Source organism: Asterias rubens, chromosome 1 (assembly GCF_902459465.1).
Source record: "Asterias rubens chromosome 1, eAstRub1.3, whole genome shotgun sequence".
NCBI classification, from domain to species: domain Eukaryota; kingdom Metazoa; phylum Echinodermata; class Asteroidea; order Forcipulatida; family Asteriidae; genus Asterias; species Asterias rubens.
Genome location: NC_047062.1, coordinates 8,395,100 through 8,499,342, shown reverse-complemented (window position 1 = coordinate 8,499,342; position 104,243 = coordinate 8,395,100). Strand labels below are relative to the sequence as shown.

Below are 104,243 nucleotides of genomic sequence, written 5' to 3'. Positions count from 1 at the left end.
GAACACATAGAATCTTACATTTTATTGAGATTGCGCTGTCTGATTGGTATCAACTTTTGATATGATGAAAGGACTATATATCTCAATGCTTGTTCTGCTGTTTGTTTTATAAATCTTGAATTTAAAGGAACACGTTGCCTTGGATCAGACGAGTTGGTCTATAAAAAGCGTTTGAAACCGTTTTTTATGAAATGCATATGGTTAGAAAGATGTTTTAAAAGTAGAATTTAATGATCCACACAAGTATCTCTCAAAATTGCACGGTTTTCTTTTTACGTCGCGAACTATCACAGTCGGCCATTTATGGGAGTCAAATTTTTGACTCCCATAAATTGCCGACCATGTTATTGGACGAGTTAAACAGAAAACCACGCAATTTCGAGGCATATTTGTGTAGATCATTGTATTCTACTTTTACATCATCTTTCTAACCATATGGATTTTATAACAAACTGTCACAAAACCCTTTTCAAAGACGAAACTCGACCGAACCAAGGCAACGTGTTCCTTTAAGTGGAAATTATGACACAAAGTGTAACATTTCCCACAAGATTTAGTGTAGTATCTTGCCTGCCAGATAGGCCAAGGAATGTACAAGGTCACGTTGTTAAAAATTTTATATAAACATAATGGTTTCAATGTCTATGCATCTCATGATGCTGGAGCAGAACACAAATAATTCCAGCTGTTCATTTCATCTTCTGGTTTCTTTGTTTACTGATTGCAATATTGTTTGCTGTAAGCAAAAAAACGTCATGCATATTGCATAAGTATTACTTTTTGAACAGAATTTCATATGCGCTTCCAAATATCAATATTGTACTTTTCCTGATAATTTCTTGGTTGTCTAAGTGACATTATTGTATTAGTTTAATCCTGCAATAAATATGCCTATTATATTTGTCAACCTCCTACAGATTGTTTTGCAGAGAGTCTCCTTATCACTGTTTGTAATCAGTGATAAATGTAACAGTTTGTCTTTAATAATGATTGGCTGGTGACTGTATTATTATTTTGTTGTGCAGCAGATGTATTTTATATTATTATCATTAACACAAATTATAATAAACAAGAAACGACAGAGAGTTGTAAATGTATTTGGATTGTATGTTTCTTTTTGTCTGAGTGTAACATACATTCCTATTACTAGTTAGTTCCTGTTACTAGTTAGTTCCTGTTACTAGTTAGTGAAGGTCTACATGAAGGTCTCTATTATTATTTTCATTTGTTTTAACAAAAACTTAAAAATAAACCCGCTTTTTTCAAAGTCAGCTTTGGTAATGTGGATGTGGTTGCCCCATGAGACACACTTTGTGACCGCCCCCAATGACTGCCACCCACCCCAATTAAAATATCTGGTGCATAAAGTTTTCTTTTACAAAAATACTTTAAAGACACATTCCCAACTATTACATTCCAAAATATTTGTGCTTAGGTGAAGTGCTTGGATCTAGCATTTAGACATAAGTAAAGGTGTACTAGGCCTTGCAACTGCATTGAGGAAGGAAAGTAAGAGTGCGGCCGCACGTTAAAGAAAAGGTCTCGGTCACAACCGGCCACCTTAATGTCTGGAACCTTTATGTCTGTGGTCTTTATGTTGTCTGTGGTCACAACCCAACCAGCAACACGGGCGCAATTTTATTGCTTGCTCTCATGACTCAATGGACCAATAATATAAGGACCATCGGAACAGTGGTACCGATCACATTTAAGACAAAGGGAAAGTTTATTGGTCAGTAAAAACTTTGGATCTCAAGCACGTGTTTTTTCTAGTTTGTATAAAGCCCACCCTCTTGTGGTGGTCTGTTGAACAACTAACGAAGTGAAACAAGTTGAATGTAAACAGAGTGCAGAAAGACGTGAGGCGGGTAATTTGTCTTCTTTTAAAAACCTTATCAAAGTATTTTTTATTTGTTTGAACTTGCATGATTTCTGTGGCGTCAGTGTTGAACAAAAGGTCTGTTACTTCTACGGTGTAAGTTTTTGTTGAGGAAATTCTGAGTTAATTTAGAAGCCAAAAGTTGTAACTTGGTATTTTGTGTACTGCTCTTGCAGACGTGTAGGTAGTGCAGTGGCGAGTCGGGTGTTTGCAGTGTGTGGCATGACGTGACCGTGGCATGTGATGGTTGTTGCATGTTGCAAGTTGATCACTGCTGATTGTAAAACAGAAGAGGGTATGGATCTTCAACTGGGGCTTAGTGTAGACCCAGTAACTGCGGCGCTGTACTCCTAACTATCCCATACCATTTGTCATTATCGGTCAGCTAGTATTAACTTCTTCCTCCATGCTGATGCTCATACAAAGTCACTGGGGTGCTGTAGGCTACTCCTTTTTTCGAAATTTCGAAAGAAAAGGAGTACAGCGCCCCAGTTTACCGGGTCTAGGCTTACAATTCTGACGAAGATGCAAATGTCAAATGTCAATTTATTTGTTAAATTACTACAGTACAGAGCCCCAGTTTCTGAGTCTAGATCTTCTTCATGATCATAGTCATAATATAGTAGAGTCCGCTATGCAAAACCATCTGTGACAAAAGTTAATATCTTAATTATAATAATTTATAAAAATAGTGGAAGTCCTTAGGTTTAGTTAGACCGAGGGACTTTAGGTAGGGTCAAAGATTTTTATTTTTTCAACAAATTGCTGATTTGAGTTCTAATTACTTCTATAAACTACTTTAAGCCTAAGGCCAGGGGAGCCTTTATTTTTCTTATATAAGCGTTCGATTAGCTTCCCTGTGTCGACCCCGCAATGCTCATTCGGGTGAGCCCCTGACAAGAGCTAAATCTAATGATCACCTGCCCTCTCATGGTAACGTCACGCACCTCGGGCCAGCCCAAAGTGACCCGTTCCACAAGCAGGGCACTTGGGGCTGACCCGGGTGAGCCCTTGGAATGATGTCAAAGCTATTCAAACGTACCGGGGGCAGATTGGGGTCGACCCAGAAAGCTAATCAAACGCAGCAATCGTTTCTAGAAGTAAGTACTAAACAGACATGAACTCTCACCCAGTTACTGCACATGAGCACGATAATAATAATTAGCCTAGGTTGGCACTGACGTCCTACCAGGGCTAGATTATAATGAGTAAACCCTTTCAAGATTTTATGTGTGACGCTGACTATGACGATAGTACGATCATGATGATACAACTCCTTTAATTATTTGTCTGTTATTCCATTTCAGAATGCGCATGATGACTTCTCTGATGAGTGTAGCCTTTGAGGAATCTAGGCTGTAGATTATGCAACAGAAATTTATGACGTACTCTATTAATACAAGGGAAACCCACCGAATTTTTAAAGCGTTGCAATGAAGGCAATAAAACTGTGCTACCAGTTGCATAGACACCATCTTCAGAGTATCAGTGAAGGATGTGGGTCCATTCACAGCATACTGAGATCACACTTACTGATGAACCAAAACTATGAACAACAGAGATGTTTTTGTAATGAGAGCCGTGTTGGATCCCAAAATGTTGGCTGGCCAACAGCAAGGAGGCGGGCAGCAGTGGCAGTTTATCATGGACATAGACTAGTGGATCACTACTCCTGGATGAAGGGAGTGGCCATCAAAAAGGTAAACATCACTGGGCAACATTACACTCGACCCACGGCCTGGCCTCTGTTTCCCTGAGTCTTGGCCTTGGAACTTGGAACCCACTCCAAAATTTCCTCATAGAAAATGGCCTTGCCCTCTCAAAGATGGAGATGTAGGCCTGATGTAACACACTTCAACGTGTAGAATTCAGATTTGTTTTTGAAAAATGGTGAAAGTTTAGGGCTGGAATTATACAGATGCCACAGCTGCAATATCCTCCGTCTTACCCTTTGTGCCCCTACAAAAGTTTCCCAAAGGCATGATGGCTTTACAAGTTTTGCAATGGAAACATGCCCTATGAAAATAAAAAATGATTTGAAAATCCAGGCCTGTAAGTTTAGTGGACATTTCTAATTTAGAATATGAAGGTAGATTTGAATCCCATTTAAGAATCCCTTTGGTTTAGCTACAGAGCAGCAATTTAGCGCAATCGAATGTACAGTTCATAAAATTTAAAAGTTTCGGTTTTTTATATTTTATTTGAAGGACCTGAGGAAATACATTCAACAAGAAAAAAAGTGAGTTTTACATTACATTGTTTTTATTATGAGTTGTTCTTTTGTATGACTGATGATTCACTGGGGTTAATGAAACATGGAAAATACTCTAATATTTCTGTATTTTTGTGTAGTTAACAAAGAAAAATTGATTAGAAGCCATTCATCCTGTAACTACTGTATGGCGTGGTCTGGCCCCCTTGAGCAAAGATATCGACAGCATGGTAGCTCCCAGCTCTCAGTTATTAGAGCTACAGTACATTAATCAGGAGACCCCAAGTTCAAGTCCTGCTCTAAAAAAAATTCTTTGTAAAAATCCAAAATGTATCATAGATTTTTCCAGTCAACTTCCCTTATGTTTTAGGTAATTTCTTGTGTAGTTTTCTTTACGGTTGTATCTTTTTTTCAGGCAGATGGAAAATATGCTTAAAGAAACCCAGCCCATTCGGGAGCGAGTTATGAGATGGTTAGAAAAGATAGATCTGGAAAATACAAGAACAGAGATGCCAACTGTAAGTGACTTTTATTTTGTCAACTTTGACTGGGAGGAGAGGTCACATTGTTTGGTTTCACTGTTAAAAAGGCAGCTGTATTCATTCATACCCAGAACAGTTATTCAAGACTGGAACACACTACAACAACAAACAACTCATTCAAAGCAACTTAAAACTACAGCACAACAAAAGTGTCAGAACGCCTATTAAAACTGTCCAACACGATTCGTGTATACCCTCGAAACTGATAAAAATACTATTGAGAGCACCCTCACGCGGTCAAAAATACGGCACTTTTAAAATGGATTATCGGATTTGTTTATGGGACGGTTGATACTCGTTTTACTCTGCTGCGGCCACTTCATCAGTATGGTTGAATAATGCAGTTTATTCCAGTGTACCGTGTATCTTATAACTCCTTTCAGGGATTTCTAGGAAATCCTTGGGAGTCCTTGTTATTATAAACAAGTGCTCCAACTTTTCTACGCTGCCACAGCATCTTGTAAACCATTACATGGTGCTTTGTAAAAGGACTCAGGAGTAACTCTCATAATTCAAACGTAGTCTCACATACCTTGCAGGAAAACACTGTATGTATTTAGTAATATTTACTATAGTAATATTGTTAATAATAATTTTTGTCTTATCATGTAAACTTGTACATATATTTTTGATGTAATTTTATTGTTAACCAAATGCCATTAGTCTATGACTTTTTATTTGGTCTTGTATTTTTATATGAAAATAAACCAATATTGAATTGAAATTGAATTGTATGTTAAAGGCGCCTTCAGCGTCACTGAGTGACAGATATGCCCGCCATATAAGAAGCCACTATTGTAACTAACCATTTAGAATGCTCCAGATGGCTCAGTAGGGCTTTAAAACAAGTTAAACACCAAGAAGAAAACATTTTTGAAGTCCTTGTTTCAATTCAATGTTTTTTTTTTAAATTGTCTTTGGTTTTATTCTCAATTCAATTCAATTCAATTCAATTGTTTATTGTCACACATATAAATACATATACAGTGAAATTCACTTCGGCTTGCGAGTCTAAAAATATTAACAATTACAAAAATTACAAAAAAAATACAGAAAACCCTAAAACCACATAGGCATACAATAACGAACAAATAAACAGTATGCGCACAATATGCAGAGAGACAATAACAGTAACAAAATTGCAAACCCCCAAAACAAATTAAAAAGAATTAATCATTAAGTAACCTTATTGCACTGGGATAAAAACTATTGCGAGTACGGTTGGAGTCAGCTCTGATCGCTCTATATCGCTTACCTGATCTCATTAATTCAAACAAACTATTCGCAGGGTGAAATTCATCTGAAATAATAGATCTAGATTTCTTCAGAACCCGTGCAGCATAAAGTTTATCCAAAGCAGGAAGCTCACGACCAATGATAAAGCTAGCAGTACCGACTACACGATTGAGGCGTTTTCGGTCATCTGCCGTGGTGTTGCCATACCAGACAGTGATCGAGAGTGTCAAAATACTCTCAACAACTGCCCGATAAAACTTTACCAGCAAATCTTGTCTGACACCAAAACTCCTCAATCTTCTAAGAAAGAACAACCGTTGCTGGGCCTTCCTAACAATGGAATCAACATGAGTCACCCACTTAAGATCGTTTGATATGTGCACTCCTAGAAATTTAAAAGAGTCGACAGTTTCCACTTCGGATCCATTAATATTTAGCGGCTCAACTTTGTCTGGATTTCTTCTGAAGTCTACAATAATTTCCTTAGTCTTATGAACATTTAATTCTAAGTTATTGTCGTGACACCATTGAACTAAATGATTAACTTCATCACGATACATGGAATCGTCCTTAAAAATAAGTCAACCTAATGTAGTGTCGTCAGCATATTTCACCATAAAATTATTAACAGAGTTTACTTCACAATCATGCGTAAACAATGAGTACAGCATTGGAGATAAAATACATCCTTGTGGCGCTCCTGTACTTAGGACAAGTGACTTAGAGAAACATTGACCAGTTCTAACCTTCTGTGAGCGATCCAATAAAAAATCTAAAATCCAACGACACAAAGAATGGTTAAAATTCAAAGTTATTAGTTTATCATACAATTTAAAAGGAGATATGGTGTTAAACGCCGAACTATAATCCACAAATAAAATCCTGCAATAGTTTGGGACGTTCTTATCGAGGAACTGAGATGCTCTGAATAAAGACCATGATACTGCATCGTCAACTGACCTGTTAGCCTTGTACGCAAACTGGAAAGGGTCTAATTTAGGCGGCAGCTGAGATTGGATGAAGTTGCTAATTAAAGTTTCAAGGCATTTCATAACAATTGAAGTTAGAGCTACAGGGCGGTAGTCATTAAGGCAAGTAACTGGTGAACGTTTTGGCACAGGAATGATGGTTGATTTTTAAAAAACATTTGGAACATGGCAAGTTTTCAAAGACCAATTGAATAATTTACACAAAATATTGCAGAAAAAGTCATTACGAGATCTGAGAAGTCGTGGGGTGATGCCGTCTGGTCCAGGTGCCTTGTTGAGTTTTAGCTGACGTAGGACACGACGAGTGTCTGTGAGTGTTATTTCAAATGGGGGAGGTAGCGTTTCACTCATATCCGGTAAACGATCTTTTGGACGCTCAAAGCGTGTAAAAAAGTCATTCAGTTGATCCGGAAGTGTTGTGTCGTCCTGGGGTGCTTGTTTTGGCTTTGGTTTGTAGCCTGTAATTTTATGGAAACCTTTCCACAGTTCCCTTGAATTAGTCGCAGAGTTTATTGCAAAACCTTAGTTTTGCATTCCGGATTGCCTTTTGAACGGCGTATTTTACTTTTTTGATGGCTGGAGCATCGCCGGATCTAAATGCTTGCTCCTTAGCAAGAAGTTCGGTACGAACGGACCGGTCAAACCAGGGTTTGTCATTAGGGAACCTCTTCATCGTTTTCTTGGGAATGCATAACTCTTCGCAAAATTTGATGTACTCCATCGTTACGTCAGTGCACTCATCAAGATCAGCTGAATATTCAATAAACATATCCCAGTCGGTGCATGCAAAACACCCTTGAAGTCGCTCTGTGGCCGCATCCGTCCATTGCGAGACAGTGTTTACTGTGGGCTTCTCGCGTTTCAGTTGCTGAGGGTATGTGGGAATTAAATGCACCATATTGTGATCAGAGTTGCCCAGTGGAGCACGCTTTAGAGATCGATAAGCACCCTTTATTGTAGTATAACAGTGGTCAATAGTATTGTCAAGGCGAGTGGCACAACTAACATGTTGGTAGAACTTGGGCAGGCCCTTCTTCAGATTGGTGTGGTTAAAGTCACCGAGGACAATGCTGATCGATCCAGGGTTCTTGTTTTCATGATGCGTAATAATACGAGAAAGTTGATCAATAGCGGATTTAGCATTAGCATCCGGAGGCACATATGTAGCACATACATGTAGAAGAATAGAACCAAATTCACGGGGAAAATAAAAAGGTCTGCATTTGATGAACAGTGTTTCAAGTTTCAATGTGTTCAAACCTTGTTTAAATTCAAGAATGACCACAATTTTTTCCACTTGGGAAGAACCCTGCGGGCATATACTGGTTTCCTTCAGTCGTAGAGCAAGGAAGGGTGCTCCAGTTTACCTTGATGCAAGAGATATTTTTTGTTTTGTATGTAGGTGATGGATGGGAGTATTTACTTCAGGGAATCACTTGATGAATCTTGGGGTTATTATAGAAACAGTCAACAAGATGAGAGTGAGTATTGTTCCTGCTTTTCACCTAAGTGGACCCTGGCTCAGCTAAGAAATTCGCTAAGCGGCATTATATATGCTATATGAACCTGTACAAAACTAATTCTCAAAATTTTGTTGACCAACTTCTTGCAGGAAAAACAGACAAAACCTCTGCAGAACTTTTACTAGACACAGCAATGTTCACAGAGTTATACGGTCACCCAGTGGTCATTACGTCAGTAAAGATTTCCTCTAATCAGCAGCATATGGCATTCATTGTAGAAACGTCATCCATGGATACGTATGATGCTCATATCCTTCAGATTGGGAAAGGTGCTTCAAAGTATATTGAGAGGATCCAGGACGTCTTTAGTATCGGTGAGAATCTAACAGATGTTTGATATGTAAAATATGGCAGTAGTAATCATCCTACCAATAGTGGACAGAGCTAAAAAGGTAGCTTGAATTGGAGCTTGTCACAGGTTTTTTGTCCTTCATCTTTTGAGCAAATTAATTTTTATAATTTTCAATAGGTTTATGAAGAGTCGATTGCAAGGAACAGGAATAGAGTTTGAGATTTGTGATGACAAGGTTTATCAGCTGTTGTGTTGTTAGGAAACCACCGTGGGCACTATGTGGATTGGGTGTTCAGTCCCTTCCTGACTGCGTGGGCTCTTTTCTGGAATAATTCACTGTGGTTTTCCTCCCGGATCTAAGACTGAAACTTCCTTAAATGTGTCTTCTCTCCCGTGGGTTCTTGGCTAGTACCTTGATTAAGTTCACTGCTCTGAGAGTCCTTGGCATCACAGCCAAAAAATTAATTAATAAGAAAATGAAAAGTCAAACATAAAAATGTAATCATGAACGTGCCATATTTAAAACAGAGTTTGCGCATGATGGGGTTCTTTACTACACTAAGATGAAATCTTTGAGAGCGGCTAGTGTATGGCGTCATCTCATCGGTCAAGACGTTTCAGATGATCAGCCTGTTCTTGAAGAACCTGATGACAAGTAAGCCGCAATCACTCAGGTATCCTCAATACTAAATTTAACATCCAAAGTTTGTACAGCAGACTTTATCATGCATCAATAATGCATCAACAAATGTGGCCATACATAACTGATGGGACACAGAAAGTACATCATTTTTTTTGACTGGTGGCACTGGGAGAGGTAGGGGTTGGGCCTCCTTTTTTATTGAAACTGAATTTTGGATAGATTGAATTTTGGGTTCTTTGCTATCATTTGGGCCATCAATAGTTTTACTATCTTCTTTTGTTTTATAGCAAATTTCCCTTGACAAACATTCAGCACATTGCCATTGTTTGTTTTACTAGAAGTCTGTGAAAAGATTTGAAAAGGGCACCAAGTCCATGACTATGGCAACAGGTACTCTGGTTTCTGTGTAATTCCAAACCTGTCTGAAGTGAACATATTTTTTAAAGATTCACGGTTTATTCTTATCTTTCAGGTTCTTCATAGACTTATCACACACCAAAGACAGATGTTACATTACCATCAACGTCAACTCATCTACCACATCTGAAGTATATTTAATTGACAGTCAAAACCAAGTTGGTGCTTCCCTTATGCCAGTATGCCAACGGCAGAGTGGGGTGCAGTATTTTGTGGAACATAGTCGTGGTACATTGTACATTTTGACTAATGCAAATAAAGATAAGGAGTACAGAGTAAGTTAACTTCACTATTTATTTTCTCTGTAAAGGGCCATACTCTTTTCAAAGTCATGGCTACGGCTCTGGCTCTGGCTCTGGCTCCCCTGTGTGTGCTTTTGGTACCAGCGATTGGAGCCAAAGCTGGAGACAAATCCTTGGTTTTCAAAAAGATCATTAGAGAGTAACAACTTTCCTCTCGCCAATACTTTTATCACTTCTTTCTTCATGAGCTGCTTGATGTTGTTTCCTCATCAGGGAGTTGAGAATAGGTTCCTGGAACTATTATTGTTATTATTATATGTAAAATCATAAATTACAGGCCTTATAATTATTATGTATTTCTGGTAATGAAACATGAATACAATTTTGTTCACTGTTCTCGACAAGTAGGCGCTGTCTGCAGCTGTAACTTTCACATACAATTTTTTAATATTATATCTTTCTTAATTTTGTCTATAAATCAATCTACTAGATGACCGCATTTTTATTAATGTCTGTCTGATTTGTTGTATGCTCTCATTCTGCCTCAGCTGATTACCTGCAAAATGCCAGTAAAAGGTTCAATCAGAAATGCCTTATGGTCTGACTGTGGCACTCTCTTCACACCAGAGGTAGGGTGTCGTATACTTGATATGGATGTATTCTCCAGTCACTGTGTGCTCTGTGTCATGGATGGCATCAGACCAAAAATGGTTGTAATACATCTAGACTCTCATGAACTGAGAAATATTGTTGAGGTATGTAAGTGATAATCTTGAAAATATATATGCTTATGTTCCTGTTCACTGTTCTAATAAAATAATTATTTTTAAAAACTATTTAATTTGGTACATCAAGTAAAATTTGTTGGTTTCTTACACATACTTGTCTATCAAGTAGTAGATCAAGTAGTAAACCTTGAAGGAAACAGACTGAATGAAGTTTGGGTGAAAAAAGGAAATACGACTAGGAGCAGGATTGAAGTGTAGCTCACTTGGTAGAGCCTGTCAATCCGGAGGTCACAGGTTTAAATCCAGTTCTAGTCAACTATCTTTTTTCACCCAAAATTGAATACTAGAGCAGGATTTGAAACGGCGACCTTTGGATTAACATGCCAGTGCATAGGTAGCTCACTTTGTAGAGAATGTCAATCGGGAGGTTGCAAGTAAGAATCCAGCTCAAGTAAACTTTTCTTTGTTCACCCAAAATTGAGTACTAATTTAATAATACTTTTAAAGTACCTGAGCAAGCAGAACAAATGAATACAAATTTGAAATTTGTAAACTTGGGTCGTTACCATTGCCAGGTGTAATATCTCACAAAGTTAAGGTACTAAACTTTCAAAGACACTAGACTGGTTTATCCTAGCTGATGAAAAAACTTTATGAATTGTCTTTGCTCACGTTAAACCCACAGGTCAATGAAAAGTTCTGTAAGATCATCCCAGGACCAAATGCAACTAGCAGTTCAACTGCCTTCCAGTTTTTCCTCACTTCCCCTGTGATTCCATCCAGAGACTTTCTTCTAGATGTTCATGATGGAAGCATCGCGGAGAAAAAAGATGCAAGAAGTCTTGAGAAGATAGAACACTTAGATGAGAAGTCTGCAATTAGCAAAGAATGCTTGTGTACAAGGCTAGAGGCAAAGAGCACGGTGAGTTTTGAAGGAATTTGTTTTCGACTTGAAAACCTTGCTCTAAATTAGGCTATAGACCATATTGAATATGACGTCACCGTTCAAATATTATTTGCCCTACAAGATGGCGAGCGTGTGTGTGTGTGTGTGCTTGCTTGTGCCGTAGAAGTCAAACCAGGAATGCTGCGTGTTTCTTTGATGTATGCGTTTAGACGCGCATACAGTGACCACCAAGATGGCGACTTTCATAGCAGCAAAGGGGTGTATTCAATACAGTCTGTTGTCTGAATTAAGAATGGTAGTTTTAAGGGGATAGGAAATTTTTATCATTCTAGGGTGTGTCTGTTTTCAACATTTTTCTAGACTTTCTGTCTGCAACATTTAAATGACTACTGTTGCTAAATTTAAGACTGTTTTGTTATTTTGTAAAGCGCCTTGCACATCTTTTAAAACAAAAATTGGTTTGCTATAGATTTGAATTATTATTATTAGAAGGACATTATTTGACTTAATTTGTGATGTGATTGACTCTACAGGATGGACCCTTGGTGCCAATCACAGTGTTCCACAGGGCGGATGTATCTCTACATGGTTCCAACCCAATGTTGATACACGGTTATGGTGCTTATGGTGAAGCGCTAGACATGAGTTATAGTTCTCATACAGCATTACTCATTGAGCTTGGCTGGGTAGTAGCCTACTGTCATGTGAGGTAAGAACACAATAGACATAAGTTACAATTAAATGTTTTGTAATAAGTTTATACATAAGTAGATCATCATGATTATGCATCAAACACAACTCTAATATAATGGCTATTAGCACCATTTTAAAGGCAGTGGACACTGTTGGTAATTACTCAAAATAGTTTTCAGCATAAAACCTTACTTGGTGACGAGTAATGGGGAGAGGTTGATGGTATAAAACATTGTGAGAAACGGCTCCCTCTGAAGTGACATAGTTTTCAAGAAAGAAGTAATTTTCCACGAATTTGATTTCGAGACCTCAGATTTAGAATTTGAGGTCTCAAAATCAACCATCTAAATGCACACAACTCTTGCTCTATGGTGTGACAAGGGTGTTTTTTTTTTCATTATTATCTCACAACTTTGACGACCAATTGAGCTCAAATTTTCATTGAAATTGACGTTTCCTTTGCTCTTTAAAACACATTCATAAATACCCCAGACAGTGTCTCTACTCCTATTGGTGGAGAGCGCCACGTGGGGGTGTTTAAACGGTTGATAATGACCAGTGTTTATAACTGGCTGGCTTCCGCGTGTCAGGCGCGCAAGATTATCACGCGGAACGCAATTCATAGCTATAAGTAACAGTGCGTAATCTACTTCTAAGCGTGGGCATAATCTATTTCTAAGTGCACACTCGTATACACAACCCACGCGCAACAGACTCTTCACAAAGTTTTTGAAAAAAATAGTTCAGACCTTGAATTTTCAACTGTCAAAGTGTATGTTATTGTATTTGTTAATGTTTTTTAACAAAAGGGCATTTATGAACTCGTTCTTAAAATAAAATGTCCTTTTAAACCTTGCAGGGTCGTTGCCGTGCGCGTAAGGCCCGAGCCTTCGGCTCGGACCTTTATCACATGGCAATTGACCCTGATGGCTTTAAACGACTGTGTTAGAACTCGTCGCTACCCTTTTATTCCCTTATTTATAAATTTCTTTCTGTGCGTCCCCAAGGGGTGGCTCAGACCTGGGATTACATTGGCACCGCATGGGAAGAGCACTTCATAAAGTCAACAGCTTGGAGGTAAAGATAAGGCTGCAATCTCAATACAACATTTTATTTATTTCCTTTCTTTTTTTTGTGTCAAAATTGTTCCCAAAGCTTGCTGTTACTCTTGTAAACTTGTGATAATGTGACAAAACAATGTATATTGATATGATGGTCTTCATCCATCAACCCATACTTTCACTTTTAGAGGCAAATAAAAAAGGTATGAATTCCAATGCGACTTACTTAGTGATTCTGAACCTCATTTCTTTGCTTGAAATGCTCATTGTCATCCACACTACAATTCAGCTAATCCCTCCCCCCCCCCCCCAAACAAAAATAACAAAATGACGAAGTGGTATTTAAGGCATTGGACACTTTTGTTAAACAGTATTGTCCAAGGCACACCCTTTGTGTATCACAACTTATATATAAAATAACAAAGCTGTGGTAATTTAGGCTCAATTGGTCATCGGAGTTGCGAGAAAATAACGGGAAAACCCACCCTTGTTTCCTCATGTTTCGCCGTGTCATGACATGTGTTTAAAATAAATCCGTAATTCTCGATATCGAGAATTGATATTGTTTTAATGTTTTCTTAAAAAGTAAAGCATTTAATGGAATAATATTTCAAGAGAAGTCTTTCACCATTACCTTCTGTAAACCCTGTAAGTTATTTGTAAATCTGTGACTTAAAAAAAAAAAAAAAATCCGAAAGTGTCCAATGGCTTTAAGTTTTCATATACAGGTCTATGAAGCAGATGTTCATACTTGTTGCTGCAAGCCCATTGCATATCCAGAAACCCCCAGTCTTACTTAGTTTTCTTTATTTCTGCTAGGACATGGAGGCCTGTGTTTCCCGCCTTCATGAGTTAGGTTATTCACAGCCCAGAATGACAGCGATTCATGGAATGAGTGCTGGTGGTCTGCTAGCAGCAGCGGTCTGCAACCGATCCCCGAATCTCTTCCAGGCAGCAATATTAGAGGTGGGTCAATTGAGTTTGAAACTTTGAACGGGACGGACTTCATGCAATTACATCAGTAACTCAGCAATCAAAACAAAAGTTTATCAACACTGCTTGACAATACAATTTATTCTCTTATGTGTTTCTTTAAATTATAAAAAAAACAGGTAAACTTTCAGTGTATTATGAGTTTGTAAGGAGAGCAAATAAAAACATCAAGCATTTACCCTCTATGCAAAACTTGTGTATTTCCCTGCACCAGGTTAAGGTACGTCAGGGCTAGGGGAAAAGCAGAAGAAAGGGATTTACCATCAGAGCAGGGCCCATTAGCATGAAATTTCTTCCTATGTTACAGGTATTCAGCTGTTGTTTGCTTATCCTGAAAATCACAAGGAAATTTGGTTGGTAATCCTGTTGTTATCAAAGCAAAAATGTCATGCTAAGCAAATCGTTGTGCTTAGCAGCTCTAGATGTGCGGCCCTGCCACACCCATTCCCCTCACTAGTGAGTGGTTACACCTAGTGAGTGGTTACACCACTGTGGTGTACCATAGTCTTGATGATTTTTATTCAAGGTAATTAAAACATTGTTTTCAAGCCCCTATTGCTGGTATTTCTATTTCTAGGTTCCCTATGTTGACGTTCTGTCCACCATGTTGGATCCCGATCTCCCTCTAACTCTACAAGAGACAGAGGAATGGGGTAACCCTCTCCATGATACTGAAGCATTCAACTACATCAGGTCTTACTGTTCTTACCACAATATCACCCAACAGGTAGTAATTTTTCGCTTTCCATTCACTCAGGTTTCGTTTAACATTCGCTTAAAGCCATTACCCAAATACAAATGCGAGTCTTGTCCAAAATTTGCATTTTTTTAAAAAACTCCTCTGGTTTCTTTGAGATTTTCACTTTTTAGCACCGAATGGTTGAAGGAAAATTCCTGGTGTGATTTACATGTAAATTAATAATAGTACTGAATGCACTCGAGTGGCTAAAATTTGTGGTGCACGCTTGTCTTCCAGTAGATTGAGTCCTCATTGAAGTGGGGAAAAAAAGTTACAAGTCTCTAACTTAAAATCGTGTAAAATGCCATTTTATTTGATAACCCTTCAAGTGTGAATTTTGTCAAAACAAAACATCCAATGATGCCACATTTCTAATATATGGGGGCTGTACATTTCTGTACAGGTTAGTTTAGCTTAAACCTGAATTGATATTCAATCAAGAAGGTATTGGATTTGACCTTTGGACTGATGCACACCTCTTCCTCTCTGTAATGCACAGACTCAAATTGTTGTTGATATCATTTTGCATTAGTAGAAAATGAAATATTTAACACCATTTCAACCCAAGGTTAGAGTTTTTTTTGTCACTTTCATTAGGCCTCTGTATCTACAATATGTATTGAAAAATGAGTGCATCACAAGCTGACTTTGACCTCTTTAAAGTTTGATCATACAATGTTTTTGACTTTCAGGAGTATCCGTCTATGCTGGTCATTGCATCCCTTGCCGACAGTAGGGTTCCCTTCTGGGTGCCATTGAAGTACACAGCCAAGCTGCGTCACATGATGAAGTCATCCAAACATTCCAATTATGCATTGTATTTATGGGTACAGGAAGAGGGCGGCCATTTTGGGCAAGGAGGCGAGACCAGTCTACATGAGCAAGTAAGTTACATGCTAGTCTAGCTTCTTTAAAGCCATTGGACTCTTTCAGAACAGAATTTTTTTTAAAGTTCACAGATTTACAAATAACTTACAGGGTTCACAGAAGGTAATGGTGAAAGACTTCTCTTGAAATAGTATTCCACGAAATGCTTTATTTTTTTGAGAAAACATTAAAACCATATCAACTCCGATGACTGATTGACCCTAAATTTGAACAGGTTTGTTAGTTGTGATACACAAAGTGTGGGCCTTGGACAATACTGTTTACCGAAAGTGTCCAATGGCTTTAAAGCATGGTTGGAAATATCAAATAATGTCATAGTAAAACTCAATATTCTGCACTGGTTTTATATGCCATGTTTTTCACAAGAAAAAAAAACAGTAATTATTGTCATTACATATTTCTAGTAATGAAACCAGGGATACCTCACAAGTTCAACTTGCAAGCCCGAGGAAAACTGTAAACAAGGGTGCTTGCTATGTGAACCAGAAACACAGGGGGTTACCCCTTACTCTTCACTTGTGAAGATTTTGGGACGAGCACAAGATCCATTTCAAATCCATTTATCAAAACATTTGGTCATTCTTCTTCCAGATGGCAGTGCAGACAGCATTTTTGTACAATGCTTTGGGCCTCAGTATGGACTCGCAGCATCACGTCCAGTCAGAATAACATATGAAGTGTCTCTAGCATAGCCTTGAAATCAAAAGCACCAGGTCAGAGACAGGAAGTCATGAAAAAAGGTTTCAAACGTATTTATTTATGCCGTTTCATTTTACATAATAAGGGTATGTGCATAATTCAAAGTAATGTTTTTATCATAAGTTTAGGTTATTTTTCATAAATTATTTTGAAAGTTGTCACTGAATAGTCAGGCATGAATCGTTTCTCAGATTTCTAAGGGATGGTGTTTGTTTCCAAATGCTGCATGCAGCCAGAGATGCAGTTGATACCTGCTGTCACCTCACTGAATGTAAATGGATTCCAAGTTCTTGTGAAAATGCCGCGTCAGGTTTTGGCTGTATTCTCAGCAAGTAAACACTGTTTTTTTTAATTACGGCTCAAACATTTTACCTATCACAAAATTTGTTACAAGATCAATATTATAATAAAATATCTACAGTTTCAAAATTGTGCTTGGTTGAACACAAGTAGAAGACTTATCTCATTTGACTTATGGGTAATACTTTCACACTCATCAGAATTAGAGTCCTAACTGAGGACCAGTCCAAGGAGATATTAAAAATTCAAGACTAGTTCCAAGTTAGGCTGAGAAACTTGTCCTAACTGGAGATAAGACTAGTCTCAACTCTTTGTAAAATCCACCCAAGGTGAGGTAATAATATTAAAAAAACACAAGACTGCTAGACTTGTCCAGTCATAAGATAACTGGCCCTGGTCTTGTGTAAAGCTTGAACCCTGAAAACTCAAACATCTGGACAATTTTGTCACAGGAATTACACCTTCATCATCTTGCAGTGTTAGTAAAAGAACTCTAAAACTACGACTGCTTAGCGAAGTTAAAACCTACACGTACCATTAACAAGGAATAGGTGTTGGTTGTTCTAGAAACTACACTCTTTCAAATCTCATGTTCAAGTTAGAGTTGAACTATCGACAATGTATCCTTTGATCTCCAAGGAAATGTTTTGAGCCCTCTCAATTGAGGAAATCCTGCACATTCCACGACGTGGCAGTTTAGCAATGGCACTGAACAGAACTTACATCAAATCCCTCAAAATCCTTATATTTCTTTTGCCCCCAAGGTTGAAGGAATCGTTACCAACCAGTTGAACCAAACACACCCTGCCTAGGGTAAATAGGGTAAATCCATCACACACAGAAGGTCCATTACATTCTCTGCTGAAGGATATGAGTTTTTAATGGTTCCCAACCAGAATATCCAGGGGATTAGGGTAAAGGATTATCCTCCGATGATAATCACCTGTCTCTTCAACCACACTGGTAAAGCTTTGATGTATGTACTCCTCTTTGTATGTACATGTAGAGATCTTACATCATCGCTGGTAGCCATCAGTAATTGTGTGAATCATACCATACACACCCACATACAAAATTGTCCATAACGAATTGATGGTGAGCTAGCTGACGAGACCTGCAAAAAAATAAAAATAAATAACCATCAATACTGTGGAATGCTTCCAGGGCTGTGGAAAGATCACTTGGAATCACAAGGTTGTGGTTCGAACCATACCAAGCTAAAAAAAATTCAGCATCATATCAAACAAAATTAGAGTTCTCCCAAAATTTACAAGTTTTACTTTGAGTGAAAACAAGTTTAATTCCTTCTGCTAAAGCTTATATTTGAAATAAAATACAAGTGCATTCAAAGTTCATATAAACTCACCTAGGTAGTCGTCCATCAGGGTGCCGATTGCAAACTGGAAAGAAAGGAACAAGTTATATTTTATTACATGGAATGCCTTTTGAAGTAAATGCATACCAAAGATAAATGTTGATTTAGTTTGGCCGTTTCATTTAGTGACCGTTTTTCTGTCTTCTTAAAATCCTGAAGATCTATATTATTTGGGTGAGACTTAATGATATAAGTCCCTTGGGTGTGTAATTTGCACATACAAAAATAGTTTCAATTGTTAAGCAAAGTGTGATGTCACAAAACGAATGGTTCTGACAAGTCATCTTCAGATTATTCTTAGTTTTTTTGGGGTGTGAAATCGACCCCTGGTGTCGATGGCTGCCTTGGATTGGTAGCAAACTGATCAGCAGTACTTTGAAAAGTGCTGTATAAAAACTGTTGCTAAAAACTTTAAAAACAAAAATTACTGGAGAATTTTAAATACACAAGCTCATTATTGAAGGTGTACTTACTATATCAGATGCATCTACCCTCGTTCCGACTATCTTGAGTCTGATTTCATCATCCTGCTGTATAACAACATCCTGAAGAGACAGATGAAGAGAAGAGGTTCAAACTGTGTCAGACATTTTTCAACTATTGAAAATGTGTATGTCTGCAACTACATCCCAAATCAATATGTTTTAGGCATCAGGACATAATGGCTGAACCATAAAGAAAGGGTTTGCCCTAGTGCGTCTTGCAGTGGCTGCCGAGTGCACTACAGCAAAACCCTTATAAGATGCTACATAAATGGGTCTCAAAATTTAAAAACCTGCATGGAAATAAACGTGTAAATAAGGAACTATATAAAAACTAGTTATTAATTTTTAGGAAAGCCCACAGGTTTGATGACTATTATGAAACTAGTGTTGAGTGGGATATTTGATAACTTATCCGATATAACCCCAGGTTAACTTTCTAAATTGACACATCTCAAACATGACTTACCTCATCTTTTGTCTTGTAACATGGTGGAATGGAATTGGGATCAAACTCCATGTCTGCTGGAATGGACTGTAGAACAGCAAAAACAGCACATGTTAAGGTTGTTAGTCAACCAACAACCAAAGCTTTTAATTTACACTGATTATATCCACTACGATGGTAAATATAACTCACGGCTAATTAAGCAGCTTTCAAGGAAGTTTAGAGTATAATCTCACTCATGCAACCCTCTTAATATTATGAGCCGAATCAGAAAAAAAGCGACTGCTGCTATGACAGATCTGCTAACATTTGCATCTTGCAATCAGGCAGATTCATTGTACAACAATCTGGGAGTCATTTTGAACTACATTCAACCTATTTGGGAAAAGGTGTCCATGGAAATTTTCAAATTTGTTCCTCAGAGCATGGAAAGATTGGTTTATTGTCGGGGAACTTTCTGCAGAATCAGAACCTCTAAATTAGAGACGGCCTTACACTAGTGGACACTATTGGTAATTACTCAAAATTATTATTAGCATAAAACTTTACTTGGTAATGAGTAATGTAGAGAGGTTGGTAGTATAAAACATTGTAAGAAACGGCTCCCTCGGAAGTGGAGTAGTTTTCGAGAAAGAAGTAATTTTCCACGAATTTCATTTCGAGACCTCAGATTTAGAAGTTTCTTGATTATTATCTCGCAACTTCGATGACATGAAAAAGCATCCTGATCTACACTTACATGTTTTGAGATGAAACATGATAGCGGCCCAATCTCAGTGAAAAGACCAACCTGGAAGCAAAACAAATAAATAACAAAATAAAAATAATGTCGTTATTTTTTCATTTAAGTTTTAAAAAATTGTTCATAAGTAGGTTTTAGCAATTAAGCTAATTTATTTAAACCACTCTAACACAAGTTGTGGGACTGGCCAAATTACCTCTTTAAAACAGCAATGTTGTTTAAAGTACAACAAAACAAAGAAACACAAAGAAGAAATGAGATTTGAGAACTTTAGAATGTACTTGTTTCATATACAGAACCTCTTAGTGACAGTACTCTTTATAACGAGGTTGACTGTAATTTATAAAATTTTACAGGAAAATTTAACCAGAAATTCATCAAAAGTTGGTCTCTCAACACCCAACTGTTTGGTCTTGGGATAAGATTGGTATGCCTGGCCCAGTGAGCGCAACTGTTATTTGGGCCTCTTCAATTCAATTCAAAAACTCCATATAAAAATATTAAAAGAATAATATACAATAGTTAAAAAATGTAAAGATTATTTGACAAATTGACAAAGCAGATATGTACAAATGGTTGAAACCACAGCAATTAGATACAAGTGAATAATACATATCAAAAACATTGGTTGAACATACAAAGTTAAGAACCACAAAACAAGTCCTCAATCCTCTGCAATCAGATAAATTTGGGAGGATTTTGGTTATTACCTTGTTGACTTGTGTGACGACTGCATCAACAACTTCCCCTTTGAAGGGTCTGAAGACAATGGCTTTGTACTTGATTGGATATCTGACAAACCCTCGACTGGGAAGTATTAACCCAGCCCCGATGTTATCGATTGTCGTCACGGCAATTACAAAGCCATACCTGGGGAAAAGGATCAAAGAACAGAAGGTTTAGATCTATGCCTGAAGGTAAGACCTAATGAACTGTATGAATAAAAAGAAAATTGGAACACAATTTATGGATGAGACCACGGAGGTGCTCCGGGCTTTATGATGGCGAAAGTGCAAATGACAGCTGGGCGCCAAGGCTATTTATCAGCAACCACTTCCATGTAACCCCAAACAACAAAATTCATTCACATTTCAGTTTCCAAATAATGTAATAGTTTTTCCTTGGGGATTGTAAGTAAGTTACAGCTAGAAGAATGTCTTTTAAGCTGCCTAAGTTTTCCTTTTTTTAAACACCATGGAGGAAGTCTAGTTCCTTCCTCCATGCATACACTGCAGTTGGTTGCCTGGATCGGTTGCCTCCAAGTTGCCTTAAAATTGCCCTGTTTGACAAGATGTTTGAGCTGAAATAGAATATGGTATGGATTTAGAGATTTGTGTCATAAGACTTGATGATAAACTTGCAATGGTTGTATATATATCTTGTGATTTTGAAATGACCGGCGGGTGGGTTCAACATTTTCAAACTCCTTTACGATATTGCTGTAGTAGTTCTCTCTTACTTTCCAGTACATGTTCCTTCAACCTCTGTGAACAGTTTCTTTTTGACAGTATTCAGCAAGTTGGGCCCAAAGTATTGGGGATGAAGAAGAATTTCATGCTCTAAGGATATCTGCATTGAAATATAAAAAACATAAAGCTGAGTTATAATATAAGACATTGTTCATTTAATAATAATAGGCTAATGCAATGTTTTATAAAAGAAAGTTTAAAGAAATTGAGATGCTGAATAGTGATAAATGCTGATTCTGACCAACACCCCCACACCCGACTCATCTGTCACTCAAATCAAAATATTTAAAAACAACAATAATTAAACAACAAAAAAGTGATAAATATGATAAATTATTGAAGAAACAAAAATGAAAATACAAACAAAAATAAGAATTTTAAGTAAGAGTGTTGTATTCGATTATCACTTTTAAAGACTTTTCAAGTCTGGCTGGGACGTCAAATGGTACGTGGAAAGGTGGCAGTCAGCTGGTCAGGTATATAATTTTTAATGGAAAGTAATAACATTACAAATACAACCATGACAACAAACCATGAATAATAACAATACATACAATAGGAAAAGTTTCCGTATAGCCACAACTTTTTCATTTGTGAAACCATGTTTTCTTTCTTCTAAAATAAAAGACTTACAAATAAAATTACATTCAACCACTATTATAAACAACAATAATATATTTGGATTGGATTTTTAAAAGGAAATGCAAATATCTATTCAAGTAAATCAAAGTACTCAGCAGAGAAAAAATTGCAGTCTAAAGAAAAGTGTTGAGCATACAATTTCGAGTGTCGGAAAAAGGCGACTTACACATTGGTTTGCTTATTATTTTTACAACTCATTGAAATCTTCTCTGGTTCATCGAATTTTCCCTGGTCTAACTGGAAACCGAATAACAAATTGATCATAATCAATCTTCCAAAGTATAATACTCACATGATAAAACATTTTGTTCCTGTGTGTGGGGTGAAACTTGAGAGAAAAACTTGGAACTAGCGCCACTGTACAGTTAACATGCGCGCATTCCAAGCAATTGTCTAAACGCATAGGCAGGTCACTCTACCTAGTAAATGGCATCTCTACGTTAACACACATTCAATTCAGACATAACGTCTGGGTGTAATGCGCATTGTTATTTGGTATGACTGATCACTAAAAATAAATAAAAATGGAAATGGCCTCGCAAGAAGAAAACATTCACGACATAGATGACAGCCAAAATAACGAATTCCCCCGAATAGTTCCCCCGTTTGGTGGTCTCATTATTGCTGTTGAACGCTGTCCACTTTGTGAAAGAACCAAGAAGCCATTTACTTGCACAAAGTGTGTAGAAAAGGGAGATTTTATCCATTCTAGCAACAACAACATCAGCAGTGGGAACGGCAAGCTCAGTGCTGTCACTGAAAGGTAGGAAAACTAGGATTGCAAACTCGGGTACAAAGCTCAAATCTACCATTTTTGATTTGCAATCAAAATATATACAAATTATCAGGCATTATTCTGTCTCCATGCTGGTGCATCAAATACTCAATGTATTTATAAAATATATCTTGATATTTTGACTTTCTTTGTCTTGTTTTATAATTTTGCTTTTACTATTTCTACCTCCATGTTAACATTAATTAAATAAATATTATTGATATTGTTTTGGTTGTGTTTTTACTGTCAAAACTCATTGGTAAAAATGTTTTAACACTATTTAACACCGCAGTATGGCAATTTCAGACTTTATTTCCCACTAGAAGTTTGCGCTATGATTTATTGATGACATAGTAGTAGTCAATAGTTGTGAACCCTCCTCCCGACGGCAGGCCGCCCGCAAGGAAGAGGAGGTTCTGTTATATCGCAACTAGGTACATATTATATTGAAAGTTTTTTTGCGTAAAGTTATTTTATTGTTTGTACACATTATTATTATTATTATGTTTTTTATTTTATAAGGTATTTTTATTTAAATTGAATAATTAATCTGGCTAGATGTCAATAGTAAGCTCAGTTGTTAAAGCACCAAAACCAGATGTTGTAAAGCCGGGTGTCACAGTTTAAATCCTATTCTATGTTCACCTCAAAATAAAAAGTCAATATTTGTGATGGGGAAAAGATTAAAATTAAAAACCTTGGAAAATTTGGGTCGTAGACTGTTTTTTGTCAAGGTAAAACGTTTAACCTATTTTAAATCTATAATCTAGGCAAAATTATAAAGAAAAAAGCAAACCATATTATATTAATTTGAAGGGAATTCTTTCTCAAAGTAGATTATTTTTTATACTAAATTATCAACAGCTGCAGTGCTTCTCACCAAGTAATTTTGTGAATAACCAATATATAGCCCTACCTTTAAGATTGAAACTTAGTGATTTTGTATATTGTGTAAATTTTACAGATTTTCGGACAAGTTACATCGTTTGCAACAACTCCATAAGGAAAGAGCTGGTATCTATGAAAAGTAAGACCATGGACAATTGCATATCAGAATTCACTTTTTGAAAACAGCTTTCCTTTTCTTTCAACATTTATTTGTTGTTTTCTTTCGGACCAGGTGGAGAAACTCTAGACAGGAACTGTGTTTCTTTAATTCAAAGGCATTCCTTTTGGCTCCAGGTGTTTTGTTTTCCTTCCTTTGTATTTCAGTTGCTCATTGCTGCATTTTTTAATGAATATTCCATATACCCCAAAAATTTAATAAAATAAATTATGTAAATAAATAATATGTTAAAATTCTTCCTTTTTTTATTACAAGAACGATCTGGTTGAAAATAGTGACATTGATAAAAATGTGAATTATAGTTTGACTGATTTGAGAAGAAAAAAAATGAAACTTCTGTTCAAAATACATAAATTAGTTCTGGTCTCCAATGATTTTTTTGTTCTCAATTTTATTTTATTTTATAGAGTATCAAGAAAGCTTGAAAAATCTGTTGCCATAGCAGCAAAGGTAAGGCACTGTCGTTGGGGGACTTGGGATGGGGTTCATCGGGGTGAAAATGCCTAAACTGTTCTGGATTAAAGTTTGGCCGGCAAAAATATACATTCTTTACAACAGACAGGTTCACCCACAAATGTTAACACACAACTACTACTCTTGCATTGTGGCTATGGGAAAATTGTACAATCATGCATTTTAGAATGTACAGTCGTGTTCGTTTTGTTCATGATATTTCGTGATTTATCAGTTTGCTCAAAGTTTTTAAAGGATTGGTCTACTACCAACAGCAACTTCTGTATGATGGAAAGTTTCAAACCTACCCCAACAAAATCTAAATACACTTTGCCTTCGATCTTAAACACAATTTAAACAAATTTAAGAATTGGGCCCATTAGAATCAGGAGAGAGAGAGTTGGAAAGGGGGAAAAAGAAAGAAAGAAACTGGGAAAAAAATGACCAGTTCTTCAAGGTCAAATTCTGTTCCACTCATTTTCAAATAGATAGAAATTTTACGAAAAAGAAATGGGAAAAAATTTACTTGTTTCTAAACTCATGTTATAATTGTGTGAAATTCCACTGCAATTTATCTCAAATAATTTTATTTATTTTTTGGTCTGGAAATTTGTCTACAAAGAATTTCAGTTCATTCCTGAACTTTTGTGACATTCAATCAAAATAACATTTAGACCTGTTGATTGGCACAAAATTTCATCCTCGAAATGTACTGTTTGTTTTTGCTCTGGAAAAGTTTCAAATGCAGTAAAATTTTACACCATTTTATAGAGACTTGCAACTTGTAACTCTGTTAAAAAATAAGTGCATCACCACAAATATTTAATTTAACTATTAGAATAATTTCATGATTTGCTGTATCTTAGAAATGGGAGATTTCAATGTTGAAGGAGAGGTTAGAGTTGGTGCAGCAAGCTCTGGACGAAAGCAAGAATATGGTACAAGTTGGTGAGTTGTTATTGATATTGTATAACATCTGTGTTTTACCCAAGAAATGAGCACTGTACTTTGTTGCGTTCGGTGGCGAAAAAACCCACAGGTATATTACTCTGTTGGGATTTGAGCCCCCAACCTTTGCCATTCCAGAGCAAATGCCTAACCACTAGACCACCAAGCTTACCCAGTAGCTAGAGGCAGTTCCAATCATATATTTTAGCAGCAGATACTGCAACGATATTTTACATCTGTAAACATTTTCACTATTTATCTTATGTAATTTGATGCATACTGTTTGAATGTATTTTATGTAATAAGGCATTAGTAGTTGCCTATAAAGGGACAATAAAGTTTTATTGAGTTGAATTGAATTGAATTGCATGCACCAACTACTCTATCAGCATGCACAATGTTGCTTGCTTAAGTTTCATAGACCTAGTCTAGTTATTTATTACTTTTCTGAAAACCGAATGATTGACATCCTTCAGAAATTGCTAACCTTAAATTTTCTGTCATTTTACATCATTTCTTTCTCATTGGCTACTATTTTGTTTCCTTTGCAGACAAAACCGCACATACTTTACAGAGTACAAAGATTAGAGACATGACGACAAAAGCTGGAATACACCAGCATAAACTGGAGCGCATTAAGAAATACATAGGTGAGTTCGCACATATGCAGCCACTTTTATTGAGTAGTTAACATTATCTTCTAGTATGTGTTAATCCACCAATCAGATGCACGAACTGGAGGGTGGTATAAAAACATATATACTACTTCCAGTGTTTTTATTGCACAGTGCGTATTGTGATGTCAGTGCGTCACGCTCCGTATACGGACAGTGCAAAATTACATTCTAAACTTTGTGCGCGTGCATGCTGTTTGTCGAGTTGCACGTGAGACTGGAAGAAATTTTTTTTTAAACACGCGCCCTCGTTGAATATGAAAAAATATAGCTAGTCTGTGTCCCATATCCAACTTGGCCTTCGTCCTCATTGGATATAGGACGCAGAAGCGCTTGTTTTTCTTTATGTATTCCACTCGTGCTTGTGTGATGACTTAAGATGTGTTTTATATTTATAAACCCTTTTTACTAAATATCACTATTGGTGCAGTCCCCTGAACAACTGGCTCTTGCCAAAAAATTCCTCAGGAGACTAAGTTTACAGTACACAAGTCATGGGGTTTCCACATAATACCAACGATGTACAGGCAGAAGAAATGCATGCACCCAAGGCTAGCCTGGAAAGTATGCTACTTTGTGGCAGTCTCTGGTACCAGTGTCGGCCGTACAAACATAGGAATTACATATACCCAAGGCTAGCCTGGAAAGTATGCTACTTTGTGGCAGTCTCTGGTACCAGTGTCGGCCGTACAAACATAGGAATTACATATACCCAAGGCTAGCCTGGAAAGTATGCTACTTTGTGGCAGTCTCTGGTAACAGTGTCGGCCGTACAAACATAGGAATTACATATACCCAAGGCTAGCCTGGAAAGTATGCTACTTTGTGGCAGTCTCTGGTACCAGTGTCGGCCGTACAAACATAGGAATTACATATACCCAAGGCTAGCCTGGAAAGTATGCTACTTTGTGGCAGTCTCTGGTACCAGTGTCGGCCGTACAAACATAGGAATTACATATACCCAAGGCTAGCCTGGAAAGTATGCTACTTTGTGGCAGTCTCTGGTACCAGTGTCGGCCGTACAAACATAGGAATTACATATACCCAAGGCTAGCCTGGAAAGTATGCTACTTTGTGGCAGTCTCTGGTACCAGTGTCGGCCGTACAAACATAGGAATTACATATACCCAAGGCTAGCCTGGAAAGTATGCTACTTTGTGGCAGTCTCTGGTACCAGTGTCGGCCGTACAAACATAGGAATTACATATACCCAAGGCTAGCCTGGAAAGTATGCTACTTTGTGGCAGTCTCTGGTACCAGTGTCGGCCGTACAAACATAGGAATTACATATACCCAAGGCTAGCCTGGAAAGTATGCTACTTTGTGGCAGTCTCTGGTACCAGTGTCGGCCGTACATACATAGGAATTACATATACCCAAGGCTGCCTGGAAAGGATGGTGCTTCATAGAAGTCTATGACATAATGTGTTGAGAAAGGTCATGTGTAGAAACTCTTAATGTTTTTTTTCTATTTGAATGTTTTCCTAGAGGAAGAACTATGTGATCCTAAAGCCAGTTTCTTACTTCACTCGAAAGTGAATGGGGAGCAAATGTTGGCTACGCAATAGTCAGTGCGCGCTGTTGTCCAATTGTGACACGAGAAAACTTCCTACACTTTGGCATGAAGTATGAACCGAGCTTAAGCTGGATGAAACACACTAGTTGTTGAGCATGTTTTCAACACGCGTCGTAAGTAAGTTTTTTAACCAAGTTTGTGGCTCTGACTTTTTGCAGAGCAAATATCCATGCGCCATACCCATGATGAACTCCCGGACCGTGAGGAGAAGTTGTCAGCTCTGAGAAGAACTAATGTTGATCAGCTCATCTCTTATATCTTCCCAATTAATGAAATACATACTGGGTAAGATCATGTATATCTAAACAATATTACTTCGTTGGGAATCCTTTCTCAAAACAGTTTATACTAGCAGCTGCAGTGCTTCTCACTGAATCAGTTTTTATGGTTATGAGTTCTATTAATCTAAGACCCTACTTTTTAAGACTAAAAAAACAGGACCAACTAACACTTTACCTAATTCAATGAAAATTGTGGGAATTGTGGTCTAGTTCACTGGACCCAAGCTCTGGTGTAGTCAGTAACACAGTGTGCTCGAATCCTAGTCATGACACTTGTGCCCTTCAGCAAGGTACTTAACCATAATTGCTTTGTAAAAGGTAATGGTAGTGTATTCTGCTGTACCAGCCAGGCTCCTAGTGGATGATACCCATGCCTACATCCTTATGAACTGTAAAGGAGGTGAATCTGTTTCAGCTCCAGGAGTAGGTGGCAATATGCCCCTGGTGACAGTTGATTTGGGTCGGTGGCCCAAATCAGTTAAGTGTAGCCCACACCTTAGAGTGGCCGCCCAGCATGACCTTGTGATGTTTGGCGATTTTCTCCCTTTAAAAAAAATGCGAAATTTAGTATCAGACTTAAATAAAGACGGCTCCTTTTGACATGATGCCATGATGGAAAAGAAGTTGCAATGGATTCATTTAGCCCAATCCCTGTGGTGATAGATTGAGTTCTCCTTTTACGCTGACAGAGAAAGTAAACAAACAGACCCAGAGGAGGAGCGTGAAGGGGATGAAGAAGTGGTAGCGGCTCTGGCTGAGGCAAGGAAAATGGCTTATGTACAGGGACGTTGGGTCTACACAGAGAATAGCCAAGAGGTACATTATAGTCTGGTGCATCCGAGCGCTGTGTGTCTACCTGCTAATGGAGACTATACTGCATACACCGCTTGGGGTAAGACCAGGGACCAATTTTATAAAGCTATTAAGCAGAAAATACTGCTTGACGAAATCTTGCTATGCAAAAATTTAGTCGGACATCAGGCACAGCAATGCAAACTTAATGTTATTTGGGTAGTTAACCTGGTTCTGCTAAGCAATAATATTCTGTGCTCAGAAAGTTTTTGTTGTGCTTACAGGCTTTATGAAATTGTTCCCTGATATACAGGTTTTTTGCAAATCGGAGATCATGTCCAAACAGTTGGATGCAACAATGTCGGCTTTAAATGATGGTTAACAGGTGTCACAATCTGGACTCGAACCCACATTCTGCTGATCAGAAACACCACAGCTTGAGTCCTGTGTTCTTATCCGCTCAGCCACGATACACCATTTACCGTTCGTTTTGTTTTTCAGTTGCAGCCAAAGAAAATGACCACCAAGCATCTGATTCTCAGCTGGACCTTTACAACCCTGGTAAGATGATCAGTGGTGCTTTATGTCATACGGCTCAGTTGGTGTCTCTACTAGCGTTCTATCTCAACGTTGTGCTTCCCAAAAAGTCACATTTCAGGTCAGGCACTAGTCTTTGTTTCAAGACGCTATTGCTGTTTGTTAAAACTTGTGTATGTAGTCTTGGTTATCTTCCTCAATTTGTTAAGTAAATTTTATCTGTAATCATTTTTGTATCTAGGGCCAGTCTTACTACAGATTTCTGGGCTGTTTGCATAAAAATTGACTTGCAATTGTATTATGTTGTACTTTTAATTATCACATTTTAACAATAATAAAACAATTACTAGTTTTTATGAACACTTTATCTAAGGGTGTCTCAAAGCGCTTATTTTTTTTTAAGACCGCTTTTTTAAGTTTTTGAAATATGGGACCCTTATAGCACCATAAAGGGTGTACATGGTGCTGCCGTGGGTTCAGCAGCCATTTTCATTTCAAGCCAAAGTGTTTGAGTATATTTTTGTTAATCCTGGTTACCTTGATGTGTGCCATCCCCTTAGAGACTATTTGTATACAGTATATTGTACCTTAAAAAAAAACCAGTTTTATAAATAATAATAATAGTAATAAATCTGACGTATGTGCAAGCAGTTACATGGAATTAGTCCCAGTTTGATCCTGATCACTGTACTTTCCAATATTTTAGAAATACTTACTTCCTAGGTTTCCAGTTACCCACTGACTATTACAATTTTGTAAAACGTACTTCAAATTGTACTGTAGGCCTACTAAGTTTAAACGAAAGGTGTCAAATTAAGAAATTGGGACATACATATTTTAGGAAAACTGGGAACATTTGGGTCATCCTTGTGTCTGACAAAAAATCTGGCATAACTTCCCCATTATGCCACTTGTTTACAGCGTCCCTTTAACCTGTTAATTTCGTTTTGTTTTTACAGTTTGTTTTGTGGGGACCAACTAAGCCCATACGAGTTCTACAAGGCTGTTGATAAACTCAACATAAATGTGCTTTATCTTTGCTTCAGTCAGGTACAACGTTTTTAAATTTTCTGGTACTGTAAATAGAGAACTGTTATCACATTTTAGCCGGAGCTTCTGCCTGTGGTTTATCTTCATTGGATAGAAGTGTATAGTTTACCTTGTTGGTGAAGGGTTGGAATCAACATTGCAACCTCTTTCCCACAGCAGTCTTTTTATAAATGTTTGTTCTGTATCAGATTTGTTATGGTTTTATTTGAGAAAATAGAATTAGCTGTTGCAAACAACTTACCAACCAATGGGTATAAATGCAAAAAATAGTTGATGGCCTGACGTTTCAACCCTAGCAGAGTCTTTCTCGAAGGCTAAATGACAACACAACAAACATGAACAGGTAACTAAGTGTTATCATCATTGCTCTCATTAACAATTATTGAAATGATGCTGTGTAAATCTATGCATGTTTAAAAACACAAAAACTTGATGTTTAATAGTGTGCAAAATAAGCTTGATAGTTATTTCAAAATTTTGCTAGGTCTTGCAATAATATTTTTCGATCTCTGAATTATGTTTAGAATGTTGAACCAGACTGTCTGCATCCTCATTACACCGTACGGAACCTTTTGACACTACTCAGCCCCAACAGCAAACATCTAGGAAGGTAGAGTTGAAGTTTGTTGGGTGTTTATCCATTTTGCTATCTGTCTATCAAGCATTATGCTGTCTCTAATATCAACGTATATAGTAAGAAAGCAATCCTTTAGCTTCTCAGATAAAGTCACCATTGTATTGCTTGCCACGCTGGACAACCTACATGCACACAACACCACCGCATACACATTTTAATGTAAAACTGCACAAACATGTGCTACTTAAAAAAATGCTGGATTGCCATATGCTTACTTGTCATACATACTGTGTGCGTAGTACTCCAGCGTAGCAGAACTCCTTCATTTATAGAAAATTCAAAGAGTGAGAAGGGTCTCTAATGTCTGTCTGTTGTTGTTATAGGAGTGGTCCCATTGAAGTTCATGCTGATTTATTGCTCTCCGTACCCAAAGTATCCTTCAGTCGTCTTCCCAGTGAGTCTGAGAGCAACAGTGAGCCTTTATCACATCTCAATGACGAGAACAGTGATACGTCAGATGATCTGGAATGGGAAAACGTCTTAGAGTCCCAGGTCACCACTCTAACTGGTAACCCAAGCAGCACGACCAGTCCCCTTCCGGAGTCGCTGGCGTCCTTCCAGCAGGAAGGTAGCGATGACAGTGATGGGCGTTTGCTTGGGGCTGAAGCTTCGGCCTCGACTACAGGGGGCTTGATGTCTTCTGCTGCTGCATCTGTTGTTTCCTTCTGGAGAGCTGCCACAAGCCAGAGGTGACATTGCCATGGTTATGTTGTCATGGCAATGGAATAATCAGGAAGGTGCTGTCAAGGGAAATGGCCTCCTTGTTTACAAAATTCATAAAAAGAGGAAGGATCTGTCATGATCAGGTGTAAAATGTTGCCTCCTTTAAGGCTACGCTGAGAAATAACAAGCCAGAAGTTACCTTACCACAATTTCGTGGTAGTGTAAAAAAAAAATCTTCTTTGTTTGAAGAGTAACCAAAGGTCAAAGGTAATGTGAGAGGCACTGAGCTGCTGTCGGTTAATGTGGTTGTGTGGATACACCAAGTTGAAGAACTTGTTGAAGGTGAAGTTCAAAACTCCTGTTATTTTTCCAAGATGGTAGCTGCAAATCAGGATGCAGTACCTCATCTAGGTCTAGTAACTTGACTACCTGAGTATCCCCCATTAAACAAGTTAGTTTGGATGGTCTGTGATTACAGGATATCCCAGTCAAGCCTACCTGTCTGGAATAGTTGAGGACAGTTCATCAGTTTACACCAGTCAGGGCTCGAACTTGGATGGAAACTTCCACCAGACTGCAGGGCATGAAGCTCAAAATGTTGACTGGAATAGACTTACTTTCATGAGACCGGAATTAAAATGGGAAAAACAATTACAAGTATGCAGTTTAAACTGTTTTAAATTTGTGTAGGTATTCTTCACTACTCAACGATATTGAAAGATATTTGCCAGACTGAGAGTTAACATTTGAACAAAAGGCAAGACTTCCTGACTTGTCCAGTCATGAGTTTACTGGCCTGATGCTAAAATTACTTGCCGCACCTCCAGTGAAAATTATGAGTCCTGTTGCATGTCTAGTAGGCTGTTCAATTTGAATGTTAATGCATTATTAGCCCTTTTTAAAGTCTAATTGTAGCCACCCAATTTTATAGTGTTTTTCATAGTAAAGCATCACAATACATCGCAGGGCACCTCACAGGGAACCAGAGACACTCGAGTGGTGTGTGTTTGTTAACATTTTGTGCTATGCACACATACTTTGCTATCAGCTATGTATGTAGTCTTGGTGCAAGACCTTGTTTTAATTTGTCACAATTTTCTCCACTATGTGGTTTTATCATCAACTTTGTTACAGCAGTTTGTGGATGGTAGCGCCCTCTTGCAGGGAAATTTGTGAAAGACTACTTCATGTACAATTTGTATAATGCTAGATTGATTAGACTGGCAGTTTTGAAATTCAACCATGTAGGAGGAACCATGCATGGGTGACCCATTTCCTTCCTCCATGTGTGACCCTAAGCATCAGAAGGAATTGGATTAAAGAATAGAGGAAGGTGTTTTTAAACTTGAAGTTTTCTAAAACAGAAGTGCGCAGAAGTGTAGTGTAGTCAGTTTGGTGTTGCTTATTGTGGCATATAACAGAACTAGATGGAGCACACATAACTACGCTGTAAAACCATGGGCACAAGTCCCTGTGAATAAATTACAATGAGCTTGCCATTTACAAAATGGTGGTCGTATGAATTGTTTTCTGACCTGTGTTATACGATGGTCAGTGCCATTTTCTTGCTTCTTGTATGGTTGTGTCATGTGGTTTCGTATGCCTGCTAGTTCTGTTTATAGTACAACTCCATGCGTGGCCACCTAGCATTATGTCCGTTGAACATTTTCACTGGAGGAAAAAAATAATATGCAAACTTTGTCAACAATGTTATAGACATGAGCTGTATTTCACAGAAATTTGTTTTGCTGGAAAATAGTGTTTGAGATTCTGTGCTTAAAAGGTAATTTGGGCAGCTAGTATTCTTGAATTAACGCTTTACCACTTTTTGGGGCTTTTAGAAATGTGTTTTAAAATCAGCCTGAATGAAAATATTACATCTTATTTTATTTTCTAAATCTAAGATAACCTTACCAATTGTTGTTCACCTCCCAAGCCAGCTATGGTAAAATGATGAATATTGTTGTAATCAATCAATCAATCAATCAATCAATCAATCAAACAAACAAACAAACATTAAAGGCCCTTCGAATCTGTTTAATTTTTTTCTTTTCTAAATTAAGAGTTATTATTTTGTATTTGAAAAAATTATTTACATAATTTGTTTTCTTTTCTATTTTTTAAATATACTTTTTATCAAAGTAATTATTTGTAAGCTTTTAAAACATAAAATAAACGTTTGTTTCTAGCACCACGTGCAATACTTAGTTTCACAAGCAAACTGAGACTTTTTAAAACTGTATAAACATCATTCCAATCCACTTAACATAATGAGGGGGGGGGGAGGATTGGAGGGATTTCATATTCTGGAAATTATGGGGAATATAATGCATGATCAAACAACTATTTTGTGCTCTGTGAAACAATTACCTAGCAGTCCTTAGTGTCCGAATCACAAAATGAAGGATTCAGATGGACTAGGACCTGGCAGTTGGCCCAAAGAACAAGTTCTTTTAGTTGGGTCAGGCATTCAAAACAATATGGTGCGAAGTTACAGTTACAGGAGAATAGGATATGGGAGTGTGGCAACATATATATATTCAGTTCTAGCAAAAATAAGAGCATGGAGCTTTAGTTACTATGTGTGGAAGTCTTGAAAGTGATTTTCAGAAATGCCAGTTTATTTATTTTTTGTAATGTTGAAATAAATTGAGTGAGTGTACATTTGAAATGTTTTAGTGTGTCTTTCTTGATGTTATCCTCCTTTTTTTTACCCAGTTTTTGTGACATTGCACTTGGACAAGAGTGAAACTCCCAGATTTGTACACAGCTTTCATTGTGTAAAGATGGTCATGTGGAAACTTCCCTTGGAGTTATTTTGCTGGAATTGCTGTGGTGTTTGAGAAATAATTAAAACAGTTAGTTTTGATCTTGTGAGAACAAAACCTGATAATTTATTTCAACAACAACAAATTTTTGATGATGTCGATTGATTGAGCTCTGAAACTTTCAATCAAAAATATCTCCATCCTCCATGGTTAATTTGAATGCTTGTCATTTCTTCATTCAAATAATTGTGTATGTGGGTTTTTCATGAATAAAACAGTTCTTCTGTTAGAATATCTGGAAAATTACACAAAATATTGAATTGTTTATGGATATTGTAAAGTTGTTTTTGTCGATGAGGGCGCCCCACTTTGTAGGTTTATGGATTATGTATAAACCCCAACCGTCTTGGATGTATGCGTATAAGGATTTGCATAGGAAACCCGACTAAGTGCATGACTCACACTACGTACGGTGTGTGCGACACGATAGCACAGAGTACTACTACAAATATCTTTTTTGGGTGTGTGAACAGTTCGGACCAGACCCAAATATATCGACAAAAATGGCAAAATCTAAGAAAGATTTGAGTTTTTTCCAGCGAGTTGTGGCCTTTTTTAAGTGGCTGTGGCTGCAGTATCAAGTTGTGTCGTGTACGTACATGATGGAAGACTGGGAAGCAGCAATTTACAGTATCCTTTCATTTTTCAAACTTGTTTACGTTTGTTTACCGATTGGAATGTTGTAACTTGGCATTTGGTTGGCCTTTTGGGTCAGTTTGTGTTTTTGGTAATTTGCGTGGCCATGTTTGTCCAGTCGTCGTGCGCTTTGCATAGGTGTGTTTTTGTTCATTAATTAATATTTTTAAGTTTCACTCTTGTTGGATATTAAGAATTTAGAAATAAGTTATTAATATTACTGTCAGTGTCAGTGTCAAGGACAGACAGTCAAGGAAGGTACACAACAATGTCAACATTTATTAATTTATCACATCACTATGACTATATGTACTATATATGGCCACTCTTAAAATCTAGGCAGTGTGAGCGGTCCCACTGAACATGCTAAAAACCGACAACGAGCCGACAACAAGTCCAGAGTGCCGACAACATGCCGACAACAAGTTTCATATACCTTAAAGCCATTGGTTGGACACTTTCGGAACAGAAAGAAAGAAAAAAAGTTCACAGCTTTACAAATAACTCGCAGTGTTTACAGAAGGTAATGGTGAAAGACTTCTCTTGAAATAATATTCCATGAAACGCTCCACTTTTTGAGAAAACATTAAAACAATTATCAACTCTCGATATCGAGAATTTGTTTTTTTGTTTAAATGATCTTTCAACAAGCAAGGGGACTAAGCAAAGCTCCCACAACAAGTAGATAAAACACCAAGCTGGCAACAGCCAATCTCTCTCATACAAACATTGGTTAAACGTCTACGATTATGAATTGCACAAATCAAGAATTTGTGGTTTCACCTTATTGTGGTTCATTTACTAGACTAACTTAAGACTAACTTATTCTATTCATTGTAAAATCAGCGGTTAGCTCGGTAGGAGTGACTCCATGCCAAATTCCTACCAATCCTGACACTAATCAATGAATTATATATAGCGTATTTCCTTTAACTCTTTGCTATCAGACACCACAATTTTGATTATACTGTGTACTGCTGTATATACCACCTACCTTTATCTACCATCACATGTTATGATGATCGTCAACTACATTGGTTACTTGTTCAGCTCAGATGACACCACACAGTTACCAACAGGGAATGCAGCACCGGAAACAGCACCAACAACATAACAACAGAGAATAACTATGCAGTGCAGTTGAAGTTTTCAAAAGAAGACCCTAGCAGACCTTGCACCTGGTAGATCACATCGTCAAAAGCTTCGTTTGATGATACGGTGTATATCAATGATAAACTTTAATGGAACTTGGACTAGGAAGGATGAGGAAGATGCTGGAAACTTTATACTCGGGAAGATTTTAACACTCTGAATAGTTTACACTGTAGTGTAAGGGGTCTTGTAATTTTATAAAAATGAAGGAAATTCTGTTCAGCAGGGCTCCATCTCTTGGCTCTGCTTACTGTAAGCAAAGAATCGGTACTAACAGAAGCAGGGAATTCCACGCTTAGCTAAGTGTATTTCACGGGTTAGCAGGGAATTTTGGCTTCTGCTTAAGTGCATACTCCTTGTTACTAGGCATTCCACAGCGCAGAAAATTGGCACCTGCGCAGAAAATCGGCGCCTGCCCTGAAAGCGAATGGTGATGGTAAGCGCACAATTCGGTGGTAAGCAGAGCCATGAAATTGGGCCCAGGTGCTTGTATATAAATTATTCTATTCTTCATTGACAATTGGCCAGGTTTTTGTTGACTGGTGCCCTGGTGGTCTCCTTGAGATTATTTATGAAATTAGGAGACGCACTTGTAAGGAATACTGAAACCAGATTTGATGTTTATCATTTTTTATGAGAGTGTAATCAAAGTTTGGTGATAAATAAATCCATCAATTGAATGGATTTGAAGAAAAAGAATTCCAAAAAATGATTGCATGTGTCATTTGAAAACAAATCCGCGCACATAAGAGCACCGTTTTAGGAGCTGTTTACATTGTGGGTCAAAATAATGTCAAATCTTAGTGTGTTTTTTTTTTATATGAATTTAATTAGTACTGATATTCTTTGCATCTGGTGTTGTAGTTGTTTCTATGAAAGCCGATTTTCTTTAATAATCTCTTACTTTTAAGTGCTACTACATACTACCTTCCTTATTTGATATTCAGGTGTAATCATGGTATTTCAATAATATACTGCTGTGGAGATGACTTGCTTATGTGGCGATTTATAAGTGCTTCAGAAACAATGTAAGATGTTGAGATAATATTCTCATGGGTTTATGAAATGGTTGTTTCTACCATAAGGTTTTAAGATTATGGGAGTAAAAAGCGCTGTTTTTATCAAAACACTTTGTGATGACCATTTATAAGCTGTAATACTGTAAATAATCCTCAAGAAACAATGTTGTTTCAAGAAACGAGGTGAACAAATTTATTTATCTAGTGTATGGTGACTGGGTATTGACTTTTCCTGAATTTAGGCCTTTTTATGTCAGCAGTTCTTGGTAATCATGAATGGCTGATATTTTCTTCAGATATAAATAAATTATCCACCCTGATCTGCTTCTGTAGCACTGCCGAGGAGTTGGGCTCCATGAATTCTTTAAATTTTGGGAGTTCCCAAAAGGTGGAAATGCTATCATTTCAACATAATGCATAAAATTTGGATCCTAGTGCTGGGAGTTTTCGTTAGCAATGACTCTCGCTGCTGAAAAAGGAAGCTTGATTTCAGTTTGATTGGCTAACTTTCTTATGTGGTTTGAACCATTATACTACATACCAATTATTGTATTTAAGGCAATGGACACTATTGGTAATTACTCAAAATAATTATTAGCATAAAACCTTACTTGGTAGCGAGTAATGGGGAGAGGTTGATAGTCTAACGAATTGTGAGAAACGGCTCACTCTGAAGTGGACTAGTTTTTGAGAAAAAGTAGATTTCCACTAATTTGATTTCGAAACCTCGGATTTAGATTTTGAGGTCTCGAAATCAAGCATCTGAAAGCGCACAACTTCACGTGACATGGGTGTTTTTTCTTTCATTATTATCTCGCAACTTCGACGATCGATTGAGCTCAAATTTTCACAGGTTTGCTATTTGATGCATGTTGAGATGCACCAAGTGAGCAGACCGGTCTTTGACAATTACCAGTAGTGTCCAGTGTCTTTAAAGGGGAACTGTAGCCATGATCATAGCATGCCTCTGGCCTGATTGTACATGGATTCATGCATTCTAACCGAGTTACTGCATGTATCAGATTGATAGCCAGGGAGATCTAATGTGGGAACATCAGATTTGCATGGACGCCAATTCAGAAAGCAAATGTTTTGGTCACTGTCTGCACTGATCTTTTGTTGCATTAAAATAGTTGGTGAAATGGTGTCCAGTGCCCCATTTCTCCCCTGGTGAAATGGTGTCCAGTGCCCCATTTCTCCCCGAGTTCCCCATATTGCGTGTTAGTCGCTTTATAGTCTTTGGCCTAAACCCAGGCTTGAGCTACATCTTGGGCTCCATCATCATTTTTGGAGCAGTGTTTCAACAACTAATTCCACCAGAACAAGAGCAGGACGTAGGCTACCACAACAAGATTAACATTTTAGAAGTCGGGTCCCTTCCTTTTTTTGGCAAAGACTAGTATTTATGGTCACTAATGCATCCAGGAAACAAGTAGACAAAGATGGCTACAGCATGAAGGTCTTAATGTGTTGACTGATTACTAGTAAACAAATTATTGAACACAGTAAAGTCACCAGAGACATTTTTAAAGACGAAAACATTTTATTATTAATAAACCATTTTCCTTTATAAAAAAAACATGTGTATCGCTCTCATATTTGTCTAAAGCATCAGTGAGTGTCTGAAAGTGGCCGTGTCAAAGCATGTACCTACATCTACACAAAGAGAAAGGAGTTTAAACCTTGTGCCCAATTTTAAAGAGCCACTTAAGCTTAACAATATTCTCATTTCTGCTAAGCAAAAACAAGCAGTCTACCAGTCACATGTGTCATGGTATTTTTCGTTATTCTGGTAATTGTAAAATAAAATATGTTGGGCTTTGCTACTTTTTGTGCTTAACCAGCTCAATGAAATTGGGCCCTGAACAGAATAAAGATCAATAAGCCACACTTTTCAGTTTGTGCAATGCAGCATTTTACAATGGTCGCACCTCATTAGAGCTCTGCATTAAAGAATGCTGTGGCTTCTATTCTAATGTCATTTTACTGCAAGATTGTCCACAAATAAGTACAGCTGACCCTTGTTCATACAGACAAATGCAATCGCAAATATTTTTATGACAAGTATCCATCAGTGTTTTGTTTTTGAAACAAAGTTCAGGAAATTTATACCAAAATCCACGCAAGAATTATGACTTGTTAAAACTCTGGTCCTTTCGCCAAGTTCTAGCTCAAGAGTTTAAAACTTGATTTAGTGTTCAGTGAGGGTAGGATCCATGATATCTATCTGTTTTGGTTTCAATGTATAGCAAATAATACCACAGCAAAACTATTATTAAGCATACTAAAAGTCAACATTGTATAAATGTTTTGTGTGTAAACCATCTCTACTGCATTTATCCATATACTCCTGGAGATAACGGCTAACCTTCAGTCAAGGCGCACAGAGCTGTATGTCAAGCAAAAAACGACCTATACAAATTGGGGAGTTCACAGTGCAATTTTGTGTGTCATTTTGTATGGGATGTTATGCTGCCATTGCTGAAAGGCTAGATAATGGCAGACCTCATCCCATTAGATTAGATTAGATTTATTTGATTTTCCCTCTTGTCACTTTACCATGATACAGACGGTATTGTGTAAGTTTTCTTTACAAACAAGGATTTCAAAGAAGACTGTTGAACCAAAGTTGTACTTATTTGGCCTTTGCAAACCAAAAGAATTGAGAAGTGCCATTTGACGCACAGTGTGGTATTTCCCATAACTAAAATTTTCACTAAATTATGAGTAATAAGAACTTAAACTTCTTTTTCTTTGCAAAATTTACTAAAATTGTCGGACATGCATTGTATGCAATGTTCAAATAAGCAATTAATGACTGAATACTTAACAAAGTGAAAATGCGCTATACATGTATGTTTGAATTGATAACCGTCCGATGACCGAGTAAGACATTCTTGCTTTAGCCCCATCAATCTAGGGAGGTTTCACATACAAAATGATGGCCAACATAACATAATGCAATCTCTTCAAAAATCCACCATAACTCACAAGCTTTTTTAGTCTTTAATGTCCTAAGTACTGCATCAGCCACGCAGGTTGTTTGTTACTTGGTTCACAATATGGATAATTACTCCATTAGCCTTCAGGGTTTTCAGTATATGTACACACCAAATGAATCATTTTCGGATGAACTTTGTTTTGCTTTATCAATTCTCAAATGTAAACATGACTGCGCTTGAGAAGTTACCCAATTTATTTGAAACTTTTCCCCTTTTTAGTGTTTTGAAATGATATTTAAAGGTCAACGGACCGTCATCTTCAAAGGTCTTCGTCTTCAGAGCTGGAGGACTCTTCCAATGAATCCTGAAAGGAATCGAGAATAGAAAATGTGTTTAACAACTGATTTTAAAAGACATCCGTTTAAGTTTCTTCCATGCACAAAATTTGGACCTTATTGACTATTTACATCAACAAAGCAAAAAATAGACTGGAGAGGATTTTGAAGCTGCAACCTCAGAATTAAATTTTCATGCACTCCACCAACTGAGCTATCTAGCCCCAAACATGGGTGGTCTCCCTATTTTGTCAATATCTTTTGTTTTGGACGCCAGTCAGAAGCCATTCAACCTGTAACTGTCATATAGCCAGGGATCACACCCAAGTTTATGATACACTCTGGCAAATGACAGGAGAGGGATCACCTGAAAGGGATGCAACTTTTTATTTCAAATAACAAGTAATTAAACACAACATAAACTGACTGGGTAAATTGTTAAACTATGCGATATTCATGCAAGGTGTGATGCTATATACACAAGCTGTGAAACTACAAAAATAAACTGTGGCACTATACATGTAAACTTTGGCGTTATACATGCAAACTGTGACACTATGTGATATATGTTAACTGTGATACCACACATGTAAACTGCAACGTTATAAACTGTGTTACTATGTGTAAACTGTGGCACAATATACAATGCCAACCGTGACATGGTCTGTCAAGAACTAAAGGTTGCATTTGATTTCTTTAGATAAAGAAAAGTGAGGTATAACAAAAATGCATTTGGTTGAAGTGAGAAATTACCTTTCCAAATTTGAAAGCTTCCTGTGCAATGGCTTCTGGAACTACCTCATGTTTCCCATTCGTCATCTCTCCAACCCAGCTTAGCTCCAGCTCAAATGTTTTGTCTTTAATTTCGTCATGAACGATGTGAATGCTGTATTGAATGCAAATGATAAAGATCACTAGAATGGGCACATCACACAATATGTTTTATTTTACTAGAAAACCACACAAACAACAGCCATGGGACATACGCTTGCACTATACCTCATACATATTCACAGGCCTGATTCTTCACGGATGCAATGAAGGCGATTGCCTCCGTGCCCCATGGTCATTGCCTTGGTGCCCTTAAAATGCTCCAGTGACAAATTTACAATTTCCTTATAGGGTGCCCTTTACCAAGAAGAAAATGCCCTGGTGCCCTATCCCTTTCAAAACAAAGCGTGCAGGCCTGTATTCATGACCGAGAGTCGTGTTCTCACTAGTTTATTCATCATCACATGCCAGGTGGTACCTTTGCTATTTACCAAGCACGCAAGCGAGTATTCACGCACATGGTGAATAGGCATGACAAGTAGACTAACGCCCGGGCTTTGCCTCCGGAACTAGTTTGTCAACTTCCAATACCTCGGGGAGCTAATATCTACTCTTCACCCTCCCCTTAAACCGTGTTATATTTGAATAATATCCCACTTCCAAAATAATTTTGCTCACTGCTTATTGAAAGCATTAGGCATATTTAAACCCTTACTGCATTGAACAAGAAAATTAAGCAACAATTATTGTTTGAAGTTCGGTGTTTTTGTCTTTAAAATCAAACTCCGAAGCTCAGTCAAGTGGGTTGAATAAAGCCCGTCCATGGACAAACGAGTATGCCACATGGAATTTTTTTAAACTCACATATCTCAGAGACAAAATATGCATTTGTAATAATATTTTCAGCCCTCATGTTTAAGTACCATTCGACTTTATTTTTGAAATAATAGTAGCCACTTATATAGCGCTTATATTCATCACTCATTGATGCTCAAGAGGCTTAAACATTCATTTTCCAGTAGGTATTGTGGAGCTAAAACTATGAGACGCAAGATGCAAAACAGGAACATCGGGGCGAACCCCTTCTCTTTTCAGCCATTCTCTTTTCATACACAACACACAGGACCAACGGCTTTACGACCCATGTAATGGTGAAAATAGCTATCAAAAGTGGGTTCTGTTATTTTTAACCAGCCTGTGTACTCACATCTTGGCTACTTCTTTGACTGCTTCTCGGCTGGTCATATCTTTCAGGTGTTTGTCGGCAGTCAACAGTTTTTCTATCTCTGTCTTAGCTGCTTGCTTGGCCTTGCCGATAGCACAACCATGGTAGCCCTAGATCCACACACATCAAAACAAGAAGATTTGTAAACTTATGACAAGGGCATTTATCCTAACAATGTGGTTTTAAAAAATAAAAAAGATCGATAATTTCAGTGATGTTTAACATTATTTTTTATTTACCTTTCCTTGTATGACATGGACAAAAAAACGATAATTTAAAAATTTCACAGGGAGCATTTCAGATAAAAGATTTCTCAGTTGTTTTAGGGAATGTTAAGACTTTAAAATCAGGTTTGCGTGGTGGTATCAAATCCTGCCTGGAGCACTATGTGGATAGGGTTTTCAGTCCCCACCTGACTGCATGGATTTTCTTGAAATAACACTCGGGGGTTTTCCTTCTACACCTAATACTTGTCTAGTATAGCGGTTAGATCTGCTTTTCTGAGAGTCCTTGCTTCACAACCAGATTTAATAAATGAAAATGAAATTTAACCAAAATAACGTACCCATGTGACACCTGATGGATCAATCATGTAAAGCTGTGGTATGTTCTCCTGATAGGCACCCATCATCACGCTGTTAAACAAAACAAAATCAACAGAGTTATCTTGAGTTATGGGAAGAAAACCAGGCCTGCAGAATCATAGTGTGCTAATATGGGAAGTCTTCAAAGTTTGTAGATAGTAGCCTTATGAAGATATACTATTATGTCTGACAGCACAAATTCTCTACAACTCATTGATTGTAACTGACAGTAATAGATTAGGTAGGATTTTACAACTAGACATTTAAACAAACGGGGTAAAAAATAATTCCTTCCTACCCAGGCTTGTCATGTTTTGTGACTCTCTCTTTTACTTTTTTGTACATAATTGTCTCATTGTGATAGACTTTCTGAACGTTTTTATGTAACCTTTTTTCATGCCGTACAATGGATAACAAATTTCATGTGGTTTCACTTGATGAAAAAAATAACATGAATTAAGTGAACAGAACTGAGATCAAGATAAAAAAAGAACAAAAAATTATCTTAAAAAGGGATGTCAAGGGTCTGCAACAATTTATTAATCAAAATTTGTGATTATCCTTTAGTGTCAACTATCAAAATGAACTTACCTACAGCCGAACGGTCTGATCGCACTGTACAATGTATGAGTGTGTGCGTACATTGCTACCCTCTCAGCAAGATACTAAAACAAACAAAAACAAATCACAGCCTTTGTCAGTCAAACTGTGAATGCTATGAAACGCCCTTATCGCATATCTCAATGCGCATGATCGGCCTGCATAGGATTCTAGGTAAAATGCAGGCCCTTAAAGGCAGTGGACACTATTGGTGATTACTCAAAATAATTATTAGCATAAAACCTTATTTGGTAACGAGTAATGGGGAGAGGTTGGTAGTATAAAACATTGCGAAAAACGGCTCCCTCTGAAGTGACGTAGTTTTCCAGAAAGAAGTAATTTTCAGATTTAGATTTTGAGGTCATGAAATCAAGCATCTGAAAGCACACAACTTCGTGTGACCAGGGTGTTTTTTCTTTCATTATCTCGCAACTTCGACGACCAATTGAGTTCAAATTTTCACAGGTTTGTTATTTTATGCTTATGTTGGGATACACCAAGTGAGAAGACTGGTCTTTGACAATTACCAAAGGTGTCCAGTGTCTTTAAAGTACAGCATGCCGTCCATCTTGGCAGCTTGATTGATTTCTCAACTATTCAGAGTTTCCAAAGATCAATGCGGTAAATTGTTAAGATGGTGATTGTACATAATGGGCTACTAGAGTTTGTGATTCATAAACTTCAAAAATTGTAACAAATTTGTACAAAAGTAAGATCAACTTAACATAAATTAGCTTCTGAAACAACTGCAACATATGGAAACTGGTTTCCCCTTAACACTCTTGGTTCATTATTGAAACAAAATTTGGAGTGCATGAATGCTAATCTCTACACTTACACATGGAATTTCACACATGGAAAGGACAAAGCCACTTCAATCCAAAGGGCACTTCCATTGGAAAATAAAGGGGCACCAAGGCCAAAAGATGAGGGCAACACAGGCCATGGCCTTCGTGTAATTAACAGCTTGTATTTATAAAGGCATACCAGATTGAAACAAAAGAACTAGAGTCAAGGAATTGAGAGACTAGGAGTATACCTCTTCTTACCTTAAGTGGAATTGGTCCTCCATAAGATTGTCTGTAATCAGAAGATTCATCTCTGGCCGTCTCGACAAGCTGCGGAAAGATTGAATTGAAATACCCAAAATTATTTCTGAATTCCAATCCAGACTTTTATAGTTAATGGAATATACAACCTTTTTGTAAAATAATGGTTTAGAGAATTAATGGGGAATTTTCTTACCTGCCTAGCATCGGCAAGAAGCCCAGCCACAGCCTGAAAATAAGATAGAAAAACAAAGTCAAATTAATTTCTTTTCACAAAAGTTACCGCTCCTACAATGACTTATGAATGGCAGAACAAAATACTATGCTCAGTTTTCTAAATGTGCTTTTACGCTTCAATGCTTATGTCCTCTTTCGTTCAAAATCCGTTTCCCAGAACAAAAAAGGTGCCAATTCCTTTCTCGCACATGTCAAACTTTTTATGCGAAAAAAAAAGAACCACCAAATGAAAAAAAAAAAACGAAACACAGATATATTATTGAGAAAATAAGGAGACCATTAACATTAGGCATAGATAGCGCAGTTGGTAGAGCACGTTAATTCGGCGGTCACATGCTTAAGTCCCGCTTTATGACTTTGTTCCACCCAAAATTTGGAAATTACTTCATCAACTTACCACTCCTATATGCCTGTCTGCATTGAATATTCTCTTATTGGAGCCCGTCTCATACAGTTTTGATGTGACCAGTTTCTCTACACCAAACACGACGCCATCTTTGCAGCGGAGGCCAATAGCTGTTCCACTATTCTCTACCGCTTTGATTGCATATTCAACCTGGAAAACTCTGCCGTCTGGGGAGAACTGTGACGCTGAAAGGTCGTACTGGGGTGAAGGAATTAATGAAAACATCATTTAAATGCAGATTTTTTCAAAGTACTCTGTGTGAAAGTGCACTGATCCAATAGAAAACCCTATCCTTAGACTAGCCACGCTCACTTCAGATATAGTTTTAGTTGCGAAAACGTAACCCTCCTCCCGATGGCAAGGAGGGTTACTTTATCACAAAATATAGTTCAAGAATAAATGTTTTAAAAACAGAATTTTTTTTTAGTGAATATCTTCACTTAATTAAACAACAGAGTACAAAAGATGAATAGCAAATGCTCTTTTTAAACAATGGGTCTGATTTAAAATCCTAACTAGTCTGGTTTTCCAGTTTACTATTTTTTTAAAACACTTAATTCCCACTTGATGCCTCACAGTTTAAACTTGAAGTGACTAAGTGAGGGCAATGCGTTTGTGACGCATGAGGGACTTTTATCAAATCCTTGCATAATTGGTCGTTGAACCACCACGCGACCACTTGTCTGCACAGAAGTTTTGGCCCAGCTCAAATCCAAAACCCCAAAATTTGTTGTCTGTAATCTTTTCCTAGAACTATAAATTGAATGAGGTTTGTTATTGTTCCCATGAAGACATTTCGTGTACCTTTTGTATTATAATTGTTTTTTTCTAGCTTTAATTTTCCCGTTTGCTTACTAATCATTTATATATTTTTTTGTGTGAAGTGCTTAGAAACTTACTTTTAGTATAAAGCGCTACATAAATGTTATCATTATTATTATTAATATTAAGACATGATATTGTTCCCATGAAGACACAATAGCAGAAACCTAGTTAAAGTTCTACCTAGTAACAGTAGGAGTATCTGTATAAACCGTAATGGCTTACATATAATGGCGTCTACGGGAACACAAATTACATTTTTTTCTACAGTTACACTGCATTCTGCATCCACGATATTAAACTTCAAAAATTACTTTTTATGTTTATTTTTATAAATTAAACTTAAAGTCTGAAACGGTTTCAGACTTTAATTTATAAACATAAGGATACGTAACCCAGTGTGTTTCAAACACACTGGGTTATTAACAAAAATGGATGGTAAAATTGGGGGGTGGGATAATCAATTACATGCATAATACTACACTTGACTTACAGTACACTCAGATCATTCAGAATCAGATCAGAGCCCCCCACCCAGTCATCATAAATCATCATGCATGGTCATTTTTTATAAAACAAAAAGTTGAATTTTGAATACATTCAATTGAAATGAAATGTTGAACCAGCGCTGCTCTGTTGTCCTCTTTCTCCCAACAACGGTCGCAGCAACTACACACTTTTTTTCAAATCCATATAGTTTCTAACCCCAAACTTATCATTCATGTCAAACTGCAAAAAATGTTGAGATGGCGATTGAACTTTGAACTTTGAATGGGGTCCTCCATGATGAATGAAATTGAATGGAAAGAATGAAAATGTCAAAATCAGACAATAATTTCTTCAAGTAGTTGTACATCCAAATTATTTATAACAAGTATAACAACAATCTTTTTTACTTACACCAGTGCCTATAGAACTCATGATTTCCTGGCAATAATCGAGTTTGATCCGACAATAAAGAGACTTTGTCTAGATCCAAACACTATGCACCCCAAACATGCAGACTCACGTTTTTAATAGTTCACCAATTGAGGGCGCCCTCTACCGAGAGTTTTGTGGAGCTGTGAGGTGACCTTTTTCGAAACGATGACGGCTTCAGACGCGTCTTAATTCGGCGGGCTCCCCCCTAATCGGGTTCCGTCCGTAGGCCTCACTTTTTCAAAACATGTGCAAGCGCCGAAGCTGATCCCAAGTTGATGTTGTACTTTCGGAACTTTTTCAATTAGTCTATTATTTTGTTTGAGCAGCGCAATAATATTTACATGTTGTCACCCATCGATTGAGTCCCGACCCGAGACGAGACCTAACTACAGGAAGGACATCGGTGGATTTTGCCCACTTGTAGAACAAAGATTCGACCAGGGGCCTATTTCTAAAATAGATATGATTTATAAACTGTGTATCAATCTTAATTAAAGGCAGTGGACACTAGTGGTTATTACTCAAAATAATTATCATCATAAAACCTTTCTTGATTACGAGTAATGGTGAGGGGTTGATGGTATAAAACATTGTGAGAAACAGCTCCCTCTGAAGTGATGTAGTTTTCGAGAAAGAAGTAATTTACCACGAATTTGATTTCAGGACCTCAAGTTTAGAATTTGAGGTCTCGAAATCAAGCATCAGAAAGCACACAACTTCATGTGACAAGGGTGTTTTTTCTTTCATAATTATTTCGCAACTTCGACGATCGATTGAGCTCAAATGTTCACAGGTTTGTTATTTTATGCATTATGTTGAGATACACCAACTGTGAAGACTAATCTTTGACAATAATACCAACAGTGTCCACTGTCTTTAAAGCCTGACATTGGTCACAATGAAATCGGCAGAGGGCCAGCCTATGAGGCTTAATCGAAATAAAGTATATCTTCTGTGAAAATGTGCTCTACTGTACTGGCCTAGCTATAGAGAGTGCCGTGGTTGTAGTTATGATGCGTGCGTATAATATCTGATTCACAAGTAAATTCTGAAGCGTGACAGAGTCATCTTAAAGGTAGTGGATAGTGTCGACACTATTGGTAATTACTGAAAATGATATTTCTTAGTATAAAAAACTTACTTGGTTACAACTAATGGGGAGCTGTTGATGGTATAAAACATTGTGAGAAACGGCTCACTTTGAAGTAACATAGTTTTCGAGAAAGAAGTGATTTTCCACGAATTTGATTTCGAGACCTCATCTCAGATTTAAAATTAAGAGGTCTCGAAATCAAGCGTCTGAAAGCACACGACTTTGTGTAACAAGGCTGTTTTTCTTGCAATGTTCACTCGCAGATTCGACGACCAATTGAGCTCAAATTTTCACAGGTTTGTTATTTTATGCATAATGTTGAGATCCATCAAGTGAGAAGACTGGTCTTTGACAATTACCAATAGTGTCCAGTGTCTTTAACCAAGAGTATGCCTCATCGGGCCACGGAGCCAAGGATAACGAAGAAAAAAAAGGAGAGGCTGGCCGGTATTATATCCCATGGAAAAACAAACCCAATACTTTCATTCAAATCAGTCTGTGAACTTAAAGGAACACGTTGCCTTGGATCGGTGGAGTTGGTCTTTGAAAAGCGTATGTAACCGTTTGTTATAGAATGCAGATGATTTAGAAAGATATGTTAAAAGTAGAATATAGTGTTCCACACAAGTATCACTCGAAATTGCGTGGTTTTCCTTTTACCTCGTCGACAAACACGGTCGGCCATTTATGTGACTTCCAAAAATGGCCGACCGTGTTAGTTCGCAAAGTAAAAGGAAAACCACGCAATTTCGGGCAAATGTGCGTGGATCAGTGTATTCTACTTTTTAAGCATCTCTCTAACCACATGCATTTGATAACAAACGGTTACAAACGCTTTTTAAAGACCAACTCGACCGATCCAAGGCAAACGTGTTTCTTTAATGGAATGAAACTGGGCACGCAATCGGAATTAACCACATCCTGTTGATGTTGCTTTGAATTGTGTTTGTGAGTGAGGCAGTGCACGGAGCTTCGGAATACAGACCTCCAGTACCGTGTTGCAATACAATTAAAGAGGGGCTCCAGTACCGTGTTGCAATACAATTAAAGAGGGGCTTCAAAGTTTGTGATGACACATATGCCTCCATTTTCAAATAGATAACAGAAGCGGCGCACCGAATCCAAATCATTCAATCAGATACGCAAAAAGTTCGATGTCTGAAACAGTTAGAGCGAATGGACGCACTGGAAGTTCAAGGTCGACTTTTGCAGTCGTCTACGACTTTAAGAAAGCGTACTTATAAAAATGGTGGGGGGGGGGGGTAAATTCAAATGGCGTAATGTAATTAATTTTTATTGACACCTTTTCAAAAACAAAATTTGAAACATGACGTCATTGGGTATCAACAACCAAAAGGTCCTCTGATGATGATTCAGTCAATTCGTCAACATCAAGACTGCGCGATTTGCTTGAATTTCATCAAAACTCTGATATGAACTTAAAATTAACAAATCCTTATTTTGTGAAATGTGACGTCGTTGGATGTATTTGTCTGTTGACAAAAAAAATGAGTGCGTCGCAAAATTGAACTCGACCTTTCATGTTGGCCGTTCGTTGCTCTATGGTTCAATCAACTATTCATTGTATTGGTAGCAAAACCATTGTTCCTTTGCACCAGATTATACCTGCTCCCCCAATGAATAATGGGTTAAAGGAACACATTGCCTTGGATCGGACGAGTTTGTCTATAAAAAGGGTTTGTAACCGTTTTTTATCAAATGCATATGGTTGGAAAGATGTTTTAAAAGTAGAATACAATGATCCACACAAATTTGCCTCGAAATTGCGTGGTTTTCCTTTTACTGTGCGAACTAACACGCTCGGCCATTTATGGGAGTAAAAAATTTGACTCCCATAAAATGGCCGACCGTGTTAGTCGACGAGGTAAAAGGAAAACCACGCAATTTAGAGGCATGTTTGTGTGGATCATTGTATTCTACTTTTAAAACATCTTTCTAACCATATGCATTTTATGACAAACGGTTACACACTCTTTTAAAAGACCAACTCGACCGATCCAAGGCAACGTGTTCCTTTAACTTATCGCCATGTTTTATCATGGTCTGTCTGGGACTTTGGTAAGAACAGGTAAATAATAGATAAGAATAGGTAAATAGATGTAGTCAATACTAGGAGTACAAACACTTCAACGAACACATTGTGTATGGGTACCTTCCCCCACGAACTTTCTTGTCTAAAGTTTGCGCTCAAAGAAAAGTATAGAATAGGGCAATAGCTTGATTTTTGTACATATCTTTGAAGTGACCAATAAATCAAGACACCAACATTGACCCTTACACCAGCAACTAATATATAATGCAATGGACTATATTCGTTTTATTTACTTTGTCGATAAACTTTGATACCAGGCTGTGTATAGATCAGCACGTGAGTCAATTCTTCAGCCTGCTGGCCTATAATTTCATGATCACGATCGGATTATGCTTGACTATATTTTGAATGAACTCTTTGGAACAGCAGGGTTGATATTACACATTGAAACTAACCAGGCGTGGAGCTATTGTAACATGTTTAATGTGCCCGTTTTTAAAAGGAGTGCGCAACAGTGACCTACACATTTGCAGAAGTTATTTATTTTCCTCTTATTCGGCGGAGTGACAGAAGATCCCTGGTGCACAAAGTAAATGATTTTAAAGTGTGTTGGCTTTGTAGAACTCTCTGCAAGAGCTGTGCACGTTTTGGGAAAAGTTCGTCGACCTATACACACACACGTACAGCTGCTGTAACTTTGTTTAATGATCTGTTGGAACTTGAAACTGCAGAATCGGTGCCGGTTGACATTTTCGTTCTTGTAGCCCCATCAGAGCCTTCTTAAACTTCGCAACGATGAACGATAAAAAACTGTACACCCCAGGACCACTGAATGTGAGTTTGAGCACCAAGGAAGCTATGCTAGTTGACCTGGGATCAAGGGATATTGAGTTCATGAATACAGTCAAGTACATACGCTCCAAGCTGCTCGAAATCGCGGGTAAAAATGTTGGTGAACATTGGCTTTTTATAATACAGTGTTTGCATTATTTCTACTTATGTATTATTTATCGTAAAGTAATTCTGTGATTTTTTCTCGTACGCATTGGCCTATTCGTAGCATTATGATTACACTGATGAAATTCGAAACCATCGATAAACCAACTTTGCAAATTCAATTTTGAGGTCGTCTTTAAAGGCACTTGACACTATTGGTCACTATTGGTTACTCGAAACAATTGTTGGCATACAAACTCTCTTGGTAACCAGCAATGGACAGCTGTTGATAGTATATAACATTGCGAGAAACAGCTCCATCTGAAGTAACGGAGTTTTGGGGCAAGAGGAATTTTAATTAGGCGTCTGAATACACACAACTTATGTTGTGCAACAAGGGTGTTTTTCATTCAACCTACTCTTGCAACTTCGATGAACAATAATGAGTCAAAATGTTCACAGATTTGTTATTTTATGCATGTTGGGATACAACAAGTAGAATACTGGTCTTTGACAATTGCCAAACGTGTCCATGTACAATGACGGTGCAGCTGAATGCACTGACTAAATTAATTAAGATAATATTTTAGAACCATTAGGGTGGGGGGGGGGGGGCGTTTACAAACCCACTCTCTTGGGGTGAAGCATAATAGGTGTGTTCGGGGTACAAAGACCCCACCCCTTACGAGTTTTGCAGAACTGCCTTTTTGTTTCGATTAACTTGGCACTTTGAAATCATATAACCTAGGCCTATAATTATACTACATTATGTTCATGGTTTTCAAATTTTAAATAATATTAATAATGTATTGGTTTGCAGGTGTTTCATCGGATGATTTCACTTCGGTTCCTGTGCAAGGCAGCGGCACGTTTGCTATTGAAGCTGTCTTCACTACTAGTGTACCAAGAACAAATAGCAAAGTTGGTATCTGCTTTGTGTATAGACGATGTGACCTCTGACGTCACACGAAAACCATAACATAACGGCGCATACCACCGGGCAAAACCTTTGTGTTTTGGCAGCCAGCTAGAAAGTGTATGCAATCTTACCATAACTACGTGTCTTTTTGCCCGGCGAAACATGACGTATACAGTGTTTTTTCAACAGAGTGCGGTTTGAATGTCAACATAGGTCACATCGTCTATACCTAATTATGACTAAAATTTACAAAAATAATATTGAAGCCATTGAACAAGTAAGTGAAACAGAATGATGCTTTCGGGACTACCTTTACATTTTTTTCTGTCCCTCCAAACTTTTGTGAATAACTTGATTGAAGATTGATTATTAGATTTACACCTTGAAAATCATAACAACACAACAGATTGTTAGTGGACACTATTGGTAATTACTCAAAATAATTATTAGCATAAAACCTTTCTTGGTGACGAGTAATGGAGAGAGGTTGATATTATAAAACATTGTGAGAAACTGCTCCCTCTGAAGTAATGTAGTTTTCGAGAAAGAAGTAATTTTCCACGAATTTGATTTCGAGACCTCAAGTTTAGAACTTGAGGTCTCGAAATCAAGCATCTGAAAGCACACAACTTCGTGTGACAAGGGTGTTTTTTTCATTTATTAGTTATCTCTCAACTCTGACGACCAATCGAGCTCAAATTTTCACAGGTTTGTTATTTTATGCATATATGTTGAGATACACTAAGTGAGAAGACTGGTCTTTGACAATTACCAATAGTGTGCAGTGTCTTTAAGGCACTTTATATTCCATCAAGATCATTTAGTGCATAATAGAAATTAACATAAGAGCTTTACGAAATAGAGAAAAACGAATGTTCCAAATCAGCTATACACTGAATGCTTTTGACCTAGATTTGTGTTTGCTTTAGAAGTGAACATTCAAGTGAGTGATGTCAAGTGTGTACCGGAGATAAAGGAGTCGAATGTAATAATAATATGAGAGTAAATTAGAACAGGGGAAGTTCTGTTCAAGCAATAAACAAAAAAGGGCCAAGCAAAAAAGGGCCAAGTTTGTGAAATGAAGTTCCCCGAGTGAATCTGTTCTCTAATATCTAATCTCTAATCTCTAAGATGTAAGATCTAAGATTATTACTTGACGATGATATTTTCTTCTCTTAAACTGAATTGACTATTGAAGAATACAGTATGAAAATAAAGTTATAGGCATATAACTCTAAAGCCAATGATGTACATCCTGTGCTTTGCATTGCTAGGTGTTAGTGTTAGAAAATGGAGCTTACGGCGTACGCATCGGTCAAATCCTCAATGCTCTCGGCATTCAGACCAAGACGTTGAAGTTCCCAGAGGACGAGAAGGTAGACGTCAAGATGGTAGAGGAGGAATTAATGAAGGACCAGAGCTTTACCAACGTAGCCATGGTGCACTCTGAGACTAGCTCAGGTGTCCTCAATCCAATCAAGGAAATAGGAGTACTCGTCGAAAAGCACTTACCAGGTGAAGGGTTGATACATTCTTATTCGTTTAACTCTAATATTACTTCATTGTTTGGTCTCGTTTGAAATGATCAGCCCATAAACACCGATAGTGTTTTAACAGTGGTCCAAATGCCGAATGTTTGTCAAACATTAACAGCTTTTATGGTTTACTGAAAGAAGAAAAAGGCAGTCCACTCTAAAATAGACTTAAAATTCTTGTCAGCAGTAAACTGGTTACGCCATATTTATAAGAGACCCTTGCACTGACGGCACGTGTAGTTGTGTGCTAAACTAATTCTACCTCCATGGGCTAAACTTCTTCTCATATCTCTAAAGCTAACATTTTTTTTTCTAGAGGACTTAAGAAGATCCAGTGTCACTTATGCCTTGCCAAAGACGAGTATAAAGCGGGGCGGTCATGGCAAGCCGGCTACTACCCGTCGCACACTCTGGTTCCACTATCCAAAAGAGCTCACAAAAGACTTCATTTATTTCTAATGCCAATTCTAATCATTTGTTTTCCCGTAGACGCTAGCTACTTAGTGGACGCAATGAGCAGTTTCGGTGCAATAGATATTGACATGGAGGGCAGTAATATTGATTTCTTAGTGAGCTCTGCCAACAAGTGTCTTGAAGGAGTGCCTGGCTTCTCATATGCCATCTGCAGAAAAGAGATGTTGAGAAAGTGTAAAGGTATAAATAGAAAACTCACTCCGCGGTAGTGAAGTTAGTATTAAACGAGAAGTCCTCTTGATGCACTATAAGCGAAAGTAGTATTGGAGTCCCGGCCGGTTTCCCACAGACACAGTCCTCCAAAAAACAGGACAGTTATTTTCAGTCCGGGCCCAATTTACTAGTGTCTCCCAAATTCCAAAATCGTCTCCACGACAGTAAAACACATATTTTGAGGATATGGCTTCTATTATTGTAACTTGAAGTTCGCATGATGCACTGACTATTTTTGTTTACATGCCATGTAGTGCCACCTTGCCCAGTAATAAAATCCGTAAACTGAACCATGCTATAGACCTATCAGCCATACACCCCTTGATGAAGACCGGTCCAAAGATTATCTCTGTATTAATTAGCCAACCAATGGATTTCGTTTGCTGATCATTTTTCCTCTTACAGGCTGGTCAAGGAGTCTAGTTCTGGATTTAGTTGCACAATGGGAGGTGTTGGAACGGACAGGACAGTTCCGATTTACACCACCAACCCACGCCATGTTAGCCTTCAGACAAGCCTTACTAGAATACGAGAAGGAAGGGGGATTATCGGGTAGAGCTCAAAGGCAAGTGGTGTGGTTTTCTCCTTCGCAAATGACAAAATGAGAGCTTAATCATTCTCCCATTTTATAGCCAAATCACCATAAACGATATCTTATGTGGTAATGAAACCGTGCATAATAAGTGACCTTAATTAATGTAGCTCGCAAGCCTGAAGAATTCTATTTAGGTGGGCCTACGTGCTTGCTACGCTGCACATTACATTTGTGTTGTTTTAACACACAATGCGGTGTTATTTGTATTCTCTCTTCGGTATCTATATTTGACAACAATTGGATGTTATCTTTGCAGGTATAAGGAGAATTGCCAAATTATTAGAGACGGAATGAAATCATTTGGCTTCAAGACACTTCTAGATGCGTCACATGAAGGATACATCATAACGTCATTCTATTTCCCACAACATTCAAACTTTGACTTCCAAGATTTCTACTCACGACTTAAAGAAAAAGGTCCGCATGAGTCTTGTTGATTTTCAATAAAAAAAATTCCACTTTGTCATGTTAAAGACTTGATCACATATATGAGCGCTATTTGATTATATAACTGACATCAGGTCCTTGTCATTTGATTGGTGGAACTTACTTCAGGTGGCATTCACTATTACTCCCATCCGCACCGGCGATCAAAAAGACCTATTCGCCCATGGGGAATAGCATTTCCCATTCAACAGTTAGGATCATCCTTGTTCCCAATGTTTTTGAGCAGTACGGCGCAAAGGAGCACCTGTGCAAAAGGTTGTGATCCGATTTGTGCATTGTTGCCGCTACGCGGCGCTATATGATTTTTGGTTGTCAGTAATTAAGTGTGATTTTTCATAATTTTTTACTTTTATAGTACATCAAATGACAAGGATCTATATGTCAGTTATATAAAACAAATATTGAGTGGCTTTAATTCGTGGAATGGAAGGAATATTATCGCTCGGTAATATTTGGACTGTTCCATTTGTTATTTGTTTCAACTGTATGTTAAATTGTCATTGTCAACATGAAAAATAAAATAACGCATTGGATATTTGTTTCAGGTCAAGTTATCTATCCTGGCAAAGTGACGAAGGCCACGTGTTTTCGTATCGGGAACATCGGCCACCTTTTCCCGCGAGATATGCGTCATCTTTTGTTGTGCGTGAAGGAGGTCTGCCGTGATATGGACATCACGTTACCCATGGATATGAAACAAGATTGGATATGAGCATAGAGCATAGAACTATTGTATAGCTCTATGGATGTGAGCCTAAAAATCAAAATTCGTTTGTAAGATGTACCAACAATTATAATGGGGAAAAGGCTTTTCTGAACGGGTATATATGCCAACTCCCAGTCTTAAAATAATTAAGTACTGGTATTGATGCAAACTCTTTACACGGGTCATAGATGTTTGTGGCAATGTATTATAGGCAGAATTATATATAAATAAAATAAAACCGTGAAAGTTGCAACTGAATACAGTGTTTATAAGCTATACTTGCAGAAAAACAGCAACAACCTTTAGTTTTAAAATAACGAAAAGTAAATAAGAACAGCACAGGTATACGTTGATAAGGATGAGGCTGAACACTCTCAACAGCTCGGGGGATTTAAGTGAGTCGCACTGACTGTATTTTAAATAGTATTTGATGAACTTACTCAGCATTAAAAACTTGTAACTGGCTGTAACCGTATCTTATGAACAAAAATATTGTGAATGGTTTTCTGCTATACGGTGGAGAGATGTTTTGGAGAGAACATAATAGTTAAATCTGGGATGTGTCTTCAAGCATAGGTTAGTTCGATATGTTTGCTATAGAATTAAAGGGAAGGTACACACTTGGTATGTCCAAGACCAGTCTTCTAACTTGGTGTATCCCAACATAAGCATGAAATAACAAGCCTGTAGAAAATTGAACTAAATTGGTAGTCGAACTTGCGAGAAAATGGTGAGAGAAAAACACCCTTGTTCGAATTGGTGTGCTTTCAGATAGGAATAAAAGACTTCATGGCAAGAAGTCTTTTAATATTTGAGTGAGAAATTACCTCTTTCTCAAAATCTATGCTACTTCAGCGGGAGCCGTTTCTCACAACGTTTTATACTCACCAACAGCTCTCCATAGCTCGTTATAGAAAGTCAGTTGTTAAGTTAAAATTTGTTTTTGAGTAATTACCAAACGTGTACCTTCCCTTTAAACGCCAAGTGAGAAATTATTATGTTATATTAACATGCATTGCTTAATTATTATGTTATATTAACATGCATTGCTTATTAAAGTTTATTTTATAGAGTTATAACAATATTTTGTAATGGTTCTATTGGATTTCCAAAGATTCACTTTTTACTGATTATTTCAAACACAAAATTTCGCTTGAATAATTATCTTATGAAATTAAACTTAAATAAAATAATTGATAGTTCTATGATGTATATTTAAATAAATTAGTTTTTAACAAACAAGTTATATATATATATATATTTTAATGTGATGGGCGCTTATCGTCACAGGTAATACTGCAATAAAGTGATGCAGTATCTCACAAGAATCATTTGAAACCTGCTCGTTTTGATAATAGGCCGTGTCCGAAACGACGACTTCGGCTACAGCTACGTCTAGATCAGCGCGTCTACCAGTGTTGAAGAATAGGCAGACGCGCGCGATCTAGCCGTAGCTGTAGCCGAAGTCGCCGTTTCGGACACGGCCATAGTTTCAAAGTATGGGTGACATTGAAATACTTGAAATGTTGTGAAACTTTAACCTATATGGGTTTCTAGCACTTTCCAGGTTAGCAAAGTTGTTTAGTAAATTCAGCAGCGCGAGAAAATTGTGAACAAGTGACAAATCTACGCACCCTTTCTTGACATCATCAACTCTTTGCAATGTTCTGATTTCATTCACGAACGTTGTGAAAACTGCAAGTTCATTTCTAAAGAAAATAGTATTGGTAGGGTAACAATTTATGAAGCATGCCGGGGGTTGGTGTATAGGCCTACCGTTTCCAAAGGGGGCACTTCGTAAATTGTTCTTTTTAGCCCAATTAGCCCATGTTTTGGTATAAGATTCGTAGTTATTCTTCTTACTAATGTTTTAATCTGAAAAGTCTAGAATTTAATTGGATGTGGGGGTGGGGGGGGGGGGTAACGGGGTCACGCAGATCAATCCCCCCTGTTCCCTCCAGCTGGTTCCCTCCTGGCAGATCTAAATGAAACACTCTATGTTTGATAATTTTTAACAGAATTATTTGTTGTATATCACAATGCATTTTAAAATTAAACCGCACGGAAAGAAAACTCCGATGGGAGCATAATAGATCCACCCAGATGTATTTTCTTTTAGTTTGATTAATTACAACAAGAACCAAATTATAACAAAGGTTAGCGAAAGAAAATTGAAGATAGCGAAGAGATGATATGTTCAGATACTAAAGAGGTGAAATTTTAAGATAATGGAGAGAGATGAAAATTAAAAGATAATAAAGAGATGAGAATCTTTCAATAACAAAGAGCTGAAATATGATAATGAAGAGATGACATTTCACGATATATAAAAGACATTTAAATATAAAAGAAGAAACGAAATTTCAAGAAACAATTAATGAAAATGAAAATTAAAGATTATAAAGACAGATGAAATTAAAAGATATTAAAGAGATGAGAATCTTTCAATAACAAAGAGCTGAAATATGATAATGAAGAGATGACATTTCACGATAAATAAAAGACATTTAAATATAAAAGAAGAAACGAAATGTCAAGAAACAATTAATGAAAATGAAAATTAAAGATTATAAAGACAGATGAAATTAAAAGATATTAAAGAGATGAAATTTTAGTATAACAAAGAGCTGAAATATAATGAAGGTATGAAATATTACGAAATGAAGAGATGACATTTCAAGATAATAAAAGATGAAATTTAAATATTAAAGGTGAAACGAAATTTCAAGAAACCAGGTTGATATTAAATTTCATGGATCTAACGGAGCCTCATTCTTACAAAATAAAATATCTTGTTTGCTTTCTTCTTTCCAATGTGTCTTTTTCTTCAGATATAATTGGGTTTACGAAGTTACAAGAACGGGGTAAAGAAGTCCTATACGCTTGCTCTGCTTATACTATAGGCCCAATGATAGCACAGGGCCCAATTTCATAGAGCTGCTCAGCACGAAAATTTGCTTTGCATTAAATTTCTTCCTCAATAAAAACAGGATTACCAACCAAATTTCCATTTCTTGCCAGGGGCGGATCCAGGATTTTCCAAACGGGAGGGGGGTGGGGGGGGGGGCGTGATTTAAAAAAAAAAAAAATCATTTCTTTTTTTTTGTCGGGTACCCATAATCACTTTCAATTATGGTACATTATTAATTGATACAGGAACCCGACTAACTATAAGAACGTCCGACGGTACTGCGCGCTCCGATCCGCCAAAAACGAGCAAGTTTTCATCTTGTAGACATACGACAGCTAGGTTATTAATAGTTATTTTGAACAAAATAATACCCGGGTGTGTAGTTTATTTTGTGTCGTCCCACCTCCCCGCCTTTTTTTTCTCTCTCTCTTTTTTTTTTTTTTTTTTGCCCGACAAAAAGGGGGCGGGGTGTGCGCTCCCCACGCCCCCCTGGATCCGCGCCTGGTTGCATATTGCTTGTTACTGGTATTCAGCTGTTGTTTATAGAAAAGTTTGCGGTAACACCATGTAATAACAATCTCTAAATGAGTTGGGGTGGTTCTGAAAAGAACCGTTGGATTAACTCGACGTTTCGATCAGTGTGCTCTGATCGTCTTCTGGAGAATGCTGGAAGAAGACGATCAGAGCACACTGATCGAAACGTCGAGTTAATCCAACGGTTCTTTTCAGAACCACCCCAACTCATTTAGAGATTGTTATTACATGGTGTTACCGCAAACTTTTCTATATCTTACTTCCACCATGCAAAGTTTCAAATCCTACCCAGCTGTTGTTTGATTATCCTGATAATTACGTGGAAAGTTGGTTGGGTAACTCTGTTTTTATCAAGGAAGAAATTTCATGCTAATCAAATTTGTGTGCTTAGCAGCTCTATGAAATTAGGCCCACCCAACACTACTTAAGGCATGTGCTAGGCATTGACTAGTAGGCCTACTCAAAAGCTGTAGCTTTCTAGGCCAATCAAGTTCAAGGGAAGTTTCACATTGACCATTTTCATGCCATTGGTAGGCCTATGTGTAACTAAATACATGTCAACATTGTTTCAACCTGTGTGCACGCCATAACCACATATTGGTTTTTAACGACGTTTTTGTTGGGACACCGTACATTCGTTGTCAATAAACAAACCAAGATGGCGGACAACGCTTGGCTCATCGATGGCGTTATACAATTTTTACGAAGCCCAATTTGGCAAATGCCAGTGATGGGTTTCATTGACCAGAAGTGCTTGGGTAAGAGACATACTTTCTGCCTTATCATGTTAAACGAAAAATGCATAGATATCTTAATAACACTGTGACCATCAATGGAAGGATCATTCATTGCAGTTGCAAATCAACTCGCTTTTTATTTTAATCAATGCACTGTGAGTGTGACTGTGGTGTGTGTGTGTGTGTGATAATACCCGTGCCGTGTGTGTTAAATCTTTTCTCTGTGGGATTGTGTGGTGACAAGGAAGGTAACCCTGTGAGGGAGGGGAGGGGAGGGGGGGGGGGCACAAGGAAAGGGACTGAGGTAGCCCTGGTAGGGCGTCAGTCAGTGCCACTGCACTGACGTCCTGGGTATAAAGGTTCTTTACAATGCGAACACAAGTTTGACTACAATTTTCTTTATTTTTTACCTGATTTGAGAAGCTGAAATTCCGTTCATATATTCATAAGAATCATAGTGTCCCTCACTATATTCTCAAAGAGTTCACAGCTAACATTAGTAACAAATATATCCATGGAAGAAATTATGTCCAAAAATATGTTGAAGTTCTGCACTAGCGATGTTGATCACCGTGTACCAATTGATAGTGTGAGCCCAAGTGCGCATGGCTTTGAGTACAGTGCATTATCTTGCCGCTATTCGCCGTCAAAACAGGGTAGGTGCCGTTAACTCGCCTTCAACACCTCCAATATACATTTTAAAATCCAGGAGGCATAAAATCTTCCAGCTCAAATAAAATATTTTATAGGTTGAATTTCGGTTACAATTATGGGAGTCAAATTTTTGACTCCCATAAATGACCGACCGTGTTAGTTCGCAAAGTAAAAGGAAAACCACGCAATTTCGAGGCAAATTTGTGTGGATCATTATATATTCTACTTTTAAAATATCTTTCTAATCATATGCATTTTATAACAAACGGTTTTAAACGCTTTTCAAAGACCAACTCGACCGATCCAAGGCAACGTGTTCCTTTAATGAGTGTCTGGTTAGCCTTGGCCGCGCCACACAAGTGGGGCTAGTTATATGCAACTGCTTGTGACATAGATGTTTGAATTGTCCAGCTTGGTTCGCATAGCCTGGGTCAAGTAGCCCCCCAGTTTTTAAACATGCGTGCACGCAAAGTTGTCACCCTAGGCCTAGCCAATGTTTTGTAGTACATCTTCCCAGGGGAAAAGTGACGAGAGGTACTATCACTACGGCGCACTGCTCATGGTAGCGAGGCTGGTGTAGACCTTTATCGTGCTGCCACCATTTTGGCCATGTTTCCTGTATTCAATATAGTGACGGATGCTAATATTTGTTGGGCACAAAGGAACCAGACTGTTTTTCCCTCTAGCCTCAGTTTGGTAACATTGATTTGAATGGGACAAAAATCAAGATGACTGCACCACCATGATGAATGTCTATTTCCCACACATGATGCTTTTGTTCACCATAGACGGTACCATAATCTATAAAAGTAAAAAGTTATAAAAGTGTGGTGTAGCTTGCTCGAGATGGTCACCTAAAAATAATAAACACTATGTTTTTTTTTTATACAGTGTTTGACCCTGAAGAAACCAACAATAAAACGTACAAAGAAATACACACAGAGTATCAACAGTTGGTAAGTTTGAAAAAATCTACGTCGCCTCTAAATAATAACTGTCAATGTATTTTCATGAGAAAATCAAATCCATCCATGTCTAGGGAGCTTAGGGACCATTCATAATAGTCGATGTTCAACAAATTTGATTTTTTGTAAAAATTGTTTTGACTAACCAACCCACAACTTCGTTGTTTAATCAGCAATGAAATTGGCAAGCACATAAAACTTTAAGTAGGATTTAAAACTTTGCATGGTAGAAATACGATTTTGAATGGTTTGGGGTAACACCATGTAATGACTATCTCTAATGAGTTGGGGTGGTTTTGAAAAGAACCGTTGGTTTCAACTCGATGTTTCGATCAGTATGCTCTGATCGTCTTCTGGAGAAAGCTGGACTCTGATGCTGCATACTGCTTAGTACTGTGGAGGCAGATTAGCTTGGTGTTGCATGAAGGCGGGAAGTAGAGGCGGGAAAAACTTCGTACAAAAGTTTTTTGCTCGATATAATGAGCTTCTGCTCGCTTATAAAATGTTGCAATTCCAGCAAGATCGAGAAGACATTATCATCCATGCAGGGATGAGATTCTTCCGCCTCCTGATGGAAGTCCATCTTTCTGACTTTGAAAATTAGGGGACAAGATCATCCAATTTTGTTTTATTTGTTCATTATTAGCCTACTTAAAAAAAAAAATTTTTTTGTTGTTGACATTTTTAAACATTGACTGTTGTAAATGGCCCCTTACCGACCACATCTCTGGCTGCAGCATTCTCAAACAGACTCCACAGATTGAGAAATCTAAACAAATGATTCATGCATGAATCGTTTCTAAGATTCAAATGTTTTGTGGTTGATAAATCATCAAAACTACACCAATGCAAAGGGAATCCTTTCTCAAAATAGTTTCATGCTATCAACAGCTTATAGTGCTTTTATGGTTAAATTCATTTTAGGAGAATTTACCAATGTATTTGACCCTACCATTAACTTCCGTTGTTGTCTTTGTGTACAGGTGGAGTTTATGTTGGAGAGTTTTGTCAAAGACATCGGGATCAAATCGGAGGAGTTCATTAAAGCTTGCCAAGGGCACAGCTACCAGTCTAATGCATCTATCATGGTAAGTACTGGAAGGGGGAGGCTGAAGACAACCAGGGCCCAATTTCATTGAACTACTTTATGTAATTTTCTGCTTAGCAAAAAGTAAACAGGAAACCATGCAGTCACAAATGGTACATATGACATAGTACTTTGGCTGGTACCTCTTTACCTGTAAGCAGAATTGTTTCAAGCTTAGCTTATTGTTTTGTCTAAGCATGAGCTCTGTGAAACTAGGCTCTGTGATGAAACTAGGCTCTGTGATGTGCAAGAAAACATTACAGTGTGTTTTGATTAAACACTTGCATTTCTTCAGAGGTTTGGACAAAAGAAAGTTGATTATCTTGGTTTAATGAGTAGAGCGCTAAATCTCTGTCACCTGATTTTTGAAACCTCCTGGGTGCAGCTGGACATGTTCCACAAAACAATGTTTATTGAAAAGTGATTATTCCTTTGGAAGAGAATATTTTGAAAGCGGGAACTTTGCATCAGTCAGTCTTATTCAAAAATGTATGGATTGTGCATTTACATTCGTAAGTTTGAGACGATGGTGCATAGAAAAGACCAAACGCAGTTGTATGCAAACAGATGTACAACAGCCATTCAACAGTCATACAATATTACAAGTGTTCACATTGGTTTGTACACTTGGTACAGACACACAGATACGTCCAAAATGGCTTCAAAATGGATGACATATTAGTGCTCTAGTCAACAGCTTTATGTGAAAACAATACTCCGATAATAATGCTTCATCTCCCCACTGACAGTCTCTACCATTTCTCCCCCCTTTCATCCAAGACGCTCTTTGAGCAAGTTGAGGCTGCTCAAGACTTTGAAGTCTTTAAGCGAATGATGATCAAACAGAACATAGAGCTTGAGCTTCAGGTCTTACACGTAATGCAGGCTCGTACTGGGGAGATCCCCGGTATACTCCAAGCTGATCAAGGGACATCTGCCAAATATTCTCAAGCTGCTAATACTGAAAACGAAGATGAGAAGATCCTGAATGAGATCCTCAGGTAAAAATTACAACTTTGTTCTATTTTTTATTTATTCCAACAAAACCGCCAAAAATGGAGAAGATACAAGTACATTATAATTACAATAAAAGAATCCATAGACACGTGTTTAAGGAAACAGGATAACCCTGACACTTATGGACGACCCCCAGACCATCTTGACAGAGAAGTTAACAAAATGATTATCAGAAGAACTTGGGTTAACATTTAACCAAGACTATGAGTAACATAACAATGGGGAAATCTTACCGGTGTACGCACTTTGGATTATTCGTCAGAGGTAAACTAAACCGAGAAGATGGTGAAACAAACCGAATAACTCTTAGACATGGGACAGCAGATGTAATACCGTATTTATATAAAGAAGGACCAATTGCAGTGTCGGGAACTAAGGTTAGGGTTAAGATTAAGAAGTGCCAAGTTGAAATTAACCACAATTTAATACGGATGGAAACAGTAGTCATTTACTATTAACTGCAAATCAGTCGTAGCTGCTTAGTAAAGTGTGATGTCACAATGCAAATCACTATGTCGATACTGACAATTTTTCTTACACATATTTTATTGCTTTGTGAAATCGACCCTTGATCTGTTAACTACTTCATAACCTGAACCTTGCCTGTGTTTTTCATTTCCAGAAAATCCAAAGAAGAATACGATGCTCTGAAAAAGCAAGGGAAGGAGAAGGAAGCCGGGATTGATCTGAAGATGGATAAAGCAATAGCGAGCAGTAAGGAAGATGCTGAGAGATTGCAACGGGAAAAGGCAAAGGAGGAAGAAATGCTTAACAAGGTACAAATTATCCAAATGCCTTCTCCAGGTTCGGCCTGAATTTTTGGCACAGCACAGCCCACCATCTGTATTATTAGGTTAGGAAAAGATTCAATGGTTTTAGTTGTTTTCAAGGAGACATTTGACTCTTAAGTGAGGCTGCCAAAATTATCTAAATTTTTGTGCAAAGATTAGTCTTTTCTTTGATGGTACCGGATTGGGCCAACCATTTAACCTGACATCAGAAATCACATGACAAATCTTATTGTGCTATTTCAGTAGTCAGAGACCAGTTTGTTGCTGTGTAGTACCCATTGTCAGGTCAGATGCACCTGCAGTTAGATGCACACATATCATGCATTTTGACTCATAAATTGGCAAACCAAATCAGACAATAATCGTCTGGACATTAGTGCAAGAAGGGTGACCCAGCTTAGCGTAGAGTGACTTACATGTCCTCTCTAAAGCACTCGCCTCTCACTAGTGGTCATTGTTAGGGCCATACAAGAGAAGAGTTATGTGTTGGTTCCCACTGAAAGAGGGTTTTTCTCCGAGCCATCTGGTTTTCCTCCCTCCGGAAAAATCAAACCCAGTCTTAGGCTGTGCTCCACAGTCATATATGGGTCTATGTGGCTGGCTGCCAAAGCACCCTCGCATGCCTGAGGCGTGAACACATTGTAGCTGTGTCCTTCGCAAATCAGCCTTCCCGTGCCACTAAAGGATGATTAGCCCCCCAAATTATTATCAATTCTTTATTTTGTCTGTGTCTGAGAAACAGGTTTTATCCGAGAGTAAAGATGAGTATCAAAGGAAAGTTGAAAGGGAAAGAACAATAACCGATAAGGTATACTGTTGGACACCATCATGGCTTGGCTTTGATAAAACTATGACCTTGAAAGCTCCTGCTCTGGCATTAAAGCCAACATGCGCGTCTGGCAATTTGAAGCTCTTAGTTTGCAGGGCCTACTTTCATGACGATGTTCGTCGAGGGTAAGCAAATTGTTCAGCTAACAGTGGCAGACAAATTTGCTGAAGTGAATGTTTTTGCGATGGCATATTAATCACAATGGATAGTATACTTATGTGTTGCTGTAACTCCTGGCCAAGAAAAAGGGCTTAGCATATTGTTGCAATTAGGAAACGTAGCAACAACTTAACTAACTTAACCCTTTAGAGAACATAGCCACCACAACTGGCTTGTACCAAAAGGCTGTAGTTGTTAAGCGCTTAAAGAGAAGTCACAGAGAAAGAGGTAACTAAAAGATAACAACAAAAAATAAAAATTCTTTTGCATTTTGTGAGAACATTTGTTGTCTTGGTTCTCAGGGTTATTGTCTCAAAGGAGTGGCTCACTGTGCTTCAAAGAGTATATAATAAGACCTTAGTTGGAGTTAAAGTCAGAGCTAGGAATTTGAATAGAAGCCCATATGCTGTCTGCATTCATCATTTAAAAGCTGTGCCTTGGTTTAATAGTAAACCTCAACCTGCATGAAACTGACTAACACTTCAGACTCACCACTTGGTGTTGGAATTCTTATTCTGTTGTTACATCAAAGGATTCGGGTACTTTTTCAAAATGTCCACAGATTTACATTAAAGGGAAGGTACACGTTTGGCAATTTCTCAAAACAAATATTAATTTAAAAACTGACTTGGTAACAAGCATTGGAGAGCTGTTGATAGTATAAAACATTGTGGGAAACGACTCCCTCTGAAGTAACGTAGTTTTTGAGAGAGAGGTAATTTCTCACTAAAATAATAAAAGACTTCTAGCTAGAAGTCTTTTATTCCTATCTGAAAGCACACAAATTCGTTCAACAAGGGTGTTTTTTCTTTCATAATTTTCTCGCAACTTCGATGACCAACTGAGCCAAAATTTTCACAGGCTTTTTATTTTATGCTTACGATGAGATACACTAAGTGAGAACACTGGTATTTGACAATATTATTACCAAACGTGTACAGTGCCTTTAAACTTACAGGGTTTGAAGATAATGATAGTGGAAAGCTTCCCTTCAAATATTACTAACTGAGGTTCTGTAGTTTTTGAGAAATGAGTAAAACAAGTCATAAAAATAATTTTCGTCTCAGGAAGACGAAAATTATTTCAGCATGTAAAATCCCATTAATCAGTTATGATATTATACCATAACGAAAGCATAACTGGTTAACACGTTTTTACATGCTAAAACTGAGAAGGAAATTATTTGTTTTACTCATTTCTCAAAAACTACAGCACCTCAGCAACTAAGATTTTCAGGGAAGCTTTCTACTATCATAATCTTCAAACTGTGTAAGATTAGTGTAAATCTGTGGACCTTGTGTTTTGTGTTAGGAAAAATGTACATAGACCCTTTAAGGCCGAATCCGACTTGGTGGCTACAGCTAGGTTTCCGTGTCATCATCAATGAAATATAAACCATGCTTAGCAAGACCCTTAGCAACAGTTGTAGCTTCAGCTTAAGCTGCCAATTTGGATACAGCCTTTCACTGAATGAGCTACATGTAATCAATGCAAAATAATGCATAGTCTAAAGCTTTTACTGAGCTTTTAAGAAGGGCTCCAAGGTCAAATTCTGTTTTGTTTTTGATTCACGCATTTTAAAATATAAAGAGTCCTTCGGAAAACAATTACAAGTCTCTAACCTCATGTTGAAAAGGTACAAAGTGCCACTGTGTTTGATACCCTAAAAAGTTGTCGAAGACTAAAACTAATGTTTGATTCTGTCTCAATCCAAATACACAGTTTGTACTCTTTGTTTACAGAGAACTTTCCTTAATTTTCATGAAATTCAATCATAACTGCATTGAGTTTGACCTTTTGACTGGCGCAGAATTTCCTCTTTGGAATGTACAAACCCATTTGTGTTTGATGACCGATGTCATGTTTCAAATTTCGCTCTGTGACAGAGTATCGAAGAGAAAGAGATTTCACTCCATTATAACGTGAGGTTACAGACTTGTAATTTCTCCCTAACATTCATTGGGGACTCTCCTGAAAAATGAGTGCATCTCAAAACCCAATTTAATTGAAATTTTTTCCAAAATGAAACCATTTTTACCACTCACATAGCTTTAAAAGTATTTACTTTGTTAAAAAGCGAATAGTTTCTTACATACAATAAACAAGGAGTGTTTTTGAAACTTGCTAAAAAAATGCTATAATCCTAGTTTCTTTCTTGGAGGGGCTGATTCAATCTTTTGGTAGACTTCCTTTCATATCTGTTACTTGTTTGCGTTCAACCCCAACATTTTCGTTGGCTCCTTTGTGTGTAAGGCCTGTTTTTGTGGTACACATAAATGTGTACAATTGCTCTCTTTGCATTTTGTATGTGTCTTGCCAACTGGACCTTCAGTGTCTGAAAGACAAGTGCAAGCAAAATCCCCGCTCCCCGCCAAATGTTGTTACCATTTTAGAGTGTTGTCTCTGAAAAGAGCCGGTGTAGTCTCAACGTTTTGAATAGTATCTGCTTAGTAAGAGTAAAAGAGATTCTACACACGGTTGTATCCACACACCGGTAGTTATTTTCAACACCATGCATAGCTTCAAACTTCACCTAGATTTATTCAGATTTAGATTTTTCTCCATTTTAAGATTTAAGATTAATTGGCATTTTAGTCACTATGGTTTGGTTTACTTAATTTTATAGAATGAGTCTGTCTCGGTATCTGATTCCAATAAGCCTTTTTGAGATATGGCGGACACATTGCTACAACACTATAAGGTTTGGGTAAATTTGTGTGTATGCACCCACACCAAACAGTACACCCCTATCACGTCCGCCATACCTCAAAAATGCTTATAGTTCTTCTTGCTTTTCTATTACTGTTTCAAGGCATGACATCATTAGTAATGGAACATGCAGTAACAAACAATGCTTTCACTGTATTAACAAGATAATAATTTGCATCAGGGATAGAGAATTGTTTTTTACTTGATATGTTTGAAGCAGTTTATACCCAGTAGCTGATACTGAACAATGTTGAATGGTCAGACAGTCGGAGGGTTCAAACAGTCTCTAGTCACACAAGTTACGGTCCTGCTTGCAAACAAACTAACCCTGCCTTTAACTAATCATGTTTTTTTGTTAACCTTTCAGGCTTTGAAGCTGTCTATCTCTAATGGCTCGTCCAAACCAGCATCAGACGCCTCCAAAGGCTTACCACCAGTACCCCAACCAAGCAAGGTATTGTCTTAACCACCACATGTATCTTTACTGCCGGGGATGGATTTCCCCACTCTTTTCCCTTCCACCGATGTGTGTTAACACTGTATACTTGGTACTTTCCAGAGTTCTGTGAAAATAATCGCAGGCATATTACTTGGGTGGGTTTCGAACTCACAACCTTTCTCATTCTAGAGCAGTGTCTTACAAACTAAACCATCAAGATTGCCTGGTAGCTTGAGGCACTTTGAATCCTATATTCCAGCAGCAATGATACGCTTGATGTTTCTTTGCAGCAACCAAGTTCAAGACCCAGTTCCAAAGCGAGCACGACAAGCAGCAAGTCACCAGCGCCGTCACCAGCGCCAACCCCAGTACCTGCACCAACGAGCAAGCCTGTGACTGGTGCAGAAGCAGCAGCCAACTGGCTGAGTAGCGCCAAGGCTGAAGCTGCTGCTGATGAAGGAAGAGGATCAAGAGCTAGTGTGAGTCAAAGTTCAATCAATCAATCAATCAATCAACCCACACATCCTGCTCCCAAAACACTACCTTGGATGGGAACTAGACAATTCTCTGTTGTAAAGCAGCTGTCTGAACCACTCAATCACCTGGGCCCAATTTCATGGCCCTGCTTACCACCGAATTCTGTGCTTGCCATCTCCATTCTTAGCCTACTGGACAAGGGGCCAAGTTCTGCGCTAGGTGTGTGAGCAAAAAATGCCTAGTAACTCGCCTATCCCAGTATGTTTTAGTGGAAATGAAGTATTGAATTAAAACTTAATTGAATATATCAACAGTTTTGTTTCCTTTCTTAATCCCTACACTTAGGTTTCATCTTCAGATGCAGGTGAGTTAAAGAAGCGGGAGGAATATTTGAAGAAACAACGAGACCTACTCATCAAGATGAAGAGGCAAGAACGAGAGAAACACTTCAACAAAGAGACGGAGTCTGAGACTAAAGCAACAGCTCGACCCAAGTCAGCCCGAGCAGCTAGACAGGCTACTGCAGGTTAGTTTGGTTCTGACTGAGTAGATTATTAGTAAACTCGCCTAAAAAGACGCTTAAAGCAAATATTAAAGCAGGCATGATATTCACCTCACTTTAGTCTGTTTTCCCCAAATTTTTAGCCTTGGGAAAAATCAGAAAAATTGTTATTAATTAGGCCAGGAAAGTCTATTGGAGCCTACACAATGTGTGCATGTAGGTCAGCCCTTGTACTTGATAAAATGTTCCTACTTTTTCCAAGGAACAAATATCATGCCTGTAAATGCATTTCACTTGTGCCTTGTTTGCAGAATAAACTCACTCAGTGAAGTTTAGCTGTTCCATTTCGCTCGAATTCACCTCATGTTACCCGTTTAAATCCTTTAACACAAGAAGGCATTTCCATGTTTCTTTTGCAAATTAAGGTACAATAGGTTTACTCGGGATCTACCTCTGTAGGGGCTGTTCATACATTATTCATGAGGGTTATTAATGAATTATTCATGTGTGTTTCAGGTGATGTGAAACCAGTGGCATCAAGTGAACAGCAAGATAAACAGATGAAGATGCGTCTAGCTTTAGCTGCTCGTCTTAAGAAAGAGGTCATTCAGGGCAAATGAACGTTCTACTCATCTGATATGACCGCATCAATAGTGCAAGTATTACACTTAACAGTGCTTTGTTTTTAGACTCAATCTTATAAAGCAAGTGATTTGTGCTGAACATTTACTTTGCTAGATAAAAAATAAAAAATTGTTAAATGTAATTCACCACCTTTTTGTTTTGCTGCAATGTTGTTTAAGCTGAACTTAATTTTAAGCCCACTATTTTTTCGCTTTTGCACTAGGAAGTTTAGGGCCCATGGGTCAAAAACAGGGCCCAATTTCATTAAGTTTGTGGGCAGACATTTAAACATATACGCGCTATCAAATCTGTTTGATTGCTTGTGAAATGAAAGACATTTTTGCTAATGAACATTTTTCTATCAGCAGCTTTATGATATTAGGCCCAGTTGAAATCTTTGCGCGGAAAAATCTTGATTAGCAGAAACAGTTTACCAGCCAAATTACCATGTAATATAATTTTTAATTTGGAGACAAATTTGCTTAGCACAATTTTCTGCTAAACAACTTTATGACATTGGGCCCTGGCTTTAGGGAATGACAATGTGGCAATACTCTCTGCTTAAATAGAACATAATTTTCTATTTTGATTTTGAAAACAAGCATGATATGTGTCTTTAAATGCTATTTCTTTTTGACATTGAGAGTCTTTCAGATCAACTTTCTTTTTTCAGGAGGATTGGTAAATGGTTTGTCGTTTATTATCAATAAGCTTTAAAATTGAAACTTGCAATGTTCCCCCGTACCCACTTATGATTAGCCAAGTCGTCAAACATGACCCACAGTTAAAATGTACACAGATAAGCCAATTCCAGTGTGATAAATTTGTGAAGTCCATATTCTAGTTATGAGGTATGACCAAAGAATGGATCTATCTATATTCAGAGAAATTGTGATTCACTTTTACTGTGGGTTAGGTACTGAGTACACAGTGCTTAATACACATCGGTGTGAGGGTATAAACAATCCTCCCGTATTCCACTTTTGAAACCAAGTGATTAGCCATGTCATCAAATTATACCCACAGATAGAATATACACAGATCCTTGATGCTATTTAAGTAGGATTTGAAACTTTGCATGGTGGAAAAACAATATGGAAAAGTTTGCGGTAACACCATGTAATGACTCTCTCTAAATGAGTTGGGGTGGTTCTGAAAAGAACCGTTGGTTTCAACTCAACGTTTCGATCAGTATGCCCTGATCATCTTCTGGAGAAAGCAGGAGTATGCTCTGTTTGCTCTCTCCAGAAGACGATCAGAGCATACTGATTCGAAACGTCGCGCTGAATCCAACGGTTCTTTTCAGAACCACCCCAACTCATTTAGAGAGAGTCATTACATGGTGTTACTGCAAACCTTTCCATATTGTGATATTGTTATTAGTGGGCTTTTTCAGAGGAAATGGTCAAAAAGGTGTACAATTATTTGTTATAGAAAATGTTTTAATTTCATTGTATGAGTCTGAAAATTATGTTGATTTAATATTTTAAATAATTATTCACACTACACGTATTAATTGTATGAATAAGTCTTAATTTTAACCACATTCAAAGTTTGTAAATGTGATATAAATACTTAAAAGTAACTGCCAAGGAAATAATTGATTAAATAAAACAAAAGAAAAACAATAGTTAGTAAACCTTTGGGAGGAGTGTTGGTTCTAAGAAGAACTGGTGTGGTCTCACGTTTTTGACAGTATTCTCTGCATAGCTTCAGGAGAATGCTGAGGCCTTTCTCAAACCTCGGCTTGGACTTGCACACACAGTTGAAACGCAGCTCGGCATTTATTATGCAATTTGGAGCAGCATGTATATTGCACGCGGTGCCTGGAGCCGCAGCCCAAGGCGGAGCTCAAGCCAAGGTATGAGAAAGGCTTCCAGACAGCCGGACTGCTGATCGGGCCTGATTCTTCACGGAGGCAACTGAGGCGATTGCCTCCATGCCCCCTGGTCAGTGCCTTGGTGCCCTTGAAATGCTCCAGTAGAAATTTACAATTTCCTCATAGGGTGCCCCTTTGCTAAAGAGAAAATGTCTTGGTGCCCTTGCCCTTTCAAAAGCGAAGCATACAGGCCTGGCTGATGATGCTGAGGGTTAAGTAGGGCTTGAGAGATGCACATTTAGGCGGGAAGCAAAGAACCATAAGTTTCTGAGCATTTTCCTTTTGTAAATTATGTGATGTGTTCACATCTGTGGACCTCTGGTGGTGGAATCCCGCCTCTTGACGGAGCCTGTATGTGGGTTTGGTTTTCAGTCATTTCCTGAGTGTGTTGGCTTTCCCCCATTTGAAGTTTTCTCTTGCATCTAAAACTAAACACTTCACCATTCCCTTTTCATCTTGTTATTGACGCTGGCACTATTGGGTGTGTAATACAAAATAAATAAATGAATGTTTTATACACTAAAAGTTTATACTTAAAAATTGTATTCATATGTTGAAAGTGTGCAATGTAGAACAGCATTTGACTATGCACTCGAAGTATCTTTCAAAATTTGTGGAAGTACGTTTTATACTGCGTTAAACCATACCAGAAAGTTTGTCCAAGTTGTTTGTCTGAAGTCATTCAACTTGTAACTGCTGTATATCCAGGGAAGAGGCAGTACGTGGATCATTTTCTATCAGAGTTGTTATAAATAAGTTGTTGGTTCTGTACGGGATAGCCACACCAGGCGCTTGTACAGTAGCTGACAGATGCAGAAATACTACCGGTTTGTTTCAGAACCACAGCAACTCGTCAAATAGATTGTTCACATAGAAACAGCCAACCTTACTAGGTAGAAGTTGAACCATGCTCAGCCAGACACTGTTGCTCTAGTCACAACTACCTGCCAATTCCTGAAGCCAGACACAGTTGCTCTAGTCCCAACTACCTGCCAATTCCTGAAGGTACAATAAGAACTCTTGTCCTGAGCTTTGTTTTTCCGGAGTACAGTTGTTAGCATCACGTCTGACCCAAACTTAGAGGACAAGGGGAACTCTTGTCTAATTTCTGACCTCTTGGTTTGGTTAACTTCAGTTCTTCTCTAAAATCACTTTTGGGGGTAAAGGTATCAATGAAATAAGCGTTGGGTATAAGACAATTCTTGTAAAAGTTTACAAAAGTGACTGGCTGTGCATCATAGTTGTTATTCCTATAGAAGTTTGCAAAGAGTATATTTAAGGATCATCTTGGTGTACATATTCATGCAATAATGATCTTATAAAGTATGTTAGATTTGTGCGTAAATTATAATTGTGACATTGTAAGGAAAGGTACAACATCAGCTGACAGAGGTTACTATTGCAACTGTTAGTTTTGAAATTAATTTTGAAGAATTGATAATTTGTGTTTGTTCCTTTCCCAATGTTGTGCCTCTGTACTCTTCTTAAAATACATGAAAGCCTTGACTACTAATGTATGTGTATTTATAAATGTTAATGGAAGCTGTTTTGGGTTTGAAATGATGGTTATGTAAATTACTAGGGGAAAAGCAAATTGGTTAAAGTTGGTAAAAGTCCTTGGTTTCAGCAAAGGTTGGGTCTTAGACTTTTAAATACTTACAAAATGAACGACTGTAAACACTTACTTGGTGAGAATCACTGCAGTAGATAGTACCGCTGTCAACTCCCTTAAAGACAGTGGACACTATTGGTCATTGTCACAGACCAGTCTTCTCACTTGGTGTAACTTATCATATGCATAAAATAACAAACCTGTGAAAATTTGAGCTCAATCGGTCATCGAAGTTGCAAGATAATAATTAAAGAAAAAAACACCCTTGTCACACAAAGTTGTGTGCGTTTGGATAGTTGATTTCAAGACCTCAAGTTCTAAACTTGAGGTCTCGAAATCAAATTCGTGGAAAATTACTTCTTTCTCGAAAACTACGTCACTTCAGAAGGAGCCGTTTCTCACAGTGTTTTATACCATCAACCTCTCCCCATTACTCATCACCAAGAAAGGTTTTATGCTAATAATTATTTTGAGTAATTACCAATAGTGTCTACTGCCTTTAACGATGATGGACTTTATTTTCTTATACCGTGATAGTTTTTTTCGGTGATTTCTCCACAGAGGGCGTTAGATGGGGGGGCGGGGCCTTTCTTAGCAAGCAATGATATTGTTATATTATTGATAGCAATATTCATTGTCATAGTCAAGAGTTGCTTCCTGAAATAGCATCCAGAATTCTCAATCTTGGACAGTCGGCGCCCTATATTCTCAATCTTGGACAGTCGGCGCCCTATATTCTCAATCTTGGACAGTCGGCGCCCTATATTCTCAATCTTGGACAGTCGGCGCCCTATATTCTCAATCTTTGACAGTCAGCGCCCTATATTATCAATCTTGGACAGTCGGCGCCCTATATTCTCCGGTTATAGTATTGCCATGAAAATTGACTCCAGACTTTGTTGCAAAGCAATCAGGAAACAAAATTCTTCATCCTTGATTTTGATCTTTCTGTAGGAATCTAACCTTGGAACAATTCAATATTTTTCATTGGATGAGCTTTGTAGAACAAAAAGATGTCATATTTTCTCCCAAATAATCTTACATGTTTTTTTAGAAGGAATACAACTTGATATATTTCAGCAAACAAATTTTTTAACGGGTCCTTAGTTTATAAGCCAAATTAGTAACCATCCAAGACCATGTTCAGAGTATGCCAAATAGTTGGTGCATTTTTATTTTTGAGGGTAAATTTATTGTTTGATGTTTGCCTTTTTTGAATATTGTGGATGGTTAATTTTTAGCATGAATTTGAATGTTGCGTAATTTTGTTTGCGGTTGAGAATATGCATAAAAGATGGAATTTCATTTTGTCAACATTGTTGTTATAAATATGAAGGGGTGGTAAAGTCCCGGTCTCCAAAGAGTGTCTTGCAGAAACATGCTTTCAGAATTGGCGCTTTTGGCTATAAAAAGCATTTCCCACCCGAGTAATATGCCTGTTTCACAGGACTCGATTCACAGAACTCATATACAGTGCTAGCACACATCGGTGTTGAAGGGTAAAACCAAAATGAGTATTCTTTATCCCTGATGTAAATTAAACATCTTTAAAATGCATATGGTTGGAAAGACATTTTGAAAGTAGAATAAAATGACTCACATAAATATCTATTAATATTGTGTTTTTGGGGGTAAATTTATGACAGTCGAAACACAGCCTGCTATTTTGTAGAACCAAACTTGTGACTCCACAAAATGGTAAAATGTTTACTTCGCTGGTTGTGTTTCTTGAGGCAATTTCGTGTTTCTGTAATCACTACTAGCTATTCACAACACACTAGGGTGTTTTTGTGCTTGCATGACACTTGGAAATGATATCGAGTAATTCAAAACTGCAAAAGTGTGAGAGATATGAAGGCATTGTGCCCCCTTACCAGTCACATGTTTTTAAATGTTCACAACGGACATTCACATTTGTGGGAGTATAGTTACGTTTTTATTTATTAAAAAGTGATTTAAATAAATGTCTGTTAAAAAACTTGGCATCCTATTGACTCATTAAAGAATAGCAAAACAGAAATTGTTTTGAAATGAAACTAACATGGTTTTTTTGAAAACTATATTAATTTTACAGTTTCCCAGCACTGTAACAGCTCGTTTTAGCATGTAAAAAATGCCAAAATCAGTACAGTATTCTAGTATAATGTGTAATTAATTACCTGTATGTTTATGATGAGAACAATTAAACTGTATTCAGAAGAAACTAATTCATTCTAAAGTAGAGTGCTGCTTTTTCTTTATATCACCACAGACCTGATACAAGGGGCAAGCTTTGCGACGATTATTAGTGTTGTTTTCATTCATTAGCTTGAACGATTTTATAGTGGGGGTGGCTTTTTAAAACTTAGTATAAAGGTCAAGCTGTGGAGCAATAGTCCATAATGTGCAATAAGACCAATAATACTAGTCGAACAACACCAGCAACCATCATGGTACGCTGATTTTGAAGCATTGACAAACACAACTATACAACCTGGCAATTGGTTACATTGTGTACTTTGTTGTTTTGAACGTGTTTGAATCCACAAAATGGCAGACTGATCTGCTTGTTGTATTTCAGAGGAAAATTTATGTTTTTTTAAAGGAATACATTGCCTCGGATCGGTCGAGTTGGTCTTCGAAAAGCATGTGTAATTGTTTGTTATAAAATGCATATGGGTAGAAAGATGTTGTAAAAGTAGAATACAATGATCCACACAATCATGCCTCGAAATTGCACGATTTTCCTTTACCTTGTCGACTAACACGGTCGGCCATTTATGGGTTTGTAATAAGCACATTACCATGTGCTCATTACAACAAACAGAGGGTGTTTTTGAGCATGAATAATTCCAAACAGCAGAATGTTGATAGATTTGACTGCAATATTCTCCCTTTGACCTTGGTAAAAGCTTTAGCATTCAATAAGGGTAGCTCTCCACAATACCAATATCACTTTGCAAATCACAGAAGAAAATGAGACAAAATAACGAGAGACCAAACTCTGGAAATTATTACGAAGAAAATGTTTATTTACATACACCCAATAGGCTGCTATACACGATACCTGTTACAGAGCAGAAATCAGTCATTACATGTTCAAGATTCCATTTGATCATCAAATACTATCCGTAATTAACAGTTTGTCAAAAAAAAACTATTCTTGTTTCAAGAACTTTAAAAACACGCTGAAGTTTACAGAGTTACCTTGCCAAAATGATGCCATGTTTTCTTCTGATGAAATGACAACTTGATTTGAAACTTCTCCAAATGGAATAACTTCTCAAGGTGATTGTTCCATGTGTAAAGTGCACTTTCCTGTTGTAGTTTTTTAAACCATTTTCTTAAATGAGATGATACAATCTTTTCTTTAACAAATGGGCAAAAAAGAAAAGACAAAACATTTAGTTATTTTCAATCAAACAAGTTGATACAAAAATTACAAATCAAACATTTGGCATCCAGTGTGGTGGCGTGGCAGGTAAAGTAACTCTCAATAATTAAGTAGTTTTCAAGTGAACAATCACAATAATAGAGAAACTTTCTGACATTCTGTGAAACTAATTTACACCTTTCATCCACATACGATGCATCTCTAGCAAATTTCCCTTTACCGGCTGCATTTCCATAGGATGCTTGCAAATTAAAAAAGAAAATTATCGACTCCAGAATTCAATGCCTGACCAAAATTTGGTTATTTTCCAGACCAGGAATAAACCAACAAGCTGGTGGAAATACTTTCTCTCCGAGGCTAATGGAGAAGTTGTTAGTTTCACTTTAAAAAAAGTTTCTTAAAAACTTTAAAGAAGCAACGCAGCGGCCACATCACCCTATCTGAAGTGGAAATTCCCCGCAACTCAATCCATTTAACAAATTTATAACAAATCTCTGCAGTTGACAATGCTTTCTGAACAGGTTTTTTGACACAAACCAAAAAATGAATAATGTCATTGAAATCATAATTAAAATTACAAATTAAAAACAATGTTAACATTGTACAACAATGGTGGCCCAAAATGGCCTGCACCAAGACACAAAAAAGCACTTTCCCACACACCCTCTCTCTCTCTCTCTCTCATTAACTCTCTCCCTAATTTCTTATCAGCATCACAGTAATTTCATTAGCATACCATGATAGCTGCAAACATTAAATCACTGCTGTTTTTTTATAGTCTACAACATACAAATATCGAGTAACAAGCAGTTATCCAACAAAATACAGACATACTTTTTTTCGTCTCTGTACAGTGTTTACAACAAAAAAATTACTTTCTAGGAAACGGGCAACGTGAACCACATTTTGATCTATAACGGACACCATCATATACCGAGATATGACCCTTATGGGGGTCAAATGGAAGGCTTAATCAATATGATTCCAGCTATACACTCCAGTCACCACACAGTAACTTTACCGATTGTCCAGTCATTTGGAGTCACCAAAGCTTTATCAGTTGTCTCAGCTCTTTCTACTACACTATGTTTTGCCCTGTTCATTTAACTGCTTGGATCCGCCCCCAACAAAAAGAAAAAGCTAATTATTTCCCGAACAAGCACTTTCTGTATTTCCTGAGATCTGTATAGTATAACAATGCAACTTTTGTTACCTTTCTGGAGTTCAGGCTCCTTCATGGGAGCATAGAGAAAGTAAGTCAAATAACACCAAGGAAACAATTTGCAACCAGATTTTCTTTTATACTGAGCCAGTTAAAAAAAAAAAAAAAAAAAAAGACCAACCCAAACCTTGCCCCCAAAAGGACTTATCTGTATGTATCACAATGCTTCTAAATATTAGAAAAGTTCATCATAAATGAATCATTTTTGTAATAATTAAATTTGTCTCTGCTTCATTCTGATTATGCTTCTCCCATGCCCAGATATTATACATTTCCACTTTACAAAAAGAGGTCCATATTTGGCAAATCTAAGGGTCATGTCACTTAAGGCAATTTGCAGTTAACCAGTACCAATGCAATTCCAACAATGTGTACTTCATTTTCCACCTAGTTTTCTTAGAGGGAAAATAAAGACGGTAGCGGAACTGGCAACATCAATGGCTGGATCGTTGCGTCATCATGCGTTGGAAGTATAGGACATTCATAGAACACCCTTGGCAACAGTCGTAGCCGTTAATTGGGATGTTGCTGCCAGACCTTGCCAGAAACATTAAGGCAAGCCCTTATCTTTACAATAAATGTACTGGGTTAGTTTGTGTGCATTACACAACACATGAGACCAACAGCTTTACGTCCGCTTCTAAGGATGAACTAACCATAACACAACACCATGCATACGATGTAGTTGTTTGCCAATGATTTGCCTGTATAATTGACCTTGTGTGACAAGACCATGAGTTAGCTATAAACTGTCTTTTCAACTAAGGCACATATAACAAAAAAGTCAATGTAACATTACAAAAGATATTCAATAGTCAAAAGCTTCTAACAAGCGACTAAAACAATGTTCACTGATGAGCAGGGCCCTATTTCATTGCGCTGCTTAATGGTAAACAAATTTTGTGTGCTTACTGTAGCAGAAAAAATTGCTATAGTGTAAACGTATTTCACAAGTTAGCAAGAAAATAAGGTGGCCATCTTGACCATGGATTTGTATTTTTACGTCATTCATTTTCGTGCAGTAAGCACCGGAAGGTTAGCATTGTACAATTGTTGCACGCTGTGACATGGCGTTTTGTACACCCGAGGGGGAAAATGGAACCCGAGGCGAAGCCGAGGGTGCCATTTTCCTTCGAGGGTGTACAAAACCCATGGACCCCAGTCACAACGTGCAACAATAGTGTTGTTATACCTTTGTATAATTGTTATTCCTCTTCTCGAAGTTCTGTTGTCTCTTCAAACATTATTACGACGGACTATTCATTGTTTAATAAGCAGACGAACGAGAAACAACTTCATCGAACCCGCGATTGTTTCGTACACAGCGCGAAATCGACCAACGCTGGGAACGATCAAGGTGATGTACACCCGGTGTACAATCACTTTTCATGTTACCCGGCGCGTCGCGAGCCATGTAACATGCGTTTTTGTTGCGCGTCACATGATTGGTTCTCGACCAATCAAACTTCACAATTTGCACAGAGGTATAACAAACCTTTTTGTGTGCCTACTGTCAGCAGCTCTATGAAATGGAATTTGTGCATTTAGCACAAAATCACATGGCTATGAAATTGATGTACACACACACACATCGGCTTCATCAACATGATGAAGTGTTTATGTGATGTTGACTTACACTTTCCAATGTTCCTCCGATCCTGCCATCAAATAATCATTTTGTAAATCTGTCAACTTTGCAAAAGTTGCAACTTAAGACGTGGCATCAAGCTTTTTTTTGCAAATTATTAAAACTGGACGAATCTGTCGTCATCACTGTGTCACAAAAGGAAAAAAAAAAAGCTTTTGGTTTCCAAACCATGCAGAAATTTATACAACAGGTACCTTTGCAATAGCTAATTGTATCTTTCATTTACGATTTGTGAAACTCTCTGCAACTTCTGCCACAAGTGAGTGATTGTTACTTTCAACTGACACAAAAACCATTACCAGAAGAGACCGTTTTCAACATGTTGTGTGAAGTCGACTACGAGAATACATTAAAGCATCACCTAAGCCATTTCTGACATCAAACTTGGTTTTGTTTTATTAAAGTTTTTTTTTTAGAAAGGGAAACTGTCACAAACCAACATGGTACAATAAAACAGAAACAAAAAACAGTAAATACCAAGACGTCATGTACATTTGTTTCGTTTGTTAAAACATAATCTACACTAATGATAAAAACATTATCTCTATTCTTTAAGGTCAAAATGTCTGATGGTCCGAAATAGTTTTGGTCTGAAATGTTGTTCTCCTTGCAAGACTGTACTTGTACTTGCTGTAAGTACTTTGGGCGTGAGCAATGCTATTTGGCATTTTGCAATTCATTTGTCATTTCCGAATATAAATCAACTCTTGTCAATTATGACAGCTCACTTTAAAGGTTTGTACAACTATCATTGAACAATTAAAAATGGTCAACGGGAATATCTTGTGCTTTGTCTAATGATTGTCTCACAGACTGTGGGAAAAAAACCGCTTGAGTCAAGTTATTGCAAACTACAGTACCTCTCCAAAACTTTAATCAAAACCGTTCACCCCAACGTAAGTATTGACACAAACACAACAAGTTACCTGACACTTGTTTCCGGTGTTTGACCAGGGCCGCAGTGATTCTGTGTTTCATCACCAGGACAGTTGTTATCTCCCAAAGTCAAGATCTAACGCCCAGTGCCAGCTTTACCGCAGATGTAGCTGTCCAACTTATGATTGCATGACAGCTAATGAAACTGACTGGACACACTGGATCCTTTTTCCAAGGCGACTGGAAATCAAAGCTGTGTGAGGATGGGACAGGGCTGAAAGTGGTGGTGGAGTTCGCTAGAAGGTGACTCGGGGTCGTTTGGAGGGTGGTTCCACATCGTCATCTTCTTCATCTGAATCTTCGTCTGGGTAATCTACCAGTCCAACAATGCCTCCCTGCTAATAAACAAGATAAAAACAACATTCACAATCTCAGTTTGTTTCCTATCATTTGCTATGATTTGCCATGTAGGCTGAAGTGTTCTGGGCCAAATTTCATGGCTCTGCTTTCTGGACTTTCTGAACTCGGATATTATCTGACATTTCTCAATCCCGTTTTACTTCCCTCTTTAGAACTGTGAAGGAATACCCATTGCATTGAACTAAATTGATAAAAACAACTAAATAAATCAAACTTCTCAACCCAAACAGAAGTGTCAAGCTAAAAATCAGGAGATAGACCAAAATGACCTATGGTCTAAATGTAAAAACTAGATGGTGTAACAGAAGCAGCCACATGACCGCTTCCGTTATATCAGTATACTTATATGTTTTTTGTGTTGTCATTCTGCCTTTGAGAAAGACAGACTCTGCAAGTCTCAAAACATTAGGCCATTAACTATTTTTTTTACAAGTAAAAGTACAAGTGTCCCACAGTAAATCTGCATGAATGAAAATGCCAACCAACCTTTGTTGTGATGCTATTTGTAGTAGTAGTTGTCTTCATTTCAGTTGTTGTAGCTACAGCTGCTTTGGTATTTGTCGTTTCCTGAGGTTCATCTGCTGTCTTCTTCGTCATCAAATTAACTGGGCTGGTAGGTCTGGGTGTGGTCGCCGTCCTGGACAGGGCACCAGTTGTTGCTAATCGGACGGGGCTCGTCGGTCTGCCGTTGCTGGTCAGCGAGTCTTTACTTAATAAGGGGTTGTCTTGAGCTGGGTTGAGAAAAAGGAAATTCACATGAATCCGGGTCACCTTTAAACTTGATATAATTATGCTTGAGTATATCAGAACCCAAGCTCAACAAGAATAGCGGAATACTGAATGTAAACATGCATTGACAAAATCATGATTGTATCAACTGTCATTTTTAGAGAGCCTGATGGATTTGCATAACCAAACTAAGCCAAAAGGACAATACAACATTGAATTTGGGGAAGAGTACATTTTTCCTGTCTTGTTTTGAGACTCCCCCCCAAAACCCCCCCCCCCAAAAAAAAACACCCCCACCTATGCAACCATTAAAATAACCAGTAAAAATACCATTTAAACAGCTCCACATTAAATGTGGAGCTGTTTAAATGGTATTTTTGTTGTTGTTGAGAAAACTCTAGGTAAGAAGGGCTTTCATGTTTGGTTACTCATGTAAAAAGTCAATTTGTTTTGCCTTTAAAGTCAAAAGATTGGACCACATCATTTCCCAGGACAATCTGAACAGAAACAAGCTTTTAACGATGTTAACTTCAACATCAAATTTTAAGATTCTATTTTCCGAAACACATCAAGCCTGAACAATGTCTTTAAACCATTAGAGACCATAGCGGCTTTTAACTAAACAACTGCAAGATCCAACCTAATTCAACTCAACTAAAAAGGTCAAAGTAAAGGGTTAATCCTGAATTGACATTTCCCAATGTTTTCCATGTTAACATTAGCATCTATGCTTCGAAAAAACAAAACCAAATTTCTATTTAATTTAATTTTGTTAGACACTTTTTGTGTGTATGAACAAATTTTTGCAAAAACTCAACACTATAATAATGGATGTATGGTGAAAATTCAACACAAATGAATAGACTCCGAAAGCTTTATATTGAGTAGATTTCTCCTTGCTTTATCCCTGTGGAAAGTAAGTTGATTTGTGATTTTCTGAGCAACATTGGTGGACCGGATGAAGGGATATGAGTCAAATGTAGACCTCCGCCCAACCAAAGTTTAACACATTATATTTAAGGAAAAGACAAACATGGTTAATTTCCTGGAAAACTTAATTCCAACTAATGCTTTGTTCAAATGCTATGAATAAGTCTCAATACACAAAGTGTTTGACACCAGGATTTAGGGATTTGTTCACATTTGATTCATTAATGTTTATTTGAATAGCAAGATAAAAGCGCCAGTTCAAAAAAGAGGAGTCTAGGAAAGTATTGATTTGGTACAGGTCCCAAAAAAATCTAAGGTACTAAATGTATTAAAGAGGATTTGTAAGTATAAAAAATCTATTTTATTTGTTTAATTTCAGTCTGAAAAGCTCACTGATTATGAAGTTAATTTTATAACAATTTTTTCTGTGAAATATCTCCCTCTGAAATGAAGTCGTAATCCAGTATCTGTACATCAACCCACAAAACACAATGTACACAGATTTACAACAAACTTACACCGTTTGAAGATAATGAAAGTAGAAAGCGTACCTTAAAATATTACTTGCTGAGGTGCTGTAGTTTTTGAGAAATGAGTAAAACAACGTCACGAAAATACGTTTTTACATGCTAAAACAATTGTCGTCTCATGATCACTGAGACGAAAATTATTTTCAAGACATTGTTTTACTCATTTCTCAAAAACTACAGCACCTCAGCAAGTAATATATTAAGGTAAGCTTTCTACTATCATTATCTTCAAACTGTGTAAGTTTAATGTAAATCTGTGGACATTGTGTTATTTGTCCTACAAAAAGTACATAGACCCTTTAATAAGAGTTTTGCTAACCGTAGCCTACTCTTACCTTTTTTACTCTCCACAAATCTATTGATGGAATCAAGCTCCACCTCCACCTTGGCGGACCTGAAGGTGGTATCAGCAACCACGATGTTATCATCGTCAGCTTCATCCTCTCTGTTGAACCACAGCTCTTCATCTTCATCCAAGGCCCGAGCATCTCGACGATATCTACTCGTCTGTAAGATGTTTGTCTGTCGAATACTGCTAGGAGAGACAAGACAAACCAGTTAGAATAACAAGAGCGAATACCTTCACAGATCGTGTATGGCTGGAGTAAATGCAAATTTGTTGTCTTTTTCAGAAGAACTTTGTGCTGGATCTTTATTTCTAGGGCACCATTATTTTGTACCACCTCTAGCCATGTTGATCCTTTTTTAATGTTGTCAATACAAATACAATAAATGGCCTGCTTTTATCTAATTGATGTTCAGATTTTAATTGGTCTTTTGCTTGTTTTTCTTGGTTATAACATTTTCAATTCTTGTCTGCTGTTTTGTTGTATTGTCACACCATTTTTGAGTAAAATTAATTCAATTTCAATGTGCAATTTTCAATGTGTGAATTTAGGGGAGTGGCTTAACTAATCCACATATTTTAAAAATATTTTATTGCCAATTTGCCTCCTGTTTAATTTCAATTTTAAAATGTATGTAAAATTGTTGTAATTCAGCCTTTGTGCTGCGAGGACAGTTTTTTAATAAACCATTTTATCTATCTATCTATCTATCCTCTGATTTTGGCTTTTTTGTCCGCTTTTAAATAAAGGGGGAATGGCCTCTCATTTGAGGACATTTTATTTGAACATTAGATATCTATTGACTCCTAGCGCTGACGTCACATGCAACTACTGTCTGACTATGGTATGCCATTACGGGAGAACAAATTACACGTGTTGTATGGTGTGTGTAAATTACAACCGCCAATGTCAAGTATGGTGGGTAGGCACACCAAGAGCAGTGGGGGCTTTTAAACATCAAAACAAAGGTTCCCAAAATGTATCCTTTGTTCAACCGGGTCCCCACATTGTGATTCTTTAGAACAAGAGAACAATAGAACAATAGGAAGTCTCTGACAACACCTACCTGTCTAAGTTAGGCTTGTTGTTGACGCGATCTACATGCTGCTCGTATTTCAACTTCAGTCCTTTGAATGTACTGACGTAGTCTACGGTATCAAACACGTTGCCGTATGCTTCTTCAATGTGAACTATTAACGACTTGACGTCCTCCTGTAAGGAATAAGACATTGCGGACATTCAGCTCATTCACAGTACAGAAAGCTTTATACTGCCTCATAACAACCACATATCAACAGCTTAATTACGATGTGCGAGTGCCCTGCATGTAAAAAAAGAAAAAAAAAAAAAGAAAAAAAAAAAAAAAACAGGAAGAAGCTGCACTGCTCTACTTTAAAAAATTTCAAATCTCAAATTCACATTACTTTTTGCAGAACCCAGAAAACCCCCCAGCAGTTTTACATGTATTATGTTATTAAAGTACACAAGTTGCCCTGAGCTGTGGTAAATGTGTACATCCACCGGACTGTAAAACCATTTAAGTTTTGAGGAACATTTCATGAGCCTAATTGCCAATACTCACTAATCTAATGAATTCAAACAGCTCTATGATAGCAGAGTTGAGCAGGTTATAGCGATTGCCGTTATTCTTGAAGGCTCTGACGACAGGTTCCAGGAGACTTCCCTTGACGATGTACCGATTGAAGAACTCGTCTTTCCTTGCGATCATCTTCCGCACAAGTCGAATAGCACCTGAGATGATAACAATCAGTAATGTCCAGATTAGTTGATGAATGGTTTGGGGTTGAACAAAGACAAATTTACCAAAGTGGGATTGAACCAAGGACCTCAGGCTTAATCTGCCGGTGCTCCATGAACTGAGCTATCTAGACCTATGTTGGCAGTCTCCCTATTTTGTCAACATATTGATAAAATGGGGAGACTGCCAATCTAAGTTCGGGGGTGCCAACCAGAAGCCGTAAAATCAGTAACTGCTGCACAGCAAGGCGCTCATGGCGCTCATGGCGCTTGCTATAAAAATCTGCACTCTAGTCAGCTGAGCTCCAAGTGTACTGCTTGCAGAGATGACAACATTGAATTTTAAAAAAGAGTAGCATCTCCCAAAAGGTAAGGGCGAGCACAGCTTGGGCTCCCTAAACCGATCTTTCTATTACTCTCTATAATGCTAATGAGCTCATTTTCAGGCATTGTCGTGAAATAACAATTACCTCTGTATGCACCAACAAAACAGCTACAAATGTTTATAATGGCCAGTGAAAAAAAAAACTGAAAAAAAAAAAAAATTCCCTCATCTTCTGACTTTGTTTCGAAAATAAATGTAACATAACAAAGGGTGGCCTTACTTAAATGTTTTTGTTTTAATGATCAGAAATGCAACAACAAGCTATTGGGAAAGAGAAGAAAAAAAAAAAAAAAAAACGTGTCCGGAATTTGGGAAAAAAATACGTGTCCGTATTTTGGGCATTGTCTGGACATCGGCGCTACAATTACTAGTAAGAAAACATGGAAACTGTCTAGCTTAGATCTCACAGGCCACTCAGTTGAAGGTATTTTTGTTCAGAAGGTCTCCTTTTTTGTCGCCATTATTTCTCCTTCGTGTAATAGAGACCAATGGGTACGATCTTGCAGCAATGCACTAGCGTAAAAATACTCATCCGGCCAGCCAGCGGGGGATCAGAGGGCAAGCAACAATCATTGTGTCGAGACACGTACATTGTTTGAGTGAATTCGCCGCTATTATTCAACACTGCGTTCTAAAATTAAAAGTGTTTTTTCTTTTCTGTTACAATTATTTGGATATTTTTCTTAATGTTTATTTTTCCACTTATTAGCTCATTCGTTGTTTGCATGTATTGTACGATTTAATAAAAATATGTTGGGCGGCTTGTTTAGCGTGTTTTATTGAGTATTATCGTAGCGTCGTAGTCGTGGCTCGAAATCGTATTTGCTATGCCCAAATCGTGTATGTTGGTATCTCTGTGCTTGTGATATCTAATAAAATAGTTGAAGTTACTATGCTCTGTGGTCAAATTCACATGTCCATATCAAAATAATGTCAAAGGCGATAATTAGTTGTGTGTTTTGAGTGCTGATTTGAATGTATCAGTTGTGACAGCTGCCCGGGCGTAATGTGGAAGACCATTCCATATCTTCCCTGCTGCGACTAGAAACGAACGCTCTCCCCAAGAGTTGCGTGCCCTGTGTGTTTCAAGCAGAAATTTGTCTGCAGAGCGTAGATTTTCTCGTGTTGGAACATATGGCTGCACAAGATCACATATATAAGACGGGAATGACCATTCATCGCCTTAAACACAAGCAAGCTGATTTTGTATTTGATCCTCTGTTCAATTGGGAGCCAGGGAAGTTGTTTCAGAAGAGAGCTGATGCTTAAACTCTTGTTTGGATAATGTAACTCCGGCTGCATTGTTTTGTAGACGTTGGACACTTATGGCACCCTGTAAAGCAAGTATTTCTGAGAGCATTTTGCAGGGTGTAAGCGTAGAATTGCACAGTAAGCAGTGCCATGGAACTGGGCTCAACTTTTGCAACAGTAAGCACCAAACAAACTACTAGTGTTCTGGGCTCAATTTCATAAAGCTGTTAAGCAGAAAATAATTTGGGCTGGTAACCTGATTCTGCTAAGCATCACCATTCTGTGTTTAGCGAGTTTTTGTGCTAACACGCTTTATGAAATTGGGCCCAGCTGTTAATTGAAGACCGTTTCTTTACTCACAGAGTACAAGGAATTGGTGGGTAGATTGCAGCAAGACCAGCACCCGTCTCAACAAGTCTTTGTTGATGATATAGTTCTTGATATGGTATGTGTGGTTGTCTATGCTAAATGTCAAGAGCTCCAGTATGAGACCCAACAACTGGGCTGTCTGATAGTCATCTGAAAGGAGAGGAAAACACAAACAAAATGTATCAAAATTGGTAGCTACTTGGGACAAAGATACTTTTTTCTCAAATGATTTAAGGGACTGATTTCAGCACACACCACAGTAATTAGTATTGAAACATCTTAGATGGCATGAAACATCTTTGGTAATTGTCAAAGACCAGTATTCTCATTTGGTGTATCCCAACATATACATAAGATAACAAACTCTGTGAAAATTTGGACTCAATTGGTCATCAAAATTTCAAGGCAATATTGAAAAAGCTTCATGCCTGAAGTCTTTCAATATGGGTGAGATATTACCTCTTTCTCAAAAACTACGTTACTTCAGAGGGAGCTGTTTCCCAAAATGTATTATACTAGCGTTGCTCGGTACCAAGTAAGTTTTTATGTAAACAAGATTTTGTCAAGAATTACAAATAGTGTCCAGTGCCTTTAAGAGCACAAAGACCATTAAAGCTTACCTTTACTGGGTGTGTCACTCGATGTATTTGCCAGAAGTGGTGCTGTTAATATGTGCATGCAGTGTTTGTAGAAAAAGCTCAAGAATTCTGTCTTCTCTGTCTTCTGCAAAAGGACAAAGATACACACAAGATTTAAAATCAACAACTACAAAACAAATTGTCATCGATCTGTTTTGAGGCAAATCACAAATGCCTGGTCACTCCACCACGACTAGAAATCCGTTAAAAGAGATCTTTTCTAGAGTTAAAGAAAGATTACTGTGGAAGACCAGTTATGTGATGACACACCGAGTGGTCAAAGAGGGTGCTGAGGAAAATCAGGCTGTCAAAAGACCGCTTGCTGCTCACAAACACATAATCTTGAAATTTGTCTTCTTTGCTATACCGAACGAACTATATGAAGAAAAACAAATTCATGGATCCTGATGTGTTCGTTAGTGCAGTGCTCAACTGTATTGTCTATGGATTAACTAATGTTTAATTTCATTCCCGTTTAGAAGATTTGAAAATGGTAAAATGATGAACAAATGACTTACACTGACAGCTACGGCCGTCATCATGTTTTCTGGATCTATTAAAACCCTCAAGATGTTCATGAGCTGCATAGCACCACCAAGGTCTGAAAACAAAATAAAAACAACCACAAAGTTTTAAAAAGGAAAAAAAAAAGGAAGAAGATTTTGTATTATATTTAGTTTAAGAATTACATTGAGACAATCTAAATTAAAATAGCTTTTAAACTAAGATGAAGACTTATCTAGACCCTAACACCCAGACTGGAATCCCTCCTCACTCTAACAGTCCCAACACAATACAGTCACTCTCTACATTAGAATAGCTTTTAAATTAAGATGAAGACTTATCTAGACCCTAACACCCAGACTGGGATCCTTCCTCACTCTAACACAGTCCCAACACAATACAGTCACTCAACACTCAAACTATTGTACACTGATTTATATGATTGTATGCTTGATCCCATGTAAAGCATCATCAGTTTACTAGCGCTGTACTCTGATTTATATGATTGTATGCTTGATCCCATGTAAAGCATCATCAGTTTACTAGCGCTGTACTCTGATTTATATGATTGTATGCTTGATCCCATGTAAAGCATCATCAGTTTACTAGCGCTGTACTCTGATTTATATGATTGTATGCTTGATCCCATGTAAAGCATCATCAGTTTACTGGTGCTGTCCTCAGTCCAACCAGAATCAAACAAATACAGTTGGTGTGGGATGGTTTAATGATAAATATTTCAAAATAACAAAGTCCCTTACAACAATCAAGATTTTGAAAACACATACCTGGATCACTGTCACAGATCATTTGCTCAATAATCAAGTTGATCAATATCACATCCTGAAAGAATAAATACCCGCGTAGAATTAATCAAGGTTTAATGAGAGCTATGGGAAAAGATGCAGGCCTGATGCGTGAAAATAAAAATGCATCTTTGACACCCTTGCTCTTTCAAGAAAGACGCATCAGCCCTCAAGGTATCAAACATTCTCATCAAAATAACAAATCTTTGAAGGATTCTCCAACAAGATCGCTTCTTTTATAATTGCTAAGGAAAGAAGACAAAGATGAAAACTTCAGTTGGAGGAAAACCCCAGAGTTGTTCCATCCTACAGATAGGGACTGAGACCCAATCCACATACTGCCCCTGTCAGGGTTCGAACCATGGTCCTAGAGGTAGAAGGCGAAGGTTTAGAGAAAAGCTACTTACATCCTCCTGTCCATTGCCCTCTTGGATGATGAACTCTCTCACCATAGAGGGACTGTATTCAACGATGTAAGCAAAGATGTCTACAGCCGCCTGCCGTACCTCAATATCATCCATACCCTGTCAAAGAAAAAATAAATGGCTTATGAAGCAAGGCCCATAGATTTTGAGAACTGGCTGAGGGGGAAACAATCGATTGTCTTGACGGAGCAGTTTATGTGTAATACATTAAACTCAAAACATGGTAGATGAATTTTAGGAATAAAGTACTAAAATAGTCATGCAAGTTGCGGTACTTGGATGAGGACAAGACTCTCTTATTGCATTTTGCTACTCTTTAAACCGGTACATAAAATGGCAACCTTGGAGTCGAGTGTTACCGACTGTTTGGCTTCCCACGGTTATCAGTAGCGTGGGTGGAGGGGAGGCAGGAAGTAGTATTCAATTATGACAATGATGAATATTCAAAGAAGGAACTCAAGAGACTTCACTTACCATAACAACTTCCAATGCTGGTAGGATACCGAGGTTTGATAACGTCTGCATACAAATAACAAATCAATCCTCAGGTTTAAAAAACCCAGTCAGTTTCAGTGACAAGACAGAGAATTACGTACGGCCAGATATGGGGGATAAACAAACACTAATATCTAATACCAAATTGTTAGATTTTTAGCTGTACTACTACATACTTTTACCTTCTTAAAGTTGTAAACATTTGACAGATGTAACTTTTAGGGTTAGAGCTGGCAAGTGAACTGCTTCAACCAAACAAAACTAAAATACAAATGTTCAGGGACAAGAACTGATGTCCATGTGAATCTTCCTGATAAAGGGCTTGCAGCCCTGGGTCCCTTAATATTTTGTACCCTGAACCTGTGCATCACCAGAAATACAGCACAGCGATTATCTTGTTTGGACACAATGTGGACCACTTCTCTCTCCCTTTGGTGATTCCTTTCAAAAATGATTGAAGGCTCAAGGAGATTTTAAAAAATTCTTTAAGACCACACCCCTGGATGTCAAAGGACTCACCCTGAAGAAGCTATCTCTGTTCTGGCACGCTTGTGCACAACAGCAGAACTCCTTCAGAAACAGTACTAAGTCTCGTCTCTTCTTGTCCTCTGTGGCCTCATCAGTCAGTTGAGTAAACAACTCTGGAAGGAACTGGTCATCCTCCTAAGGATGGTACAAAGACAAATTTGGGTATCGATGTTAAATCCTTTGACATAAACATTGATGTAAGTAATTGTTGTTAGCTTTTTTAAACACACTGGACATTATTGGTAAATAGTCAAAGACCAGTCTTCTCACTTGGTGTGTCTCAACATATGCATAAAATAACAAACCTGTGAAAATTTGAGCTCAATTGGTTGTCAAAGTTGTGAGATAATAATGAAAGAAAAAAACACCCTAGTCACACGAAGTTGTGCGCTTTCAGATGCTTGATTTCGAGACCTCAAATTCTAAATCTGAGGTCCCGAAATCAAACAATACTGGCTACTCGAAAACTGCATCACTTCAGAGGGAGCCGTTTCTCACAATGTTTTATACTATATCAACCTCTCCCCATTACTCATTACCAAGTAAGGTTTTATGCTAATAATTATTTTGAGTAATTACCAATAGTGTCCACTGCCTTTAAAAATGAAGTTCCAAACAATTCCTTTTGATATGCAACATGAAGACCAAATTTTCATGAATCACAAGAATGACCACAATATTCAAAGAGATGAAAACAAAAATGGCAGGTGTGAAGCACGCATTATTTCCAAATGTTGTGGACTTCATGTACATTAAAAAGTTTAGTTTGTGGGCATTCTTGGATTCAGATCATTGTTAGTCATAATAAGACAGTAATTTGAAGAGCCATTCATAAATACATGGTACAATTTATCCATTCTTATTGGCAGAGAGGCATCACATGGCCATTTTGCTGAGTTTTAAACGGATATTCATAAATAACTCAGACAGTTTCGCTATTCCTATTGGTGGAGAGCGCGTTACGTGGGTGTTTAAACGGTTGATAATGACCAGCTGGAGCTCTGTCTATAACCGGTTGTTTTCAGATTCTACGCGCTAGTCTTGGTGCAAAACGTTTCTTGTTTACGGGCGATGCGGGCGCTGTGGGTGAGTTGGTTTAGAAAACGAGAATGTCTTGCACCAAGACTATACGCGCACGAACGGATCTGGAAACTGTCATCTCAGTCATACCAATGCAACACACGGACGTACAGAGCTCAAGCACGCAGGAAACGGACAAGTTTTACAGAGTTTCTTACTTTGTTACGCCTTTTAACCAAAAAGCGTTTAAAAATGGGAATAAAAGAGTAGTGACTCATTCTTAAACGGCTGTTTAAAACCTTGCAGGTTCGTCGCCATGTGTTAAAGGCACGCACCTTCATCACATGGCAACGACCCTGCCGGTTTTAACCGGCCGTTTAAGAACTCGTCGCTACCCTTTTATTCCCTCATTTCATTCCTCGTCACCTCATACATGCACAGAATGTGTCATATACAGATTGTTCAAAGTACTGTAGATAGAATTGATTGCTAAAAAAAGATGTGTCTGCCTGATACTTTGTTTTATAAGGGCAAGGTAGTTAGTTTTTATTTAATTAAGGGCACCGCTACGAGAGAAATGTCATTGGGAACAATTAAAGGGGCACCAGGTGCATGGAAGAATTGCCTCAAATCCTTCATAAAATAGCATGCCTGGAGCTGACAAATATTTAAATAAAAATCTTGTCAAAATGTTTGCTTTAACACTTCGTTACGGCTACTTTCCCCCCCAAAAATCACACTTCTTCATTGATTCTGATAGTATAAATTTGCATCAGTCCTTATATGGAGTTCTTTTGGCAGTGAATTAAATTCATGTCAACTTCTGCCAAGTTATCATCAAATATAGGATGACTTAATTTGAAGGATAATGGGACATTTCCTCGTTTCTATCAGAAACAAGGTCCAAGAGAGAAACAGCCACGTGTTGCCTGTCTTCAGGTCAATGACACTGGATCTTACTCATTATGGTTTTCCCCCCCTTTCTCATCAAAATAAATGCCCCCAAAATCATTACAAAAAAATTGCCTTCCATTAATTTGATTTGGAGGATAAGTGACAGTTCTCAAGTACATATCATGTGAAAACTTCATCACAATATGTGAGTTTGGATCCTCACATTATGTGTTAAATAAAAAGAGTGTTGTTTCGTCAGCTTTTTCAATGGAAAAGAACAAGTGATGATACATTCTGACAACTGCAAGAAATTCTACAAAAAAAACACACCTCCCAAACAAATGTGTAAAAAGTAAATTAGGAGTAAAAGCAGTTAACTTGTCGGTAAAAGGAAATTGTGACCTGCAAAGGAAGAAGATCATACAACAAAGGATGCGTTGAAAAAAACCCTGATTTACTCACCTGAATCATGTTCACAATTTCCAATTTATTAAAAAATATGAATGAGCTGAGAGTGGTGAGCATGTTCTCCTCGAATACAGATGGCGATGGCAGAATGACGTCTTGAATGTACTGTACACGGTAGGTCTGGTGAATTTTGTTCAAAAGCTCCTGATTGGTAATAGGGATAACTTCCTTGAAGGTTGCTTTGGAGTTCAAGTATTCCCTGTGTTTATGGACTTCAGTCGCCGACGGATCGTACTCAAGACACCCGATGACATCATAGATGATGTCATCACTGAATAGGATCTCCAGGAGGGAGTTTTTGTTCAAAAGGATGGCAATCTTGATGATCTCAAACAGGTGCTGGAGCCCCTCTGCGTTTTCCAGGTCTTCACACATGCGGAAGATTTCGATCAGTTTCTGAAGGTACCTCTCGTTCTCAATCGCAACGGCAAGCTTCTCTCGGCGGATCGGAGACGGAAGCACGTTAATGAAGAGTTCGGCGATCTCATCAAGTTTGCTGAGTTCACAGGGAGGTAATTCGATGGGCATGGCGGCATCAGGCATCTCCTCAAAGCGTTCTTCTTCTGATTCCTCGATGATGTCTTGGGTAACATCAACTGAGGGGTCCTTTCCTTGAATCTGTTGGAAGGAGACAATTGTACTAACAGATTAAAACAAAATTTTAAACCAATTTCAATCATTAGCCAACAGACATTTGATTTCTCTAGGTAGTAACAACTGTGATATCAGTGGTGTTAAAATGGCATTCTCTTCCCACTGAAATGGGGTTTAAACTAAGAGTGACAGTCAAGGCTGAGAAAAAGGACTGAAACTTGAATCCAGATCTTAGCAAGTATGTTGAAATCATCGCAGCTCTGCAAAACCCATGGAATTATAGATTTACTGGAGTTAAACAAAATGTTTCCTCAATTTTAGAGATGGACATCAAATGATGATTATTTCTATGTTTATGGAGAGAGTTACATCATGACCGCTCACCAGGGAGACATACAAGGGCCTAAACTCAGATAAATTCTTGTGTAGTAGCCTATCTTGGGTAATACATCAATGGCTCTTGCAATTTACCTGACAGATAATCTCCCAAATCTCATCACATCCAGCCTTCTCCTGAAAACTGAGTGCCAAGTCATAATTGTCATTCTCCGACCAAACAATCAGCGTCTCCTATAAAAGAAGAGCAAATATTTTGTATAGATATATTAAAAATGTATCATATTGAACTAAGTCAGTCTTATATCTTTATTGGAAAGTTGAATTTCAACAATCTCCATCCATAACTCAGTTCCCTCAAAAATAAAAGCCAAAGTCCAGATATAAAGGTTACAATGTTTGCAAATGAATCTAAAAGAAGCAGATAAAACACATTGCCATTTAATTTTAGCCTGCAACCTTACTGATTATGAACTTCATACTAGAATTTTTTTTTGCGTGAAAATATTTCCATGTGAAATAACTAACCCACCCCCCAAAAAAAAAAAATTAAAAAACCAACCCCAAAACGCAACGGCTGTTTTTGATGATTGTAAATTCAAAACCTTTTGCATTCCAGGGCTTTTATGGTAGGCAAGATCCCACACTAGCAGTTGCACACTAGTAAACACTTATAAGAAATTGTACATTTGGTATTTTTATTATGTTTCTTTCATTGAGCTGTGTACAAATTTTACCAGCAGGAAGTCCAGGCTCTGTGGCTATAGACTGTGCAAGTCTCGCGCGGATTTGAACTTCCGGGACCATTGTGGTCCCAACCTTATGGAGTTTTACGTTGGGGAGATTTTGTTTCGTCCATTACTTTAGTTTAATGTAGTTTATGACCATAAAAATGACATATGTTGTTATAAATGTAATACTAATTAACATCATATATAAAAGTAAAAATAAAGTCAACATAATAACGAAGAAAAACCGATATTTAAACTTGACTTCATGTCAGGTTACTTGGTACAAATTAAGAATTTGTGCCCATCTCCGATCACGAAACTTACGTAGACGCTTGTTTTGGACGCGCGGGGTGAAAAGCTTTTTCATTTGTCGATTAGGCGTCGGCTTCCTCTTTAAACTGCGTCATGCGTTTATCTAACGCCCTTGCGACCATCAGGCGTCCGCGTACAAACCAGCTTTGAGTAGTTTCACATTCGGGCAGATTTACAAAAGGGGTTTCAAAAAATTTAAGATCAAACAAACATCCTTGTCCCAGAGTTTTACTTTTGTCTATACATAGACTTTAACCAATAATTGTGTGTTTGTTTAAAAAGCTAAAACTAATTTAAACAAGCTCTATAGGGTATTTTTGTTGTTCAGATTCAGCATTAAGAATATAAACTAAAGCAAAGAAAAAAAAAATAAAGTTCTTCAGTTGTCGTGTTTTCTCGCTCCGGTGCGCGCGAGACTTGCATAGTCTATTTTGTGAACATGTGATGTCACAAGTCACATGGTCTACTGCCTGACGGTTTTGGTTTCATGACAATTTGGGATTCTCCGAGTATTTTGCAGATAAAAACCTTTCGAAAACAGTTTCCGAGTAAACAGATGAAGTACCTAATACTGCATGTATTGATCAACATTCCAATGAGTATTTATTTACCTGTTGCTTCTGGTAGGCAGTGTCCTGTTGAATCTTAGACTCCAATAGAATGGACCCTGCAGTGCAAGAAAGTAAATAAGAAACCGAACCGTTATATTAGTCCATTCCGCACCTGTGTTTACACAACTTAATTTTTGAGGTTCTTGAGAGAAACACACTGACGTCAAAGGTTTTTGGCATTGCCTTTTATGTTAAAAGATCTTTTGATTCAAATGTTATTATTTACTATTCTATTTTCAATAAATACCTGTACATGTAAACGACTTGAAATTTTCTGCAGGCAGAATACATGTACCAAAACGCAACTTGTTTGCATGTATATTTACACAGTTGAGTTCGTTTACACTCCTTTATACTGCCAAGAAGAAAGTGGGGCATGGGGTCAAGATAATAAAATAGAACACTAAAGTGAGCCTATTTATGTTCAACTCAATAAAATTCCCATCACCATAAATAAGCAGTACCTACATTGTGTAAATAATGTAGGTGTGTTTCAAATCCACCAGATTGTGGACAGTGGATAGTCCAAGTGGATTTACTGCTGGATTGTGAATAGTGGGTAGTCTCAGTGCTGTGGATACCCATACAGCTAGGGGAAACATAACTGTAGCACAGCTCATAATGAACTAACTGTTTATGTTTATACTACAGTCAGGACAGTGTAAATTTGTTTACATAGAAAGCACACTAAACTGCCAAAGGGTCAGAGAGTCAAGGACCAAAATGAACTGCTGTCTGGTTTCTCATGCAAAGTGAGTAGTTATAGCAGTAATACAAGAAAACACTTCAGCGCAAATTTAATTGGCAATATTAATATTTGTTTTACGTTCACTAAATCTCCTCACAAAGCTGTCAAAAAACTATGGCCATCCCATGCATGATTCTGAAGGGTCAAGTGTATGCACAATGCACATTAATTTTGCATATTCAGTTGAATACGATGATCGAAAAGGCGATGCGCCATAGTTTTTAGACAACAGCATTGGAAATCACACAGATATTGGGTAGGTTTGCAGTTTTTCTTTCTTTTTATAGCCACTAGTCTATTTTTGTCACTGAAAGTGACTTTTTATTTGAAAAACATTTTGTGATGGACCTTGACTCATTCTACAGTTAGAAGCCTGCTTGATTTAACCATGGAGATCTTACTTTGACCTTTTCAAAGCAATTTAACACTGAAGAACATGTGTTAATCCCAAGCCCACAATGCAATACCAAAGCATTTAGACTGCGTTCCCACTGGATCCACAATTGCGAGATCGGGATCCCGCAACAAGATTAGCTGCAGGCGTGAAATTGCGCTCGCGTTCCCACTTGAGTATGATCGCGCATTGATCCCCCTTTTTGGGAACGGAAGCAGAGTCTGCTAGCCCTTTGCGTTCCCACTAGACTTTTGATCGCCCATTATTAATCCACAAGGACGATCAGATCTCGCTTTAATCCTACTCCAGAGGAGGATCAAAATTGCATGGTCAGATCGTGATCGCCCTCGCGTTCCCACTGAAGCTTATTTCTCTTTGATCGCCCTTTCTGGGTCTTGATCACCCTAATCTCGAATTGGGAGATCAATGCGGGGTCTAGTGGGAACGTGATCTTAGAGATCACGTTTGTGAAGATGGTGGTATGATTATCTGTTATCTTTGGCCAAAAGACTGAACTGGTGGGTGGTCATTGTTTACAAAAGGTCTTGACAAACAATCCCATTGGCTGTTTTATTCCCATACCATCCCATCTCATGAGGTATGACTTATCTTTGCTGCAAAATAAACGATCGCAATCAGGAGCGCGGCTAATTAAATTGAGCAAAACACAGTTTGTGGCATTGAAAGGTTGGAATGTCTGCAAATACCAACATTATACGAAAGCGGGGAGGGGTAGGTGGCTTCATTATTTGATTCTCCACCAAATAAACAAAATACATGTTGAAATGGACATCGACAGAACATGACGTACCTCGACGCACCTCTTAAAGATATTTTGACTGACGACTATTGGATTTTGACGTACCCACCGTCTCTTTTTTGAGAGTAAAGACGCAGACTTGACGCACCCTCCCCGGGGGTCAAGTAGTGCGTCTTACAATTGATAGGTGTATAATCAATCATGGAGGAACGTACTTTTGTTAATGTTGTGTTTTTCATGTTGTTATTGTTTGTCAAAATGGCAATGGGTCAGATGTCAAATCATTCAGACTGCCACTTTCAGTCACACATTTAATTATTAAAAAACATTATCATTTTGTTTGGTTGGGGTAAACAAGCAATTAAGAATCCTGTCTCAGTTGTAAATGTAATAAATAAAACATTGAGTTTTGTTGTCCAGTTTTGGTATTGTTCCCCTCAAAAATACGGATAAGTATGATCAACATGTTGTTGATGATGAATACAAAAATATTTTATTTAAATTTTATCAACATTTTATTTTTAACAAAATCCAATTCCAACCCCTCACAAACAGCGTCATTTTCAATAACAACTTAACTTCAGTCTGTCAGTGTCATAATTAAATCTAGCATTAACAATTTTATAATTTAAATGCTTTAACTAAATGGTTTAAAAAACATTTCGGAAACATTGTTACCATCTGTTTCTGATCGCACAAGAAGGCACATCCCATTCAACCGCTCCACATAACACGACGATACATGGCCAGTGCCTCTGTCGTCCCACTGCCGTTCATCGTTGAGAACATACAGTTTCACTCTCCGTCTTGTGTCGGCCATCCTAAAAAAACACCTTTCTTTCGACGATTTAGAAATGAGATTCTACATACTTAACGAAACGACATTAACGTAAAAGCGGTCGTCGTCCTGACAATTCAATTAAACATATTCACGATTCAAGAAGGAACTGAAACACAACAAGTGCATTTTGGTTTTACAGCAATATCATCCGCCATCTTGGATGATTATTTAGTAAATGAATGCCGGGTTTCCCGATTTGTGTTGAACGGCTGATTGAAACTGCACGGAAAACAACGTCGAGATGCGATTTGTATGGGATGCGTCGATGCCAGCATCACACACACCGCGCCAAAGTTTGAATGAGTTGTAGGCCTACAATACACTGAGAAGGATAAAAAGGTGGTAAAATGCAATCTGACAGTAAAATGAAATTTTCAAAAAGCATGTCCCGAATTAACATTTTTCAATAACTCCCAAGTAAACACAATTTCTATGATGCAGTAAAACCCAACAAAAGCCCCCCTGGCGATTCAAATTCTTTGGAAAGTAGCCTATAGTAATAACAGTGTCTTGCTGACACGGAGTCAGGCTAGGCCCACACATGGCTTTATTGTACAGAACCCCACACTGTCTTTATTAGAAGATTAAAAACATTTGGTAATAGGGTCTTTATTCTCCTAGGCGTTGCGAATGGAGAAACTGACAAAACTATTTCTTCAAAATTGTTTTAGTGTTACAAATGGCTTATAAAATAATTAGGCCCTATTGAAGAAGGCCTACATAGCACCTGCTCGAACGTCATTGACATTTATTTTCGAGTGCAAGAGAACAACATAGTTTTTTATTTATTTTATTCTCTGCTTTTTTTCTCGATTTTTTTCAAAACAAAAACGCTGACCCCCTCCCCTCGAGTTTCCCTTTTCACGGTTCAGTTTCACGAGCTGCCACTGTCATGCATGTCATAATCGACAGTGAAGAGTAACAGCGCCCTCTACTTAACAATAATCAAAGTTCGTCACCTGCCAGATCCGCCATAATAATTTATGCAGCTTTAGCAAATTAAAACTTGTGGTCATGCAGGCAAAACTGTGCTGAGCTTAACGCATCTGGCTTAGTAGGCCTATTAATGTAGTACGCGGTGCTATCTTATTTTCTTTTCATCTGTTCCAACCAAACTGAGGATGGAAAAGAAACATTACCTGTCGTCCTTGTAATTTTGAATGTCTGATTTTATTGAAGGCCATCATCCTACTAATGGCATTTTTTAGGGCACTCTTATAGGCAATTACACACTTCAGTGCATTCACAACACAAGGAAGACTTCGGCAACAGAAACTCACTCCCTCCAATAAGACAATTTATGAAAGAGTTCCCGTATCAAAAATTGCATGGAACTGCGATATGCCTGTGAGACCGACGAGTGGTGAACATTTTAATAATAGGCCTCGCCCTAAATTCATGAGAAACTGAGATTGAAGCGTTTGCAACCCGATTATAAGGACCCAGAATTTTATCAGGGAACTGAAGGGTTCCGACAAAACCCGAAAAACTAAGATGGCGGGTCATTGGGAATCTAAATCGTGCACATAAGTGATATGAAATTTAACCCCAGGACCCCACCCTCTTGATATATCCCCTTATATTACAACAATAATCACTGAGCTTCGATAAACCATTATACGTGGATTCTTCATCTCGTCGGCTCCATGTGGGTGTGTCAGCCCATAGAGCAAGGAACAGCCTCATCTACAATCCATGGGTCTTGTGATGGTGTAGATGGGGGCACTGCTTTCCAGTGTGTGAGTAGGTGTGTGAGAGTGGGGGCGGCATGCATTATCTTTTGTTTGGGAACCCCATGCGTCTGGATTTGTTTGGGTATGGAGTGGGCACGGGACAAAGATGGGGTGGGTACGTGCCGCACCAGCCCCACCCCTCCTCCAGGGTTAAACCTCTGCCACTAATGGACTACATGGCCCTAATTTGGGGGGGGGGGTTGGATCACATATAGGAAAAGCAGAACCTTTAGTTTTATGTGGAAACTCTTCAAATTAGTTTGGTATTGTCGGCTCCCTAATTATTGACTTACATTGGGCAGGGGGTACACCGTGAGCAAAGACAATACACGATGGAATCGGTAGAATGATCCTGGACGATTAATTCAATCCTGGGCACTCAAGACTTGAGATTGATAGACAGTTGTATTGTAATCAAAGACAAAGGGTTAATGAATTAATTAATGTAGCTAAGATTGAATATTACTCCTCTCAAATTACAGATTGTTCAGGAGATCAGAAGAAACTATTTAAAGTTGTTGATGGGTTACTAAATCAAACAAAGGAAAAGCCTGTATTACCCAGTAGTGTATCAGATGCGGTTCTGGCAGATAGTTTTTCTAACCATTTCAGCAACAAAATTGTTAATATTCGTAGTATTTTTCCTGTAGCAACTAGTTCTACTATATCGCAGACTAACCATTTACCTGTGTGTGCTCATGTAACAAAAATTTCCCAGTTTGAATCTGCTACTGTGTCTGAGATTCTAAAATTAATAAGCAGTTCTCCTTCTAAATCATGTGAACTGGACCCCATACCTACACATCTTCTTAAAAGGTGTAATAATGTTCTAGCACCTCTTATTACTACTATTGTGAACAAGTCCTTTGAGCAAGGTAATTTTCCAGACAGTCTTAAGACTGCTTACATTCGTCCCCTAATCAAGAAGCCAGGTTTAGATATTGAGACTTTTTATAACTACAGACCGGTGGCTAATTTGAAGTTTGTTGGCAAGACCATTGAGCGCATAGTCGCCTCCAGATTGAATACTGTTATCTCTGACTCTGGCCTTGCTGATAAATTTCAATCAGCATACAGGTCCAAGCATAGCACTGAATCGGCACTATTGCGGGTGCAAAATGACATTTTATGTGCTATGGATGAAGGCCATGTGACTGCCCTGATTCTGCTTGATTTAAGTGCGGCTTTTGACACCGTGGATCACACTATTTTGCTCAAGAGACTACGTGATATTATTGGTTTACAGGGCAATGCCCTTAAATGGTGCCAATCCTATTTGCAAAACAGACCACAACATGTACGCATTGGCAATTCCACATCGGACCCAGTTGTTCATGATTTTTCAGTCCCTCAGGGGTCGGTTCTTGGACCGCTGTGGTTCACGGTGTACACCTACCCAGTTCATAGCATCATCCTGAAACACAAACTGAACTATCATGTATATGCTGATGACACTCAGTTGTATTTCTCTTTTAAACCATCCAAACATTTTGCTGATGAGAGCATCAGTTGTATTGAAACGTGTGTTGGTGAAATTCGTGTTTGGATGCAAGACAATTTCCTTAAACTTAATGATAACAAGACTGAATTTATGATACTTGGTTCACGCCAACAACTCTCTAAAGTTACTATTCCCCATATTAATATAGGTGACTCCGAAGTTACCGCTGTTACCAAAGCTCGTAATCTTGGTGTGATCTTCGACTCTTCCATGACACTTAATTCACATATTTCTAGTATTGCACGTTCTACAACATTTCACATTCGTAATATAGGCAAAGTGAGGAAATATTTAACACAAAAAGCAACTGAGCAAATAGTCCACTCCGTCGTCGTTTCCAGACTTGACATGTGTAACTCACTTCTATATGGTCTTCCTAATACTCAAATTGAACGACTTCAGCGTATTCAGAACTATGCTGCTCGTGTTATCACCTTAAATAAAAAGTCCTGTCATATAACTCCGATTTTGAAAGAATTACACTGGTTACCCGTAAGCAGTAGAGTTAAGTATAAACTTCTGCTTTTTGTGTATAAATCACTCACCAACAATGCCCCTGCATATATTGATGATCTACTCAAACCATACAATCCTCCTCGCAAACTGCGGTCTTACAATCTAGTCTCCTTATTGAGCCCATATCCAATCATTCAAGGGGAGACCGATCTTTCTCACATGCTGCCCCACGCCTTTGGAACAAATTGCCAGCACTAGTAAAATCATCTGTTTCTTTAACACAATTTAAGAAAAACCTTAAGACACATCTTTTCAACCAAGTATTTGAGAAAATGGTTTGATTTCTACCCTTCGATGTTTTCTTTGATATTGCATTTGTACTGTATTTCTCTTCAACATGTTCTGGATTTCTTCTTAGCTTAGGCTTACGTTTCAATTTTGGTTATTGTACATGTAAATATTATTCTTTGTATTTAGCGCCATGAGCACTTTGATGGATTTGTGCGCTTTATAAGTTCTCATTATTATTATTATTATTATTATTATTATTATTATTATTATTATACAATTTTGAGCCTAAATAAACATAAATTTCCCCGTGAAGGATAGGCCTATCACTAAAAACAGGACTGTTTAGAGACATTTGAATTGTTCTTTTATAAAATCCTCCTGATGAACCAATGTTTTTTTTTTGCAGGTTAAAAATGACAACCCAACACTCAATGATTAACTGATTAACCACACCCATGTTTTGCATACGGGGCCTATATTTTTTATAAAGCTGCTAAAAAAGCCGCTATAAAGGCGCTATTTATTCTGAGCGTTAATTTGCCAGAATTACAATTTATAGAGGCCTAAATCTGCAGCCTGTCACATTTTTATCAACAAAGAATAGCAAGACGGTTGGCCTTCACTTGCGACCCAGATGAGACCAAGCATAAAGCCTTGGGGAACTGGTTACCGGTAGTACACGCGCTTATACAACTAGGGATAAGTCCCATGGCTTTAATTTAACCTGATGACAGAAAGATATGACATTGTTTTTGAGGCACCGCGTATTGTTTCGTCATATTCAAAGACGTCATGAGCAACACAAATCCACGTAAATACACAACGGAATTAACAACGCTATTACATATGTCCTTGGTCAAATTCGGTAGATGGTGCTTTTATTTTGAGAAATAACAACTATGCATTTATTATGGTATTTTCTCTTCTTTTTAAAAGCAGTGGACACTATTGGTAATTACTCAAAATAATTATTATCATAAAACCCTTCTTGATTACGAGTAATGGGGAGAGGTTGATAATAGTTTTAGAACGTTGTGAGAAACAGCTCCCTCTGAAGTAATGTAGTTTCAGAGAAAGAGGTTATTTTCCACGAATTTGATTTCGAGACCTCAGATTTAGAATTAATGAGGTCTCGAAATCAAGCGTCTGAAAGCACACAACTTACTTCGTGTGACCGTGGTGAGACAAGGGTGTTTTTTTCTTTCATTATTAATATCTCGCAACTTCTACGACTGATTGAGCTCAAATTTTCACAGGTTTGTTATTTTATGCACATGTTGAGATACACCAACTGTGAAGACT

The 104,243-nt window shown here is 37.8% G+C and overlaps 7 protein-coding genes across 9 annotated transcripts; 4 read left to right on the top strand and 3 right to left on the bottom strand.

Annotated features, from left to right (window-relative positions):
* The first annotated feature begins 1,826 nt into the window (after positions 1 to 1,826).
* On the top strand, positions 1,827 to 17,112 carry LOC117288960 (prolyl endopeptidase-like). 2 transcript variants are annotated; one of them, XM_033769848.1, is made up of 16 exons: positions 1,827 to 1,868; positions 3,187 to 3,579; positions 4,087 to 4,118; positions 4,507 to 4,609; positions 8,261 to 8,339; positions 8,471 to 8,695; positions 9,202 to 9,328; positions 9,789 to 10,008; positions 10,524 to 10,730; positions 11,389 to 11,625; positions 12,144 to 12,319; positions 13,311 to 13,380; positions 14,184 to 14,330; positions 14,935 to 15,084; positions 15,789 to 15,980; positions 16,576 to 17,112. In XM_033769848.1, exons 2-16 carry the CDS (start codon positions 3,313 to 3,315, stop codon positions 16,651 to 16,653), a joined length of 2,310 nt encoding a protein of 769 aa, XP_033625739.1. In that variant the 5' UTR covers positions 1,827 to 1,868; positions 3,187 to 3,312; the 3' UTR covers positions 16,654 to 17,112. The 2 variants fall into 2 exon arrangements, with proteins under 2 accessions (XP_033625739.1, XP_033625731.1); XM_033769840.1 differs by having other exon boundaries at positions 1,838 to 1,975.
* Positions 16,713 to 22,546, bottom strand: LOC117288988 (DNA-directed RNA polymerase II subunit RPB7). The gene is made up of 8 exons (XM_033769870.1): positions 22,434 to 22,546; positions 21,490 to 21,599; positions 20,741 to 20,900; positions 20,028 to 20,078; positions 19,310 to 19,375; positions 18,832 to 18,903; positions 18,350 to 18,383; positions 16,713 to 18,097 (listed from the first exon to the last, which is right to left on the bottom strand). Exons 1-8 carry the CDS (start codon positions 22,542 to 22,544, stop codon positions 18,084 to 18,086), a joined length of 618 nt encoding a protein of 205 aa, XP_033625761.1. The 5' UTR covers positions 22,545 to 22,546; the 3' UTR covers positions 16,713 to 18,083.
* A 52-nt stretch (positions 22,547 to 22,598) lies between these two features.
* Positions 22,599 to 33,624, top strand: LOC117288977 (beclin 1-associated autophagy-related key regulator-like). Its single transcript, XM_033769859.1, has 11 exons — positions 22,599 to 22,904; positions 23,881 to 23,943; positions 24,390 to 24,432; positions 25,302 to 25,383; positions 25,935 to 26,033; positions 27,792 to 27,918; positions 28,604 to 28,806; positions 29,208 to 29,364; positions 30,203 to 30,293; positions 30,818 to 30,903; positions 31,254 to 33,624. The coding sequence occupies exons 1-11, from the start codon at positions 22,666 to 22,668 to the stop codon at positions 31,621 to 31,623; spliced, it is 1,560 nt and encodes a 519-aa protein (XP_033625750.1). The 5' UTR covers positions 22,599 to 22,665; the 3' UTR covers positions 31,624 to 33,624.
* A 5,123-nt stretch (positions 33,625 to 38,747) lies between these two features.
* LOC117293192 (proteasome subunit alpha type-3-like) lies at positions 38,748 to 47,219 on the bottom strand. Its single transcript, XM_033775415.1, has 9 exons — positions 47,100 to 47,219; positions 45,369 to 45,575; positions 44,931 to 44,963; positions 44,735 to 44,803; positions 43,677 to 43,750; positions 43,067 to 43,136; positions 42,484 to 42,611; positions 41,259 to 41,391; positions 38,748 to 40,534 (listed from the first exon to the last, which is right to left on the bottom strand). The coding sequence occupies exons 1-9, from the start codon at positions 47,118 to 47,120 to the stop codon at positions 40,490 to 40,492; spliced, it is 780 nt and encodes a 259-aa protein (XP_033631306.1). The 5' UTR covers positions 47,121 to 47,219; the 3' UTR covers positions 38,748 to 40,489.
* Positions 47,220 to 50,810: 3,591 nt separating this feature from the next.
* LOC117294621 (2-aminoethylphosphonate--pyruvate transaminase-like) lies at positions 50,811 to 56,765 on the top strand. Its single transcript, XM_033777119.1, has 7 exons — positions 50,811 to 51,206; positions 52,023 to 52,123; positions 53,396 to 53,636; positions 54,146 to 54,310; positions 54,749 to 54,908; positions 55,195 to 55,355; positions 55,931 to 56,765. The coding sequence occupies exons 1-7, from the start codon at positions 51,062 to 51,064 to the stop codon at positions 56,095 to 56,097; spliced, it is 1,140 nt and encodes a 379-aa protein (XP_033633010.1). The 5' UTR covers positions 50,811 to 51,061; the 3' UTR covers positions 56,098 to 56,765.
* Positions 56,766 to 60,187: 3,422 nt separating this feature from the next.
* LOC117300652 (cilia- and flagella-associated protein 36-like) lies at positions 60,188 to 71,655 on the top strand. 2 transcript variants are annotated; one of them, XM_033784350.1, is made up of 10 exons: positions 60,188 to 60,294; positions 61,819 to 61,883; positions 62,876 to 62,980; positions 63,760 to 63,980; positions 64,619 to 64,772; positions 65,530 to 65,595; positions 68,852 to 68,938; positions 69,214 to 69,402; positions 69,746 to 69,926; positions 70,419 to 71,655. In XM_033784350.1, the coding sequence occupies exons 1-10, from the start codon at positions 60,195 to 60,197 to the stop codon at positions 70,520 to 70,522; spliced, it is 1,272 nt and encodes a 423-aa protein (XP_033640241.1). In that variant the 5' UTR covers positions 60,188 to 60,194; the 3' UTR covers positions 70,523 to 71,655. The 2 variants fall into 2 exon arrangements, with proteins under 2 accessions (XP_033640241.1, XP_033640250.1); XM_033784359.1 differs by lacking the exon at positions 65,530 to 65,595.
* Positions 71,656 to 81,163: 9,508 nt separating this feature from the next.
* Positions 81,164 to 99,114, bottom strand: LOC117292706 (serine/threonine-protein phosphatase 4 regulatory subunit 3A-like). Its single transcript, XM_033774850.1, has 16 exons — positions 98,798 to 99,114; positions 96,218 to 96,273; positions 94,699 to 94,797; positions 93,628 to 94,251; positions 91,243 to 91,386; positions 90,703 to 90,747; positions 90,211 to 90,327; positions 89,786 to 89,840; positions 89,012 to 89,094; positions 88,476 to 88,578; positions 87,847 to 88,005; positions 85,675 to 85,844; positions 85,159 to 85,304; positions 84,081 to 84,277; positions 82,043 to 82,287; positions 81,164 to 81,534 (listed from the first exon to the last, which is right to left on the bottom strand). Exons 1-16 carry the CDS (start codon positions 98,937 to 98,939, stop codon positions 81,433 to 81,435), a joined length of 2,487 nt encoding a protein of 828 aa, XP_033630741.1. The 5' UTR covers positions 98,940 to 99,114; the 3' UTR covers positions 81,164 to 81,432.
* Between the last annotated feature and the right edge of the window lie 5,129 nt (positions 99,115 to 104,243).

Excerpts from the sequence above, each read along its gene's own strand:
- LOC117294621 (XM_033777119.1), top strand. The coding sequence starts at position 51,062 with ATGAACGATAAAAAACTGTACACCCCAGGACCACTGAATGTGAGTTTG. Across the intron at positions 52,124-53,395 it reads TACCAAGAACAAATAGCAAA|GTGTTAGTGTTAGAAAATGG; the intron begins GTTGGTATCTGC and ends TTGCATTGCTAG. Across the intron at positions 53,637-54,145 it reads CGTCGAAAAGCACTTACCAG|ACGCTAGCTACTTAGTGGAC; the intron begins GTGAAGGGTTGA and ends GTTTTCCCGTAG.
- LOC117293192 (XM_033775415.1), bottom strand. The coding sequence starts at position 47,120 with ATGAGTTCTATAGGCACTGGT. Across the intron at positions 45,576-47,099 it reads TGAGTTCTATAGGCACTGGT|TACGACCTTTCAGCGTCACA; the intron begins GTAAGTAAAAAA and ends CCTTCACCCCAG. Across the intron at positions 40,535-41,258 it reads AAGCTTTCAAATTTGGAAAG|GATTCATTGGAAGAGTCCTC; the intron begins GTAATTTCTCAC and ends GATTCCTTTCAG.
- LOC117288988 (XM_033769870.1), bottom strand. The coding sequence starts at position 22,544 with ATGCGTTTAGACAATTGCTTGGAATGCGCGCATGTTAACTGTACAGTG. Across the intron at positions 20,079-20,740 it reads TCGTCACACAAGTCAACAAG|GTTGGTCTTTTCACTGAGAT; the intron begins GTAATAACCAAA and ends TTTTGCTTCCAG. Across the intron at positions 18,904-19,309 it reads GTTACAAGACAAAAGATGAG|GATGTTGTTATACAGCAGGA; the intron begins GTAAGTCATGTT and ends CTGTCTCTTCAG.
- LOC117288960 (XM_033769848.1), top strand. The coding sequence starts at position 3,313 with ATGAAGGCAATAAAACTGTGCTACCAGTTGCATAGACACCATCTTCAG. Across the intron at positions 4,119-4,506 it reads TACATTCAACAAGAAAAAAA|GCAGATGGAAAATATGCTTA; the intron begins GTGAGTTTTACA and ends TCTTTTTTTCAG. Across the intron at positions 15,981-16,575 it reads AGACCAGTCTACATGAGCAA|ATGGCAGTGCAGACAGCATT; the intron begins GTAAGTTACATG and ends TTCTTCTTCCAG.
- LOC117292706 (XM_033774850.1), bottom strand. The coding sequence starts at position 98,939 with ATGGCCGACACAAGACGGAGAGTGAAACTGTATGTTCTCAACGATGAA. Across the intron at positions 94,798-96,217 it reads CTGCCTACCAGAAGCAACAG|GAGACGCTGATTGTTTGGTC; the intron begins GTAAATAAATAC and ends CTTCTTTTATAG. Across the intron at positions 89,095-89,785 it reads GATCTGTGACAGTGATCCAG|ACCTTGGTGGTGCTATGCAG; the intron begins GTATGTGTTTTC and ends TTTTGTTTTCAG.
- LOC117300652 (XM_033784350.1), top strand. The coding sequence starts at position 60,195 with ATGGCGGACAACGCTTGGCTCATCGATGGCGTTATACAATTTTTACGA. Across the intron at positions 60,295-61,818 it reads CATTGACCAGAAGTGCTTGG|TGTTTGACCCTGAAGAAACC; the intron begins GTAAGAGACATA and ends TTTTTTATACAG. Across the intron at positions 69,927-70,418 it reads AGCTAGACAGGCTACTGCAG|GTGATGTGAAACCAGTGGCA; the intron begins GTTAGTTTGGTT and ends TGTGTGTTTCAG.
- LOC117288977 (XM_033769859.1), top strand. The coding sequence starts at position 22,666 with ATGGAAATGGCCTCGCAAGAAGAAAACATTCACGACATAGATGACAGC. Across the intron at positions 22,905-23,880 it reads CTCAGTGCTGTCACTGAAAG|ATTTTCGGACAAGTTACATC; the intron begins GTAGGAAAACTA and ends TAAATTTTACAG. Across the intron at positions 26,034-27,791 it reads GCGCATTAAGAAATACATAG|AGCAAATATCCATGCGCCAT; the intron begins GTGAGTTCGCAC and ends GACTTTTTGCAG.